Here is a 120,956-nt window from a genome sequence, read left to right as displayed (position 1 = left end):
ACAGGTAGCAAGAAGGGGATTGAAAAGGGGTTCTAAACTGTGTTGCTGAGCTTTGCAGGGGTCAAAAAGGCAGCTGGACTCCACTGGTGGTCCATGATAAGGAGAAGTGATATAGATATGTGATGAGAGAAGTGGAAAAATAAAATCCAGGGATATTTCTGGGGATAGACCCTGCAAAAAAGGTATGTTGCTCTGCCAGGTCTCTGCTGACCCCTTCCTTGTCTCCTGAGCTGAGAGGGGAGGCTGTCACCTCACCTGGCAATGGCACCCACAGCAAACACAGCCCCCAAGCTCTGTGGATGGGGCAGTTGCGTTCTGATGCTTTTGTGCATGCCCCCCTGCCTTCCCAAAACCCTCTCCAAAGTAACACCCCCTCTATGTGAGCCAGTGCAAGCCGGGGGTGCTGCACATCTGCCACGTGACAGCGATGGAAGTGAATTGCAAATGACATTTCATTAACGGCTTGAATAAAGCTGTTTTTCCTCTTTTCTGCTATGCCCAAAAGCAACCGTAATCTTTTGCACAAAGTACTCTTCAGACCCCAGCTCAACCCAGCAGAGCTGGGAGGCTCTTCTGGAAGGGGTTTTGCCCTCTGTGTCCTCTCCCCATCGGTTCCTGGCTTCTGGGACAGAGTGATGCTCCTTGCAGAAGGGGAGGAAAATAGTGGGTGAAAAGGTGTGGACGTCCAAGGAGGAATGTCTGTGCTCTGGAGCTGGGCAGGAGGATGCCCAAATGCTTTTGGGGTAGGTTTGGGCTTCCAAAAGGGAGGCAGAGCGACCTGACTTGGGAAAAGGTGTTTAATACCTCAGACAAGCCCAGTAAAGCACGGCCGAGGAGCAGCCACACACTATCAGGTCTCAGACCCGGAATGTTCAGCAGAGGTTTGATGCCGAAGCCTGAGCACAGCAGAGTGGGGACAACGAGGCATCGGCAAACCCACCAGGACGGCAGCATCCCCCTCCCCCACCGCTGGAGAGGAGAGAGAGCTCGAGAGGAAGCAGCAAGTGCCAGCCGTCCCTGGGCTGCGGGTCCCAGGCTGCGTGGCCTTTCTGAGGGCCGTGCCCAGCTGCCGGGGGGTGGTGGCAGGGAGAGCTGGGGCCGCGGTGCCCTTGGAGAGCGTGGCGCGCAGCTGGGCACGGTGCGGCATCCCCGCCACGGCCCCTTACAAAGCCGGCTGAGACCCCAGGCGCCTGCTCGCACACTGTGGCGGGGGGAGCGCTGCGCCGGCCGGCATCCCACCGTGCCCACCCACAGCACCCCACACACACCCGCAATGGGGGTCCCTAAAGCCATCAGCGTGATTTTCCCCCCGCGCGGCTGGAGGGACCCCGCTCTGTGACCCGCTAGGCCAGGCGGGGCCGGGCCCCTGTCAGGGAGAGCGGCTCCCGTCCCCGCTCCCACCTTTGATGTTATTCGGCTGGACAGAGGGATGTCTGGGCGAATCATTTTCAACGCTCTTCCATATTCATAATGGGCTAAATATAGGGGAGCAAAGTGGGACCTGGCGGGCAAAACCCTCCCCGTGGTCAGAGCCGATGACTTCTCCGCCGAGATGAAATGCTGGCGTCAGCCCTGCCGCGGCCCCAGGGCCACAGGGAACCGTACCCCGCCAGCTCCCCGACCACGGTGCAGTTGTTCGGGGTTTTTTTTCCTTTTAGCTCCCGGTGGCCAAATTCAGGATCGACGTTTTCAACCGGTCGAGAGAGTCAGCGGAGCAGCCCGGGAGGGGTCTGCCTGCCCCGGCACCCCCACCCTCCCCCCGGTCCTCTTCTTCATTAAGCGAGAAGGTTAATGATTACAATTAGAGAGAAGGCAAGCAGCTAAATGAGTATAAATAAAGCTTTTTCTGAGCCGTGGCAGGAAGGGCGTGGGGGAAGTGAGGCTCGTGGGACCACTGTGGGGATCCCACAGGAAAATACCCACAGCAGGAAAAAGCATCACCCATCCCGCTGTGCCGGGCCTTCTGCCAACCTCGAGCTGCTGTGCTTACAACAATACTAACAAAGTTGCGACTTTTGCCCCCACACCTCCCCTCCTGCCATTCCGCAAGGAATAAAGTGTCTGTCAGTGGGACCCTGGGTTTCCTCCAGCCCTGGCAGAGCCCCATTTGCTCTCTGGCCCCAGCAGTCCTGAGCCATGGCCGTGGCCAGAGCTATCCTCAGCTTCACTCACACCAAGAAAAAAAAATACTGTGGAAAGTTAAAACTAGCCCCATATTGTGGAAAGGTAAAACTTTCCCCATGTTCTGGAAAAAGGTACTAGCTGGCTGCAGTTCCACAAAGCAGCTGTAGTAAAACTGGCACTTACTGTACGTAGGAAAGCCTGGAAATAACATCAAGTCTGGCAAACAGTATTTGCAATATTACGGATATCTTCTGACAAAGTTTATTCCACAGTAAATCTGCTGATCTCCCTCACCAAGGGGTGTTTGTGGTGAGGGGTGGAAAGGCAAAACCTCGCAGAGCACCTCTTGGAGCTCCCACGGCAGGAACATGGGAGGCTGCCTCTCCTTGTCCCCCCTGTGTTGAGCACTGCCATCGATTTTCTGGTTCAGCAGCAACTCCCATCCCGTATTTTTACATCAGGTACCTACAAGCCTTTGACATCAGTTGGGTGTGGTGGCTCCTGGGGACAGAGGGAAGTCTAAGTCCTAGGTAAAGTCACATTCAGGGGTATGACCAAGGGAAGCAGGTTCAATTTCCTCCCCTGCTGTGAGTTTGCAATTCAGTGTGAGACAAGGTGAGAAAAGAAATGGAGGGGGGTTCTATTCTGGGGGTTGAATTAATCTATTTTGGGGCACCTGGTGTTCAAACAGCAAAACATGTCCCTTCCAGCACAAACAGATCAGCTCCTGAACTGGGCTGGATTAGCAGAAACTTGGAGCTTGTGCTTAATATGAGCAGTTTCACTGAATGCAAAGCCGGAAAGGTACAGGAGACTGTAAGTGTGTGTGTGTGTGTGTGTCTCCTTCAGGCCACAGCACAGAAACACAAGTACAAATGCCCAAGTCTACTAGAAACAGTCCATCAAGCCCCTTGAGAGGTTCAATGCAGGTGGGTCTGGTGGTGTCTCAGGGATCCCAGAGCATCTCTAATCCAACCAGTACTCACAGCAGTGGATGGCTGCAGGTTTAGAGGAGAAGAAAACCTGGATTCATCTCAGCATCAGGGGTGGGAATGGCCTATCAGGCTAGCATTGGTCAGGGCTGAGGGATAGCAGCAGCAGGAGGATGATGGTGCTGCTCAGCTGCTGCGATGACAAGTCATGCCCTTGGCATCCTCCAGGACACTTTCCCCTTGTAAGAAACTCAGCAACATCTTCTCTCTGGAAAAAAAAAGAAAAAAAGTGTATTCTGTGACTTATGGAAAAGGTAAGATAAAGTAATGCCCCCACACTTGAATAGATATCTGGCTATTTTAATTGATGAGGCAATAAATAAAACCTGGTAGAGATTTTTCAAGTTTTCATTCACTTTTGATAGAGAGAAATTACTCCATTTCCTCCATAAATATAAAAAAAGTTCTCACTATGGAGCTGGGAGCTCCGAGCACAATTTCCAAGTCTCCCCTAAGGCACCTGAAGTGCCTTTGAGGTCCAAGGTGTTAGAAATCAACCACGACAAAGTTTCCAGCTATCTTGTGCAAGAAGAAAACCAAGCACCCTCTAAACCCCTGACTCTAGGGGGGATGTTTTCAATTAGATTGATTCATTTACGGCATGCAGTCTTTAAAAATAAGATTTTAAGCCAATTCCCTGGTTTCAGAGAGGCTGAGCTTGGGAGCAGGGGGTGGTCATGCCTGTCTCCTCTTTTGGCTCTCAGACTCGGGGACACCTCGAGAGGCTCAGGGAAAGCAGCTCTTCTCTGCTGTGCTGCCAGCAAGAACCTCCCCTGCACGGGCTGCAGCACAGCAGAGTCCCAAATCTCAGCCCTAGACCTCCAAAATGCCTTTGAGGTCACCTTTGAGACACATTTAGTAATTCGCCTGAATATTGATGCCCTCCCCACACATCGCTGCGGAAGGACTCTCGGCTTGGCCAGCGTAATTATATGTTCAATATTAACAGTCTCCATCTGTCAAAGCTCGCTGGCACACACCCATCCTCATCCTGCAGGCCTGGGTGAGTGCTCCACCATTCCCAAACCCTCTGGAGAGGAAGCCAAGGAGTGATGTGAGACCCCCTTCAAATGATGGTTTCGGGATTAGATTGAAACACCAAAAAGCTCCAGACTCCCAGCTCATTTTGCTTGACTCATCAGCCTCCTCCTGCCTGATGGATCAAGTAACCACCAAGCTGGCTGCTGGCTTTGGTCAGACCAAACAAGACTGACACTTGGTGGGCAGAAGGCCCGACCAAAGAGGAGGACGTAGCAAAGAACCTGCAGCCATATCTCACATGGTATCAGGAAAAGACCAGGAGACATTCTTGGTGTGGCGTGCTGCAGGCTTGGGGCACCTTTGAGGAGCTGCAGATGGCCCCAGCCATGCAACTGAAACTTGTTCTTCTCCAATATCTTCAGCTCCATGAGATCTCACTTGTTTGGACACACACTTGCCAACTCCATGCAAGGACTGGGCAGTGTGGGGGTCACAGAGAGGAGCCCAAGGACTCTCCCTCCACCCCATGTATGAACCCCTCATGTCACACAGAGCTGTGCCAGTGACCTTGTCCAGGGAAGTCTCACCACCAGAAAATCATGGCCAGATTGGTGCCATGAACATTCCCTTTGCAAGTCAGGACCCCCACCCACTGCAGAGGGCCCAGGCAGGCTCAGTGAAGGGGCTGCAGGCCCTGGCACAGCAATCTCCATGGGGATGGCAAAGCAAGAAAAAAGAGCTTTTTCTAGTTGAGCCTTAATGCTGTTAGGCCCTTTTCCTCTGGGTAAGCATGAAGTCTGGCTCTTTCCTGGCTGTTATTAAAAGTCAAGGCTAAAATCCCTTTGGGAGTGGGGAAGAAAGATAATCCCCGCTCCTTCTGACCTTCTTTCCCTCCTCACTTTGCAAGCTTATTGCAGCTCCTCAGAAATATCTGCTCTATATGATACACCCTTTTTCCTCAAAAAACCCCCAAACCAACAAAAACCCACCACCCCAACAAAAAAAAACACCCCAAAACAGAAAATCCAAACAAACAAACAAAAAACCCAAACCAAACCCACAAACAAAAAAAACCCCACAAAACCAAAAATCAACCAAACCAAAAAAAGACACTTTCACCCTGGATCAGCCAGAAGGGTCCCTTCAGCAGGAGCCAGCTGCCCCCCAAGCACCCACACGTGCTGGATGGTTATTCCTCATCCTCCATAAGCAGCATCAGCTGGCAATATATGTCTTAAACCTAAAGGCAAAAAAAGGGGGAAAATACAAGAAAAAAAAAGTGCCTTAAGCCACCCATCTTCTCTTCTATTCCTCCTCTGCAGAACAAACAGCTCAGAGCAGTTCACTCTTCCCTTCTCCAGAGTCAGAAACATCTGTCCTCAAGGCTAAGGAATCGCGTGATGAATTGCAGCAGCAGAGGGAGTGGGTTTGCCTCCGTTTTTTTTTCTAAAAGCCCCCAAACTATGGGGTTTACACCGAGAAAGCGCTGACGCCACTCTCGTGGTGCAGGGGATGCGGGATGCAGGCATGGGAGAGGAGCCACGCTGGGAAGTGAGAGCTGCGGACCAAGAACCTCCTGCGCTGGGATATGTGCCTTTAATGGCAGGCTAATCACTTCTATAGATGCTAATTTAGCGCTGGGAATGTGGAAATCCCAGGGCTGCTTGCCGGGTTGTGTGTGGCTCCAGCTACCTCTAGTGGAAAGCAGGAAGAAGCGGCACCACGGCCACGTGGGGGGCTTGATCCACTCCAAGGGGCTCCACATCCTCCTGCTTGGAAAACTTATCACAATATTGAGCTGTGAGAAACACTTGACTCCATTACTCTCAACCCAAACACGGGTGTATGTGACTAAGTCTAGCAATTGTCATGGTTTTGGGTGGCCTTTCTCTTCCAGAAAGGCCAGGACTTGCTTATCCCATATGGCTGGGCTGGGTGCAGAAGCTCCACGTCGTTTAAGACCTCAGTGAGCTGCTCCCAACAGCCCCTGCATCTTGGTCACCCTCTCACCAGAGCGGCCAATGATTTTGCAAAATCACAAGTAGAATCAGAGACCCATTTTTCCCCAGGATGACTCATTTGTCAGGGCTCTGTGACCTCCCTGTAAGGACATACAGCAAGGCTGGGGGCAGAAGGATGGAGTGTTCTGTGCTGTCACCAGCCACTCAGACATGATCTTAATTAGCATTGCAACCTGGATATAAATTAGGAAAATCAGTGTTCAGGGGAGGAACCTTCACTATCATAATTGCAATAAGCAAAGGCTCGCTGCAAAGGTGAATGGTTGCAAGGAGCTGCCAAAAACACTAGGGATGAGCATGATGAGCTTTTCTCTGCTGGCAAAGTGCTTCCATGGCATATCTGTGCCCAGGAAAAGGCCCTTTCACTGGATTTTCTAGGTGTAACTCCAAGGAGATCAAACCCACTTCTATTTCTTTCCAGCCTTGAAACCTATTGTATTTTCCACAAGCACTAAAGTGATTTTACTTCAGAAAAGAAAGAAAAGTTACTTACTTATTCACATGAATCCAGGACCTTGGATGGTTTCCAAAAGGTCCCCACACTGGTTGCCCTTGCCGTCAGCAAAGCAGCAAGAGGAGGAGCAGTTACAGTCCAAGCAGAGGCCTCCACTCCTTGGCTCCCAACCCCACACAGTCCTGCACCCAAAAACAACTTCTGTACACATGGACTTAAAAAAATTATATGAAAAAAATAAAGTTATAAAGAAATGGAAATATTTTTCAGTACCTCCAGCAAACTCTGGCTCTGCAGACATGGGTTTGCCTGTGAGAGATCTCTTCAAATAAACCTGGAGCAGACAGATGGAAAGAGAGGCAGCTAGTGGCACGCAAAGCAGAAAACACTTTTTCATGCTCTTCTTTGCACTGTCACCTGATGGCAAGTGAAGGAGGCCATACCATCTCCCCCTAGTTCCAGAAGTCACTGAAAACTGTTGCAAAAAATGGTTAACAAGCTTGAAGTGTCAGGGACAAGTGGGGCTGATGGGAAGGATTAGACATTAATGAGAGCCATCTTCCAAAGCATCCATCACTCCACTTTCATGGGTTTCTTAATGTGGTGGGAACTCTGCCATGGCTGGATTCCTTTTATTTAAAGCAGAGATAAAAAGCTAGAGTGGTATTAATATTAATTAAGAGACAGACATTTGCAGAAACTTTCTTTACCCCACGTCACACCCAGCTCTCAGTCCCACTTCAGGGAACAACTAGATTTTTTCCAGAAAGAACTAAATTGTTCTGCAGAATTTATGAGTCTTTGTCACTTCTGCTGTGACTTTCATCCCACAGGGCAGGAAGCGAAGGCTGCACCAGATGAAAGCTGCTCACAACCCAGTTCTCTGTCCTGGGGCATCTTGCAAATGTTTCCATTTTTCTTGAAATTCCCCGTGGAATTTCTGAAATGTGAAAAAATAAAAAAATCCTGTGCTGATTCTGAAATAAGATCTTAATTTTTGAAAATCAAGAAAATAAAGAAGTTGGAGCGAAATGCTGTCGTTTTGCATGACTGCCCAGGTAGATGAGGTGAGGGGGAGCTCCAAGCATGGGGTGGTGCTGCTGGATGGAGATCTGAGCCCTGCAGCAGTGGTGGGGATGCAGCTGGTGTGATCTCCACCCTGGGGTAGGGTATGGACCATGAGGACACATGCAAAAGGTTTCCCATTGTAATGAGGTACTTGGTCACCCCATGCTCTTCACCAGCCATGAGAAGGTTAATTCCCAGTCCCCATGGAACACCAGGTTTTAATTGATGGGTGTCAGAGTCTCCCAGCCCTGATTAAAGACTTCACTTCTACTGCTGTTTGTCTCTGGGTTTTTGTCAAACTTTGTCCTTGATGGACAAAGTGATCTTCCCAGCCAGATGCTCTGTGGGGCAGCTATCTCCAGATGAGAGCAGGTAAATTGAGGAGCTGGAGCTGGGAAATGTTTAAACAAAATGATGCCCTGGAAACACCTGGGCAGACATGCCATACCTGCACCATTGATAACAGGTGGGGGACAGCAAGGACGGGAGATGCTCTTCTCCATGAAAGCACCACAAAGCCTCAATCACCCCTCCTGATTTTCTGTATCGAGCTTGAAAGCAGACAAAAAGCTGAAGGCAATGGCTGAGGTTGCCACAGACTCCTTTCTCTCCAGGTGTCCTCTACCTAACCAGGTTTGCCAAATCTGCGGGCAAGCCATGAAAAATCCATCACAGGGGAGAATTAGGCTAGAAAGTGGGTAACATCCTGGTGTCCTCACTCCTGCTTGGTGTGACCCCTCCTGAGAGCCCCTGAGGCTGCAGGACCCCAAGGCCAGCATGAATCAGCACTGAGAGAGCTCTGCAGCACATGCTGACAAGTCAGAAATGAGTTGTCCCATAAAAGCTCCCTCATTGCTTTAAAAAGATAAAAAAAGGCCAGAGAGCTCATTAGTTAAGTGAGCTGAGGGTTTTAGGTGACAAACCTGCTGAATGCTGTAAGGCACAGCTGGTCCATGTATTGATTAAAGGGGTTGGAATAAGGACCAGGCTGGGAAAGAAGCAAAGGCAGAACAAGCTCATGTGAAGTAGGAAACTGAGGCACACAGACAAGCATGAGTCAGCCCAGGCTAACCAGGGTTAGCATTCCACACCCTCCATGTTCAAGGGATGAGAGAGCAGGAACGCATGTGTTACAAGAGACCAGGCTGGCAAACATGATGATTAAATCCTGCCCAGGCACCACCCCACTCCTGATGCCCCCAGCCAAGGGCCAGCAGAGTCTGAGGGGATGGGAACCCAGGGCTGGTGGAGGTCCCCTCTCTCTCCTTGCCCTCAGCTAGGGACCAGCAGCCCTAGAGCAGGTAGAGGAGTGAGGATGTACCACTGCCTAATTTTACCCCTCTGCCTCTTTGGTTGCCTTGAACCTAGCTTCAGAAATAAAAATTGGGAGGGAAAAAAACCCCCACAAACAAACAAAAAACCACAAAAAAAGCCCCACAAAACCAACCACCAAAAATAAGACTTTTAACCTTCTGGAAAGCATTTGGCTGCTGAAATAATGCGTGCACAGAAGATATATAAATAAAAATAACCAGCTCGATTTGGGTATTCGAGGAATTTGCAGTGGGCGAAGGTACTTCCATGGCCAATGAGGAAGAACAGGGCTCTGGGTTGCTGGACTGCTCTTCAGCCCTATAGATGAGGACACAGCTCCAGGTCGTAACCCTCCTGTCCCCGCCTGTAATTCTGGGCTCGGCCACGAGGTGGAGGCTTCTGCCCGCAGAGAGGAGCAGGGCAGACCTGCAAAGGCCTCAGAGGGGTTCCCAGCCAGTTGTGCGTCCCCAGCCGCTGTCCCCATCTCCTGGGGACACGCCGGGGCTGCCCAGGCACTGCGGTGCTTTGGGGATGGATTGGGAGCCAGCCCCAGAGCATCTCCTAAGGTGACCGCTGCATCCTTATCCTCCATCCCTGAAGCCTGGTCACCACCGGGGTATGCTGCAAAATATAGTAGTTCAAGTCGATGGAAAGGTGGAGTAAACAGATAGAAGGGGTCTTCTTCCCTTCTCTCTCCTTCGAGAGTTTGGAGACAGGCTATGTAGGCAAAGGGGGCTGAGGTGGCTCCTGGCTAGGGGAAAATTTTCAGCAATTTGAGGCAGTTATTCCAGGCAAAACAGAAAAAAAATCCCCAAAATGAAATGAACAAAGCCAAAACCCAAAAAACCCCAACCAACCAAAAGCAACCAAACAAAACCAAAAACCCAAACCAACCAAACAGAAACGAAACAAAAAACCCCACCGGGTTTCAGCAATATTGTGACACTCTCCACTGGGGTTTCTTTTCATCTGGCTAAATGAAAAGACCACCAGTCTGGGTGGGTGTTTGAGGTTCTGTGCATCTGGTGAGCTGAATTGGAGCAGCAGTGCCTGGCTGTGCCAGAGCAAACAGGACAGCATCCCCAAAGTCCCATTTTTATCAACATTTTCCTGCAAAAAAGAAGTCACGCTCTCTGTATTATTTAGAATTTGCAGGTCTTACCAGTGGGAAGGGAATCCCTTTTCCTGCCTGCCCGAACCCCCCGCAGCTACAAGCACAGACACTGTGTCTCCCTGTCCCCCAGGGTGCAGGTGAGATGCCGAGGTCTCACGGTGCCTGATTTCCCACGGGGCCATAAGCCGGGGTAGTGCCAGGAGGGATCCCGCTGATTTAGAGGGTACTTGTGTCCCTGCGAGGGGTGAGAACAAAGCGTCCTGCTTTTCCAGACTCTTCCTTGCAGCAGCCAAAACCCGACCGCTTTAACCCTTGCTGACGGAGTGACCCATCGTCCCACAGACGGGACGATGTGGCTCAAAGGGGACAAACACCCATCGCCATCACGGCAGCGCCACCGCACCCTCCGCGTGGGGCAGGGGCTGTGGTGGAGGTGATTAATTAGCGGCGTGGCGGCGGTGAACATGTGTCGGCCTCCACATCTGCCCCTCGACAGCAGGGCGCCGTAAGCGAGGTGTCACCACTTTCCCGCTCACCTCCCTCCCGACTGTAATCGGCTGCGACATCCGCGCCAGCTGCTCCGAGCGGTGAAAACCCCGGCCGGTCCCTGCCCGGCATCCCGACCGCGGGCAGCTCCTGCCAAGGCGCTACGTGGGTGCCTGGAAGTAGGTCCCCGTGGTCCTACTGTGGGGTCAGGGGCAGCGAGCAGTGGCACCTTCGTATCCCTCCCAGCGAGTCCCTTATGCTGAGGCAGGAGGGGAGTAGAGCCAGGTGAGCAGCAGCCATTCCGTACCCTGCCTTGCAAACTTTTAGATATCAGAGGAGTCTGGTAACACACTGGTTTCTCATGCTGCATTAGTAATTAATATAATCATTAATAGCGTGCTGGGAGTGACTGGTTCAGCAAAACCGCTTGCAGCTGCTGTTAGATGGGGTGGGATGATGACAAGTGTTTGGAGCCTTTGAACCAGTGTTCTGTAGGCAGAGAGAGGGGGACGCTGGCACACATCACACTATCCTGCTAGCTGGCATACGCACAGACAGGGCTTTTAATCCTTAAGAAATTTTTTAGGAGTTGATGGGACAAGTCCTGCTTTTGTTATCCACATGAGTTCCATTGTGGGATGCACCAGGATCTTGCTGCTCCTGGGCATACGATGTGAAATCCTATCCTTTCCCCAGCTGACCCAAAGTGGGAAAACCCCTGTTAAGCATCATTCCCTGATTTCCCAAGTCATGTCCCAGGAAGGGCTTCCCACGAACAAGGCGGCCGCCGTTTCCTGGCTCAGCCTTTCCACCACAGAAGCCTCATCACATCCTTCTCCTTCGCCTGCCTATTTTCACAAAACTTACAGGAACTTAATTATCTTTGAGACTTCTCCCCCTGTCAAACCAGGCTGCAACGGGCCAGCAACCTTCAAGAGATAATAACGGGGATGGACAGGCAGTGAGCACGGGAGCGCCTTCTCTTCTGCAAGCAAGGTCAAAACCATCCCTCCCTCCCACCGAAGCCCTGTGCCAAACCCAAGAACGAGGGCTGGGCAATCCCTTCCTCCCTGGCAGGGCTATCCCTTCCTCCCTGACTCACCGCTCCCGTAGCCACAAGTGGGAATTGGGAGGACGAGGAGGCGAGAGATGCTGGTGCCGGCCTCCAAGCAGCGGGCCAGTAATAACCTCATTATGAGGCTGGAGATGCCGGCGAGGTGGGGCAGATGCCGTCCTTCTGCCGCCCGCGCGCCGCCGGCAGCTTGCGGAGCCAGTAAGTTGTCAGCCCGTCTCCTGCCTCTCACCTTGCTTCTCATTAGCTCCCCGCCGCGCTGCTGCACGGGCAGATGGGGCAGGTCCCGCATCCGCCTACCATCGCCAGGCCGGGGGGGTGCTGCGGGGCACCGGCTTCTGCACAGCTCCATGACACATCCCCTCGGTCTCCACCGCAGGGAAGGGATGCTCTCCCCAGCAGTGGATGTGGTCCACATTGTGTTTCCCAGGTTGTGGATGGGTGGCTGTGCTCGCCAGATGCCTGGTTGAGGTGGTTCCTGTGCATCTCGGTGTGTGATCTCTCTGTCAGGAGGGTAAGCTGGAAGCAGGAAAGCTGTCGTGGCTCTGTGCAGGGCAACAGCCTTGATCATTCTTGCAGGGCCAGGGTGCTCAAAGCACCCAGGTAGCTTCACCCAGGGAGCCAGGCCCATGCCCTAGGACAAGGGGACATCCCACAGCCTGGTGTTGTGCTTTCGGTGTCCACGGTGTTGAGCTCAACAAGTCACCATAGGGTGCTCTTGAGCAGTCCAATCCCTACCAGGATGCATGCCCTACCAAAGCAAGGCAGACATCCTCCAACAACAGCAGCCGGAGCCCTGGGATACTGCCTGGGGAGCTCCAAAAGCAGGAGAAGGACCAAGAGAAACATAAGCCCAAGCCAGGGTTCACCAGCAAGGACCAAGCCAGAAAGGACAAGCACAAGCAGAGGAAAAGGGATATGAGACTGATTGGTCATTTCCTCATAGATCCCATCTCCAGGAAAGGTGCTCTTACACAATATACCCAAGTCCCACAGATCTCCTATCTGTCCAGGGCAAGAGATACATTTTCTGGGAACACAAGTCTGTGCTTTTCACAAGAACAAAGCAAAGCATGAGTCCCTGCATTTGACCAAAATCAGCAACGTTTCCAGGTTGGATGGATATTCCCACCCAGAAATATGTTATCTGACAGTATTGCAAGGGCTGACCCCACTATTGAGAGCAAGGGCTCCCCCACATTTTTTACCTAGGCATCAAACTGCTTAAGCATCTCCAGCAGGCCAGATCCAGCAGGAGCATCACTGGCTATGTTGGTGTCTGCTTCACCTTCCTGCAAGGTCACTGTTCAAGGCCCCCAGTACCACCACATGACCCACTGCAGCTGTTCTGCTGAGTTGACTGTGTAAGATCCCCAGACTCACATGCCATGGGAATGAGAACCTGGAGAAAGGTTAGGAGAGAGCTGTGCAGGGTGATGGTAGTGCCACATCACCATGTGAAGAGATGATCCCATGTATTCCTCTCATCCAGGTGTCCAAAGCCCAAGCAATTTTATCATGATCAGGATATTCAGCCACTCCGATACCATCTTTGGTCTTGGCTACCTGGCAACACCTGGTTCAGAAGAACCAAAGCACTGAATTAAGGGAGGGTGGGGAAGGGACCATCTACACTAGCCAGCCTTTCCACCTTCTCCTGTGCCCAGATTTTTCTGCCAGTCCTTACCAGAAAGATCCAGCTCTCTTTTTAACTGCAATGATTTCTCCCTCTACTTGAGGGAATTCGTGTGCTGCTCTCACTGCAGCGACCCACACAGCCCAGACCAGCCTCTCTGGGCTCCTGCAGCCATCCTGGCCATGCTGGGGGGTGGCCTTGCTCTTGCTGCAACTATGGTGGTGACTTGAGCTCCAAGAGTAGTGGCCCAAAACAGGCACCCTCAAGCTAATATTTGCCTAAAGCAGCATTCAAGATCACCATGGATGAGCCCTCTCGGTTGTTCTAAAACAAACTAGGACACCTCTGCACCAAAACCACAGCAGCCCCAACAGAAGCCATCTGTCAAACTGTGGCTGTTCAAATTAGGGGAGAACCATTAGGCCCTGGAAATGGGAATTGTTTTTATTTATTATTATGTTATCATGCACTTGGATAAAGCTGGGAAGCCTTTTTTAGGAGGAGCAGCACAAATGCCCCCTCAGTGCCCTCCAATTCCTCCACATCCAGGCCAAGAAACTGACTCAGCCCTGCTGGCTCCTCACCTCCCACAGGCCACTGCAGGGATGCCTCTAACACCAGCAGAGCTGAGAAAACACCTCTGCCCCGTAGCCACCACATTTATTGAGGTCCTCAACCCCACAGAGGGGACAAGGAATGGGGGGCAGCAAGACCTGGTTCAGCCCAAGGGTCAGAGCCCCAAATGAGCAGCATTTCTGCACTAATTGGGGCAGAACGAGGCTTGTTTTCCTCCTTTTGTCCACGCCGGCTGCAATGTGAGGGAAGCAGCTTTAAAGGCATGCGGTACCTGTGCGAGGCAGAGGGGGTAGGGGTGTGTGTGCAAGCGTACAGAGCTATTAATTAAAATTGCTCAGTCAGATGCTATAGAGAGATTAGTTGTCACATTGTGTTAATGGCAAGCTTGGCAACGCTGCGAGAAGGGGCAGGACTGCCCGCCGTCCCCTCAGCTGTTCAAGTGCCACGTTTATACCCAGCCAGAATGACTAATTGGCAGGTTTTGTTGAACAGAAGCCCCCTTGTTATTGGGAAGAGATCAGTGCCTTAATGAAGGAGAGGGAGGAAGGGGACATGGCGGTGCTCGGAAGCTGCAGCCACCTCTGAGGCAGAGGTCCCACTGGGAGGGAGAGCTGGTGTCCTGTCCTTGTGGTACAAGGAGGCTGGAAAAGCCCAGGGCCATGGAGTGGCACAGGACTAGGTTCTTCACCAGTGCACCAAACCCATGGTCAACTCCCAGAGCTGGGTTCTTACAAAGAGGCAGAAATATCTTCCTGGAAAACCCCAGACTCAGAGCATGAGCACAGTGCAGGACCACCCAGCTCTGCATTTCATCCTCCTTCACAGGTATCAGATTCTCTCTCCTTGTTTTTGTTCCTTGCCTCCTTTTTCTTGCTACAAAGGGGAAGAGAGCACAGGCTTGGGGAAGCTCCCAAACGGCAGGTGTAGAAGAGTATTGTTGCCTTGGCTGCTGGAGGATACTCAGTGCAGGCTGGGTAAGCACAGAGCCCACTCTGCCTTGCATCAGAACATGGGGTAAGAGGCCCCCAGTGCCTGCTCCCTTTCTACCCCACCGAGGTCCCATTCCAATTTACTACACCCAAATTAACTCCTTTTTCACACGGAAAGAGCTCCTGATCTGGGCCCTCTGTTCCCTTCCCACCAGCTGGGACAGAGATGTGCTGAGCTCTGTGCCTGGGCACACTCCCTGGAGAAGCTTTTGGTAAACAGATTCTGGTGCAACAGAAAAACACAGAGATGTTTGGTGTTAGCCCTGCAGCCTTCAAAAGGTTCAGTGGCAGGGGGCAATGTTTCTGCCGTCTGATGGACAACTGTACCCCAAAGGAGGAGGAACCAGAGGAAAACACTGTTCTCCCCATTTTGCAGAGAATGGAAATTCAGAGATGGAGCTACAAAGCTCTGCAAGTGTCCAGCACCCTCAGTGTAAACCTGAGGTGCAGTATGACTGTGTCACCCACTCCAGGGACTCAAGGAGATGCTCCCATCCAGGTGTTTTCATGAGGTTTTCAAATTGGTGATCAGCCTGTTTAGCCTGGCCAACACAGATCCCACAGGTCTGCTTCTGCCTTGAAGTGGTTCTCCCCCACTCCAGCTTTATTTTATTTTCCAGCCCAAACCCAAGTTCTGTGCTGCCATACCTGCTTGTTGTTACCCAGCTAGGCTCTCCTGAAGCCAGCTCACCCACCCTCCAGCCATCAGCTGTGTTTCACAGTCATGACTGCAACCTGACCAGGTCACCCAACCTCCAACCTGCCTGTGCATGGAGATGAGGCAGAGGGGTCACCATCAACACCATTTGATCCCCGAGGCCAGATTTGGGCACAGTGATGTGATAGTTGGAGATGCAGAAATGCCACAGCACTGGTGTCATTCACACCTTCAAACAGCCTGGCCCTAAACAGTTTTTTAGGATGTTATTGCATAATACCTATAGGCAGTCCTGCAAATCTCTCCCTTTGCCCCAGGGTCTACTTGCAGATGGCCAATCAACCTGGTGTGTCATTCCTTAGCACTGCTCCAAGACAGTTCAGAACAGAATGCTCACCTTCTCCATGTACTTCCCCCTACTGCTAGTTTCCTGCTATTTCACTTTTTTTCTTTACCATTTCACCCATCCTTACTAAGCAAATTTCTCTTAGTTACTCTCTGCCCATCAGCAGAGACAGGACATAGAGATGTGTCCTGAAGACTTTGCTTCCTTTGCAACTCAGACTTCTGCAAACTTTATCTTTTCGTACTAAATCTCTTGTTCCCAAGAAGTCACACAAACCGGACTAGGTCCAAGCAAGGAAAGCATTGCATTGCACTAAAAAACCCAAATCCAGCATAAACCCAAGCTCCTCTTTTGTTCTCTGCTTTTGACCACTCCAAGTCATGTGCTGCCATCTCCCATGCAGCAGTTACCTGTCACAGAAGACACTTTGTTCATGTATTTGAGGCCAAGTTCCAATCCCTTGATTCAATAGGGCAAGATGAGTGATAGATTGACACAATTAATTTCCATGTTCCCATTAGTAACATTGATTTTAGGGCATTCAGTCTTTACAAGTCACTGAATGCAAGGGAAAACTTGGCTCTGATCTTTTCAGTAAAGGTCAAAAGGGTGTTCAGATCTTTGTATGGAAGCTCACCTGCTCAAATGCCCTTCAGGGTTTTGACGTCTGCCCCAGTCATGAATCTAGGAATTGCCTCTGACTGCATTTGCTGAGGAAGGACCCTCTGAGAAGGTCGTGTAGACACATCTGTAGTACTGCTTGAACAGTCAAAGCTTCCCCGAGCCTCTCCATCTACAGAACATAAGTAGGGGTTGAGTTTCACTGGCAGGTGATCTTCTAAAGACTGATCTAGCACCCAATCCTTTTCCATCTTTCCTAACCAAGAGCTGATGTTGGCCAGCCCCATTTGTTCCTGCTGCAATGGCTCTTGCAGCTCTCACTAGCAGGATGTCTACTTACCCTTCTCATCCGATCCCAACACAGGTCCCATGAGAACAGTCATGAACAAGCAGTTAGTGGATGCATAGGAGACAGGTCCCACTGGGCCTTTGCACTGCTGGAAGGTGCTCAGAAATGAACCACTCAGGAGTCTATTCTAGCCCCACTTAAGGCAACACTAGTCATGTCCTGGCTTATGGTTTGGGATCTGGCCTGATTTTTCCCCATGCAGAGATGTCCACAGTCCCATGATGTTCAGTGGGAAAGTGTTAAAGCAACCTATGAAGACTGGTTTCATGGCCCATGCCAGGGGAAACCAGAATGCTTTAGATCCACAAGCAGGTTGAATCCAGTAACAGAAGAAGGAGATTATTTTCAAATCCAGCCTGGCCCATCCAACTCTAGGTTTACCAATCCGCTGGCCAAGAATGCTCCCTGACTCCATATTCCCCCCAGACCTTTCCCTGTCCCCAGGCTACCCAGGGCTGCCCCATCCTCTCCTCTCCACCCCCTCTCTGTGCCCTCCCATGGAACAATGCCTGTCCTAAGAAAATCACCCCACGAGCAGGTGAGCGACCGCATAAAGCAGCCCTGCTATGCGTGGCATCCCCGCTCATGAGCCAAGCCGGGAGATTCACCTGTGGGGCCCAGACAGTGAAGAATTGTTTGGAGCAAAACACTGTGCAATCAAGTGGAGATAGCAGAGGCAATGGGGTCAGGCAGGCTGCCTGGGGCATCTTTCATCTCCGACTTTGGGAGGTGGGGTGTAAAGTGCGCGCTGGCCAGGCCCAAGGCGGGCTCAAAGGCAGCCTTGTTCTGCCAGCTATCTGCCATCTCTCTGATGTCACACGTTTCATTTGGGCAGCTCACTTCAAAGGCCCCCTTCTCACGCTCACTCCCTCCCTTTCTCTCTTCTGGGTTGGATTTTGCTATTGGAGGGATAATAGCCCAGCTTTCCAAAAAAGCATTTTGCTGTACAATTAAAAAAAAAAAATCAAAGATGCTTAAAGAGCAGCTGCCCAAGTTAACCCAGTTCAAGCTGGGCAGGGCTTGGACAGGAAACCAAGGCCTCTCACTCTCCTTCCAGCAGCAGCTAATCTGGGCTTATCCTGGCTCCAAGGTACCCCAAATCTTCCTCCATTGACAAGAGGTGCCCCCTTGTATCTGCATCCACCATAATTTGGTACAGGGACCTCTGTGTCCTGGCTCCTGCCAGCCACACATGCAGCCCCAGTCAGAGGTCTAGTTTTGGATAGAGTTTCTAGCAATCCCCCCTTGAGCCATATCAAACACCACCTCAGCATACCCATGGCATCGGGACACGCAGCATCCACCTCCACAGCACTTGCTGGGTGCCTTGAGGTACGTCCTGCAGGCAGGAGGCCAAAATACCAGCCGGAATACCAGCCATGATGTGTTGGCCATGCCAAGACAAGACATCTTGCTCAGCTGCAGCCTCTTGTTGAACTACTGTATCTCTGCCAAGCTACACAAACTTGTCCAACACCGCACAAGAGAAAGATGGCATTTCAAAGGGCTAATAAGACTCTGGAAGCAAATTTCCTACTGGGAGAATGTGTATCCCAGTAAGTGAAACCTAAAGAGCAGAACACACTCAGACACAGTCAGCAAGGCCCAAAATAAGTACTAGGGGACTTATGGGTTTTGAGTTTAGGGAGTTTGGCAAAGGGAGTTTCAAGATTTTTTCCACAACTGGAAGCTATCCAGTATAGCCAATATCTTCCTGCACAGCCCTTGCTTCCAGGAGCTGGGGATTTAGAAGGTGGGGGAAAAAAAGCTGTGGGAGGAAAGGAGTGGGGGGTGTGCTGATACCCGGCAGAGGCGCAAAGATCCTGGACAGAAGTTATTTAAGTTGCACCACCATCTACTGCCACGTACCACCCCTTCACATGGCAGCCACTCCACCACTTGGACATCCTGGTAGCTGTTTCTTGGCTCACCTCTATGCTAAGGTTGTTTCAGTTTTGGTGACAGTAGTAGGAAAAGGTGAATCAAAATTCAAATAAAAGGATGAAAAATTCAGCAGAAGGAAGAAAAATCCCATTGAATCCAGATCCATCAGACTGCTGACCTGCACTAGGATGCCTGGGCCACAGGCCAGGACTTCTCTAGAAAAAGCCAAGCCTGACTGAAGGGCAGCTAGCAGCTTGTCTCAGTGATGCTCTGATCCTCAGCCACCAGACAGCAGCACTTGAGGGTCCCCCCAAATCACCCTAGTTTCTGCTCACGTCCCAACACCCTTCCCTGGATAGGCAGGACCTGAGATGTGCTGCTGCCCCTCCTCTGCCCAGAGCCTGCTGGGGGACCTCTGGCCCCCTCTGAGCATCCCATGAGGAGAGAGGATGCAGTTTGCAATGAAGAAGCTGTTTTGAGGCCTTGGGGAATGTAATGTCAGAAATCCCTAGAGGTCACTCCTTAATGCTGACAGCTGGGAGAGGGTCAGAGGTACCCTGAATACCAGTAGAGTAAGCAGCAGCCCTTGCTCCCCAACCTCAGCATCCACAGGAGGATTTAAGGGACTCACAGAACTTACTGGCAGGTATTAAAAGTTCACTGGGGTTGTAATAGCAATCTGTCAGCCTGCTGCTAATCCGTCTTGACAGAAACTTTATAAGAAGCTGAAGCGTGTTAAGTAGTCTGGGAGTTTAAACAGAGCAAACACAGGGAGGGTGGTTTAAAGCAAAGATTCTTTTCTGTGGACCTCTGACCAAAAGCCAAAGGGCCAGCTCAGGGTCTGATTCCGTAAATGGCTTCTCTTGAGGAGAAAAAGGAGAGACACCTTTAGAAAGCACCCATACAGCACCGAGAGACACGCTGAGCACCTGATGGGCTGTCCCACAGGCAGCTGGCGCACAGGCAGTGGTGCACAATAGCGGCTCTGTGCGCTCGGGAGGTGGGGGACAGCACTCTGGAGGGGTGCTCACTGTGACCATCTGATGCACCTGCACTCACCTTCGAGTCAAGAATGCAAATAATTCACATCTGCAAATCCTGGGAAACCCATTAACACTGAAACTGGATCCGTTCGCCCCATGAGGGAAGTTTGCCCAAGCCAGTGCATCGCTGCGGTTTCGGGGATGGTTTTATCGGCTGGTTATGACAGAGCCCTCAGTCTGGGCTGAGTCATACAGGTGGTGAGTTGAGAGTGGTGTTTTGTGTCCTCCAATCCATGGCTGTTAACAGACAGAACAACCAGGTGCACCCTCCTGGGAAAAAGCAGCTCGGAGAGCCTCTCCTAGGACAGCCAGCCTGCTGCATGAGTGGCACACCAGTTACCCATCAGTATCTACCACACCAAGAACATAGCTCAGACTAATAGAATTGCAACCTGCCTGGCACTGAAGATCACTTCCCATTGCTCTCCAACATGAAGGTGAGGCTTCCAGGTGGATTGTAGATTTTATTAGGGAACAGCAGCTGAGATGCCACCTCCAGTGGGTTCCTGCACCCGCGGGACTGCAAACACATTGCTGGAGCAAGTTTGTGTGTGTTGGCACTGCGCTGAATATTCCCCACAGTAGGTTTGCTCTGGAGCAGATGGCAAAGTTTCATCACCATCTCTGTATTTCACTGCTCTATTTCCCATGGACCTCCTAAGATTTTTGCCTGTTAGCTAAAAGACCTGTTCCCTCACTAAGGCATCCCATGCCCCACCAGGAACTGTTATCATTAGGGTGACTCAAGACTTGTAAAAAGGAAGAGTCTTGCACACTGTTAAACTCCCAGTGAGAGCCTCCAGAGGCTTTTTCAGCCTCATGTTCACTAGAGCTTGCTGCTAAAAGAGGGGTGGAGTGCCAGACCTTTAGCTAGAAAAAAGAGTAAAGGATTTTTGTCACCCTGCCAAGATACTAGACACCTGGATCAGAGGCAAATAAATCCAATAAATAACAGCATGTTCAGTACAGAGCCAGAAGAGAAGAATAAGCCAGTAGCAGTAACACATCTCCTCCACAGTCCACCACACCACGTGTAATCATGGGTCTCAGGTCAGCTGAGTAAAAATCATGGGGTTCCTCAGGCAGAGAAACCAGAAGGACTCAGTATCAGCCCAGCTAATGGGCTCATGGCCTCCCATGGCTTTGTGCATCCCTTTGGTGGGCAGCCACCACCCCCTCCTCACACCTCAGCTGCGGGTGTGACATGGGAGCAGCGCTTGCCAATGGAATTCCTGAAGTTCAGCAAGGGATGTGCTCCCACCAAAGTCTCCCCATGGAGGGAGAGAGAAGTAGAGGACAGATTTATAAATCTCTTCAGCATTCCTTTATGCAAGATTCACATAAATCTACTTTTTAAGACCCATCAAAATTGGCTGAAATTAGGTAACATTCCCCAAAATTATTTCGGCAAGGAGGTGACAGGCCAGGCGATTGTGTAAGTCTTGTCTGAGCAGAAAACCAAGGGAAAAACATTTGCCAAGGAAAAGTAGGGCCACCACCGGTCCTGCTGGGAATGCAGAGGGGGACCCATAAGAGCAGCTAAAAAGGGAATACATGTCCTGGGGAACACACCTGTGGAAAAGCACAAACTCAACACAGCATTAAACATGCCAGCAGGAGCAGCTAGATGCAGACCAGGTAATCCACTAAAAAGCCCTTGCACACTCACTGACTTCTTCCTTAGGAAGCACCTTTAAACAGTCATGGAGGAATTCACAAACTGGCATTGTCATTTTTTTTCCAAGCCCTGCTTCCCCTCAGCACGTTGTCATCATCTTCCCGAGGAGCGGAGTTGCTCCCAAGTAACCAGATCCTCCCCAGCCACAAAGCTCCTACTGTACTCCCCCGATGCTATCAGGAGGGGCTGGCCGGGTGCACGCGGTCAGGCACAGCACCTAAGCTCGGGTGGCCCAGGGCTGTGGGATGAAACAAGACTCTTCCTCCTCCCCCAGCACAACACAGCTTTGAGGCCATCACAGGGAGGACTGAAAACGCAGCATCTCCTCTGCTTATTCATATTTCACGGGGAAGCTCCAGCCCTGGCTAACACTCTCCACCAGGAGCTTCTGTCAACTCCTTCACAAAAGCCAGCACTGCCACAAACATTTGTTAGCTCCTCACGAGCTCCTGGATGGAGGTGAGCTGGTCATATCAACAGCAGATTTTTATTTTGAGGAAAGGAAGAAGTAAAAGAGTCAGGGAAACAGCTGTTAGGCTGCAGGAATAATCAATTAGGAGGCAATTTCATCATCTCAAATAAGCTTGCTTGCACTTAAGAGTTTTCTGAAGGAGGTGATTAGCCTCTAATTGATGGGAACCGTAAAGCCCCGTAAAGAGGCAGAGCAGCTCAGTTTGTACAACCATTTCTGGGGCATGGCGCAGGTCCCACCACTGCTGCCCTACTCATTGCAATGCCTTTCAGGATGGCACCTACCTTCAGGCTTCTTTATGGGTCAAACTCCTTGCCAAAGACTCACTGGTATTTTTCTCTGGATTAAGTGTCCCTTCCCCATCTCACACTCCCAGGTAACCCATCCTGACATGGGAAAGCCACTGGTCAAACACCAGCCATGCTGTTTCTCTCCCCTGCCACCATTTGCAGATGCCTGGCCATGATCAGCCAGCTGGTGCTGAGAATTGGCTCCATTTCTCATAGCTGAAATTTGAGGATCAAAACAGGCTTTCAGATAGTTCATGGTGCCTCAGTTCAGGCCTCCTGGTCACCCATAGTGGGGTTGCTCTGTTTGTTCTACCAGGAAGTGACTGCCTCATCTTCCCCAACCACCCTGGCCCCAGCTAAATTCCCCTTTTTAAGATAAGCTGCTCTGCCACATTTGCTACTCTCCTGTAACCACTGAGTCTTGCCTCAGCTTCCCATCATGGCTCCAGCTCTGACACTTTAGCCTTTGCTGAAGAGCATCCTGAAAAAGCAATCTTTGCCTCATGGGCTGAGGCTTCATGTTCCTCGGCCCCCAGGTCTTCTGCTGGGATGTCACCACTCCTTCCTCACCCCTCCACCTACTCCAGAAGGAGACAGAGCAGCCAACAGTCAGTTATAGCTTCTGGCAAGTTCCAGCTAATCTTTTTGGAAGAGTTTCACCAGTCTCCTCTTCCCAAACTCCTCAGGGGCTCTCTAGTTACTTCCCAAATACCTACACACACTCAGCTGCAGAGCCAAACCCTCCAACCCTGGGACACCAGTGTGAGGTTGTCAGGACAACATAACCAGCCACCCAAGGCACAGGTGTTACGCTGCATCTTTGGTTCCATGACCTCATGCTGTATTTTCCATACAGCCCCTGCCTCGTTGAGCAAATGGGTGGTTGCTCACTGTTTCCCATCTCCTCCTCACTCTCTCATGCACAGCCTCAGGGCTCTCTGTGCTTGCATGTTATTTTGAGTTTGTGTTGAGCACAGACTTGTTTCCTCACAGATGCTCTTGGGAATGGGTAGAAGAGCCTAAGGCTTTGTGGCTTTCCCTCCCTTCACAGCCCCTCCTCTCCAAAGCTGATATTACTGCATCTGTACCGCAAGAAACAGAGAGGAGAGCCAGAGCTGCTGGGGGCCAGCCAGTTTCAGAGCACGGACCTGAGGTGCCAAAGCTCAGCTCACCAGAGCACCAATCCTGCCTGGGTTCAGCTCTTCTCCCCTTTTAAAGCCACCAAACTGATAGGACCGTGATCCCCAGTGCCTGCTGGGGTTCACTACCAGCTCGCCATCTCTGTGCCATAGGGCCGGCCTGCCATCTGCCAGGGGATTTATTCTGCCCCAAGACCATGATTCAACCCACCAAGCATCCCTCTGAATGAGCCCCCTGTTCTTGGGGTCATCACAGGAGAAATCTGATCTCCCCTCTGAAGCAGCAGCTCAGAGAGCCCGAGGCGGTGGGAATCTGCTGTTCTTCATCGAAAGTGGTGTTGGTATTTGATCATTTGGAGTGTTTTGACACGGTCTGCAGTTGGACACGCTCGTCCTCAGCCTGTGAACTTATACATGTCAATCAGGCAAGCACATGTCAGCCTCCACATCAGTGTCTAGGAGGTCTACAGCTGACAAGATAACCTTTTCATGACCAACACATTGCTACTTCAAGGAATGGAGACAAGAATTCGGTCTGATCTCGAACAAGATAGGAGGCTATTACGCACCTTTTAACACCTGAAGAGCTTCTAACCCTTTTCTTGCCATTCCATTGTAAGTCTTCACCACTTTATAAAGAAGTTTTGGGTTGTGTTTTTTGTTTTGTTTTGTTTTTTTAATGAACTTTCCATGCAGATGACCAACAGTGGAAGAAAAGACTTAGCAAATGCAAGTCACAGATTTGGACAGCTGGTGTTACCTGGGATCTTGCTCACAGACCTACCATAAAGCCAAGACACTCGTCCTCAGTGGTTTGAGCCCTATCATTTATCACAAGACAAGCATTTTCTAATGATGGGTGACATTTAGCACCCAGAAAAGCATCAGTGTAGGCATCAAACATCTGGAAAATTATTCCACTCTGGAAAAGTGACAGGAGCAACCAAAGCTTTGGCATTTTCCCACCAAAAAAAACCACGCAGGATTTGTCACCTCTCATGTCCAGTTCCAAGGGAAGATCCCGTCTGTGGCTTCCTTGGGATGCCCTCTCCACCTCCTGTGTGCAGAAAGATGACCCACTGATGTGGGCACATGATAAACTCCCCTGCCGGTTCTCCTCACATAGGAGGGTCAGCCCACATCCCACCAGAAAGCAGCCCCCAAACACCCCAATCAGCAGATGGGGAGATGACCATGACCAGAGGGTCACACATGGGTCTCCTCACTGGCCCAGGACCTTTGCTAGGTTTGGGGATTCCTCATGCCCACACTGCAGCTGGCAGGAGCCACCTCAGCTCCACTGACTTCAGCTACATGCTGAACCAGGCCATTTGAAGCAAGGCAAGGATCTAACCCTTCACCTGGACGTGGTTTTCCTAGACAGCAAGGTCACATCCTTCTAGGAAGGTCACTTGCTCCGGCTCCTATGTCTGTGCACTACAAGTCTCCAACAAATACCTAAAAATACCATTAAGATTCAAATATTCAGATGCAAACCCTGCCAGCATTGCCAATACCATTTTGATTTTCACTCCAGACTGCATCTGCCACAAGTTCCTGTACAGTCCATTCACAAAGAGCAAGTTAATTAACACAATATCACTCAGAGCTGGCTGCCTATCAGTATCATCTAATCAGTGTCCTCAACTGACAACTAATCTCTGACTTGATCTTTCCTTGGCCACCAAGCAGAGCCTGAACAGAAGGAGCTTTGTTTTGAGTTACTGCAGACACAAAGGTCAGCTCCCAACCCATTCCTGGCATTGCCCTTGCCTTGAAGAGCAAGGTAGAACCTGTTTTCATGTCAGACCTTGTTCTTTTCTTCCTGGCTTTGACAAGAAGGTATCATTTGTCCTAGGGAGTCACTCCTCGGGCTGGGAGTGGGCTCAGACATGGAGCAGAGTATGGTAAAGCAGCACCATGAAAGGACATCCCAGGGGGGCAAACCAAGTGACACCTGACAACCCACACAGCCTGACAAAAGTCATCTGCCATGCAGTGACTCCACCACCTGCAGAAGATAAGGCCCAGCCAGTTTTGCTTTGGCAGGATCCATTCACACCCTGAAATAAGGCCCAAGAGAATATGAAATCCAGATGACATGAGGACCCACATCTGCTAGTGCATGGCACAATTGTAAACTGGGCTCATGTTCGGGCTGTGTCAAGCACATGAGCCAACTTCCAAAAAGAGAACAGGTTTAAAAACATGAATTCTGCCGACTTTACTAGTTAAGGATCTGCCCTCATCCACAACACCAATCCTTTCCCAGAATTATATACTATATATAATAATTTTATACATATACACACACATTTACCTTGAGAAACTGCTATTATAGCATGTTATCATTTTCACAAGATTTTAAAAGCAGGCAACCAGTCTGTAAGACATGCATTTTATGGGGGTTTTAATTTGGGGGAAGCAATTTGGCAAGTGTAAATTGGTAGTTAGGCTGATGGAAAGCCAGACTGATGTACTTAAGCATTTTTCAAACAGGAGATAGCTGTGGGTGGGGAAGACACACCTTTTATCTTTAAAAGATAAAAAAACCCCAAACAAACCAACCCACACAGATTTAAACATCATGTTTTAAGAAATATTCAAGTGAGGAGAATTTTTAAGGCAATTTTAACTTCTACTTTTATATTGTAGGCCTGGGTGGTGTTTACTCAGCCATTGCCTACAGCTGTATTCCTGTACTCCACCTCTCCCAGATCTGCCCCTTTTCTTACACACCTGCTGTGTGTAAGCACATCTCCACCTCCAGACCCCAGTGACTATGAGCCTCACCCCAGCCCAGATCCCCTCTGCTCCAATGGCACCAGCCAAGTATTTCTCTAATACCACCAAGCCCAATGACAGAGAAACCTCAAGCCATAATTTCCCCAACCTGTCCACCACAAGTCCAACCTTTTTCCCTGCTGCTGTCCTGAAATAGAGCAAAACCCCAAATCAACCCAGGATATCCAGGCTGCTCCTAGGTTGCTCTTTATTTTACAACTTGTAAAATAAAAAGCACAAGATTCCTTCAAAGTCACACCATTTTAGAATGGTTTTTTTCCTGCATGTTGGACTTAGGAAACATTTTATAGCACGAGAGCAGCAGAACAGTGACTGATGAAGGGCAGTAAGGAAAACACCTTGTTTTGAACATCTCAGAAAGTGAGCTATGAATCCCAATGCCCATCCCCATTTGGTGGCATCAGCACATATTTATGTAACCTCTCCATGTCAGGGAGCTATGATGAGAGCAACTCATATTGGGAAACACCCACCCATACCTTTTAGGCAGTCCTACCATGGCATTGCTCACGGTCCTGCCATGAAGGGCTGGGATTCATAGTGATTCTTCACCCACCAGAAGAAGGTGACACACCACACAAGAAAAGACCAGGCTTTTTTTTTGTTTGTTTTTAACCAGAGATTTTTTTTGTCTTTTTAATTTCAACTTGGTACGTGATTTCTGACAGTGTGTCAGCATCTCCCACCGGGTCAGCCATCTCCAGACGCCGCTACATTCAGTGTCAGACTGTACAGTGGCGATGAGCCAGTATTTTGAGCCTCACAGTCACTTGCATGTCTTTATGGGTTGTCACTTACAATCATTTGTGAACAGCAGCACAAAAGGACACAACGCATGAAAATGAGAGTGGGGGTGAGGTGAGGGCCAGATGAAGGCTCGACCCTAAGGAGAACTTTCCCCAGGTTCCCACAGCTCCAGCAGGGGATGAACCTGAGCACAGGGTGGGAAAGACAGGGCTCTCCCTCCTTTCTCCTTCGCCCGAGGGGTGGTGACATGGGCTGTGGTGTTTTCCAGTGCCAGGACAGCAGCTCACACTGGTCTAGCACCCATATTTGAGAGCACGGGATGGGGTCGCTGGTGGATGCAGGCTGGGCCCCGCTGTGGGAAGGGGGAGGTGATGCAGAGAAGCACAGCTGAGCCCCGATGGGCTGGGATGTCCACCAGCTCCAGCACCGTTGTCCACCCCACACTGGCCTCCCGGACACATCCAGAAGTGGAGACAGGACCTGGCCACCACGTTGTCCCCATCAATCTGCTGGCAAAAGAGCAGGTTTCTGGAGGCAGCTCTGCATTGTGTTTCAACTGCACCTCAAAACCAGTGGGGCAACCTGAGAACACTGAAAATAACGAACCCCAGAACCCAAACCTATCTCCTGAAACGAACCGATGTTCCTTCCCTGCCCCTGGGCTTTTGCAACCTAAACATAACGTTTATAAAAAGTAAATTATTTCCTCTTATAACTTAAGTGCATTGAGTCTTTCCTTAAATATGGTTCACGCTGAAAATAAAGTTACTTTTGCTGTACAGTAAATTTCTGATAGACTTAGAAATAAACTTTGTTGATACAATCTGGCAGGTGTGGCCGTGTAGTACAACACTCACAGCCACGCAGCTCTGCACACACACACGTGCGTGCCCACACACACACACACATACACACACAGCCCCTTCCTCAGGGACAATGTTAGGGGTTTCTAGCTTTCTATATTCACATGGGAACATCTATCTTAAAAGTCCCTACGTTTAAGCAGCGAGCGCTCAAACTGGTTGAGGAAACATAGGGGAAAAAAACCAACCCTGCAGCAACATTTTCCCTCATGTTTCCTCAAAGCATTGTCAGCTTTTCAAATTTCAAAGCCCCGTTGATTCTGCAGGCTCTCTCCATGAAGATCAGCAGTTTGCTCTTTCCAAAGGTGGTATGGAGGGGATACGGTACTGGGATGCTCCCATGGGACATTCCCCCTCCCCCTGCCAAAATGAGAAATTTGTTTCCCCACTTGAAATTTGAAAATCCACCAGCCAGCTGCAAAAACCACTCCTGCCCCTAATCCTAGGCTCCTAAGAGAAACATGAAACTACGCAACCCATAACTTAACTCGCTCCTTGGGAATCCCAAGATACAACATATTTGACAGCATCCCAGCAGTGTTGCTTCTCCCTCCCTCCCAACCCCGAGGGCTCTGCAGCCCCTCCTGGGGCAGCACAGCGGCAGCAACTGCCCCATGCCAGGGACCACGCTGCACTCAGGAAGTGAAGTAGGAGTTCTGCATGGAGTAGAGGTGGTCGATGGGGTTTCCCACTCGTGCCTGGAGCGGCCCCGCGTCTGCCGTGGCGAGGAAGCAGTCACCCAGGTTGCTCAGTGAGGTATCATCGCTATCCAAGTCGTGGAAGAGGGGCTCAGCACCTTGGAAAGCAGGGAAGGAGTAGAAGGGCTTGAGAGCCTGCTTTCTCCTCCAGCACCTTAACAGTGCCTGGTACCCCCAGCTTTTGTAGCACAAGGTATTTTTAGGGGTGAGGGGATCACCAGAAATTGCTGCATCCTCCCACACATGCCCCCATCACAGCTCAGCATCTCTCTGAGGCAGAGGAGGCAAAAGGCAAATCCTCGAGCCCTACCGTAGGGATGCATGTGGTCTCCAGGCATTTGTGGTGGGGTGAGCCCTTGCCGGAAAGGGTCGGAGCTGTAGACACCTTGCTCCATGCCCAGCAGCTGCTGGGGCGGGGGCAATGCGGTGTAAGGGTTCAGCATCCCCTCCAGCCCTGTGCTGCCACCGCTGCCGCCGTTTGTCTGGCCTGAAAGATAAGATCAAGGCATCAGCACGGTCAGGCTGCTGCTTTTTGGGTGTCCCAACAACACTGGGAAGCCTGGAGATGGCTGGGAAACAGGGAGACCCCAAGCAAGGGGAGAGCTTAGGGAGTACCTGAGCTCAGGCGCTGCGTGTTTTGCTGATCCTGCTGCTGCTGCTGCTGCCTCCTGGCGAGCTTCTTCATCTGGGCAGGGAGAAGGGGGAAAAAAGGGAATGAAACCATCCCCTGGCCAAAGTCAGGAGGGAGGGAGCCTCAGCAACAGCCACTGCTGGGGGGTTACCCCTTGTACCCACCTTTGCTCGCTGGTTCTGGAACCAGACCTGCACCACCCGGACGCTCAGCCCTGTCTCCGCTGCCAGTGTCTCCCGCACCTGGAAGAGAAGAATGACAGCAGAGCCTCAGCCCACTCAGCTTTTCAGAGGGACTTCAGGAGAGAGAGCACTCAGGACAAGTCCTTGCCCAACATCCAGGACATCCATGAGGGCTGGAGGCGGCTGGGCACGGGCCCTTCTCCCCATACCTTCCTGCAGGGCTTGGAGGAGACCTCAAATGATGCCTTGAACGCCCTCCGCTGCTGCGTGGTCAGAATTGTCCGGGGCCGCTTGGGCCGTTTATGATCCTTCCCATCCTCAGTGCCCTTCCCTGAGGCTTGGCCCAGTTTGCAGATGCTGTCCTCATCGTCACTTTTGCCTAAAGGGGGGGGAAAAAGCAGGTCCTTTACAGTCAATGGGCCACACATACCATTTCCAGTGTGTCCAAAATAATCTGGGAGATTTGAAACAAGTTGGTGTTGGTGGGGATCTTCCTGTGAACGTGTATGAGAAGCTGAGGTTTGAGACTGGCTTCCCCATGGCAGCTCAGAGAGGGGAGAGCTGCTGTCACTTGTAGTCTGTGGTTGCTCAGCCAGCAGATGGGCTTGTGGGTTCTTCTTTTCCCCAACAGTCTGAGCAGTTGCAATGTGAAACTCTGGGACAGCTGATTTTCCCTTCATCAAACCCAAATCCCTGACTGCTCCTCAGGAATTTCCAGCCAGGTCACAGCTGGGGACATATCTGGACAGAGACACACAGGTCACATCCACGTGAGGGGACAGCAGACATCGAGAACTGCCTCTGGGGTTGTCCCCCAGCCCAGCTGGTGACAGACATTGGGTCCCACGGCCTGGGCAGCCCAGGCTGGGGAAGGTCAGGGTGCTGGGTGAGCAGACACGCTCAGAGGGGGCAACATGTTAGACAAGATACTCTCACAAACCCCTCTTGCTTTGTTCTACCATGGAGGACAACTCCATTTAGAGCACAGGCCTTTAATCACACTTGTAAAGGATGCCTTCTGGCCTATATTTCCCCCTTTTTGTGGAGTTTTAAATCTCCTTAGACAGAAGCCCAGGGTCCTTTAGGCTTCACCCTCAGGTACTCGCTGTGATGTGCTGCTCCACTGCATTCCCAGGCACTGAGCAGCACTCCCTGCTGCTCTCCACCACTCAGATCCACGGAGCTTTCAAGAAAGATCTGCTCCAGGAAAGTGGGCAGCCCTGCCCTGCCTCTTCCCAGCCCTCCTTGTTTACTGCATCACCACTGTGCTGATGACTTCACTTGTTCAGCTGGTGTGGGAAGGCTGTAACACAAGTTTGATAGCACAGGTCCTTTCCTCTCACTAGCTATAAATCACTTTAGAGCCTTTTCCAGAAAGTTCCTGTACTATTCGTTTGGGAATTGATAATGGAGATGAGGTGCTGGTTTGAGATACAGGTTGCAAGGCTGTGCTTGTCCCAAGTCCATCCCAGGGCTGCCGTGGCTCTGGGAATGCACCAGGGAATGTGAGCCTGACTCAGAGTAATTCATGGTGAAAACAGGCCAGGTCAAACCCTATGGCAAGAGGTAATTATGGATCATACATCAGGAAAGTGTAAATCCAACAGCAGCCCAGTTGGGAATGGGGAAAGATGGGAGAACATTTCCAGGGTGAGGGGTTGCAATGACCCCAGTGGAGCAGCAAAGATGCTCTCAGGTACCAGTTACCTCTTCCCTCTACACCAGTGGGCTCTCTCCTGGGCTCACCAGCCAATACAGAGACCTTCCCTGTGGGGAGGGCCAGGAGGGATGGGACAGACATGCTGGCAGTCTCCAGACAGATGGCCCTTGCAAACCAAGGCCTTGCTACTGCTCAGGCTCCCTGCTCACTCATGACACATCCATGGCATTCCCACAACAACAGGAAAGACAAAATTCTGTTTTCTTGCATGTCCCAGCACAAAGGACGTAGCACTGCAGCAGGTCTGAGAGCCCCAGCATTGGGGATGCCCAGGCTGTGGAGTCTCTGATGGTTAATGGGGCTGAGCAGCAGCTGATCTCTGTTCCACCGAGCTGCCTGCCCTCCTGAAACCCAAAGGGGTTTAATACCGATGGAAAGGTAGAGATTTTTACACATAATGTGAGAAGGAATGTCAACTGGCACCTGAACCCACTGGCACCCTAGCACGAAGTGAGCACCCCACTCCCCTCCAGCGTGAGAGGGGCAGAACCCAGCATGGCAAAGCCACAGGCTCAAGTTGTCTATCAAGTCCATGATGCTCAAAACCCACTCCAAGGGGGAAAACAGAGCAGCCCCTCTGAGCCCTCCCCCTGCCAACACCTGCTCCCCAAATCCCTCCAAGTGTCAAAGGAAAAGTGAAGCCGGATTTGGCGGGGTATTACTTTTAATTAACTCTCCCTTTCAAGCCTTTCCCCACTGAGGAGGGGGTAGAAATTAATGAGTGTCTGGGGCTGCCCCTGACGTCACCTGGGAAGGGGCCGGGGCGATGGATATTGTGCAGTGTGCCCTCGGTCCGACCCGCCGAGCCCACATCCCGCTGCCGGGGCCAGGACATTCCTCGCTGAGGAGGATTTAGGGAGAGGAGAAATGTTAGGACGCTTTTAATTGGAAAGCAGGGTCCTCTTTCAGAGGGGCTTGTTTACTCAGGCTGGGCGGCGGAGGCTTGGGGGAGGCAGTAATTGAAGCGAGGGTTTGGGAGATTACAGACAACATATGGCTCGCTTTTTATCTGTGCTTTCTCATAAAGTGGCCCTTGGTGCGCGGCAGCCGGGGGGAGGGAGGGTGGGGGGCTTCAAAGCAGCAAGGGGGGACAGGGAAGAGGTTGGACAAGCACATCGCTGCCGGTGAAGGGCATCTGGGAATGGGGCCAGAGTGGGGACACCCCTCTGCATCCCCCAGCATGGGGTCCTCAGGGGAGGATGCAGCAGGAAAGGGAGAAGCCACATCACACTGACCATCCATGTGGGATGTGTACCTGGGCTGCCCCCAGCTGTGCCACTGTCCCCAGAGCCACGCAAGGCAAACTGCTGGTGCCCACCAAAAGCAGGCAGGGATGGCGGGGGGGCTGAGCTATGGGGCCTGTGGGGAGATGGGAAGGGTCGGGACCCCCCAGTCAGAGGCTGCCAGGGGATGTCAGGGGCTTTGGGTTGGGTTTCCGACCAGCCAAGGGGTTACTGTGCCCTTTTGACTCCCACACTGGCCCTTTGCATCCCTTAGCGCTCAGCTGGAGTTTCTACTGAAATAAGTATTTTCCTTGGAGGTTTTTGCTAAGTCAAAGCTCTTGGTTTGGCTGGAGCCCCTGGCAGCAGGGCTGGAGCACAGGCCAATGAGTCGCTGGGGAGGAACAGCTCCCCAACCTTTCCCAAACTGCCCTTTTCCCCCACTAGGAACAAACCCAAACCATTGTGGCCAATTTACTTACTCTGTTGCATGACATCTCCTCATTGGTTCCCATTTTAACTGAAAGACTTTGCACATCCCAGAGGAAAACATAATAATTCTTCAATCAGTTAAGGACTTTCCCAGGGATAAGCATGCTGGATCCTCCTGCACTCCTGCCTCTCCAGCTCCTCCAGCACTGGACCATCACTCACCAGCTTTCCCCAGCCACCTCCTCCCATGGCCTCACTCTGTTTTTTAAGTATCATCACTGTTACTTGGAGGGAGGATTCTTTTTCTCCTGAGCAAGTGGGTTGCAGAGCTCAGACAGAACCCACACAGGCAGTGCTGCAAGGCAGCCAGGCTCTCATTGCAGAGGAGCACAGTATTAAAGAGAAATATGGGCTTTGGGCAATTTTTGCTCCAGATCTACCAAAACCATCCCTGTTCCTTCACACATCATCTCCCAGCTACAGCATTCCAGTGCCTGGCAGAGAGCACCAGGCTTTGTCAAGTCCATGCTTCACACCTTAACTCCACACTCCTAATCTTGATTTCTACTTTTTAAATTCCAGTGGTTTGCTTTAGCAGGGAAAAGACAGCCCCCTGCCAATTGCTGGCAGCCCTTTACAGAGCATGGCATTTTAAAGGTAAGTCCTTCCCTCTGCAAAGCAGATTTTCCCCCAGTGAGGGTTTTTAAGAGGAGTTGAGAGAATCAGGCATGGGGCTTGCCACTCTGGTGAGGCACAGTGCTCTGTGGGGACAGCATTAACACGAGCATATCTGCTAGCAGATCATTTCCACCCCCCTGGTCCCCAGTGCTAGGCTTTCTTACTAAATTTGTCTTCCTGGGAAACATTTGGATTTGGTTTGTACTGACTGTGGATACATATTTTAATGTTGATCTGATGCTCTGGGCAACCTAAGCCGGCTGTGTCACCTTGGCTGGAGCAGGATGTCGGCCCCCTGCCCACCTCCAGCTGTGGTGCCACCTCTCCTGCAGTCCCCCTTGGCTCTGCAGTGTTCCCACAGGGTCACCATGCCAGCTCAGCAGGCTGGTTCTAGCCGTCAACTGCCTGGGAAGCTGCTGGGGACACAAGATTTGCAGTTTCCCTGCTGCCAGCTCACATTTTAGCTCCGTGACTCAGTTTCCCCTGGTTATTAAAAAAGGCGAGTACAGCAGAAGCAGCTCACTTCTTTCACTCAGCCTTTCCACAGTCCCAGGCAAGGGCAGTGAGGCACAGGGGAGGGACACAGGTTGAGCCCAAAGTAGTCAGTGGAATGCTTGGAACTGTGATTTTTTTTAGGAAGAAATCTCTCATTTAGAGTGTATTTTACCAGGGGCAGCTCTTCCATTTCCCCAGGTGAGGAGGTGTGACAGGGCATTTCAACCAGTATGACTCTTCCTCCCACAACCGGGGAGGCTGTACACCACTAAGGATGGGATGCTGGTGCCCTGCACAGGCCAGGATCACAAACTCTCACAGAAATGGGCCTAATGAGATGGGATGGTCCACAGAGCATCCTCTATCCATACAGCCCTTCCACTGCCAAGGTCCCAGCTCAAGCCCTTGCCACTGAGGTGGGAGAGACTGGCTGGAGGATCCGACAGTGCTTATAGAGCTTTTCCCTTCAGACAAGAAGGTAGAAGTTCCAGGCAGCGAGCCCAAACCTCACCTCCAGACCCCACCGTGCTCACAGGGGCCTCAGAGTGTGACCAGCCAGGGAGACGCCGGGCGCGGGCGGCCCCTTACCAGAATCCGTCAGAGCCGGGCTCACCAAGCTCAGCAGCTCCCGCTCCTTCTCGTAGTCGCCCTTACAGAGGAGCTGCCCCTCCTTCAGCACAAACTCATCGCCCTTCTGCAGGCGCCGCTCGCAGACGCAGCAGCAGAAGCAGCGCAGGTGGTAGACACTCTTCTGGGCGCGCATCACCAGCTCGCTGGGCGTGATGGCCTCCAGGCACCCGGCACACTTCACTGCAAACAGCCTGGGGGAGCAAGAGGAGATCCCACTGTCACACCCAGCTGCACACGGAGATGCTGGGGACAAGGGAGGGGGCACCCATGGTGGGGAGATAGGCATTGGCACAGGATCGCAGTGACACCCCCTTGGTGTTTGGATTGTGTTGAGGGGCTGGGCACAATGGTGCTGACAGCCCTCAGTGACACAGAAACGTGCTGCGAGTGCTGCACACCTGCCTTGTGCCAGCAGGGGATGCTGCCTTTGGGTCAACTTCAGCAGTTTTGGTTGACCTGTTACCAGATGCTTACCACGAATGCAGTCAAGTGATGACAACCCCAACATCCAGATGCCCAAGGTAAAAAACAGATGCCAAACCCAAAAGCCCAACAGGTGGTAGCTCCCCCAGCTACCATTACCACAGGACACAGGACACAACACATTCACATGAGTTTTATCAAGCCAGCTCTACATGTCCACCTGCCTCCAGCTCATGCCTAGATCTAAGGAGATGCTGGAGATGGCAATGGGTTCATTCATACCTCTCCACAAGCACCTACAGGAAGCATCTGCACTGTCAGTCACTCACAAACTACCCCATTGCTCTGGCATGGGTCACTGGAACAGCCCCTTTCCCGCTTGCAAACACATCAGGAATGTCTAATATATCATTAAAATCTCCATGGCAGCAAATTTAGGGTTAAGGTCAGTGACAGACTGAAGACTTGATGTGTCAAAAGGAAAAGAAAAAGCTCAGCTTATTCCTTGACACTGATGTGACAGCGTTTGAGGCATCCCTAATTAAATTGTTCCCAGGTTTCAACACACTGGCTTTAGACTTAAAAGCCAATAATAATAACAGCAGTAACACTTTCGACTGAAACAGAGCTTTTCTTTCTTCAGCTTTAAAGGTTCTAACTGAGAATGATCAGTGATTTACAGTTGGGGAAACTGAGGCAAGAAAAATGGAGGTGGCAGCATTAGTGTTGGACAGAAAGGATCTGGAGGCACCTGGAATTAACCCTGGGCTAGATATTTTAAGTGAATGGGATATTTTACCTAATAGAGATGTTTGAAGGTATCAAACCAGAACGTCTTTGCCACCCTCAGATGTCTGAATTCTTGGCTTGGACCCCATAAAATAAAAAAAGTACTGTTTACCCAGTCTTGTTCAAAATATCTGTGGGAACTGGACATTTTTAGTCCCCTGTCTTGACAACTTTAGCCCAGAAAGAGAAGTCAAAAGTCAGCACACATCCTGCAGAGGTTATCTCCGAGCATTGCCCGAGTCCCAGCCTGGGGGTGCCTCAGGGACCCACACAGGGAGTGCTGCATCCAGTCTTCCACTGGTCCCAGACAGCTCCCATTTCCACAGTCCTCATATCACGTGTCATCCCTGGGGGAGATGTTCAGGGGCTGGGGCTGGTTAGGGAGGGGATGGGCAGTCCTGCAGCCACCAGTAAGCTTTCAATCCTTTCTCTTTCTTTAGCCGATACAAAAAGCACACAGCAAATGTGCCAAATCAGCCCCATCCCTACAAGAAGATGACCAGATGTAAGCAGAACCCTTGCAGGAAAACCATCAGAAAATGGGGATCATTTAAAGAAGTTTTTGTGATGAACAAAACAGGGAGATGGAAGCAGAGCAAGGCACATGCAAGTCTTTGTGTCCCAGAGGTAGGTCCCAAGGCGAAGGCAACCATAACACCAGAGATGCTGCAGGACTCTGAAGGTACCAGGGCAGACTGACACCCACCAGCAGTGCCCGACAGCTTTTAGGGCTGGGTGTCAGCACATGGGCTATGCCTGTTCCCTCCTAGGTCTCCCCCAAACAGCGGTGCAGATAACGTGGTGCATCATTCTCCCCATGCCAACCAAATCCTGGGCACACTCAACAAATTGTAGCATGCCCAAAGAAGTGGAAAAGGGGTATTATAAAGCCTTTATAAAACACTACAGTCACCATAGAAAGTGAAAATCATCAAAGAAAAGGTGGAGGTTAGGGAGTTTATAATTTCAGATATTGCCATTAGTAGCTTTTATTTTTCTACATTCAGCTTTAATTTCCAAGGTTTACATACAACTGCCCGTCTCTTAGATCTGTGTATTTTCAACATCCCTATGACTGCCCTGGGAGGAGAGGAATGTATATTCCCTTGAAAGCATCCTTTCCAAAAGGTCAATTTTTCTTATTCCAGCTCCATAAAACACTGCCTTGTGTTAATATTTCTGTAGTCGCTTCATCTTTAATTATGTCTCTTTTATGTCAAAGTGGAGGCGATTTGTATTTGTCTGGTAACACATTCTCATCCTATTTAAATTATGTTTAAGCCCTACCTGTTGGGATTACTAACTGTTCTCAGTAATAAAATATTGATAAGTTAATACATTACTGCTATCTAATCTTCATAAATGAATGCGCCCAAAATTTGTTTCCAGGGCACTTATTAGAGAGCCACAAACCTTTGCCAATCAGCATCAGCCCAGTGATGGATGTTTCCAAGTCCAAAGCATGTTGCAAAGCAGGAAGGTGTGAGTTTCAACTAAATGACTGCCTAATACTAGATGCATAAAGCCATTTATTTCCCAACTGCTCAGTCCCCAACAGCTCTCACTGAGGGGTGCCAGTCAGACTGGGAGTCTTTCACTGCAGGACTTCCCCTTCCCTGGGCAGTGTGAGATGCAGAGAAATCCCCATAAAACCTCTTCCATAGCGGGAAACCATAAAGAGCTCCTTATAAACACACAATAAACTGAGACCTTAGGTGCTAGAATATCACAGACAGAAAAAGCACAGCCTACCAGGGGTAGTAACAGAGAGGGAGTACGGGGCCTTGCTGGTGTCCCAGGTCTCTCGAGCCCTGGACAACACTAGCTACTCTACAGGGACTGGGAAACAACAGTATGTGTGGATAACCCCCTGCACAGATAACCCCAAAAATGAAAACCCCCACAAATGGATAACACCACATGTAGATACTCCCAATCAGTAACAACCCCGTACAGGATAAGTCCAGCATGGATAACCCCTACATGGATAACCCAGCTGAAACATTCTTGGTCAGCCTGAGGTGGGGCTGAAGAAAAATTTTCTTCCAGCACCGGATCTAGCAATTAATTTAACATTTTAACCTGAGCAAGACACACCAGCCTGGATCCAGAGGTTTACCTTCATCTCTAGGATCTTTAGCTCTGTGTCCAGCTCCCTCCTGCTGCAAGCAGGCCACAGAGCAAATGCCATCTCTTCTCCCCTCTCTTTGTGCCTCACTGCATCTGTGGAGGGGACTTTGAGATTACATTTCCCTGCAGGAGGCTGAACAGAAGAGAAAGAGGACAGGTTGTGCTGAGAGACTTCAACTTTAAACCAAGGGCAAATTACTACCCTCTGAATTGCAACGGGAGCACCTTCACTTCTGCCATCCTTGGGGTGCTGCCAGCTTTAGTTCTCAGTAGAGGATTTTTCCCCTCCCTAGGCTGGGGTTCCAAAGGTAAGTCAGGTCTGGCTGGCAGCAGTGGGTTTGTTTAGCCAGGTGGGAAGCAGGAAGGCACAGGCCAGGGCACCAGGCAGGGAGACCTGCTCAGCACTGGGGTGCTCGGTGGAGTCCCAGCCTGTCATCAGCAGCTCAGTAAACACCTCATCAAAGCGATGACAGCAAATGTTTGTAAATGAAAAAAAAAACAAACAACTTAGGAGGAATTGGAACAAAAAAATGATGATGTGAGCAATTTTTATCACAACACGCAGCCTTTCGTGTCTGATCTTAAAAATGTTCCTGTATTGATTAATCTGCTTTTTTTTTTTCTTTTCTGATGTTTAGGTCTGTTTTGAAACGACAATCTGCTGTTTAGAAACAGAAGGGTGCTTTCAAGAAAATCTTGAAGAAAAATATTTGGGCATTTCCAAAAGCGCAACATTTCTGATGCACTTTAGATATCCCCCCTTCCCCAAGATGAGGTCCACTTCACACCATTCCTCTTTCTCAATAAAGCATCTCAGTCCTCTCCTTAGGGGTTTTCCATCCACACAGCATCAATGAAACCTAGAAATGTCGAGGTGTGGCCGAAGCCACCTCTGGGGTGGTGCATCCCATGTCCCTTCCCAACGTGCCGATGGAGCGGGTGCAGTGCAGGCAGCCCCGGTTTCCCATCGGAGCCACCACCCCCTCTTTCTCCCTTTATTTTGAGGTGACAGGCTGAAAGGGGCCGTGATTGACGGGCGCTTCCCGGCTGCTGTCTGTCTGCGTGCGCCGCATACAAACACAGCCCTGCGGAGCCTCCCCGGGGAGGGGCCGGCGGGTCAGGGACACCGATATTAAATACTGATGGACAAACCTCAATCGCTGCGCCGAGAGTTGGCTCAGGCAGCGCGTAAGGTGAGGCAGCTCTGCTGGGAGGAGGGATACCTTCCTCCCTGCCTGCACCAGCCTCCCAGGGATGCGATGAGAGGCATCGGGGCAGCCCCACAGGCTCCTGCTGGAATGGGTACTGATGGCACCGGTCCCTACAAAGCAGCTGCCCTGCTCACCTCCCTGCCAGGACTGCCCACAGCAGATCCAGAGGGGTGCTGGGCTTTCCAATACTTCTGTGCAGAGACCTGACCAACTCATCTCCTGCTCTCACCACGGCCCAGGAGGAGCCTGAGCAAATCCTGAACTTCAGGGCTCTGCAGGGAGTGAAGACACTGGATTGAATTGTCTTGGTCATCTTCTCACTCACTGTCACTTGTTGGAAGGGGGGAAAGCAGCACTCAGGTTCTCACTGCCACCAGGCTGGCAGTGGAAAAATGCCAGTCGCTGTCAACCCTACACCCATGGCCTGGGAAAGAGCCGCTGTCCTGCTGCTGCTGGGCTCATGTCACCCTGTCCCCGCTCTGGCCCCTGAGGGGCAAATCTATGAGGTAGAGGTAATGGACTGTAGCCAAGCAGGAAGGGGGATGGATGCACCCCCACATGTGGTGCCAGTGAGGGCATCCCCCGGCTGCAGCCACGGGGGACCACGTGGACCCGTGGCCCTGGCAGGAGGGGTGCTGAGGCCATGGGAGCAACATGGAAAGGTGGTTGAGTCCATCTCAGTGCTATGGAGAGCAGGCTGGCACATCCTGGGGATTCAGAAGGCAACTCAGCACCAATGATCTCGGGGATCTCCAGGGATCTGGGTTCCCAAGCTGAGGGAGGAAATCACCCACAACCACCCTTGTTTCCCTCGCTGCGCAACCGAAGCCTCGGAGAACTCTCCAGTGGGATGGAGGAGGGATGTTTTCCCCAGGGCTCTTCTCCTGACCCTTCCCCGTCTCCCGGCTCCCTCCCCCCCACCCCGAGGCGGACAAGTGTTCGCTTTACTGCCTGGCAACGGGGCCGGGGCTAAGCTCGCTAAAATATGAGTGTTTTTTGGCTGGAGTACCAGAAGGCTGCAGTCCTACAGAGAGAAAAAAATTGAGCACTCCATGCCATGGCTCCAGAAAGGGGGAGAATTAGGTTTCACACCGAGCAGGCTGGACCATGGCATTCTTTAGTTAATGCTTAACAAACGCCCAAACAAAAGCGGCCAACTTTGCTGCATGTTTGTAAAATGTATTCTCAGCAGATTCGGGTTTATTGGAGAATTCACTCACTTTGCAGCAAGTGGTATTTTCCTTTTTTTTTTTCTTTTTTAATTTCCCTTCTCCTCCCTCCCCCCCCAGCTCAAGCCCTTCTCATTCCTGCTGCCTGAATGCATCTTCCGACACTTTGAGGGGACATGGCAACCAGGCTGAAATGGGTTTATTTCATCCCAGGGGCTGACGTGAGCTCGCCTCTGTGGCCCCAGGGTGCAAGTTCTCCCCAGGGTCCAGTGAGCCACTGCTGACAACTGGGAACAGGGAGTCCAGAAAGCCAAGCCTTGGCCTCTTGGAAATTCACCCCGAGCAGCTCGCTGGTGGCTGCCTTCTCTGAGAGGCCAGGAAAGCAAGGCAGGCAGGTAAAGCCTGAGAGTCCTGCTTTTCACCTTTCTTCACCTAACCCAGCTCTCTTGTGGTCCAAACCCAGTGGTTCTACCCCATCCAGAATCCTATTCTGCCATTTATCCCAGCCCTGCACACCTCCTTGGAGAGCCCATCATGGCAGAGGATGCCAATAAGCACAGTTTGTTTTCAACAGCAGAGGCAAAGTCAGGGATGGATGTTGTGTGGAGGAGGGGGACACCCACATCCAGGGACCCCTGAGGCTTTGAAGGGGTTAAACTGGGGGGTTCCATGCATGGGTATTCTGCAGGAGCATCTCTAAACAAGCTCTAGCCCTCATGGAAGGACCTAAGCAGCTCCTCTGGAGCCTGGTGCCTTGGCAGAGGACACTGGTGATGAGGGACACACTGGGGAGGTGGTGGCAGAGAGGAAAGGAGGGCAGAAGAGGAGAGGGGGATTTTAACCCTCCTTCTGCTACACATGAACCATCCAAGTTTTTCCAGGAAAGGGTACCTTCATCCCTGCCTCCTGAATGAGGTCCAAAAGTGGTCACTTAACACCTCCCTGGGCCCTCCAGAGACCACGCTGTGACACAAGGGGCACTGCTAGAATGATAGGGTTAAGTAAACAGACAAACAAAGCCTTTCCAGCAAACTGCGGCTGCCAAAATACACCAGAAACCCTCAAGCCTTCTCCACATTGAAGTAAAAGGTCGAGCAAGTACACAGCTTCAAAGGCTGCTTTGAGTTGCTCCATTTCTGATCAAGGACATACTAGTAAGACTTTCGCCAGCAAAGTCCTATAGCAGCTGATGGCTCCATGTCCCCTCCAGAAGCCCGATAAAAATCCTCTGCTGATTGCAGGAACGGCCAGAAAGTGATCTCCTGGGCAAGGCCAGCAGAACAAGACCAAAGTGCTGATTTTCTCCCTGTTTCCCTAACGGTTGCTTCTTTCTGTGCCTGCCCCCCCGCACCCCCGCCTCCCCCCCCCAATAACAGTGTGTAGCATCAGGCAGGGAGCTGGTCCCATCCCAACAACAATCAAGCACCTGGTTTTGGAGGCAAGAGGCTCACAGGTAGGAGGGGGAGAGGCACATACATCACCACATCCAAGCCCAAATGCCCTCCCAGTGAAGACAACCCAAGGATCAATCCCATTCAGCCCCCAGCACAGCAGTTCTGCATCCAAGGGATGCATCTCCCACCAAGCTGAATTTTGAGCAGCCAACCCCCTCAGCCCCCCCGTTGCCCCCAAGAAAACAGGGATAATTGAAAAACCACAATATCACTAGTCAAATTTAATATTGAGAGTGAGTGAGCGGGAGCCAGAGGTCAGAATTAATTACACCCCACCATATTTCAGCACGCTGCTGCAGCTCCGTGTCCTTTCCTTGGGGAGCAGTGCTTCCACAGAGAGGTCGACAGACATTATTAGAAAGGACTGATTTAAACGTACCCCCAGGAGCTTTTCAGCTTGTCTCTTCAGAGCCTTTGTTTGTACTGAGATTAATGGAGAGGCAAATGATGGAAAAGCAAAGTCACCAGGAGCAAGAGGATGTGCCATTGCTGCCGCCACCACCCCGATTTGGCTGGCTTTGCCAGTAGGGTAGGAAAAACCAGGGGAGAAGGAAATGCTGTTCATGTAGTTCATTTTGTGGATAAAAATGAATTTTTTTGGTTTTCTAAGAAATAGATATCCTGGCTAAAACCTCCTGAGGGTTGGTTTTCCTACCCCCTTGGGGATTTTACACACACGCTGGTTTTTTGACATTTCCCACCACCATGGGGGAAGCAGCAATTTTCATTCTGCTCCAGCTTAAGGTACCTTCTCTTGCAAGTCATTATATTTGTTTCTGATATTTTTTAAACTTCTGTAATGGAAAATTAGTATGGACATAAAACAAAATTAAACCTTTCTATTTTCTGTTCTTATTTTCAAAAGGAGGGCTACGAAAAAAAAAGGAAAAGGAAAGGAAAAGGAAAAAGGAAAAGGTGTTCGGATCAAACAGAAAAATCTCCTTCCTTGGGCACAGCCAGCACTTGACTGGTCCCAGCCCTGAGCAACCTGATCCAATATCCAAGTCAGCCCTACAACAAGCAGAGGAAGGACTGGGGACTTCCAGTTCCTTCCAGCCCCGACTCCTCCATGATGCCATAAATTTATCTCCACCTTGTACCAACAGGTTCAAAAAGGGAGCAGGTAAATCCAGGGGACTGAGTTCAACACCAGCTGGTCCCACAAGTCCAACCTCACCCTTAGGACCTCCCCCACATCCCTTCTGCTTGGGGCAGCAATCCTCCCCTTTGGGGGGATTTCCCAGAGCATCACCATCAAGGGTAGTGCGGGTGGACATGAACTGGGTCCAGCAGTGCCACCGGCACTGGGGCTCCCAGCTGCTCTCAAGTCTCCTAGGCTACAATCAGGGCTTGTGTTTTCCTTTATTAAACAGAAAACCCATGTTCCCCCACAAGGACTCTCTGAGCTCTCAGGGATGGGGCTGCAGGAGCTGCCGTTTCCCAGGCGTTTAAAATTCACAGGGTGTTCGTGCTGATGTGCCAACGCAGCGAATTCTCATTAGGAGGTGGCCAATATCCTGTCGAGCTTCCCGATGCTCCAGCGGCTGTAAAAACCGCTCGGCTGTATAAAAGCTAAACAGAGTAAACTAAGTCGGACGCAGAGACCAGCTGCTTCAGACCAGCTCGGCAAACAGAGATCCGCGGGAGTGCACCGGGCGCTGCCGGCAGGGAGATATCGTTCTCCCGGCTGGGTTATTTCTTGCCTTATCTTTTATTTCCCTGCGCTCCAGCTCACCCTCAAGCGGGGTTTTGCATAAATATCATCTGCGTGTGTTGTCAGGTTGTTGGGATGGGGCTGAGGCTTTTTTTTTTTTTTTCCAAGAGCATTTCCACAATGGGAAGCAGCTGTTGTGGTTAACGGGTTGCTCCAGAGCAAAAGCTGTGCTGCACATCGAGATATCTCAGAAGAGGCATCCTTCATACATAGCTCTGTGCACTAGAGAGCACTATAACATGTGTTTCCATGAAGTTTGTTAACTACTCGGCTAAACAAGCATACTGGAAATGCCAGAGGAATATGCTCTGGAATGAATGGAAATATTAATCTAAAAAGACATTAAATTTAAGCCATCTTTTTTTCCCCCCTCTGCTCCACTGAGCTCATGTTGCTGCACTCTTCTAGCGTGTGCTCTCGGGATGGGGTTTTGGGAGAAACAAATGCTTGGGGTGTATTTTCCAACCTTGTGGCACCTGAGACAGGGATGAGGTAACAGATGATGGCACATGGGGGGGTTTCTCATGCCATCGGTGGTGCGGGGACACAGCAGAAGAACCAGCCTGGCCGTGGGCAGCAGGTCATCAACTGGGATCCCTGCAAGCAACCTGCTCCCAAATGACATCTTGTGTGTGGAGAACCAGAGCTGCTCTGCCTTTCATGGGCCTGAGCTACAACTTCCCAGAGGTATTAAGCATCTAAGGGGTTCAGTAAACCCTGAGGGGCTCAGTTGGAATAAACAGGAATAGAGCTTCAGGAAAATTTGATTATCAAGTGCTCAAAACTTGCTTGCTTCTCTAGAGCTTTTTCCTCTTCAGTCTCAGGACGTTTGGGAGGGAAGTTTACATTTTTAGCCAACACACTCCTAAAAAATTCAGTAATACACCAATGCAAATTCAAACCTCACCTCGATTTCTGTGTAGCAACTGTATTTTAATGTGACTTCAGCAGCCATGAATGCACCCCAAAAAAGGCTCTTCTGCCAGTAAATGAGCAGCAGTCTCAGATCCTGACATAATCTGAGGGGTCAATAACCTCCATGAGGAGAAGATACTCAGAAAGATCCAAAGTAGTCTAAAGCTGCTCAGTGCTGGAGCTGGTTAAGAGTTTTCCCATAAAATCATTTCCCTTCATTCTGCTTGCTCTATTTTATACAAATATATATATATATACACACACACACACACACACACATATATACATACATTTAAGATTTTTTTCTGAAAAATCTCAGCTTTCCACAGTTCTTTTAAATTCAGCCATGAGCCCAAGGGAACCTCTCTGGTTCAAGCTGCTTGGGTGCCGAAGGGCTGTGCCTTGTGCCTGTTTGCCTTGTGGAAAACAGGGACAAAGCCTGGGTTGGACACCATCTCACCACTTCCTACCCAAACGTTTTTATGGAGTTTTTTGATCTGAAAAGATGTATTTTCTTTTTTTCTTTTGCCTTAACTATTTTGATTTTCACACCAAGGCACGCTGAGGCTGAGCACTGACATGCTGCAATGTCCTTCCAGGCAGGAACTATTGATGCTCAGCCCCACACACCTCTCACACCACACAGCATCCATGGCATTCCCCAGTGTGTTCCATCGCCAGGGCACCAGAGAAGGCTGAGTAGGGACGTCGGAGCAAAGACCAGAGACCTCGACAAGGGGAGACAAGAGTGGATGGACAGCCCTGTGCCCTGTACCACCACTGGGTTTATCCCACAGTCACGGTTGCAGGGGTGTGGGGATGGTGCCAGCTTGCCAGGCTACCTGAGACAGGTCCCAGTGCTGCCAAGGCACCAGGATGAGCTTTTGATGGATTAGAGGGCAAAAGCAAACACACTTTCTCTAGGAAACAGGTTCCTGCCACTTGTCTGCTCAGGGTTATCACAGCGTCAGGGGCAGCAGCCCTTCCCAGCAGCCTCCGGCAGCCGTAGAGGCAGGATATTACTTTGTTGCTTATTCATTTTATTGCTTCTGCTTTCTAAATATTTGCTTGGCAGGGAAAGGATTCCCTTTACACCGTATCTGTTTTTACAGGTCAATTGAATTTCTGGCGCTCTCAATCCCTCTTTCCCTCCAATTGCATTTGCAAAACAAATATTGGTTGTACCAATTAGCTGTGAACCCCTCGTGGAAGATATCTCAATGCCTTCAGCTGGGAGAAGGCTCTCGCAGCTACTGGATATGCCAGAGGGATAGGAGTCCACAGAGCAGCAATATCAGGGTAGGGCTCTGCAACCCCCCAGCAGAACCCTCTGGAAGACAACAGCAGGAATGACATTGCTAATTCTATTAGCTAGAAGGCAACACCTTTGAAGGGTATTAAATTGAAACTGGGGTGTCCTCTCACACCTAAGACAAGTGTAAACTACTCTGTGCCTACTGTTAACTCTAGAACCTAATGATTGCAACCAAGGGAGACCACAAACAGCACCAACAGCAACCACAAATATATCCAGGCAGGAGGTTAGATCTGCTAAACCACAAAGCCACCCCCTCCAGCAGAAGCCTCATGTCTTTCACTGCCACACTAAACACACCAGCTCATTCATTAATGGCATGAAGCTCTGTCAGGGGAAGTTTAGTTTGGATATTGGGAAAAGATTTTTCACCCAGAGGGTGGTCAGGCACTGGAAAAGGTTCGCCAGGGAAGTGTCACAAGTGGTTGCAAGTCTGCCAGAGTTCAACAAGTGTTCGGACAACACTCTCAGGCACCTGGTGTGATTCTTGGGGCCATCCTGTGCAGGGTCAGGAGTCCTTCCAACTCATGATTCCATGATTTGGGCAGAGATGGGATAAGAAAGACACCTCCCTCTCACTACTCAGGTGTTGGGAAGTTCCTTCTTTTTCTTCCCCCTTTTGTCTGGTGCAAGATAAGCAAGAGGCTTTGGGTAGCAGCATGAACACAGTTCTCCTGCCTGCCCCAACATCACTTGCTCTATGGAAAAGTTGGCAGATGCCTTTTTTTTAAGGGATGGACTAGATCGTAATGATAAAGGAGTGCATTCTGGGGTGCTTGGCTGCAGAGCAAAAGACCATGCTGACACCTCTTGGCAAATCACATCCTTTAAATGAAAAAGTCTTTCCCCAAGCATATCTTTAGGGCTTCCCTATGCAGTGCTGGTCTTTTCTGAGCTGCCTCACAAAAAGCAACAGGCACGTTCAATCAAGCACCATGTCACATCTCATCACACTGATTTCATTAATCTGGGTTTTATCTCTGGCTTCCTTCAAAGGTTTCATCAAAATCCCCAACTGCCAGGGGGAGAAGGGAAAGACACCTTGGTGGATAAACAGTCAGTGTTAAAAACTTGCTGTGTTTTGCTCTGACACAGTCTAAACAACTAAAAAAAGAATGAGATGCCTGAACTGCACGATGGTGTGGAGGCACAGTGGGGATCCTTCACCCTCACATGCACCAGCCTTTGGTGACTCTCACCTTCTGTTGGCTGTTGCTGGGACAAGGGTCTGGGATGGTGATACCAGCCCTGGTGTCACTCCAGCAGGAGCTGTGACATAGCCCCACAGCTCACAACCCACTGATGGCCACTGGCAAAACATTCAGAGCACACTGTTAAATGTGTCCTGTCTGTGTCAAAAGTCACAGCCACGGGGCAGGGGGTGGTAAGGGGGGCCTGATGGATTAGCCACTGAGGCATAACATGGATTAGCCTGTCAGTACACAGCCTGCCAGGGCCAGGACGTGGATTACCTCACTGCAACAGTGCAGGAGAGATGCTGGCCATGGCCAGCCACTGGTCTGTCCCAGTGAGGACTCCTGGGCTGCTGGGGATGCCCAGCCCCAAAAAAGCCTCTTTTTCCAACTCTCACCCTCAAAACAATGCTGCAAATTCCAGAAAGCAGAGACAGTCTGCAGCCCCCTCAATAGCCCCTGCAGCCTAGGAAAGGCAGATTTCACAGCCCAGCCCAGGAGCACAGGATTGGCCCTGGGAGAAATGCTTTTCCTCCCAAAACATGGGATGTTTTTTCCCCCACATTTCTCTGAATCACAGCTGGCGGAATTCAGTGCTGGGGTAAATGAGACAAGAACACCCTTCTACAGCCAGACCAAGGGCCCAGGGCCTGGTACCCACAGGGTGGTCAGGTCCCCCCTTCAAGTTGAGTTAAAACCAGGACAGAGAAGTGGATATATAAGATGCTGACATAAGTATATGAGCCAGTCCCATCTGATGACAGCACGGACACATCCAGCGTCCCGGGGCGGAGGGTGGGAAGCAGATGCCTGGTCAGAGAAAGGAGGGACCAGCCACAAACCACTCACACTACTCTGCAGCTTGGACAAGTACAAGGCTGTTTGTCTCCATATTTTGGGCTTGGGCCCATCTCTCCAGTTTAAAGCAGCTGAACAGAGCCCAAAGGCTCATTAAGTTGGTCTGCCTAGAGTTGGTTCCGCTGCCAGGATATCTCATCCCAACATGAATCTGATGTTCCCCTTTGTGGCTACAGAGAATTTGGGGCAAGTGAGAGGAGGCAGCCCCCATGGCCAGGGCAGTGCTGCCAGCTCCCAGTGTTTCACCTAAAATGGGTGACAGTGGGTGCTGGAGGCCTTGTGCCCACAGCCTGGAATTGGGCAAGAATCCCACCTTTTCACTTTTTCCCTATTTCCTCCTCCCATTTTAAACTGGTCTCCCTGGGCTGCAGAAGGAACAGGAACTTTCAGGACAGCAAGCCCCATGATCTCGGAAACAACCAAGCAAAGGCAAAGAGCCTGGTATTTATCCTCAATCCATGTCAAATGACATGATGGGAAAACCAAGGTCAGGAGCAGTTATTTGTTTTGCCAACCTGTCTCCGGGACGCGCGGAGCAGGGGCAGCCTGAATCCCCCTCCCTCGCACCAAGCAACACATGCACCCATTCCATCCCGGTGACATCCCTAAGAAGATGTCACTGTGCCACCTCCTAGTCTTGATGGACCCTCTAAAGGTCAGCACCAAAGGTATGTCCACCACATATGGTTATTAGTTCTCTGTGGGTCCATCCATCCCTCCACTACAGCTGGGTGAACAATTCACAGCGCATAAATTTATCTAGCAGATCTCAGCCCACGTGCTGTTTGCTAACAGTCTGTAGAGAGGCTGTATTTTATCCCTTTGGGTTTCTTGGCCAGCATTCAAGCTCCTGACCCTGATTTATTCGCAATCGGTCAAGAGCCACATTTCATCTCCATAGGCCACGTCTGCACACAGCTATTCAGAGCACGTGGCTCCATGTCCCACAGCAGCGCTGGGACATCTCGCCATAAGGCAGCCCTGGCTCTCTGCAGCACCTTCGAGAGGTAACTGGGGGTGGGGGTTGTGTTCAAAAATAGGCTCTGCGGGGGCAAACCTTGCCCGATGAGAGCAGCGTGGCCAGAACAAACCGCACCTCTTCGCACGAAGGCGATGAGAGCTCCAGATGCCGGCCCAGGCTGGCTCACCGCCTGTCCTCATCCCATCTCACCACCTCTTTGACTACCTCTCTGCCTATTTATAGTCATGGAAGACCTTTGCACAGTGCCCAAGCAGCCAGAGGGTTGAGAGTATAAGCAGGATGGCAAATTAACTTTCCGAAGTCCTTTTCTTTTCGCTTCCCAAAGGGGCTGCCATGGAAAGCGAGGCATAACTTCATCTTTGAGACAAAACCTTGGAACCAGCTAGAAAATGTCTCTCAGAGCTACAGCCATCACCAGCCTGGGCCTAGGGGTTTATAAAGCACCCTATGCTGCATCTCAGCAAGTTTTTCCTAAGGGAGAAATCCCACCCTCACACACGTGAGCATCCATCTGTGAAACACAGTCAAGATGATGATGAGAGAGGTACAGAGTAATCTGCAGAATTCAGAGAAAAAGAATGATGTGAAGGATCAGGGTTAGTATTGTGAAGGAGCAGGTTTAGTATCAGCCCTATCTGACATCTTCATTGGCAATTGCAATTAGGGACTAATTAGCATGTTAATAACATTAGTAGGAGATAATAAACTGGAGAAGATGGAATGGAGCAAAACAATTTGAAGGGGACCCTCGAGAGACTGGAAAGAAAACAAACAAACAAAAAAACAAAAAAACCTAAAACAAACAAACAAAACAAACAAACAAACAAACAAACAAACAAAAACAACCAAAGGAAATTCAGCTTGGAAAAACACAGTTTCTGCTGTTCAGGGGAAAAACATCCGGAGCAGATGCTGCAGTGGGAAAAGGAAGGTGGGAGCAGGGAAGCGGAAAGCAGCTCGGTGTGGGAGCGGTGTGTCAGGCCCAGGAAGGAAGCAGCTCCCAGCTGCCCACCAGTTCCCCTGCAAGCCAGGTCCCAGGACCTGCCCACAAGTGGCTCAGTGAGCAGGGCAGTCTGCAAGGTTTCACCAGGAGAGTGGAAAAAGGACCAGCACCACAGGCTGGCGGTCAACAGGGCATCCTGCTGGGGTGGACTAGCACCATGTAGGGAAAAAAGTATCCCAAGTAGAAGCATTAAATGCAACTTGATTTCATCTGAAGCCTGAGTTTGGGAAGCCCCACTGCGTGAACATTTCCCCGCTGAGCTGCTCTGTGCCTGGTTCCCAGAGGGATCCTCCCTATATGGGAAAGCAAAAGATAGCTGCCCCTTGGCCGTAGCCCCCTGTGCCTCCTCCATCACATGCTCCCCCAGACCACTTGGTGAAAACTGCCCCATCATTGTTTTATGGGCCATGGGATGAGGAGCGGGCCCTGAAGGTGGAACACCTTGGTGGTCCCAGTCCTGATATCACTGCTAGTCTACACTTAATAGTGAAAGGGATAGAATTATTTTCTTGTAAGAAAATACTAGAACTAAACAACCAAAATGGGGCAACCCAAGTGCCTTTCTTACAGAGATCCTCATGGACCTGTGCCTCTTGGTGCAAACCAAGTGGCTGCAAAACCAGGCAGGACAGAAGTGATCATGGTGGAGAGGATGGTAGGGCTGCAGCCAGTCTTACATTGCTCTGGGAGCCCCAAATGAGAAAGATAAAATGGCACGAAGCCCCCCTTCAGCAGTGACCCTAACCTCTCAATTCCAGTGGCAGGAAGGATTTTACCCATCCCCAAGATGCACAGGGTGAAGAGGAGAGCTCAGACAGGCTCGCCTGATCTCTGCAGCTCTGCTGCACCAACAGCTCCTTCTGCCAAATAAAAAAAGAGCAGCTGACAGGATTGCAGGGAAAGGGCTGGGCTCATTAAAACACCCTTCACCCTGACACACAGCTGCTCCTTTGCCTCTCAGCTAGAGTCCTACACCCCCAAACCCTGGTGTTCCCCAGCTGGCATCCCTGGGAGTCCCTGTCTTCTCTCCCAGTGTCTGATAATCCAGGCAGACCGAACAGGACCTGAGTCACTGCCACTTGTCCCCACCACCTGGGGACAAGGAAAGTCACATCAGCCATGTCACAGTGTCTCCTCCAAATGGCTGCGGTCACCTCTGATGTCTCAGAGCTCAAGCCCTTGTCTGGACCATTTGAAGGGTTTAAAAATAGAACCAATTCAAGAGAAACCCAGAATTCTAACCCACCAGGACCAGTCCTACAGCAAGCACAAGTTCTGGGCTGTGCAGCTGACCCACAATGGGAAGGGGCTGGAGTTTTACTGTCCAAAGGGGGATTCAAAGTGGTTCCTGATGCTCAAGGATCTGGAGGCAGGCAGGGAGGAGGGGAGTAGCTTTCCTGTGATTTGTGGGCTGTTCTTGGGCTGTCCTTGCTGCCAGGTCTTGGGCAATTTGATGACTTTTGTTGCAAACTGGAAGAACAGGAGACATATGTGAAGGAAGAAACTTGCATTCCTCTCGCCTAAGAAATCCCTTCTCACTTTCCCCCAAATCACACATACACCCAATCTCAGCCTCTCCGGGCTGGCTTGGACACCAGCTCCCCTCCCACACCCAGATGACCTACTCGTCCAGAAATGGCCAGGGCCCGCGGCTGGGGCGTTATCCTCTCCTCCTTCCCTTCCCTTCCCGTGTCCTGCCTGCACAGCCCTGCTAACAGCCAGGGCAGGCAGGGGAACCCTGCACCTTCCACTGTTGAGCCAAGGGGTGCAAAACTGCAAATAAAAACAGCCTCTCCCAGCAGCACTGGTGCAAAGGGGACCCCACGCCTCCAAAGCTCACTCCAGCCCCTCTGCAAGCTGCATCCCAAGCACCTCCACGCCACCTCTTCCAGAGATGTTGCGGGGGCCTGCAAATATGGATGTTGCATTTCTCTGTCCTTGTTTCCCTGAAAACAATCTACACCGGCCATTCTCTGCCTCTGGGAGTGGTGGTCCCCAAAGCCAGACACGGATGTGACACAGTGGGTGGCTGGAGATAGTAGGGGACGTGGCACACCAGGCCACCACACCTTGATTTCTGCAGCATCACCCTTCCTCAGGTGGCTCCTCTGTCCCTGAAAGTCCTCTGTGGGATGCAGAGGTGGGAAAGGACTCACACAAAGCTGAAACACAGCGGTAACATCACCTTGGCCATGAGGCCGTGTATGCACAGGCAGAAAGCCAAAGCCAGCCCAAGTCTACTGTGAAAGCCTGTGGGGAAGGTATGTACCAGGAGGAGAATCATCTGAGCAGAGTCCAAATCAAAGTAACACAGAGCCCTTGGCTAGGGAACCAAATGCCAAGAGGTTCTCCCTGCTTATTTCCACAGTGTGTTACAAACTGAAGCCTAAGGGTGTCACCTGCTGAACACCTTCTGAGGTGGGGAATGCAAAGAGTGACCTGCATGTGATCAGCATGGAACGGTTCCTCCAAGCCACCCTGGGGAGAAAGCAGGGGACTCATTCCAAAACAGCCCCTCCATCCTTGTGGTCACCACAAGGTACTTCCTACATCTAACTACATCTCACAGAAGGCATCTATAAGGCTGATTAAAACACACCTCCACAAGAAAACCCCATCCCCCAGGGCCAGCCATGCTACTCTGGGGAGCCTCTCACTGGTGAAGTTAAAGCTGAGACCTCACATGAGAACTGAGGGGAGAAGCCCAGCAGCCCTGGGTTAAGCAAGACCCTGCAATCTGGCTGTGGGGCACTCGCCTCTGCAATCTTGGTTTTGCAAAAGGGTTTGCAGGTCCATTTAACAAAGCGAGACAGAAAATTGGACACCAGTGCCTGCTCAGTGGAGGGAGAGCCACCCTGCTCCAGGCCCATCTCACTGGGGCCTCCTGAATTTCGACTCCCCCTTTCTAATGGAGAATAAAGACAAACCCCAAGATCAGATCCAGACCAAACACAACCTCACACGCGCTCAAGAGGAAAGATCAGCACTGGAGGAGTAGGAACAAAGAACAGTCCTCACACAGACCTTTCCACCCACATTTCCACACCCTGCTGGATATAGGGCTTCCTAGCTGGGGTGGGAGGGACCCTTCTGGGTAAGAGGAGAAAAGGCTTTGGGGTGGATACTGCCATTTCCTACTCCAGGAAAGCCAGAACCTCTTTGAACTCTGTCCTTCTGCTGGAGAGAGTAAAATCTGGAGACACAAAAACACACACCCCAGTGCTAATTTAGACTTACACCTTCCCCAGTGTCAAGCACTGGCATCCTGAAAACATCACCGACCTGTGCTTGTGCCAGACAATTCCACAACAGACGGACAAGCGGGATGTGATCTACTACACCATCATTAACAGACAGACGAATATCAGCCACTAGATTTGATCTTTCAAGCCCCAGTGCCTTGCCCCTGGCAGCCAGCAAGACTATTATTACGACTCAAGGCAGCCTGGCCTCTGACTGCTTTCCCTGCAAGCAGCGCCCCATGGAAGGATGTGTAATTCCCACCACGGTACCCCTCATTGCATAGATATTGGATTTGGGAAATACTTTTTTGCTGCAGGCAAAACAGCTCCTTTCCCACACCTGCCCTTTCAAATGAGAGTGGTTTAACACTGTTGGCTGAGGGAAAAAAAGCCACCGGCATCCCTGAAGCTGGCCCAGCCCCATCTCTCTGGTGTGGGGGAGCTGAGGAAGAGCAAACCAGCAGAGGTAGCAAGCAAATGAAAGGTATTGCTGGAGGGGGGAGGCAGCAAACAGCCCCACGTGCCAGCATCTCCCTGTGAAATAGTTCAGCAGCCCCATCCGTGGGCTGGGGAGTTGGGGCTGAGGCCCCCAGAAACCTGCAAACAGCTTTAGGACAGCTCATGGCAGGAGCAGAGAGATGGATTACACAGCAGGGTAGATTGTGAAAGTGAGGTAGACACCATCACCCTTGCTCTAGCAGCCAAGTGTCCTTCTGAACTGTCTCCCTGAGCTCAGCAGAGGCACAGGACCACTGAAGACACCCACACAAAAGGCTGCAAGGTGCCGCAGTGCTGCTGCAATGGGTGCTGGATGCAACAGGCATCCTCGACCCAGCACAAAACAGCCCCCTCCTGGGCTGCTCTTCCAGAAACCCCTGCAGCTTTACAATGAACCTTTGTATGTAACAGGACCCTGTTTGCTCCCTAGTGTCATGTGTAAAACACAAACGCTCCAATAATCTCATTTTCCAGGTCGTAAACTCACTCATCGGTTGCTGAGGTAAGGACACGTGGGGGCCTCCCCCCACCACACTGTTCTGATGATCTCGAGGTCCTCAATGGGGAATCGTGCCCCGTTTCTGCAAACTATGATCTAACCTAATTCCCTCCATCACATTACTTCAGGATTTACAACACACAACCTCCCATGAAATGGTTTCTGGTAAATTCTTTGAAAGCTCTTCTAGTCCTCACATCATCGTCAGGGTCAGCCATGCATTAATGACAAAGCATTTACGTGCCAGGTAACTCGTTCCCCAGCAAATGAGTTTGCTTATGCTTTTTAAATTCAGGAAGCAATTAATAGCTGCCACAAAAGCAACGTGCTTGTCTTGGGTGAGGGCCATAAAGCCCTGGCTTGCCTTAGGGAATTCCAATGCCTCCATCTCCACAGGCTGCTTCCACAAGTGTGGTGGTTGCAAGGTAAATTGTAATGCTGAACTCCTGATGCTAGGAAATCTTCATGCACCCACTAACCTGAAAAGCTGTGACTCCAACTTCCTGAGCCAGCTTCAGGTAACTATTTCAGGAAACAGCATGGCCAGCATTGAAAAGTCAAACAAACACAAGATCCGAGCATCTTCCAGCTTTCCTTAGAGCCAGAGAGGCAGTCAGGCAGTGAAGATAGGGGAAGACTTTGTTGAACCCCCTGACTCTGGGACTTGCAGCTTTAAAAGCCAAAAAGCCACAGATAATGCAGATGAAGCCAGGCTCCCAGCAGAATCTGTGATGAGCCATCCTGTAGAAAGGTGGGAAACCCTAGTCCCTGGAGTTCAGCATCCTCTGCTCACACTGAAAACCCAGTCCCTGGAGTCTGACAACCTCCATTCGCACCAAAAAAAACCTGTTCCCCTTAGCCCAGCATTCTCTGCTCAGACTGAAAACCCAGTTCCTGGAGCTAAGCATTCCCCACTCACCAAAAAACCCAATCCCTAGAGCACAGCATCTTCTACTCATGCTGAACAACTGCAGCACCTGGAAAGCGGAGGCAGGAGCATCCACCCCATGATTCTTCCTCCTTCCTGATCAGCACAGATATTTCTCAGGGAAAGAGGATCCACTCACTGCCTCCCACTAAAAACATCAGCCGGCTGAAGAGCTCCCCAGGTTTTAGGAGACAAGCTCCCTTTCCACACTGGCCCCCTCGCAGCCATCAGAAAGCAATGATTTCCAGGCTCACCCCTCTGCACTAGACTTCAACCAGCTGCAGACAGGCCCAAGCATATCCTCTTCCTAATCCTTCATGCACAATCCCTAGACAGTCCCTGGCTTTTATTATTTTCTGGCAGGAGAGAGCACCACGTTAAACCCCTGTGTGCAGGCTGCAGCCCGAGCATCTCTCAGCACATCCCAACTTGGGTCCAAATTATAAATGAAACATTCGTGTAACCAGAGAACTGGTGAGGGCCAATTGCCCATTAATATTTTAAACATTTAGTTCTTATTTAACGATCTGTCCAAACAGTCCCTTCTAATTGCTTGATAAAGTGATGGGCCTAAAACATTTATTTATTGATAGAGACCAAGGGAGCCTCTTCCCTTGGGGATGGCTATGCTTTCCTGTGGGATGTTGAAGACCAAGGCACAGAGCAGGCAGCAGCATCACTGGTTATCCATCGAGACAAGGACCCTGAGCTCCTCATCTCTGCCATCAGACCCCTCCCTGCTTAGCAGTTCCCTCGGCTTAAGGGATACAAGATAAATTCCTTACTGGGACACGTTTTAAGGCATGGTGAGTGAGAGAGGATTGTCATCACGTATGCTGGAAAGTCCTGTCCTTGGCATGATGCTGTAAAACTCTCAGGGGATAGAGCTGCACCTGCACAGGCTCTGGTTAAAGGCAGTTTCCAGATGTGGAGACTGTGTCGGTGGCACATGACACAGGCAGGGTTTGCATCCCAGGAGCCCACCTGCAAGGGGGGATCCTGAGATGAGATCTGCAGGCTCACCAGATGGGAGCAAAACAGCCTCCATTTCCAAGCCTGAGCTCCTGAAGCGCTGGAGACTTTACCCTAGGAGGGAGCAGAGCCCGGTGAGAGGCCCAGGAGCCAGGAGAGGCTGCAGCCAGGAGCTGCCTCTCCGGCCCCAAGCTCAGCACTGACCTTGAAATGCAGGGCAGGCGCCTGCCATCACTGGAATCATATGATCTGTTACAAAACACGACGGGCTCTACTTAGAGGTTATACGCCGCAGGACAAATTTAACACCCGAGAGCGTTCCCAATCCCACTGCAAGAATTCCTGGCAGGGGCTCAGTAATCGCCCACTACTGTAAGTGGCCAAGTGCCATCGCATTTGTTTGGCTCCAGGACCTTGTTCCTTACTTCTGGTGGGAGAGATAGTTCAGCTGATGGATGACACCACACAACATGATAAATTCCCCAGGGGCAGGTGGGCCTTGAACCAGAGAGAAAAGGGAATCTGGAAGAGATGCTGTTCCCAAATGCCTTCACTTGTCTGAGAAGGTATTTAAGGGCTGCAATTAAAAACTTGCATTGAAGGCAGCCCGACTATGCCATTCTCTCCATGAAGAGATCCTTGGCAACAAGGATGGGAGCATCATCGTTCAGAAGAACAAGCAAATGGAATGAAGGTATCCTTAAAGGATGCCCAGTCCACAGAGGCCAATGGCTGGGGACTTTCTGGCCCAGCCATGAGAAATAAAATCTCAACGCTATGAGAAACCATTCCTGCTGTACATGAGCTCTTCCAGAGCCACGCTGGCTGGTTTCGGAGGTGGAGCAGGCGGATGCTACTCTGAAGCAGAACTGGGGAACAGCACAGGGCAGGCAGGGTGGGAGAGCCTCTCCCAGCATCAGATCTGGTCACAGCTCAGCAGTGAGCCAGACCCTGCCACTCCCTCCTCCTCTCCTTCCCTTTCCTTTCGACTGGCCCCATCCCCGCATTTCTGGAGCGGCAAGAGTCAGCTCTGCCGATGCTGCTGAAGGGCCCTGAGCCAACTCCAGCTATAACCTCAGAATAAAAACATCAGCTCTGAAACACAGCAACGGGAAAAACAGACAGGCGGCCACATGTGTGCACATGAGGACTCCTGTAATCAGGAAAGCTCCCACTTTAGCAGTGAGGTTTGCAGTCGTGAGCAATTTGGACTCTGATTATGGGGAAGAGGGATCCTGGATTTGGTTAGGATGGACTCACAGTGAGTGGGATGGATGGTGTTTCCTTCCAGCCCCTGTGAGCACAAACCCAGGACCTGTTGCTCCTATTCCAGTTTGCCCTCAAGCCCACACCACCATCCAGGCCAGTGTGGGTGCTACTGTGACAGGCAGGTGAGGATGTTCAGAGTGGGGTTGTCAGGTCAGGCTGCAGGTGCCCCCCAGTACCTCCTGGGAAGAAAAGACTGGGTTGGGAGCAGCAGCGTGGAGGCAATGGAGACGGGTCACACCAGTGACAAGATGACAGAAAACGTCATCAGGTCAGTAGTTATTTTTATCTGCAAGGACCAACACTTAATACTCTCCTATCTCCCACAAAATGTCACTTGAGCTCTGGCAGCAAGTTTACATCGCTTGCAGACAAGGGCTGAAACCCGAGCATGTAATCCCTGCTCCAGTCAGAAGTTTTAGTGGGATTCGCAGCGTCTGGACAGGGGAAGCTGAGAAAAAAAAACCCCTTTCCCCTGAGAAATGATGGATGTGGTAGAGGAAAAACAGGATAGGCAGGTCCCCTACTGGCACCATGTCCCTCTGAAGAGCCACCCACCACATCTGCAAGGCACAAGGCACTTTGTGAGCCAAGGAGCTACACTGTGGCCTCACCAACTCAATCAGACTTTAGCTACCCTTAGAGGGTCTTCAACAGAGGGGGAAATGGGGAAAGCAAGGCATTCAACACCCTGCTCACTAAATGTCACAGCCCCCAGGGAGACGAAGGGCCAGGAGGAGAAGGGTGGGTTGGGTAGAACCCACAGGGGGATTTTGCAGAAGGTTGGGGGCAGGACACCTCTTCAAGATATCACTGCCACCCCCTCTTGGCGAGTCCTCTCTCTCCACCAAGCAGCTCTAATTACTTCAAACACTTCCCCCACTCCTCTCCCACCTCCTTCCCCTCTCATACCAAAGCCCAGACCCAGATATGCCTGGGGTGCGAGGAAAGGAGGTTTTCCTCACTTAATAAAGCCAAGGTAGAGAAACGCTGTTATTAACAGCAGCCTGGCTCCCCTCCCTGCCCACGGCAGGAATATTGCACCGGCGATCCCGTGGGAGCACCCAGGCGCTGCCCTGACAGCAGATGCAATAACACAGCCCCGGAGCTGCCCTTTCATATTGCAGTGAGTGTAAACGCCAGGGGGGTCCTCTCCCAGGTCCCCCCTTACATCACAAGCAGTGTTTAGCAGTAGGGAGGGATGGATACCTCCTCCCTGGTCAGGTGCGGCATAGCTGGGATTTGGGACAGCATCCTCCAGAGGGCTCTTTCCAGGATGGCAGAAGAACAGGGAGAAAAGAGTTCCAGGCAGGGACTGCAGCAGGATAAAACATGTTGTGGCACAGATGTGTCCAGCATGCTCAGAAAATTAGGGTACCGTGCTAAGGGCTTCCACAGAAACTCACAGGAGGTGAATTTTAGAAGGGATAAAAGGCACAAGCTCACGTGTGCCTTGGAGCTGCCCCCAGGAGGTTTTTTCCACATCATACTGTCTTTTTTTTTTTTTTTTTTTTTTAGATTAAAAAGACTGGACAAAGCAGACAGGATGGAGATACAGGCAAGGAGAGGAGCCAGCAGAGGACAGGGCTGGGCAAGCCCCAGTGGGCTCCGCAGCCCCCCCGGAATGCTGTGGGATGCCGAGAAAAGGGACGGTCGTGGCTTCCCAGCAGGACGCACAGCAACTCGGCACAAGCAAATAATAGATAGTGACAAGGAAAACCAGCTCCACTAGCCCCAGAAATCTTCTTTTACAAAAAGGAGTGGAGTAAAAACCTCAGGGAATATTCTGGAGAGGCAAAACTCACATTCCTGAGATGGCCAAGAAGTGATCACATCTATCCCCCTCCATCTCCCATTTCTAAGAGCCATTTCTGAAGCATCACCGGCCAAGAAACTTTGGTTCATTGGACGTGGTTAAAGAGAAAAACGCATACAAAAAACCTTATAGCTGAAACCTAAATGGTCTCCAAAAACATCCTGCATATTTTTAAGGACACTAAGGAAATTCACTTCCCCCCCCCCCCCATTTTTTGGCCTTAAAAAAATGCCTCAAGGGAAAAAGTTATTTAGAACTACTTAGGAAACACAAAGGATAAAAAGCCTGTAATTATTTCTCTGCCAAGGGCTTGTCAGTTTGAAAATCCCTGCTCTTGAACCACTAATCCTTATGGAAAAAAAATGCAGCGCCGGCAAGATGCATAGTTGGTTGACTTTTGCTGCACTTTTCCAGCACAAAGACACTAAAGGGAAAGGCACAGATTTGGGTGTCATTTCATTAGCACCTTTCACCCACAATGTGCTTGAGACATGTCCTTGGCTGACTAGGGAGAGCTGCAAAGCACCACCCCAAGGCTGCTCTGCCTGGGAATGGTGCTCTGCAGCCATCGGAGAGGGAAGGACCAAGGCTGACACTTTGAGGCAGAAGTGCCAAAACAGGCAAAAATAAATCAGTTCAAGGTGGGGGTATACTTACTTTAAAAGCCAAGGATCCAGGGAGTTCCTAGGATTTTTTTGTTATGTGGTTGGAAATAGCATAAAGACATTACTGGCAGAGAAACAGCACTTTCTCTGGAGAATGGGGATGGGCCATCCCAGCAGAGCTGGGTGGATTTGGGCCTCTGGTTTAGCAGCCAGATTCATCACTTCACATCCTCCTGCCTGGATAAGCACGGGTGGTATCAGTGCCTCTGAACCTGGTTGGCCACGGAGAAACAATGCCATGGAGCTGATTGTGTCCCACCCCAGCAACCATCCCCAGCCTGGAGCATCTCTGATGGGCACTGAGAGAAGGGAGTTACACCAGACAGAGCAGGTGAGCCACTGGGATGCTGCTGCACCCCAGCACCCATCCAGCAGCACTGCCTGGGCTTGGAGGTGCAGAGCAGAAGGCATCTGGTGTAGCAGGGGCCAGAAAAGTTTGTCCCTGTCATGGGCAGCCTTCCCCCTGCCAAGCATAAATATCTCTCCTGGAACCACATTACCCATACAGGGCTTCACCCATCTCTGATGTCTTCTTTCATTATTTTATCTTAATCCATCTCCATAACAGCACCTCCCATCAATGTGGGTTTTAATGTCCTTGAGGTAATGCATGCAGGAAGCCTCTCCTCCTTTCTGGTTAACCCTCCTTCCTGGGGCCAGAGCTGAAACAAGCTGGGACTCAAGAACCCAACCTACAAGACTTCAAGCTTCATTAAACTTTTAAGTCAGTCCGCTGAGATTGCTCTCTCAGCCTTTCGTAATTATGGATGCAGAAGGAAGAAGCAGCATTCACCTGAGCAGGCATCAAGGAGATTCAAACACTTAAAGGCTTTCCTAACCAAGCTCCCACATCCACATCACTGTTTAAAAGGATCTGCTCGATATCACTCCTGTGAGCTGCCGGGCAGCGGAGATGGTGAGATATATATAATTCAGTATTTCGGTTCCCCATCACCAACCCAGTTGGTCACACATTTGGCACAGGTGAGACTCAAGACACACGAACCTGGGCTGCCCCACCACTCCAGACTCCACAGGCATTCAACCCAAGAGGATAGCTGGGTTCATGGACACTGTTCAGGTGAGAAACATCTTGCTCTGCCTGCAGCCAAGACCTGGAGTTCAGCATCTCCACTGGAAAATTCAGACCTTTGCTTGGCTGAATACTGTGCTTCAGAGGAGTCTCTTCCTCCCCTTCAGCTCTTCCAGGAGCCTACAGAAAGTGGTCTGTAAGTGGAGAGGAGATAGTCATGCCCTTCTCAACACCCAGTGCAGGGTTGGGGTCCTGCACACCTGACATACACACAGTACAGCTGCCACTCCCTCCTCTCGTGTTGACTGGATGGTCTTCTCCAAGACCAGAAATGGAAAAGAAACTGTTGCCTAAATGGCTGTGGGAAAAAAAGACTCCAAGCCAAATTAGGTAGGAGATAAGATAAGGATACAAAAGTTTTAATGAGCCCCCAGGCTTTCTGGAATACCCCCAGCGCGCGCTCTCGAAACACAGATGTCCACAGTTTTTATAATGATTTTTGCCCAATCCCCGTCCTGTTACCACCCAGGTTCTGCCCCCGCCACGCCTCTTGAGAATTGGGTCTGGGGGCGTTTCGGGACCCCCTCTTCTTCATCTTCATCTTCCTCAGAGCACGTAATGTCCTTGGAGGCCTTCCAGAATTCTAGGCCTGAAGGTTGTTGGGTCTATGGCTATATCTTGTTCCGTAGGGTTAGGGTGTTCTTCTACAATTCTACCTTGAAAAAGAGACTAAACAGGCTATGGAATTTAGGGAATTGATATGGGAATGGGTAACAGGGGTTTGAGCTGGTGTGTTAAGGGTAAAGGGATAATATGCTGCTACTCTAAAATCTACATTTACTATATAACTACTTCTAAGGTCTACAAAAACAAAAAAAATTAAAACATCAAAACTCCAAGGTATCAGTACCCCAGAAGTATGCTGCAGGGCAGGTCCAAACTGGCATCAACACAGAAGTCATTGGGCAAGGGTTTTGGGTTTGTGCCTTGACACTAACTACCTCCACTATCAGCACCCATGAAATTATTCATCAAAATCACCCCCATGGAGGCAACTGCAAGCACATGCCATTTCCCTCCTCCTGTTTAGATAAATCACTGCAGAGGTTAGCAACTTTTTGCATAGCTAAGAAATAGTTTTCCAGGAATAAAGACTTAGCAGGGTCAACAAACACCAAGCAGAAATTTTGACAATAAAAGCATCCCTACGATTTTAAAACGACAGAGGTTGGAGGCAAGAAATGACAACACTGACTCTTTCAAACAAAAAAAGCTGCAGCAGCTGAGAACTGCCTTCAGGTCCTTTAACCTATTTCTCTCTCCTTTCCAAGCTTTTCGTACCAAAAGCTTCCCTGAGCTTTCAACAGCAAAGAGAAAATTCCCACCTTGGGCGACGCTATACAGTGAAAAATCAACTTAAAACATGGCCCCACTGGCCTCAGGCAGGGAAGAAGTCATCCTCAGTACACACAGACTCCAGGTTCACCCAAGGAGCTCTGAAGCACAAAATCAGAGGAGAGGAAGCACCTCCCAAAGAGATCAATCACATCCAAACAGTGATTCTCGGGGAACGGTTCTTGCCTCCTGTTGTGTTTTTAAGACCCCGCTTTGCTCCCTTGCAGGTCAGAGAACCTTGCCCAGAGGGATTTTGGGGGCTCTCCACCCCACTGAGATGGTTGGTTGTCATTCCAGAGGAACAGACGTACTGGGGAGAGAGATTTTGCACGGTGCCGGCAGGGGCGGAGGACAATGGGTTGAGCAGCGATGGTCCTGTGAAAAGGGATTTGTTCCGCTGTCAAGGACAGCATTAGGAAATGAAGCCCACGAGGAAAGAAAGAGGAGTAGGGAGAGGCAAGAGACAATGTATGGACAACAGTGACAGGGAGACAGCTGGGAAGGATCAGTGCCGAGCCCTGACGGGCTTGCAAAGCACGAGTACTGGCTGAGGAATCCTCGTCCAGCACCTTCTGCCCTTCCAGACATTTGCCCCAAGGAAGACAGGATGCCTCCATGCAGGGCGAACTGAAATCTGCGGCCATGGAGCCACAGTAACCCTCGGACAAGGATAAGCATCCCTGCCTCCTGGGATGTGCTGGGATACAGAGGAGAGCGGTTGTCTTACTGATCTGCACCTTCTCCTATTGATCCATACCTGAACCATGTCGATTCATGCCTGAGAGAAGCTGGCATCTCTGCAACACAAGCTCTCAATCACCTTCGGTCAAAGGTAGCCCAAGGTAGAAAACACAAAGGCAAGCATGACATAAAAATTAGGCATATCTGGAGAGAGACTGAGAATTCATATTCAGCATTCAAACTTGCCCAGCAAGATACTCAAAACCCTTATGACGATGAAAAAAGCCTTTTTTAGCTAGATTCATATTTCCAGCTCCATTTCAGGGGTGAAGGAGCCAAATCTCAGCATTTTCTCCCACATTCAACCACGGCCCATGGTACACAGACCAGGCACCAGCATAGGAGACCTGAACCCCAAACAGGATCATATTCATGGGCATAGGAAATGCTCTACTGAAAACGAGTAGGGGCATGCAAGTATAGAGTGCAATAGGAGAAAATAAATTGTTTGCATTGAACACAACATTATTTCACTCCTGTATTCACTCACACGTCATCCTCCTGAAAACTCCAAGCTTTGTGGGAGAAACCCCTATTTTCAGGTAGCCAGTCTACAAAACGTGACCCTGAAGGGTCTCTGACAGGCTGAAGAAATTGGTCTTTTGTTACTAAGACCCCAACAAGACATACAAGCAAGAAGACAGAGCCACCTGATAGAAAACACCCCAAATAAATGGAGCAGGGTGCCACCAGCCCAACACTGTGTCCCTGCTGCTCACACAGCCCCAGCACAGCACCACGCAGTCTGCCCCCGTCTTTTGCAAAAGCTTTGGCCTCTGGCTGTCCGTAAATATTTGGGGTGGGAAGCCATGGATTGCAGAACCCCTCTCCTGGGCAACCAAGGTTTCATGATCTTAAAAAAAAAAAAAAAAAAAAAACAACCAAAAACCCACCAAACCTCAAACAGAGCTGCAACGAGAGATGCCTGCCGGTTTCACAGAGACACGCAAGACAACCCGGGTGCATCCTTTGCCCCTGAGGAGCAAAGAGAAGATAACCAGAGACCAGCTGCCTTCTTTCTGCCTAGGCAGTATTCCTTCCAGGTTAAAAGTGTCGAGGAGCAAAACTGAAGTCCCAGGCCAGCATCACTGTGGCCATATGCTGGCACACATCTGCTCAGGGTTTGTTGTTTCAGGGAGCTCCACTAGAACTCCTGATCTCTCCCGTTCTGAAATCAACCACATATACAGAAATTCAAATTTCTCATAACAACACATTAATGGAAAAAAAAAAAAAAGTTGATCAACACCAGTATTTCACCCTAGTAAAATCCAAATTATTTTCTCCTTGCTTTAAATATATTCTTCACTCCTGTTATGGAGGAGGTGCTCGATTAAACTGAAGGCAGAGGCACAATCCTACAGCCCAGGCCCCTTCTCCCTGCTTCACATTTGCATAGAGGGCACGAGCCAGAGATAAAACAGAGCACAAAGGGACAAAGAGCATCTTGCAAAGAAAAACACCCAGGACACTTCTCTCATTCCCACCTCCCTCCATCTCGGCAGAAGGCTCTTCTTCTGCAGACATCCTCCAGCACTGAGGCGTGCAGAGTATCCCCCTGGCTGCATATCATAGGATTCCACAGAAGTGAGATACTGTGAATCCAGACCCAAATCTGATCCAAACCATTGGGGTTTCCTCCTCCTCAGCCAGAAGTAGGACTTGCACCCTTGTGAGCAGTAGAGACCAACTCTCACCCCATAAAGTCCCATTTTACCCGCTCCAAGGCAGAGGGTGCTTTGGGGTCCCCTCATCCACAGTTGGGGTTAAGTGTGCAGGATCAGAATCAGAAACCAGAGGTTTGGGCATGCTGAGGCCACCCCACTGCTGCCAGTGGGGATGGGGGCAGCCGGTGGAGATCAGGCTCCCTGTCAGCACACGCAGCCACCGGCAAATCCTGCCCGCACGCCGAGCGGCCTAGACCACACCCTAGACCACCATCCCCTCTGAAATCAGCTGGGGGTGACCACACCACTGGATTCTGAGCCTGCTGGAAAGCTCCCCGAGGAAGCACAGAGCAAGAAACCAAACTGTAGGCTCTCTGAAATCCCCGGCTCGGCAAATCCTTGCCTGCGCCTGGTGGCTGTGAGCAGGTGAAGAATTGGCGAGGCGAGGGCTGGCGAACTGGGGCAGGAGAGGACCCCAGCTGTCTCTCCAGCTGGTGGAGACAAAATTCTCATAAAAATGAAACAAACCCTTCTTTCTTCCCCAGCCGATTTCTTTTCGGTGCCTTCCTCAGGACTGCAAAAATCTGAAATTCCCCCAGTTCTAAGTACCCTGTCAGCACTCTTTCTTTCCCTGTGGGGTTGGGAAAGAAAGAAAAAAGGAAAAAGGGGGGGAAAAAAACCCCATATTAAGTCCAAAATAAGATAACAGAAACCATGAAGAGTCCAAAGGATGCTCAGGTCGTGGCTCTGATGACACCGACCTGCAGTGTCCAGGGTCGCATTGCCAACGAGCAGGAGAAAGGGTGACCCCAAAGCCACCCCTGTCCCTACTACAGAGGGACAGATGATGAGTATATTCAACTGCCTCACCACTGATCTGCTGAACATCACTCCTTTCTAGGCCTTTCTATGAAACATTAATTGTAAGACACAAATCTAATTAAGGGCAAAGAGAAGGGGCAAGATGCCAAATCACTTCTCCGTTCCCTTTGGAAAGGGGGAGCCCCATGAGCAGGAGGACAGGGGTTGATGGAGAGAGGTAAGGCATATTTTGCTTGCCTGTGGATCCCTGCATCCTGCTGCTTCCCTGCTTTTCCACCCCCCACTGGCACAACAAGGCAACTTAAAAAACAAAGGACCAGCACCTGTCCCAGCCTGGCTGTACCAACCATGGTGGGGGCGAGGCCAGATTCAGCTGCCCCACAGTCACACTCATCCCAGCCCACAAAAGTCAGCACATTTCCTCCAGGAGCTGTGGGTGAGGACAGAGAGGTGCTTGCTACAGGAGATGAGGTGCTACATGGGGATGGAGAGCAGGCAAGAAGCAAGGGAAGCACTAGAAGAAAAGACTGAGGGATGGGAAAAGAAAGATTAGCAAGAGGAATGTTGTGCCATAGAGCTGGTATGTGCTCTGCTACCCCATCAAGACCAGCCTGACTGTTCCCAGTGCCTGGTCAGCTGGAGAAACCCAAGTTAGCATCATCCTCTCCACAGGCTGCCCTACAAGAATGGAAAAGGACCTACTGTTGCACTCTAGCTGGGCTGACAAGTGGCTCTCTGGAGTGACAGTTCTCTCCCATCAGTCACAAAAAGCACAAAAGTCCCACTTCTCCAGGCAAGCGAAGGCAAAGGGCTGTGAATCACCAGGACAAACCCACCAGACCATAGCAACTCTCCAGCTGGTGGGACCAGGCTGTGCTAAAGTGTTCAGCATCACCTTCTTCGTTCAATCCGCTTGGGATTATCCCCTTTCAGCCCTTCCAGGCTAGGGAAGCAGGGCCAAGGTTTGCAGCTAATTGCGCAATTACATTCATTACCCACGTTAAGCAAGATAAACAGCCATCATGCTCCAAACCTCTTCCCCCTCTCTCCTCTACAGCAGCAGCTGCCAGAGAAGCCTCCAGTGGGTGAGAGGAGGCTGCGCTGCCCCGAGCCGGAAGAACCATCCGTGGCCTGGCAGGACCACGCTGCCAGGGATTCAGGATCATCCCCCATATGAAGATCCTGGGTATGATTTTAAAACCCAACACCAATGGGCTTCTCTGCACACGTGTTCTTTTGTGTGCATGTTCAGAGGGTGTAAGGATCATTTTTTTTTTCCCTTTGCAACTGGATGTGACTTCTCATTTTGTTTCACAAAGGAGGAGGTGGAGGCACCCACGCAACTCCATGACTCGGGGAGCAGGGGATTTCGGAGCCAAGCAAGGGGAGCTTTGCGATGATGGCGCAGAATCTGGCAACAGCACAGAGCCATCAAGCCGTGCGAAGACAGGGCGAGCATCACACAACTGCTTCCCTTGGCCGGGGAGCCCGGCATGGTGGTGGCGGCTCAGGGGCTGCAGCCACCCCTCCACTGCCGGCGCCCACATGCCAGGCCTGCTCCGAGATGTGCTGGCCATCTGCTCCTGCCAGCCGGGGCTGGTGCCGGGGCTCTGCGCCGTGGCTGGGGATGTGCCAAGCCGTCCCGCCGTCGCCACGCTCCCCAGCTGCGCCCCCCGTCACGACCGCACCACTGTCAGCACTCCCAGCCCCAGAACCGGCCGGCGGGGTTTCCACACACCACCGGCATCACCTGCAGTGGTGATGCCCCTGTGGCTCCAGGTCCTCCCCATGGCTCTGGTTCTGTTTGGCCCATGCAAAACCCCTGTGAAACACCTCTACGCAGACAGGGCTCAGCCATTCCTGTGCCCATGCAGATTTTAAGCTTCTGGAGCAGTCCCACTCCTCCCGTTGCTTCCAGCACTCCTCCCCATTTATGGTCAGGTTTAATATTGCCCCCCAAATCTGCCACCACAAAGGCCCATTCCCCCAGCCACCACCACAGGGGCCCCACGGCCGGGGCGTGTCCCCAGGGTCACTTTGCAGTCAGGGAGCCGGCCAGGGTAAAGCCTGAACCTTGTCATAGTTGAGAGTTATCAGGTTTGGACAAGCGCCGGGGGCTGCTGCGGGACTCAGGATGTTCTGTAACAAACGTCCTCTGCCCCAAATAGATGCTGTCCCAGGGGCACAGGCTTGAGCCATCCCTCTCCAGGAGTCCTCCCAACCAGTGCTGGGGAAACTGCTCCAAGAGTGACCCCCAACTCCCCACGTTCCCAGTCAGCATCGCTATCCGAACTGCCCGCGGGTCCTGCGCTGCAGTACCCCAAAGCAATGCTGGCCTGGCATCCTCAATCTTTAGCTCATCCCTCTCCAAGTCCTCTCCCAAGGTCTTCCTTTTTATGACAGACGAAGAAATGTAAAACATGTGTTTTAACAAATTATTCCTCAATTTCGAGAGTCCAGCAAGTCAGATGCTCGTTTAAACCCATCTGTAACACTTTCCATGGGTGTATTTATAACTAAAGGCATAACTCTGTGGTCTCACACACTGCCATTAACCCTCTGCAACCTTGTTACAGACTGAGCACAAACAGAGAGTAAAGAAACATGTTGGAGAATACTGCACTTACTCATCCCGGGCAAAACACCCCAACAGTCACCATCTGAAAGAGAAATCCCTTCATTCCAATTGAAAAAAAAAAAAAAAAAAAAAAAGGAAAAGAAAAGAAAAAACACAACCCCAAAACACCAACACCACAACACTGGCAGGTTGGATCCTGACCGCTTCCCCAACACCCCCACCATTTCACCCACAGACACCGCAGCCCTCCCACACGGTAAGCTCCACTGTGTCGATGGAGAGGCCTCGGGAGCCCAGCTACACCGCCGCCGCAGGGACCATCGGCCGCCTTTACACCACCACACTGCACAAGGAGTGTCAGTCACTTGTGGTAATTAACCAGCTATCAGCTCGAGATAATGAGCTCAGTTTGAGAGCAGCAGCTCTTGCTCTGCATGTTTCACACTAAAACCTCCATTATCGGCATCAGCACCGCAGCCGGAGCAGGCACAGAGCTCCTGCTCCCAGGAAAATGCTCAGGCCTAAGACAGGACAGGCAGTTTGGGCAAAGAAAGAATGTTTTTTGTTAAATACAGAGTAATATGTAAGGCTCAGCAAAGCCCAAACAGCTCTTTGGGACTCTGCTCCGCATCCTTGCCGTCACCAGGTAAGGAGTCAGAGCACCAGCACAGCAGAGAACACTGACAGGGGGATGGAAAAGAAGAGACACAGATCTGCAACCCCATGCCAAAATAATGAAATAGAATTAAATTCAAGGGGACAATAACATGATAGCAAGGGACAGGTGGGTGTAGGAGGGGGACAGGCCAGCAGCAGTTCAGAGCTAAAACCATCACACCTCAGGGAAACCACCCGTCAGAGAGCCTGCTCCCCGGCTCAAGGAAAAGTCACCAACCCAAACACAGCTGGGAAATAACCAGGATAAATGGTGCTACCACTGGAGCCCAGGAAAAAATTGTGACATTTTTTTCCTGCAATCATCCTTGTCCACCCCAACAGTGAGATGGACACAGGAAGAAGCCAACTGCGGCACTGATTTCTTTCATGGTCAAGAGATATCAGATGAGTGTTTCAGGTTGGAGCTACTGCCGGAGCTTGGAAGCTGTGGTCAAGATTAAAATCCACACATGCTCCAAGCTGGAAAGACATTTCTGGGTAATGTTCACCCTGATTCCCCCTCAATGCTCCAAACAGAAACACCAATAAAGCAGAAAATGAGAATTAAATTGTGTTGAAAATGTATGGGAACCAGTAGCCAAATTTCTATGGACAAACAAGCAGCATGCCCAATTCCAACAAATTTTTGCATACAAAAAAACCCACCCCGTAACACAGCTCTGTCCTTCCCGCTCTGGCGGCAGTTAATTCTTCCGCTCTTTCGTAAACATTTGAAAACAAGGTCATGCGCACAAATTCTGCTTTCAATTTTCCTTGTATCCATAGTGATTAAACTCAGACCCACAATACAGGACTTAAAGGAGGAAAAAAAAAAAAAACAAACAAAAAAACCCCAAATTTAAAAAGGCCTGGAGCCAGGCTAGCCCCCAGCACACTCGCCAACTCGCTGAAGGCCAGGGACGAGAGCACTGCCGACGACTGTTTTCTCATGTAACACTGACATGCGAATTAAATCCTCCAGGCTCCGGCAGCCCTGCTATCACCATAGCGAGGGATCCAGCCCCCCACCTACAACCTCCTCAAGAAGTGACCAGCCCAGAGGCAAAAAAAATTTAACGGCTTCAAAACCCAGCCAGGGAGTGGGGTCCAGAAAGGACGGCAAGAGCGGGATGAGCAGGAAAAAACGAAAGCAGCTGCAGGAAAGACTCAGCAGCCTTCTCCCCATTCCCACTGGAATGGTTTTCTTTAAAAAAAAGGAAAAATAAATTTTCTCACTCTCTTTCCCCTCAGCCCCACACTTGCCAAAGGGGGAGTGCTGGGGCTGGAAGCTTTAACCACCTACATCCAAATTTCCTTTCCGTCATAGACCCCGGTGCAGGGAAAAGCCCTGTGTGACAGTCAACATTCCAAATTTAGCAGGGCCTTCCTTGGTCCCTCCTGAGTGCCTCAGTTTCCCCACCCAACTTGGGGGGAACAATAGCATTTCCCTGCCTGTAAGGATATTAGGAAAATAGCCTTGTCCAGCACTAAGTCAGGGACTCTAGCCACTTGGCAGGAAAATAAAGCCAGAGGAGATAGAAAAACGCCTGGCCCTATCCCTGGGCAGACCTGGGTTTTCCATGTCTCACAGGCTCCTAGCAAAACATTCCTCAACTCCCAAGGCACAACCCGACCACAACAAAACACCTCAAAAGAGAGAACCAGGGTGCACCGAAACTGCGGGGGAGAAGCACAACTCGCCGTTCAGCATAGTAAGGGCTGACACCTCTTGGGACACACGGGGCAGGGGAAGCGGGGACACCAGTCTCCCCATCCTGTCAGCAGGGCACTGGGAGCAGAGCAACGGGGGCTCTCCAGGGTCGGAGGGACACTTACTTCTCGTAGTCCAGCTTGCAGTAGAGCTTCTTGTCACGGTAGAAGCAGGTGGTCTGCAGGGGTTCCTTGCAAGATGCACACTGGACACACTGCTCGTGCCACAGGCTGTCGTTCAGGCGTAGCAAGAACCGGTCCGAAATCACTCGCTGACATCCTTCACAGACCGACTTAGGGGTCGCGGCTCTGCCTGCGGGGAAGTACCCGGGGGTTGGGAAGGTTGGAAGGAAAGGCAACCGGGGAAACGGGCTGGGCGAGGGACGGATAGGGGGGTCCTGCGGCTTTCGCTTCCCCCACCCAGGCTGGTCGGTCGCGGGGGGACGAGGGAGTGTGGGGAGCTGCTGCGGGATCCACGGGGGATCTGTGCCTTAGGGCAGCTCCGAGGGGGGCACGCCGCCCCCAATTTCGTTCCTTTTGGAAAGGCGGCAGCGGCGCCGCGGCTCAGAGAGACGGCGGTTGTTTGAAACCGATATTAAAACGAAGATAAAAAGAAACAGTAAATTATTTATTGTTAGATACGAAGGAAAGGCCTTCACTACATGGGGGTTAGGGGGGCACACAGTTTAATGTCATCGCGGAACGAACCGGGCGCGGGGATGGCGGGCGTCGGGCGCACTCCCCGGGAGAAGGCAGCGGCGCGGTGCCGGACAGGGCTGTGGGCAGAACGAGCCGGTGAAAGCTGCTCCCGGGCCCCCCGGACCCCCGCGCCCATCGCTCGGGCCCACCCGGCCGTGCCCCCCCCCCGGGGGGGTCCCCGGGAGGGCAAGCGAGGTGCCCCAACTTACCCAGCAGCGAGGAGAAGGGGGCCGCGGGATCCAGGGCGCTCTGCAAACTCTCCTCCATCTTCAGCCCGTCCAGCATGGTGGGAAGACAGGCCAGGCGAGGGGCCGCGCCGCCCGCCTGTCAACACAGCCCGGACACACGGCGCTCAGCCCGGACACCGGCCCCGCCGCGGCCGGCCACCCGCTCCCCAGCGCCCCGCTCCCTCCTCCCTCCGAACGGGAGAGCTCCCCGGGCCCCCGGCTCCGGCTGCGCAGCCGCTGTCCCGGGCGGGGTCGCAGCGTCCCCCCAGCCCAGCGACCCCGAGGTGGGGGGCGACCGGAGCAGTGCCCGGCGCGGGAAGGGAGGATATGGGGCTGCCGTCGGCGGGGCTCGGCCGCTTACCTGGGGCGGCCCGGGCGGTGCCTTCCTACGGGGAGTCGGCGGGAGAGGCGTTCGCTCCTGGGGGTTCTTGCGGCGGGCCCGCCCTGCGCGGGCTGTCCCGTCCACCCCCGCCTCCCCGCCGCCGGGGCTGCCCGGGGTGCGGAGCGAGGCGCGACGCCCTGGACGGCTCCGGAGTGGAGCTCACTAACCTGCGGGGAAGCGCCCGTCCGACTGCTGCCAAGGCACATTTCCTGGATCTGATACCTCCCTGCCCGACCCCCACCTCCCTGCCCTGCCCTCCCCTCCCCACCCCACTCGGAATAAGTTTCCTCCCCGCTCTCCTACCTGGCTGCAGGTACCGGTCCCGCCACGCCTCGAGGGGCCGGCGGCGCTGCCCGGCTTCGGAGGGTACGGCCCAGCCGCCCCGGCTTCACTTTACTCCCTAGCTTTTTTTCCTTCTTTTCCTTAAAAGCCAAAAAGACGAAAAAATAAAAAAAAAAATAATAAAGGGTAGAGGGTGGTGCCCCACCACAGCGTTTCTCCTGCTAATGAAACCGGCTGGAATTAACTCCCCCTTCCAGGAGAAGCCCAGGCCGGGAGTTTTTGGGGAAAGCTGGTCCCCTGCCCGGGGCGGTCTCCGGTGAGGATGCGCTCCCCCGCGCCGCGCATCGCCCCAGGCGCCCCGCTCCCGCTGCTCCGGAGTGTTTAAGGAAAAGGAGTGCTGAGAGGAGGGAAAAAAATAACAAAAAAAAAAAAAACCAAAGCCGGAGAGCTGCCCCGCAGGGCTCGTCGCCGGTGATCACTGGCGCCGAGCAGGGCTCGGTCCGCTCCGGGCGCCGGTACCGCGGAGGGGGCGGCCCCGGGGAAGCGGCGCTCCGGCTCCGCCAAACCGCATCGGTTTTCGGGGAGGGGAAACCCTCGGAGGGAAGGTCCCACCCGGACGGGGAAGCTGGAACTTGGAGCCTTCCCGCAGTCCTGGCGTTTTCCCGTCCTGCCCAGCTCTCCCCTTCTCTCCTGCCTGGGGGAGTTCGGTGTTTTTCGGGGAGTTTCACGGCCCCGCAGGCCGGTGCCGCCCGCTATGGGGATGGGGCCGCGTTCCTGCCGCTGCCAGAGCAGCCTGAGCAGGGGGCCACGACTTCCCCGGCACGGAGGACGGCTGGGTCCCCCGTCTCTGGCTGGAGATCGAGGACACGGCTGCAGAGCTGCGAGGGACCTGCTATAGGATAATGGAGGATGGGAGGTTTTTAGGGGTCTTACCTCTTGTGTTTCCCAGTAACCTTGGTACTGGGGGCAGGAGCACTCCCAGCCCCTCCGTGGGGCATCCTCATCACCAAGTGTTCCCTGCACACAGATGATGTGGGTGATGCTGGGACCAAGGTCATGTCGTTTGGGAATTTTTAGGAAGGAGAGAGGCCACAATTAACACAGGTACCTCACCACCCTGCCAAAATCCCATGGGAGATGGAAACAGTCCTGAGACAGCCCTGTTGTATCCCAATATAACTACACTGGGAGCTCAGGCGTTGGAAGCATTGATACCATCACACATAGCTCATCATGAAACAGCTCTGACCCCTCACAGCCAGGAAGGCTGAGCTGCAGCTGGGAGGCACTGGGCTCTGATGCCTCCATCTTTGGCTCTCTGGAAGGTCTCCGAGCAGCTCCAGCCAAGTTTCTGGGTAGCCAGATCCATCAGAGCTACTTTGCCAAGACACCAGCCCAGCAAGGACTGCAGCATGACCAGGAGCTCCAAGCATTGCGTGGTGCTCATCCTGCTTGTGCAAACCAGCTGTGCAGGGCAGTAGATTTTCCTTACACAGCCACAGGAGGTCAGCCCTGTGGGGTGGGAATAGTATCCACCAGCTAAAAACTGTGTCCCTGTGCAGGATACCTTGCTTATAGACTCATACCACTCACCCAATTTCCTCTGATCAGAGATGCAGGAGCAGTGAGGAGGCAAATCGTTCCTTCCTAGATGTTGCCACCCCATGGTGTTGTTCCTCCTCCTCCTCCATGCAAGGAGGGGTCTGCAGACTGCCTTACCTTGGAGCTCTCCTGCACAATTCCCAGCTCAGTCTGTGAAGGATCAGGTTTGATGGCTAAGCCATGTGTGTAACACCGAGGAGGCTGCAGCAGTGTTGCTGCTCATGATTTACACATCTACCAGTTTCCACACAGGTCAGAGGTACTGGAGCCCTCCTGGCCTGGTGCAAAGGACGATCACCAGGTGAACCAGTAAAACATGCAACAAAACACACCTTCACCACGGGCAATTGGCCTTACAAAAGATGGGAAGAGTATTTCAGGCAGCTCACTGCAGCCTCTGAGGACCAGGGTTTCTATGATTAGTTCACCAGGGGCTGAATTAGATGCAGCAGCCCACATCAGCAGCTGAAGGGAATTTAACCAGAGGAGAAGCAGGACTAGGCTTTCTCCTTCTAGCTGTAGGGTCTGCAATCAGCCAGGTGTTGCAAAATCTGGGTGGTCTGGGAAAACTGCATTAAGCAGAAGCTGCCAACCAAATTAACAAGGCCACAGCACCGGTAGAGGGGCTGCACATCTTCCCCAACCACCACCCTGCTGGGGCTGCCCAGCTGTCATGTTTTGTGCTGGTCCCCACTGCTCACTGCTGGAAGGAGATCAGTAGCACTCAGCTCCCAGGGCAGGTATCCACAGTCACGGCAACTGACATGGCTCCAGACAGCAGCAGCCAGATCCCTCCTCCAACATCACCTTAACTCTGCCCACTGAAGCAGATGCAGAACCACGCCGGGGCAGGGAGGGGCTGAACCCAGAAGCAGGCACACAGGAGACCAAGGAGGATGGTGGCTCTGAGCCACCTCCCCTAGGACAGGAGTCAGTGGACCAGCAAGCTAGCATCTTGCAGGTGCTTTTAATGCCTGAAGCCAGCTTGACCCAGAAGACAAACACCTGCCCAGCACCAGAGATATCCCTCTACACCACTCATTCCTGAAAAGACCACACCTCCCTGTCCTTCTGCCACCCTCACAGCCCTTTATAGGCATCAGCTGCTGCACACCCAGCTGGGCTGGCCAGCCTGGCAGAGAGGCAAGCCAGAAACCAGCCCACATCCACAATGCTGTCAAATAGGTGACAAAATCCTCTCCTTTTCCCACTGAAATCCCCCAAACTAAGTATGTCTCAGGTAGAGTTTTAATTGCACAGAGAGCACAGGGAGAGAGGTATGGGATAGCAGCCACTGGCCTTGCTTAGTTATAGGTTGGTCCTTGTCCACTAATGGTGATAAACACCTGGGGATTTATCAGGGCTTCTCTGTGACATGCTTTCCACCACAATGTACCTTGCCATCATCCCCTGAAAGAGGATACACACACTGGTTCCCACGGCCACCAGCAGCTCTGGGGAGCCCCATTCTCATCAGTGTAATTCCTCCTCTTCCTCTGACTCCCTGTGCCCTCTAGTGCTCCAGGAGGTACCAAGTCAGCACAGTCTCCCCAGCCTCCCAGCTGGGTCTTTGATGGAACAGCAGAGACCCAGGAAGGATGGAGAAAGGACGAGCAGAGAAACCAGGCAGCAAAGAGAGCATCTCAGGGGAGCTCAGATGTGATGGTGAAGGCAGTACAGGGTCCAGTTCAGATAAGAGGTCATGGAGGAAAGTCCAGTGGTAGAGCCACTCAGTTCAGAGTCTCAACCTCAGTGTCTGAAAGTCATGTCAGGTCTATAGGACTTGGCCTTGAATCCCTACATTCAGCAGGGAGCTCAGAGCTGAACTGAACACAAACCAGCTCAAACTTTTATAGCTTAGGATTTATTTTTTTATTCCCAGTCCAAAAGTGCTGCTGTTGGACCTAAGCAGAAACTGAAGCAGCCACTACAGAACCCAAAACAGGGCAGGAAAACACACCACCTTGATTTCTGGGTGAGAAACAAATCCAGCTTAACACAAACAATGGAGTTGAAGGGTGTTTCATTTCCCAAGGTCCTCATCATAAGTGGCTAAACCCACTACTTTTTGAAGCCCCTTCCACAGAGCACTGCAGCGTGAGCAGCTCAGAATTAATAAATACTTTGGCATGTTTGGCCTGTGCACCAAACCATAGCCTGTCCATGGTGGGGGGGACCTGCTGCTGACTCAGGAAACTCATGAGATGTAGGAAATGGTAGGAAAGAGAATACAGCCTTGCACCAGTCATTCCCAGAGCCTGGTTTATTTATTAATCCCAGAGCAAGGAAAAAAATGTCCAAGCTTAATCTGAGGCTATGAGAGGTTTCATGGGGTAACCAATGACTGGCTGTTCAGACAAAGTTGTGGCAAGACCCAGCAACTGGAATCTGACAAGAACAAAATTTGGAGGAGATAAGAGAAGCCAGGTTTCATTAGGAAGGGCAAGTACCTGGACCCTGTTACACTTTCCTCATTACAGCTGAACAGTGGCTGATGCCTGGATTTTGAAGGCACCATCATGGCATAGGTCTGCAAGGAAAAACAATCACATTAGAAGGGACCTAAACTTTTCTTGATTTTTTGAGTTGTTCAGTGCTATTTTTTAATCATTTGTGCAGCTGTAACTCCACACAAGCTGGAACTGAACAGACATGTGAGGAGGGAAGTTTTCCTTGGCTTATTCCATTATGGTGATTTCTACTATTTTATGAAAATCAGGTTTTTGCAGGGCTGCAGATTGAGTAAGCTCCAGCCATGCCAAGCTGTTGTTCTTCTGCAACAACTCACCCTGAAGGAAAACTACAACAGTGAGTTTCTGCTAACTGGTCTGGGATTTGTTGCTCAGGGTACCCACAGAGACTCATCCCTCTGCTTTGCAAGGCTTGGGGAAACGCAGGTCTTGGGCAGCATGTTGACACCACTGTACAGAGGCCCACCCATGAATGAGGAATCGACGGTTAGGACCAAATCCAGGAGATGACATCAAACCTCAGGTTCCCAATGACTGCAGATGGAGCTCAGTTGTTCGATGACTCGTTTCCTCTGCACAGGACGCTTGTGTGCCAGTGACACTTCTGGATGAGCAAGTGGTCTCTTATTCACAGAAGCCACACTCTGGCTCATGGTCTCTGCCCTGCCAGACAAGGGTGGGGGAACATGTGGTGGTGTGTGTTAAGCAGATGATCAAGCCTACAATTTAAAAAAAACACCCCACACTAGTCAGCTGCAGAAATAGGACAAAGCCATGCTCGAACTGCAACATGGAAGCCTTGTGGCCCAGAGCCCATTTTTCCAGAGTTTTGAGCCAGACTGCTGAGATTGAGGGTGTCAAGGAGCCACAAATGGTCACTTAGAGACTTCCTTCCCCAGTCTTAATTATCATATTCTATCACTTCCAAATTCAAAAAAGTGGCTGTTGATATTGTAGGCGGTGGACTGAGATCAGCATCAAGATGTGAGGGGAATGGCTCACGAGGCTTAGCAAACTCTCCTTGCACTCACTGCAGTGACATGTGCAGTGCCATCTGGGATATGTGCTGATCCCACTACTCTGTCCAGTTTATTTTTCTCTGTTTCTCATGCATTGAGCTGTTCTGCTGACATGGAGTATCAGGAGCTCTGAATCCCTCATCACAGGCTGAAATTAAGCCACCAGGAGGCATCGCACTATGTTAAACCTCCATCAGAGAGGGTTGAGCGTGGCCCAAACCACTTATGGATGTTTTGGCCAAATTAAGCTCCACCCTTGCAGCTCCATGTAAATGCTTGTGATCACAGCCACGGTACTTGGGTGCTGAGGACAGCCTGTGAGCTCCTGAAAGAGACAGCACTATTGGGGTGGAAGCATCCTGTCCTCTCCCGCTGGCTCACCCCAGGGACAAAGCACACTCTGAATTACCACTGAGGCCTGCAGGGCTCCAAAATAGCACTCAGACACCACCTTAGCAAGGTATCTGCTGCAGGCACGGAGACCCTGAGGTTTTCCTCTGCATATTTAAAAAAAAAAAACCATGAATGCCACAAGTTTTATCTCCAGACAGTGGCATCAGCTCCTGCAGCCCGTCTATCCCTAAAGCCTGCTGAAGTCAATCAACTTCCTTGATTTAAACCATCAAACCAGAGAGCAGGGAGGTCAGGAAAACCTCAGGGCTTTATAATCAGAAAAGAAACCCAACCCAGCCAGCTGGAGACCAGCTCTGAGAAGCTCACAGCTCTTAAAGGGGGAAGCCTGAGCAGCCCAGGCTTTGTCTCACCAGCAGTGTGGTGTGTTACCATCCCAGCACAGCCTCGGTGCAGCATCTCAAACTCTAGCAGTAGTTTTACAATGAGCAGGTTGTGTATTTGCTGTCTTTAAATACTTCCCTGTTGATGGAAAAATACTATTTCAATTCAGCCCTTTGGCCAACACTCTTCACTTCTTTCTAAATCCTCCCTGGATTTTTTTCAGTGTCACCAGGAAAAGAAAAAATTAAAGAGTTTTTGTAATTTTGGGGTTTCCTCCTTCTTTTCTTTTTTCCCCCCTCCTGCTCTTTTAATCCTCTTTTTCCTTCTCACAGTGAAATACTGGAGAATGAATGATGTCCCTGTGGGGAGAGTTTTAACAAAATGTTTCATTTTTATCCCTCTTGCTTTCCCGTTGTCCCTCCTGCCTTCCCTGGAAGTTGCCTGAGTCGCCGGGCGGCAGCGCTGCAATCTGTCACACAGGCAGACGAAGCGTGGCTGCATCGCCCTGCTCGGTCTGCTGAGAGGGTCAGGAGGGGCAGATCACTTAACACTACACCTGTTTTATGAATAATAATACAGACAGTTTCACTGGGTTCCTGGGAGGACATTTTCCCACCAGGATAAGCTCCGCATATTGAACAAATTAATGTCTTTAACTCGTTTGACTCGGGTTAGCTCGGCTGCAACGGGAAGCTCCAGTGGTGCCATTGGAGCAGGGGAAAGGCCAGGGAGACCTTTGAGGATTGTCTGTTAGAGGGTGTTGTGCTTTCCTTCCCCACAGGTTTCAATTATGAAACTGTGGAATTATAAATTTGGGGTTGAGGAACCTGTTTCCAGTGTAAAAATATGGAGAGAAAAAAAAAAAAAAAAAAAAAGCCTGAGAACAGGATCCATGAAGCTTCAGGAAAATATAAGTTATCCATGAACACAAGGTTTGGGTCAAGCCAAAATACTCCACCAGGACCAAAATGAAACACTTTGGTTCTTTTGTCAGTGGCTGGACGAGCTCAGGAAACAAAACAAAAAAATCCCCAGCAACAACAACGAAAGACCATTAAAAAACTACTTTTACAATTATTTTAAAAATTAAAATAATTCAAAAAGTTTCTTTATAAGATAGTGAAATGAAACATTTTCATTAAAAGAAGTAAGATTCTCCATGTCTTTCCTTAGCAAGAGTAAGAAGAATCAACACCTGTCCTCTCTTGGCCAGAGGACTGTGCCCATCAGTACAAGCAGTTATATCCCAAGTGACATCCCTGCCCTGATTTGGTCTCTCAGCCCCATCCCAACTGGACCTGTGACTGCAGCAAAAGAGGGCACTGCTCTGCCAGCGCCAATCAGTGCCTCGCTCACATTATTTTATTTGTTTTGTGGACTTTTATTGAGAATGAAAAAATAATTTAAAGCAATTATCTGTACAGAAGGGCAAGGGGATGGTTAGTTGGGGAGAGGACCTGTGGCCCACCCCTGGACAGGCCAGGGTAGGGGTTAGAGGGGGTGATTTACAGCTGTACAAAACCACGACAATCCCACTGAGGAGGAGGGGAGGGTGAAGGACATCTCTGGAGCTCTCGCAGTCTCAGAGAAGAAGGGCAGGAGGTTGTGCAGGGACACAGGGGGCCAGGGCTGGCCAGAGAGGGGCCAGACCATCAAGTGACTTGGAGGGGTGTCTCCAGCATCTCCATGAGAAAGGTGTCAATGGGGGTGTCCCCAATCAGCTTGAAGAAGAAGAGGTGCTCCAGGCACTTCAGTCCGATGGACCGCAGCGCCGGCAGACGCAGAAGGAGTTTGGCAAACCTGTAAGATAACAGAGTCAGAGGCATGATGGAGGCACTGGTCACCCTCTCCCACCTATTTCCAGGCCTGAGCCAATCCAAGTTCTCCCCTAAAACGCTTTGGAATGTTCTCAGTCTTAGATTCCCCTGTGCTTTCAAGGTAAGCGTTTGATTCCATACGTGTGGAGGGAATACACATCTTTCCAAAACAGAATAGTGCTTTTAGAACTTAAAAGAAAAAAAAAAGGGGAAAAAAAAAAAGGAAAAAGAAGATACTTCTAGATCCTCCCTCCAAGACTTGAACATCTTAACATCTTGCAAGACTTACATCTCCATGGTGCCATTTAAATCTGTCTTCAAACATCCCCAGACTCTGAGAGGGAGCGCAGCCCCTCAGGAGTGCCGCTGCCAGTCATTGCCTCCCATTTGGAGGCACAGCTGGAAGGGGGTGCAGCTGGCAGCCCGTTCACTCTCCCCACGGCTCACAGCACTCTGTGGTCTCAGCGAGAGCCAAAAATCGCAGAAGATGCTGCGGCCGCATCATTGACTGGCGGCGGTGGGGACAGACTCAGCTGCCCGCGCTTTGAGAGCTCCGCCAGCAGAGGGTAGGATTGGATTGGAAAGCAAGAATATTCCATGTCGCCAGCACCTGAAGGCTCGGGATTGGGGCACTGTGGCTCAGGCACAGCTAGCACAGACACCCTGCCTCAGGCCTGCTCGTTCCAGGGTGGGTCTGGTGCTGCCCTGCACTGCCTGCCTTGCACGGGGGCACTCACCGCCCTGGCTGCTCAGGGTACTTCTGCTTCGTGTAGGCTTCCAGTGTGGCATAGACCTTCTCCCTCAGTGACTCCACTTCTGAGGGGCTGGACAAACCCTTGGCATCTGGACAAGGGAGAAAATACAGGTGGGGAAGAAATCCCTGCGGAGAGGACCTTCCCACTGCCATCAGAGTGACTGTGTGGATGGGCGGGAGAGGACTTGGGCTCTCTTTATCATGTACCCAGGAGCTGGGATAAATCCTGGTCTAGTGGTAGGTGTCCCCCTGGGGGAGGGGGTTGGAATGAGAAGATCTTTAATGTCTCTTCCAACCCAAACCATTCTAGGGTTCTATGAAATTCGTCTGCAGTCCTGATGTCACTGTCAGAGCCCTCCTGCTTGTGACTTGCCATGGCCCAGAGGAAATGCACATCCTCTGGCACGGGCCTGGGCCTCAGGCTTACCTGGGTTAAACAGGACAATGGCTCGCAGGCACCCCAGCTCCGACTTATCCATCTGCATGTCTTTCATTTTGGACACCAGCTCTGTCAAAACTCTGCATGTGGGGGACACGGGTGGGAACACAATCAGGGACAGGTACAGACTGCAAGGCTGGAGGCTGAACAGCATCTGGGATAGGCACTGGGAATACCCCCCAAATTCCTCTCTGTAGGAAAAGGCAGCTCTGAGGGACAGTCATGTCCCACACTGCTGTTCTACATGTGCAGCAGCAGCAGCATCCAGGGACCTGAGCATCAAACTCACTCCTGTTCTCACTTTGCTCAGCATGTGGCCTCTCTGCTCTGTTTGGACTATAGAGAACAATTTGCACTCGCTTGAGGAAAACCACATGGGTTTTCTCCACTTTTTACTGTGCAAAACATGGACTCTGTCCTTACATGTGCTTGTTGTGTAAGAGTGGTAAGTCAGTGTCCTGCCAGACGGGGAGCAGGTGTGGCAGGGACAGTACACATGCAGTTGTTACATGACCAAGTTGGGGTTTAAGGCTTTGCCAGCAAAAGCTCTTTGTGATCAATATTAGATCTAGATACAGCTACAGCAAACTCTTGAAAGAGGAGCGTTCCTCCCCCTGCACACCCAGAGATCTGCTTCTGCAGCTGCAAATCCCTTTCCAACATGCCTTCATCCCATCCTTGCTTTTTCAGTCCATGAAGCATCCCCTCTTCATTCTAAGCTACTTCTGCCCCAAATCGTGCCAGTTTGCTCTAGTTCTCATTAAGGATGTTTCCCTTTCAGAGGGGAGGACAGAGCCAGCCTTGTCACCACTGCTAGGGAATGACAAACAGGCCACATACCTGTCAAAGATGGAGCCCACCCCAGCATTGTGGGCACTGCTGCGGTGCACATGCAAGCCTGTGGCCAGGAGGATGCCGTCCTGCACCGACACAGAGCGATGGGAGAAAGAGGCAATGAGCAGCTCATTCCAGCCTGCAAGAGGAGGTGTGAGGACACATGAGGCAGTTCAGCCAAAAATCGTGCTCCACATGGAGCAGGAGAGTTTGGTTTCTTCCTGCTGGCTTCAGATTTGCCTCACAGAGCGATGGAACCCTAGGTATCAGTTGCGCCCTTGCCAGCACTGCAAGGGGTGGCAAGCCCCTTGGAATCATTTGGACAATGCTCTCAGGCACATGGTGGGATGTGGACCTGTGTAGGGCAAGGATGATCCCTGTGGATCTCTTCCTACTCAGGATTTTCTAGGATTCTATGACCCTTACTTACCAACAGCAAGGAAGATTCAGAAATAGGCTCAAAGGGAGGGGAAAAAAATAAAACCAGAAAAGATCTTAGGTTTTCCTTTTAAAAACCTATTCCTAGTTTTACATCATTTTGCACATTACATGTTAACGTCCCTCACTCATAGTAAGATCTACAGTTACAAGAACTGCATCAACCAGACACATTTTTTTGCTCTCCCCCAGTGCTCCATGTCTACATGAAGAGGGGAACAAGCAACAGCTGCCACTGCCCCATTGACAACTTCTGCCAGCCACTCACTGTGGCTCAGGATGGGTTGCTTGGCCTGTGACGGCAGGAATGGATCAGCTCAGGATTTCACATTTGCCACCCAGCCTGGCTGGATGGCACACAGCCCAGAGAAAGGACAGGGGTACCAGCAATAGCCCCAGAGGCCACAGGTGGAGACCCTACCTGCCCGGAGGAGAATGACTTGGTCTTCCAGTGTCAAGTCAGAGAAGTGGGGGATTCGCTTGGCCCACTCGACGAGTGTGAAGAGCTGCTTGTCAGCTGCGTGGCAGATGTTTGTGACAGGGTCATTTGTCTAATTAAGAGTAATATCAAAAGGAAAAGAACAGAGGAAAAGAGGAGCATTTGTCAATGAAAAGTCTCTGCTAATCACTATCTGCACTGCACACTGTATTGGATTGAGTTAACGATGCTCAAAGCCACAAGTAAAAGGATCAAACTGGCAATAATCTCAGCTGTGTGTTGTTGGGAGGAGGAGATATTTGTTACTACTATCCCCTCTACAGCCAGCCAAATCAGCTGGTTGCCAGACTTTTCTGTTTGCTTGCTGCTCTTTGCACAGCAAGTCCTGCATGGCAGGCTGCAGTCCTGCTCCCCAGGGCATACATAAAAGCCATCAAGCAGCCTCTGAACAGGCATGAGCAGCAGTTTTATCCAAACCAGTAAAACCACAGCAGTAAACCTGCTGTGTCCAGCTCCATTCCAGTCTTGGGTAAACAGTGTCCAGGGGCATGCAACTATGGAAACCAGCACAAGGCTCAGACTCTCCAAGCATCCAGCCACTGCCCTATCTACTCACTGAAATTAAAGGGAACTGGGAAAAAATGCTCAGAAAATAATGCATAGGCTGTTTTCTAGTTGTCATTCAGAGTAGCTTCAAAAGAAAAATTGTTGGTGATTTTCAGGTGGTGTGAAGCAAAACCCCCTTGCAAAATGCAGGCTGTTCACATGGGGCTTGTCTGTGCAAATCACACCTCAAAGTCTCTCATCTCAAGCTGCAAGTGATGTTAGTGCCCCTTACCGAGCTCTCTGTGGTCACGTCACTGTACGCCTCCGTCTTGGGTTCCACTGCCAGCTCAGCTTCCAGGATCCTCTCCACAGGCATGTCCTCGCTGCCGTTGCTCGTGGACTCGGCCTCATTCTCACTCCGCTCTCTGCTCCTCTGCCTCTCCTCCTGCACAGCTGTGGGACAGAAACATGTCTCTAAATCCACAGCAACACTTACCTGCTCACAGTGGGTCCCCTTTCCTCTGGCAGAAGGGATGAGAAAACCCCACAGGAGGGGGAGAACAGAAAATAAATGGATATTTCAGACGTACAACCATTAAAACAGCTGTTCCCGCACCAATAACTTTGAGGTTGCTGTAGACCATTAAGCCTTCAGATTTGACAAAGGTCAAATCACAAAGGTTGTGGTTTCCAAGGCACGAAGCTCCAGAACAGAGAGGAGCTGGTACCTCCAGGTGGCAGCCTGGACTCAGCTGTCACTGAGTGCTGGAGGAGGCAGGAGGGACACAGCACTCACACACAGGTTTGCTGTGCTCCCAGCGTGCTTCAAACAGTCCCGTGGCAGTCAGAGCATCCAGCAACAGGGCTAGACAGTCCCTCATCCCCAGCTGGATCCACACACACTGCTTGTTTCACTCCTGAGTGAAATCCTACACAGCCTGACCCAGCCTTGTTGTCACCTCTCCATCTACCACTTCTCCTGCTAATGCTCCCCACTAGAAAGTTCCTAAGCACCTCAGTGGCCAACACCTTCTCTCTCTCCTCCTATCTCCATATGTTTTCCAAAATATCTACTGACTGAAGGAACAGAATTATGAAATGGTCTCCAGATCTCAGCTTTGAACTCCCAGGGCTGTTGTGTGTGTGCAAGACAGGTCAGTATAGAATATGTGTTTGTTTTATGCCAAGTCTTGTGTGCAACAGAAGTCTTGGATGTACATTTTCATTGGAGAAATATCAAAAGGAAATAAGAAAATCCTGCTTAAAAAAAAGAAGTGACCAGCAGGAATCATATTGGTTTAGCTCATTGCTGGGGAGAAATGTCCCAAAACTAGTCATGCTATCATCACTCCCCTGTGTGAGTAGGAGCCCAGAGTGCCTTGCATCAGCCTTGCCTTATCCTGGCTTACTCTGCAGTGCTTTAAGGGAAGGGCCAAATCATGGGAGGTTCCTCAGCACTCGTGACAGCTTTTCAATGCTCAGCACTTCCCTGTGTGTCTTCCAGCTGGGAGAGTGCTTCCCACTGCCCAGCTGCTGGGGAACTGGCAGTACCCAAGGAGATGGATCAGTGGGGCATCCAATTTGGTGCTTGTGAGGGAGGGCAATGCAGGACACATGTATGTCCCAGCCAGCTGGGGGAAATGTTTGTCCTCTTTAGGGTAATAGATATATACGAAGCCATGGAAGTGCTTCTAAAGTCACCAAATCTTAGTGGAATAAAGAACATGGCAAGGAAATACTGGTCCCATCACTCAGCCTCTGAACTCAAGCTGCAATCTGTCCCCAGTTTCTGCAGCTCCCAAAAAGCCCCCGTGATTGTTGCAGCCAAACTCCCACAAGATCCATCAAGATCCTGGGGTTGAAATTTCCACTCTCAGCAAAGGGAAGTTGCATTGACACCCTGGTTCTCTGAACCATTTTGCACTCAGCTGGAAGGGAGAACTATGCCTGGGATTAGGTTTTTGATTCCAGCTTGGCATTTCACAGTCCCCCCCTGCCCCAAGTGCTTGAGGCAGCACAGCTTTGATGATACTACAGGAACAAGGAGAGGCTCAGCTCATGTCCAGTGTTTCAAGTACTCCCCAGGCTCTGCCCTGCACAGTCTAAGCTCCTGCACAGGGAGCAGCTTGCATGTTCCACAGGGGGACACATGGCCTCCAAAATGGACAGCTACACTGCCTGCTAACACTCAACCCTGGAGGCAGCACAATTATTTTATCTTGGAAAAAACGAGTCTAAATGCTCTGCTTGTTTTCACTCCCTAACCTGGTATCTGTTGGTATAATTCAGGAGACAATCCAGCCCAGCAGTCCTTGCTCCACCCAGGAGGGAGAGCGAGGTGCAGGGGACAGAGGTGGGCAGATAAACAACCATGCAGTTGGGATTGCCTTTCCCTGCAGCAGAGACTCACATGGTGGCTTTTACAACAACCTTCATACTCTCCAGAGCTGGGTGGGAGAGGGGCAGGGTTTACAGGACTCACTGCAGACACACACCACCCTCAGCAGCTCTTGGAGGTCTCCTTCAAGTCAGTACAAAGTCCAATTGCCTCAGGTCGGATCCTTGCTCCAAACTAAACCTTTTAAGTGGTTTGGGCCAGAAACAGTTCTTTGGGTATTGCAGTGAGTGTGTGGAATATGGAAGAGACTCCATGAATTTGCTTTCCATGCAGCTCTCTCCTGCAGCACAAAAACACTGCACGACGTGAGCTGTTCCAGAGTTCGTCTCCAAAGGTGAGGTTGAGTGGAAATGACAGAGAACTATAAAATAAGAGATAGATAAAAATCATTCACCCTTATCTTTCAGTACAAGAACGAGGTGGTGACAAATGAAGTCAGCAAATCAAAAACAAATAAAGGGGTCTGCTTTTCACACAGTAGGCTGTGTGAAGACAAGAAGGCTGCAGGACCCCTCACTGCCAGGTGCTGTCCACAGCAAAGGCTTAGTGAGGCCAAGGCAGCCAGCCCATTAAAGCCCATAAAAGTAAACTTGGTTCAACATCAATTAATAGGTTCAATAGTCACCAGTATGTGTGTTTAGGTAGGAAGAAAAATACAGTATAATAGCTTTCCTATCAATCTCTTCCCTTATTAGCCTCTCTTTCCTTATTAGGAAAAACTTCTTCATGGAAGGCTGGAACAGGCTGCTCAGGGAAGTGGCTGAGCCACCACCTCTGGAGGTATTTAAAAAAATGTTTAGATGTGGCACTTAGGGACATAATTTAGTGGTGGACACTGCAGTGCTGGATTAGCAGTTGGACTTGATCTTAAAACCTTTTCCAACCTGAACGATTCTATGGTTCTTGTTTTCTTTTTGTAACAAGGTCAACAACACCCTAAAGCTGTCAGTGTGGGTTTTTGGAATGCACCAGCCTTGGAGGGCCATCAAGAGCCAGATTTACCCTCATGAATGTAAGGAAAATTTCTACAAGCCCATTCCTTGCACCAGTCCCCTCATACCTTCCCTCTTCATCCCCATGGCCAGGCACTTCTGATAGCGGCAGTACTGGCAGCGGTTGCGTTGGCGCTTGTCTATGAGACAGTCCTTGTTGTCCCGGCAAGTGTAAATCAGGTCCTTACGGATTGTCCTCTTGAAGAAGCCTTTGCAGCCCTCACAGCTGTACACCCCATAGTGCTTCCCTGGGGAAGGAAGGAGAGGCCATCAATGGGCAAGCCTTTCCTTCCACAGTGGAAGAGCTCAAACCAACCCCAAAAGTGAAAAAAACTTGACTGCAGGGTATCACCTTAACAGGCCTGAGTTGGCTTCACTGGCTCTCAGCAGCAATAATGACCAGCAGCAGTCAAACTATAGAACCACTGCTTTCCTGTGGTAAGGAGGGACTGCATCCCAGTGGAATGATGTGGAGCATTTAGCTGCAGTGCAAATGCAGAACAGCCATAGATAGCAAATGGGACACACTGCTATGGAGGGGTCTGCAAGGCACACCAGGCTGCAGGTCACTGGGGTAGGAGAGAAAGCACAGACACAGCCAAAACCCAGCTAACACAAAGCACAGGTAAATGACAAAGAGATTTGATATATTTATCTTTGATAAACAGGGGCAAAATATAAAATGAGATTATATACATAAGGGAGAAGAGTATGGCTTTTAGGTTTGCTCTCTTTTGGGCACAGTGCAGCTATTCTGCAACACAGACAGCCTGCCCTTGGGAAACCAGACTCAGCTACAAACCCTGCAGTGCCAGTTTGGCCCCAGTGAGCCTCCTCACTGTTCATTCCTGCACAAGCCTTGCTTCAGAGCATCAGGGGAGTTCCCACTGCACAAAGCCTTCTCTGAGAAAGAACACCTCCTACCTGAGGACCTGTCCCCACAGATGGCACAGATGTGTTTGGCTAAGGATCCTGGACTTGTAGATGGATAATTCATGTTCCCAATCCCTGGGAGACCTGGCAAGGGCTTGACATCCTCCGAGTTGCTGACATTGTTCAGGACATTGAGCTGCAGAAGCAGAAGGCACAAGACAGGTTAGAGGGTCAAGACTCATATCTCAATGAAGCCATCCCCAAATGGAGCTGACCCCTCCCTTGCTACTCCTACTGAGCTTGTCCCACAGGCTTATCCCCAGCAACTCCATGGGGCTGCCACGGGTAGACAGACATCCTCTGGTGAATCCAGATGGAGGGGTTTGAGCAGTTGCCTGGTGGCAGATATTGCTTCTCACCATGGCCCGATGCTGTAACCAAAGCCAGGACTAAGAAGAGCTGGAAAAGGGCAGGCAGCAGCCTCAGCTACTCAGTTACAGCCTCCAAGCAACAATGCTGGTGGGATCCCCCTGCCTGCTGCATTAGAGGATGATCACTGGCTGCTTGCAGCCTCAGGCACTAACAGCTTAGTAAGGAAGAGCTTTGCAGCCAGGCAGTTTGTTGCAATTAAACTTGCATTGATGTTCAAGGGAAAATTTAATGGTTCTTAAAAAACAAGTAAAAAATTTAAGTGGATTAGCTTTCCTGCTTTGTGATATACACATCTGCATGTACACATGAAAACATGGCACTCCTTGGGTTCCCGAATCCTGCTACTAGTTGCCGAATGGAGATGATTTGGGGTTGCCAGACTAAAAAAAAAAAAAACAAACAAACAAACAAACAAAAAACCAAAACAAACGAACATAAAACCCCACAAACAAACAAACAAAAACCAACAGGGATTGGGCTGAGCATCTAAAAATCAGCTGCAAAGGACCCAGAGCCCCCAGGAGAGATCCCCAGGAGCTGCTCGTGGCTGCTGAAGTTAAAGGTTACAAACCGACATCGATTAGAGACCAAAGCCTGATGTTGCCCAGGGCTTCGTTTTATTGCTGTTTGCTTTGGAGCCGCTGTCGGCAGGGCAGGGAGGATTAAGGGCCATTGAACACGTCTTGTCAAAAGCTGTCTGGGCAGAGCAATGTCTCTCCAAACCCACTATCAAATCATCTTTCCCATTGTCAAGCATTGAGGGCTGGGGGTGGTAGTTTCGTTGTTGAGTTTGTTTCTAACGTTCATCCCAATTTATCAGCTAAAATTCTTCTTCCCAGCAAGAGGGCAGAGGCAGGGAGAGAAAACAAGGCTTTGGATGAAGACCCAGCTACCGCCTTCATTACAGTCTCCATAACATCTAAACTACTAGATTTCATGCATGTTGCTGCAAGTTCTCCATTTGCTCCAAGAAATTGCTCATTTCCCACGAAAAAAAATATATTAAACTCCACAGGAAATTTCAGTAAAGAGCAAGAAGGGCTCATACCACTGGGATTTTTGGACCTGTCGTTAGAAAAATAAAAAGCTGAAGCCTGTTTTCATTTTCCCTCACCACTGTCCCTTCATTTTCAAAGCTTCAAAGATCTGATAACATGGAAAATACAAATTAACCAGAAAAAAATAGGCTCCAGGTTGTTTTGCTTCACTGGAAAATAAAAATGCATTGGGAAAAATTGCCCAGAGGAACAGAGGTTCACTCTTCCTGGCAGAGACTGAAACCAGACACTGACAGCTGTAAATCCTTACACTTCAAAATATGGCCCAATGAAAACAGAAATAAATCCCTTTCCTCCCCACAAGTGTCCAGCCACCTTTTTTTATCCAGTAAACATCATCCTGGCAAGATGCTGAACCAGGAGGAACTTTTGAAATGTTACTCAGAGTTTGGGTACCATCTTTTCTTCCTCTCTGTCTGAACTTTGAGACAATAAAAGGGAGAGAGGGTATATAGGAGGGGGACACAGTGTCCTCAGAGCTTGACTCCTGCAGGTTAAGTGCAATCATGTATGATATCTGGGACAACTGCTTGAACCCAAATCCATTAGCTGCCTCCCTGCTGAATCCCCAAGGCCCAGCTGTCTCCTTGCATTAGAGGCAACACAAACGAAACCCTCTCCTCGGATCTGGGAACCTGGCGTAGTGCCCAGGCTGGGGAAACCACTTCCCAGAGCATCTCCAACCCCAAGGAAAAGGCTTCCAAGCAGCCAATACTGCCACCAGTTCCACAAGCACAAAGGGCCTGCCCTGGATGCTGTGGGTAGAGGTATTGTCAGGTTGAAGTGGAACAGTCAGGTGGTGCCAGGGGAAGAAGGATGCCCAGCACGGCCACTGCAGATAGCCCAGACCCAGTAGTTGAGGGTGCTGGGGAAAGGTAAGACAAACATGCCAAACTGTGCTTACATTCCCTCAGAGCATTTCAGGTCCTCCCCACACCATCCTCGCCCAGCCTTCCAGGTGCTAAGAAGAGCTTCAGACAGACTGAGGAACAGCAGCAAATATGGGGCAGAAAGGGCTCAGGCACATCACCTTGCTGCTTCTTCAGCAGGAGCCATGAGGCTCTTGAGCACTTCCTACCTTCAGGTCCCACTAATAAAACACAAAGTCTTGTTGATAAGAGGCAGAATTTTCACTCAGATCTGGATTCCCAGAACATTTCAGCACTCCATTAAAATTCCACAGTGCCACCCTGGTCCCAGCCATGCTGGAGGCAGTGCCAGGCTCTTGGAGAAGCACATCTCTGCCCCACAGAGCCATCCTGGGAGGTTCCCATCCCAGGCTCTGGGGAGGCACTAGCCCTAACGTCTAGTTCCGCTCCCCTCTGGAGTGGAAACCTCAGCACCCACATGAGCACAGGCAGTAAGGATGGGAGTGCTTCATTTTCCTTCAGGCCAAATTTATATGCAACACAGAGTAGGTGGCTGGCATTTAGCACTAACATTTTTCTCTTACTAAAAAAATCTGTCTCCTTTCCAAATAATGAAACTAAGCAGATATCCTTCTGCAGGAAGAAAGGGAATGCTTCACATGCTGCAGCCGTTGGCTATCCTATTTCCACATGCAGTAATGATGCACCCTGCCATAGATGCAGTGGAGGGGAGCTGGACTGCACCCACAGTGAGGACAGACCTGAAAATTAGCTTTCTCTCCTTATCATGTAGAGTATGTTGACATACATACAGGTGTCCTCCCTGTGCCTGTGCCAGGGGACTTATGCAGAAAGATTCGCGTGCTGGAAATTGTTCTTTACAGCTGATCTCCCCAAGTGGCCAAAACACACTGGACTCCCCACCAGCCAACCCGCTCTCAGGTTTTGGGACTTTACCCGGCCTGAACACCGAACTGCAGGGAAGCAAGGGTGTACATCTGCCCACCTGTGGACTGGCGTGTGTCACAAAGTTCATGCCTGGAGCTGAGGACAGAGTGACGGGGTGTGAGCCGATGGAGGACGCGATGACCCTGTAGGGAGAGCCCAGCGCGTTCACCGGAGACCCAACTGCGTTCATGGGCGACGGCAGCGCCCGGGTGGCGTTCACAGGGGCCTCGAGGTAGTTGTGGTGCCCGTCCACTGAACTTCCCGTGGAAAGGCTTGATGACAGGCTCACAGATGTGGAGCTGGCATGCACAGAGGAATCTACATGGAGAAGAAGAAAGATTAAACACAGAATGAGTGCAGCTGATCAGACAGTGTTCAGCTGCCCAGCCACCGTTGTGTCAGCTTAGATGCTGGCCAAGGCTCAAAGCCATGCAAACGTGCCTTATGCTATAAAGGGAAAAGAACAAAACATTGGTTATAGTATGGGAAATAGCGTTACATACAGCAACAAAACCTAATTTTCAGGCAGTGCTTAATAGCCAAATATTCCTTCACTGCTTTGTTGCCTCAGCAGACTTGGAAGAAGGCGCCGCCTGCCCGCCTCAGGCTGGGTTGCTCTGAACTTTTCTCTAAATTATTCTCTGAGGTCCCATTTCTTTTGTCCAAGCCAGCTCTAGAGACAGCACACATCTGAAACCATGAAATCCCCACCGACCAGGTTGGAAACTCCAAATGTTCCTACATCTTGTGAAGCACCTTTGCTCCCTGCAATGGCTCTGGCATCACACTCAGCAGGCTCTTCCCATGGCTCAGCTCTTCCCCTTCCCACACACTTACATCACCACTGTGCTATTCCAAATGTTCCTCCTGCCCCCAAAGCTTGATGTCAGCATCTCCAATTGGAGCTGGATCAACACAGATAGAAACTGCCCATGACACAGTAGAAATGGGGATTACAGGACAAGGCACCCACCAAATATTTTGTCCATTATCTTTCCTCAGTTATACAAGACAGAGCAGAGGCTCTGGCCACACAGACATGGGTGGGCAAACAGTCTCATAGGCACGAGGAGAGAGGGTTTCCTCATTCCACACTAAAGAGCTGCAATTCACATCACCAAGCTGAGCCTCACATGAGGTTCATGACATCAATGTGCCCCTGAGCCCCTCAGAGGAAGAGGTGGCATAGAAAAGCAATATAACCTTGGTCATTGACACTTCTCTCTAGGCCAAACACCTCACCCAAGGCCTAAATACTGTCTTCTATAAGGTCAGTCTCAAATATTCAGAGGATATCTGGGCATCAAATGCCCACTAGTCCTGATGGGTTATGTATGCAGCTGCATTTTAAGGATTTACATGACCTTTTCTCCCTCCCCTAGAATTTACCAACCCCACTTAGCATTAGCTGTCATTAACATTTCCATGAACCATTATTTCTCTGATGGTTTTTCAACACAGGAGTTCATTCCCTGGAGTAGCAAGGCAAAGATGTTGTGTGGGAAGGTCACACCGTTGGTTTTCCATGGCTGGCACAGAAGATATTTGCTCCCATTGCATTTGCAAGTAAGGCAGCACTTTGGTGTTTTGTTTGTTTGTGTTTTTTCCTCCTTTTAACATTATTGCAAAGTTATTTACGTGACAGTCTTTGTTATTCTACCTGAAGTAACAATCAAATCTGATTCAAAGGGAAGATGCACAATAAAGACGGGAAAAGGTCAGCTTGCTGAATAACATTAAAGACATTTGTCAGAGTCAAGGAGGACTCGATCCACCGTTATCAACCCACTTCAGACTTAATTCTGCAGAGGGAGGGGGAGAAAAGGTCTTTGTCAATTCTTGCTTTGGCTTTTTGGATCAATTCTCCCAGTGGGAAAGCGATGTGCAGCAAGAGGAAGTCGGCTTAACGACAAAAGTAGAAGCCTTGGAGGCAGCAAGGCGGGCTGGAGGCAGGGCCAGGGCTCCTGCCTGCTGCCACAGAGTCACCCCACATCCCCCTGCCACCATCATGGAGATATGCAGCCTATTTTCTGTTGGTAGACAGCAAAATCCCTACCTTGGAATGGCTTCCAAGCAGAAAAGCCTTTCACTCCAGAGACAGCTGCCAGGGTGTTTCTAGGAGTGGGCAGAAGATGCGCTGTTTGCCTGCCCCCCCCCCTTTACCTAAACAAGCACTCAGCTCACAGAGGCACCTCAGATGTTTCCTGGGGCTTAAAAGGACCATCCTGACTTGTGCCATTATCAGCTTCAGAGAAAAGCGAATGCATTTTTCATCACCTGTGAGTAGTCTGGTACCATAACACGCAGTCCTCCCCAGCATCTGCAGCACAGGCTTAGAAAGAATTTGTTTTTATGCCTCTTTAAACAACTAGATAAACAACATTGCCTTTGAGGATTCTCCAGCTTGGAAAATAAGTCATTGAAGGGGAGATTGGGCAGAAATCTGTCACACCAGGACAGCTAAGGAGAAGAATGATTCTTCATCCTTTTCCATTAACACAGAAAAGGGCATATTTTGAAAGTATCATGCAGAAGATTTGAACCAATAAGAAAAGACTCCCAGGAGAGTTATTCAACTGTTCGCATTTATGCCAGACTTTACAGAATGCTGTCACTCTGAAGTTTCTCCATTAGAACAGCTTCAAGTCTCATAAGGACCAAGAGCGAGGCTTTCATCCAAGGACACTGCTGGCCAGGGCAAGCCCCATTGTGTGCTTGTGCCAGTGCCAAGGGGCAACTGTTCAAAGGCAATGTCCAGGGGGATTCCCTAGTCTCCAAGATGGGATCAAAGGTCAAAGCCAGGAAGCCTGGAGGGCTTATCTACCTCTCTTAACCCAGCAATGAGACATCAAAGAGGATGCATGAACGCACGAAGGAGTGTTTGCTGGTGATGATGGACAAATAAATGAAAATATGAAAATATCTCCTGGAGAGCACAGAGGTGTAAAGCCAGGCTCTGCCAGGGCCTGATGACACAGAGTTAAAATGTTTGGTTCCAGAGTGCCTCACCTCACTGTCCTGACAAGGCTCTGACAAAACCCATTGGTCAAAGCCGTCAGTGTTAACTTTCCACTTACCAGTGAACAACTTTATCCTTCTGTTATAAGTTGTAATACAAACCCCAGTTAGAAAAGCAGAACAATGACAGCAAAAAAAGGCCACAAACAACAAAAAACTTTCACTTTTGGTCCCTTCCTGGGATAAGTTTGCCAAGTCAGTCCCAAAGGAAGCAAAAAATACATTCTCCTGCACCTGGGGAAAACTGTTCTCTCAACTTCTCATTTTCAGGCTGGAATGCTCCAAGAGGGATATACAAAGTGGCTGTAACCATGAGAGGAACAATTTGTATTGCTGAAAGAAGGTGTGCAGGAAAAGTCATGCCAAAGCATCCTTGACACTGGGATTACTTATTCCCTGAGCTGAGTGCCACCAAACTTGTTTCAGTTCAAAGAAGCCAGGGAGGCTTGGACAATGCAGACAGCTGAGATTGCAAGTCTGATTCATTTTGAAAGAAAATAATTCAACGAAATCATCTGCAGGAAAACATGATGGTCTGTGTCCCACATCTCCCAACAAAAAGCACCCAGAAAGGTCTTGGGTTCACCAGGATGGAATGGCTTTTCTCAAGGTATTTTCTCCCATCACTTGGGAGACAGACAGACGGCAGTAGAGCCGGGCCAGAGAGGAGCTGCCAGAGGGAAGCAGAGGGACACAGCAGGGTGGACTGGGGAGACAGGACTCAGTCCTGCACACCAGCTACGGCCAGCTCTGCCTCTCCAGCAGCATTGGGCACAGGTGACATTTACACAGGCCGGCGCGGCTGCGGTCCGTCCATCAGGTAATGCGAGGTGACAGGCGGTGCCGGGCAGCCATGACTGCAGCGGGCCCCACGGAGCACAGGGCAGCCAGCCCTGCATCAGGGGGCCAGGGCTCTGTGGCTGAACAGCCCCTGCCCATGGGCACCAAATGCACCTCCCAGACTGGCCAGGGCCCCCACGCCAGCTGGGCAAGGCCAGCTGAGAACCTGCATCAAGCATCAGGGATTGCTGCTGCTTTTAACCACCTACTCCAGATTCAAGATCAGCTTATTTCTGATCCACAAGTGGGGCTTTCTCCCCTGTTTTCCTCCTCCATATTAATGCTTGGACAGGTAGTTGAAGACAGGTTCAGGGAAGCCCGCTACTGTGTTTATTTCTCTGTTGAAGGAGCAGGGGAAGAGAGGACAGGAGGATTGTGTGGATTCTCCGATGTGTCTGCGGCAAACATGCAGAGTGTCCAGAGAAACTGGTGCCTCAATCAACTGTCTGCAAGCTCTCTTGTACAGAAATACACACACACTCCAGCCTTCTCCCTGTAGGAAGTAAAGCCTAAAAAGAAGGAACTTGCTTCTGGGTGCTTCACTGTTTCAAACTGCCTCTGCAAATTATCTCATCACTTGTGGCAGAGAGCAGTTGAAGTGTGCACTCACACAGACACAACATCCACCCTGTTGCTTCAGTATTCAGAATAAGGATGACATCCAATGTCAGTATAGACAACTCCACTGACATTAGAAGATATAAAGAAGAAAGACCCCAAAAAGCAGTCAGTTCTCTACTTTTTGAAAACAGTGCCCTTGAAGACATAAGCAACAGTGTTACACTCACCCACCAGCCGCTGAAGAGGAGCAAGGACACAAAGATTTGATACTGCACTTCCAGCTGTTTTTCAGCTTAGCAAACTCCTAGTCCAGAGATAGTAAACATGCATGAATGGCCTCATAAACACCATCTACATCACAGCCAGTGTGTGGGTGTCCGATATGCACATGCAGAGCACAAAACTCCAGGTCCACCACATGACTGCTAAACAGACAGGTCTGGGCTAACACAGCTATGTTCAATAGCTCAATGTTCAATAGCTAAAGCCACCTCGGATACCTCTGTGCAGCAAGCACTTCACAGGTAAAGTTGGGACAGGCATGGAAGCAGAGACTCCTCTACTGCAAGAGTGCACAAGTCACCCTAAATACCTTGACAAATGAAGTAGGAAGAGAAGCATCCAGGATGCAACCAATAAAGCTGTCTTGATTTTTAAACAAATAATGGCAGGAAACCCCAGTCTCAGCAATTACGTGGAACGTGGAATGACAGTGCAGAGACCAGAAATGCCCAAGCACTTCGTACACTGTCTATTTAACCAACACAGGTAATAAATTTGTTTTGGTTAATGCCCCTTCAGCTCTCCAGCAAAGCCTTGAGAGAAGAAATACCCATGGTAAACACTGGGGTCTTTCTTCAGCTAAGGCCCAAAGCAATCCTTGGAGCTCCCTGGTAAGCCTAGAGATGATGATGATACTTTGAACATTCACAGCTTTGTTTTTTGTATCAGAGAGAATCAAAAGCTGGAAGCCTTCAAATAATGAAAAAACCACAGTTATGCTCCTGGGGCCTCAGATACAGGCAGAAAAGGTTCATTTCACTGGCACAAACATTTAAAGGTGTGAGTCGCCCTGCCTGACACATGACTTTGCAGATACTTCATCCTCCGCAGATCAGAAAGCACCCAGAAGTGGGAAGAGACAGGCAGAGAAGGGCTGATTTCGGTATAGGAACACAAGAGTGTGTGGGAGGTACAGCTTGGCAGGCAAGTCGTCCTTGGGCATGACCTTCAAGGGGAAATACCTGTGAGAAACACTCCTGAAACGATGCAGTTATGTAGCAGGGTACCCACATTAACTGCAATCAGGCAAAGTTTTGCTGCTGTGACTGCAGAAGTAGATTTTGTTTAATCACAAAGATAAATTGAAAAACTATTCGCTTTCTGGTGATATTTTTAACTGTCCAAGCAGATTCCCACAGACAGCACAGATTGCCATACTAATACCCTACAGAAAGGTTGGTGGTATTGCCTTGCTTTTAAGGTCCAGTAACCTCTATACTTCCATCTTCCCATTCAACTCTGAATCAATTAATAATGCAGCCTACCCCAACATCGAGGAGCAAAACTTTCTGGAGGTTTGCTGGCACGTATGTGAGCAGGGGCTTCTCCGAAAGGGACCTGCATAGGGCAGCAGAAAGTTTCCTTCAGCTCCCTGGGTGGTGGGAAGAGATGCTCCTGCACCTCTTTGGTAATGCTCCTGTGCTTCCCTTGCAAACAGAGACCATCCAAAACACGGCCACAAGAAGCCCTGTGTCCTGTCCAAATGTCCTTGGACATATTAAGCTATTGACCCACTGTCCAATTTCAGTCAAATCAGGCCAAGACCTCAAAATAGCATCTGCTGCTGAGCCTGCACCAGGGCAAAGACTCCTTCAGCAACTGCACATCAGGTAATTAAAAAAGAACTACAGGCCAGATTTACTCACTCTAACAAGGTATCACATCCCCTTGGTGACCACAGTAACACAAAAGAGTTAGATAAAGTTTCTCATCTCCAAAAAAAGAGAAAGTTGTTGAATGTAAGGCCTAAAGGGTTTTTCATTATTGTTTGGTAAGATTTCCCACTTGGCCAGCAGCCACCAGGAAAAAAAAAAATGCACAAATCCTACAGTTGTCTTTAAACTCCTGGGAAGGCTACAGGTCCCCATCAGAAAGAGTCCCACTGGCTGCAGGCTCTGTGGCTGCCCCAGGCAACTGAAGACAAGTGTCTCCTGCTTAAAAAAAAAAAAAAAAAAAAAAATCTGCATTTTACTAGCTGCAGGAGTTGCCCAGTCACTGGATTTTCTCACACCTTCGCTGAGTCAAAGAGCCCTCTTCCATCTCCGCATCCACGGTTATAGGAATGAACACAACAAGCTATGACGTGCAGGAAAAAATCATCCTGCAGGTCACAAAACCTGGGACCATCACACGTGAAGAAGGTGCCAGCCAGCCAGGCAGCAGCCCCACTCCAGGCACAATCTGGGGTTTTCTCTCCCTATCCCCCAAACGACCTGGCCTAACCCCGCTTTGCCTGGGAGAGCTGACAAGATCACAGCCGGAGGTGGTGTGGCCACAGGCCAAGTTACATGAGTACTAATAAAAGAGACTTTGTGGAGGAGCCAAGTTAGTTCTTGTCCCCAACCAACTGTGCCAGAGAGTGCTCAGAGAGAGAGGACAGCCAGCACAGCATCTTTCCTTGCCCTGGGAGCTGGGCTTTGGGTGAAATGCATCCTTCTGGAGAATAAAAACACGTTTTGAAGCCCTTTCTCTGCTCCTATAGCTCAGCCTAGAGCACATCTGCTTTAGATGTTTAAGGGTGACTCATTCAAACACCTTCCCTGCTATTCTACAAACTCCTCTGTAACATCTTAGAGTCTGAGTGTCTTTTTCACATCACAAATCATGTGCTTATGACCAATTTGTATATGTACTTTCTCAGACAAATTTGGTGGCATTACTCAGGTAGCCAAAGTCAAAGTGTTATACACATGCCATTGAAAACATGTACTTTACTTCTAACTTAAATGCAGATTATATTAAGGTAAAGCATATGTAACAGCCACTTGAATACAAAAAAAAGGAAGCAAGTACATGTTTTGTGGTTTTTTGCTTTTTTCTTCCTGTTATGCTCAAAATCAAGCCCAGAATTTCAGGTAATCTGAAATGCACTAAGATCTAGACATGCCAAACAGCAGCAGCCACTTCACCTTAAGTCTGCCCTCCAGCAACACAGTGCAAGAACAATGAATGTTACAAGCTGGCAGCCCAGCTGGACACTACCCTTTTCCACCACCCTGATGTCCCACTTCATGCAGGATCAGGAACAGTTTCATAGCTATTTTAAAGGCAGATGGTGTAACAAGGACCACGAACATATTGCAAGTCTGATGGAGATGCAAGTTGCCTGCATAGGCTTTGTGGTGAGGATCCCAAGGCAGTGGGAAGCTGCCACACATCCCCTCCATTCGTGATCACCTTGCTCTGCCCTGCTTCATCCCTCCCAAAGCCTGAGTACCCTCTCACACAGCCCATGGGCCCTAAAAAGTTTTCTGGCCAGAGCAGCTATTGCTTTCTCAACCAGCCAAAGATCCCTCTCTTGCAGACCCAACAGCCCAAGGAAAGGCGGCTCCCACACCATCAAGATGCCTCAGGGTCATGGAAGGCTTTGAGGGGAGTTTGGGTGTGAGTGGTAACCTGTATCCAGGGACCACAGGACAGCCCACAGTGACTGCTTTAAAGCAGCCCTAACAAAACTTGGCCAATGCTTTTGCATCTGTCAGCTCACCTGCAGAAATCACCTCTGTTTCTAACACCAAGCTACAAGTAGGGTAAAACACCAGTTTAACATACTTTAAATGAAAGCTGAAGTCCCAATATATTGAGCTGCTGGTGGGCTGGAGAATAGTCCCTTCATCTTCATTGCTGGGACATAAATCCCTCTGTTCCTATTACCATTTTCCTCTCCCAGAAATCTCCCAAAGGCTCTTCTGAGCACCGTGACCCCTGTCCCTACAGGGATCTGTGCCTGGTTTCTATGAAGATCTGTTTGAACGTCACTTTTATTTCAGTTCCTTGCAAATCTGTAATACTCAATAAATTAAACACAAATAACACTTTCATTGTTTCGGTCTAATTGCAGCAATAGGAGAGAGTTCAGCTTGTCTTTGCTTCCTCCTTAAAAACACCAGTGAGCAATAGATTCTTCCAACGAGTCATCTCTTTTCTGCAGAAACAGCCTAAAAAGGTATTTTGGAAAGTCAAGAGCTTGTGAAACTTGCAGATGACTTGATGCAATACCAGTGACCTTTCTGGACTTGGAGAATTACCAGAGGTGAGCATCTGGTGCAAGAGGGAGGGGGGAAAAAACATACACATAGTGGGAACATCCCATGTGCAATCCCATGTCTGCACGAACCTCTTCTCTAGCACAGAAATAACAGGTTGATGTACACAGCCTGGGGGCCTCCAGAGCGAGACCTGGAGGCATTTACCCACCTTCAAGGGCCAGGAACAACTTTTCCAGACACAGTAAAACTTTCCACAACCATAAACAACAATGCATCTAAATTTCCTGGAGCAGCACCAGTACTTCTGTCTGCAGTCAATACACGGGTGCTCCCAGCACAGCACTCCAGCCTGCCCACTGCCTGCCTTGGCTGGGGAGCACCCAACAGATCCTCAACAAGAGAACAAGAGGAATAACTTCAGATAAAAATAATGAGCCAGACCTGGTAATTCCAAAGTCCATTTCCCAAGAGCAGCTGTGGTTTCTGCAACCAGGACTCGCTCACACCGCTGTGCACAGGGGTATCACAGCCCTGCAGCCCCAGCCCTTCGCCGGCTCCCTGGGCAGCCTCACTTGGCTAATCTGACACGGCTTCACACGATTATGGTGGTATCTTGTCACAAGAGCAGGACACAGCTACCAGGCAAGGAAAGAGCCTGCTGAAGATTGTCTTGGGGGGTGTTTTACGTTCTAAAAATAATTTTTTTTCCTCCAACAACTTAATAAAAATGAAATCCAAAAGGTGCTTACTGGGTTTAATTCTGCTCTTTCAGTGAATAGATTCAGTCCATCACACGTGGACACATAAATGCATCACTCAAATTACATACTAAACTTCAAAGCAGGGTGCAGTGGTTTGACTCAAGCCTGCATAATTTCAGGCAACCTGGTTTGGCTGTGCAGAAGTTCACAGCACACATAACCACAGGACAACTTCAATCATAAGCACACAGGCACCGCAGGTTACAGCCACATAAAAGCTAGGTTAAACACGTTTTTAAATTCCCTTTACCCCCCCTCGCAGTCCTACTGTGGGATCAGTTCCTCCACCTAACCCAGAAGGCACAGATTGCAAACGCAAGTAAAATACTTACTGCCAAAGCCTGCAGGAAACTTAATGAAGTGAGGATAATTCCCATACATGTTTAATCTTCAGTGCATCGCTTGCCTTTCTAAACACAACTGCCTGCTCTAACTTCAAAGCTGCCCGGAGCGCAGCGTAGCCCGCCGGGGTCGGGACATGGCTGTGCAGGAACAGGGGCTCTCGGAGGGTGCCAGGGCAGCTGCCTCCTCCCGTGGCCTCATCCTTGCTTCACGCCGGCAGCAGCTGCTCGCCGGGATGAGACATGCTCTTGTTCTCCGCCGCTCAGGGCTGGCTCCCGTGCTCAGCTGTCTCGGCTCCCTGCAAATTCGCGGCGGACCGTCCAGGGAGCATAATCGCCCGGATAAGATGCCAATCAATGCATGACGGCTCCGGTATAGATCAGAAATTGGAAGGAGGGGTAGAGGTTAAGTCGTTTAGGGGAGGAGCATCGTGGGGAAGGAGGCGGCGGGGGGGCTTTGCTTTTCCACCAGTGGAGACTCGCTGCAGTGTATTAGTTACAGCAGCCCCAGCCATGTAGAGAGTTCTCTGGCCAGGCGAAGGACCAACCTTCACCCAGATGATGATGATAATGGGCTGGCCAACAGCTCGTGCAACCAACCCAGCACTTTGGGGCTAGGTTGGAGCTTCACACTCCCATCCCACACCAAACCATGCCTCAGCTGTGCTCCCAACATCATGTCATGGCCCTGTGGTGCTGGACTGCAGTCACCCTCAGGAAATGCAGCCCTGACAGGCTGAGGAGGACCAGGACCTTCCTGGGGCTAGTGGAGCTGGAAGCTCAACTCCCATTCCCTACTCTACCCAAAGGAGTCCAAAAAACACCCAAATCACACACAAAAAAGCCTCGTGAACCAGTTGCTAAAGCTGCGTGGGACGAGAAGAGGTAGGACACAGGACAGAGCCCTGGGGGCTCAATCTGTGCCACACAGAGTCAGTAAAGTGTTCATAGCCATGGCAGCAGAGTGCAGTAGGCTTCGCAGACAGTCCCATACTTATATCCACAACTTCAATTTAATGCCCACCCATCCTAACAACGAAGTTCTGCAGGAAAGGAGTAGAAACAAGAAGAAATAAGTAGCCAGTTGCCAGACTGGGGCAAAGTCACATGCAGTCTCCAGCACTGCCTCCTCCTGGTACTCTGAAGCAGGAGTAGTTCCCTGCCTCACAAGCCCCCTACCAAAGCCACGCAATTCTGGGGAAAGGCAGGGGTGCAGAAAACAGCACAACCTTCTGTTTCCTGATCTGAGAGACTACGAATGAAGTCACCTCAAAGGAATGGAGGAGAGAAGACTTTTGCTGAAGGTTGTAAAGCAGGCAGAGACCAAGACCACATGTATGTTGGAAGAGAAGGTGGGTTGCAGCCCTATTGTTGGCACAAGCCACGTGGCAGAGAAAGGGGGCACGGGGCTAGCAAGGAAGAGCACAAACCATCCCCACATACAGGATGGAGAGCATGCCATGTAAACAGCAAGACAAAATGAGGGAAGAGCAGATTAGGATGTTTGGCATCCTTCAAGGGCCTTCTGGCACTTGGCTCCCTTCAGGGCACCCAAGGACCCATGCTGCCCTTTGGCACTAAACATGCTGGAAGAAAGGCTTGGAATATGCTAGCCCAGCAGCAGCTCAGGCAGATGCTGACTGAGGTGCTGTCAACCCTGAGATACCACGTGTGCAGGAGAGGGAAAGGTTACCCTTGTTAGCTCTGTTTCTTCCTTCGCTCTCAGATGTTGCCATATCCCTTTATCTCTAGCTACAGTTTAAGGAAGGAAAAGGGCTTTTCCCTCCCTCATATTAACAACTTTTAAATTATTTTTAAAAGGTGATTTGGTTTCCTCCCATTTCTGCTCTGCATCTGTGTGTGATGACTTGGTTATGTGCAGTACCAGGAGGATACCGTGACATGGATGTACAGCTCTTTATGGGCAGCAGTTACATCATATCAGCTCCATGACTTTGGAGTTTACCTAGGAATGGGAAGCTAACATTTGGGAGTGCATCTCCATGGAGCAGAACAAATGGATAATCTGCCTGCTGTCAAGAGTTAGGAGGTTTGCAGGCAGTAGTATCAGCATTCTGTATAGCCCATTAGCTCTAGTACAGGTTTACACACACTGGCTTTTCTCACAGTTAAAAAAAAAAAAAAAAAAAAAAAAAAAGGGAGAGATCAGTATTCAGAGTAGGTTCTACTGAGACAAAAGAACCCAAGCAACTGCAGTCTCACAGGGGGAATACAAACAGCAGAGATCACTCTTGTATCTTCTATCTGGCCACCTTTCACATCTCATTTGTTTTATTGCACAAACATTAATGGCACTGCAGAACTGTTTCGGGGAGAACAGGTAGCCAAGCACCATGCTTACACATCCCAAGGTTTGAGTTCCAGGGAAGGGAGACCAGAGAGTTTGATAACCACCACAGCAGCATCTGATTGTGGTGCTATGTCCTGTCCCTCTCCCTGTTCAGCTGAGCTTGTGTCCTCCCCTGCCACCACTGCAATATACAAGGACATCCCCAGCAAGCACCCTCAGCAAGGGCCAGTCATCCTGCCAGTGTTCACAGACACATCCGGGTGCAGAAGATGTAGGCACAGCTCCTGTTTCAGTGGATGCTGCCCCACATTCCACCCTGTCTAATCCAAGTGACATCAATCCCAGAAACCACAGGATTTCTAACCTGTAGGTAAAGTTTGCTATTTCAGGATAACACTGGCTTTGCTTCTGGTGCTTGTCCTTTAACAGCCACACAGGGGATCCTTACTGGGGGCAGGAGACAAGAGCCAGGCACAAGCCAGGGATGCTTCAATGCCCCACAGGCAGAGACCCGGGGCACTGCTGAGGAACAGGTTGCAAGGTGGCTTGTTTCAATCTCCAGCTAGAAAATTGGATTTCTCAGCAGAGCAAGTTTTTTTTTCTCTGTGACAAGACTGAAAGAAACATTTTTCAATCAAGAATCCCAGCAAACAATCTGCTTCCAAAAGAAGTGATTTTCACACCCGTACCCTCAATAAGATCCAAGATTTCCACATAATAGAGGGACTTTGTGCAGCCCCACACAACAACCTGCCAGGGGGATGTTTCTCTGACCTGCTGTCACAGGAAAGCTGGCATGATGGGAAGCCTGCCTGTCCAGCAGCCCCTCAGAGACCTTTCCTGTCATCTGTCCATCACCCTGCAGAGATGTATCGGGGCCATCTACCCCCAGTCCCTGAGTGCCCACCAGCACTCAGAACCAAGATGCTGTTTTGAGACAAATCTGCTCTTGCACAACAGTTTTGCTTCCACCTGCTCGAGTCACTCCTTCCTACCTTCCCAGGCTGGCTCATTCCTTACCCTCAGGCCAAACGAGAGGGTTGTGCCCTCGCCAAGCAGCCATGGGACAGAGCAGGGCAGAGCCAAGCTGCATGTTCAGTTCAGCCCCAGCAGCTCTGGGCACAGAGAGGTGTGAGCAGTGAAGCGGCTTTGCGTTCTAAGCACCAACCGTGCCGAGATTTACTAGTACCATTAATGCTTACCCACCACGCGGGATCTCAGCAGCTTTAACTCCATGCTAATGAAGTTTTAGTAGGGAATTATTTTTATTGATCTGCCCAGAGCAAAGAGCCTGATTTTAGTCCAGCTCTGTCAGCACACCCTTCCCCATAGCTCTTTTCTTTCAGCTTAAAAGAAAGGGGAGAGGAAAGAAGACAAAACATCTCTGAGCTCCTTAAAAAGGTTGGCAGTCCCAAGCAGTAAGTGGATTACTTTATTGATTTTTAGCAGATCTGGGTTAGTGAGTGCTTAGCGCTGCAGAACACATGCACACACTGAGCAACTTCAAGGAAAGCCCTTCAAGGCCCTTTTCTCAGGCAAATCAAGCATCAGGCAATTAATTTAGGAGACCACCATGGATTCTTGAGTGTGGAGAAGCTCCAGCCCCTGTACCCAAATCAATCTGTGACAGACAGATTCCAGGGGCCAGTCCAGTCTCTCTTAAGCAGTGCTGCAGTCCATACAGGAGGCAGTCCCTCAGTTTCTACTAGATTAGCACAATGCACTGCTTCAAGTTATTGAATGTTTTTTATTCCACCACCTCCCCTTATGTAAAAGGAGAAGACAAGACTGCCACTGTCAATTTAGGAAGGCAAACTATTGCCATGTTGCACCCAGATGGGACTCAGTGCTGCTGATGGGCATCAGCAGCCACACCTGAGGGCATCAGTCAGAGCAGGACTCCCAGCAGAGCAGTGCTGTTCAAGCCAGCTGAGAAGCTAATGTTGTGTTGGGATCCCCAGCTCTCCTCCCAGTTAGCTTTCCAAAGCCAGTGTGCTGCAGACAGTACTTCAGCAGTGGGTTGGAATACCATCTCAAAGAGCTCCTGGTGCTACTCCACCAAGCCTTTTAGGATGCTGGTTTCTGGCCCCAGACCCTAAACATGGAAGGCTTACCATTTATTCCACCCTGTCCCAGAACCAGGAAAGCTAGAAATTAAACATAGATCCTTTTCCTTAAACCAGGAAAATGCCAAACATGACCAAGAATTCCATCAGCCCCCATCCCATCTCTGTTTAAAGACAAAGGCATTCTTGTATATGCTGGTGCCACATGTATGACCAAATAAAAAGGTGGCAACTCTCACAATCCTACAGCTGCACAGGTATCTTCCTCCTGACACTGCTCTGGAATGAGAGTCCCAGAGAAAACCCACTGCCCATGGGGTGTTGCTGTTAGAGCCTGGGCCTCCCTTCACAGGGCTACCAGGCTGAGGGCCCCAGGAGCCAAAATGCCCATTTTCCTCCCTGCTGGCCTCTGAGGGCAGACACAAAGACACCAAGTGACATGCTCAGGGCCAAACAGGAAGTCAGCAGCAGAGCAGGGACTTGAAGATGGGTTTCTCCAGGCTAACCATTGGACTGAGCCAACCTTATCCATCTGTTGTACTGGTTGGCATTGGCCTGGCACAGGCAAAAGTCACCAGAAGGCAAGGTGCCACCTGTGATTCCCTGGAGATGGAGAGGAAGGGGGCTTCTGCATCAGCCCTTCCCCACTCAGCCCTGCCCTTTCTCACCACTGTCTCATGTCCAGCAATAACCACAGACACCAAGCTAATGAAATTACCCCCAGAGCCCCACCGGGCTAATGCAATTACCAGCAGCAGCACATTCAAACAGCAGCACCACAAACACACCTGCAGTAACACAGCCTGCCCTCTCCTTCTCCCCAGGCCTTCCCTGTCTCTCCCTGAGCCCTACAGTTACTACCCAGTGAGGGTCCTCTCCCCAAGGTCTGGAGGACAGGGGCCTCTACTCCCAGTGCCAGGCTGCTCCAGGGAGGGCACTGCCTACCTTGCAGAAAGCACCGTCCCACGCAGCCAAGCGCAGCCTCTGAGGGCAAGTAATTCCCAGCATGTTTAAACCTTGGGAGACCTTCAATTACCAGCACCGTAATGAGGCCCTGGACACTAATCAGCGGTGTCACCGAATCCTCTTACGCCTGCCTAAGCACCTCCAGCAGCTTTGCTGGTTGCAGAGCCCAGCTGCCCACTCCTGCAGGGAATTACCTCCCCAGGCAGGCACCAGTGGTGGCACATGCACATTTTGACACAGGCAAGGTGCAGGCAAGACACTCCCAGACATTGGTGCCAGTGTGACAGAGACACCTGAGCAAGGCCTCTGCCCAGCCCAGAGGGCACCTGGGACCAAGCCCACACTGGAGATGCACTGGAGTTAGATAAACATTGCTAAACTAGTAGAGAAGATATTTTAATACTACTGCTCCCTATTTGAGATGCAAAAGGCAGATTTACATCCATATCATCAAACCAGGCTCCTTCCCTGAGATGCTCCAAGAGAGTTCTCAGCTCCTAACTGTGGATGGCAGGTGACCCCGTCTCGCTCCACTCCCCTGCGCTGGCACTCACTCATGGGGCGACAGGCAGCTCCCTCCACACATCCGCTCTGACTCACGCTTTCTGCTCCAACAATGCACTTTTTAATATCATGCGGGGAGCAAAAACAACAGGTCCACTATAATGCCGAGATATCCCGAGGCAGAAAATCCATTCGGAGCCCAGCTAGAGAGAGTCAAGTCAATTAGACACTTTCTGGGGCGTCAAGCTGCCAACAATCCCAGCCTTTGTAACGGCAAAGAATCACTGCCTATGTGCTTCCCAGCGACTCCCCCTTGACGGAGCAGAAAGGTCAGCAGTGGTAGCGTCATGGAAAAGCATGCAACAAAGTATTCCTGGGAAGGTGCATCCAAAAGAGTAGCCATTTGGACCGTCTGAAAAATATTTTTTTGGTCAAAAGCATCCATTGCTTTGGGTTGGGTTTGCAAATTGATCAAGGGAAGCAAGTTGTGTAATCTTTTTTGAATTTCAGTAAAGCTTTCGATACTGTCTCTCCTGGTGTACTTCTGAAGAAAATGCCCAGTCTACAGCTGGATAAACACATAAGGCAGCAGGTGAGCAATTGGTTCACAGGTTGAGCACAGAGTGTAACACTGAGTGGGGTAACATCAGACTGGCCACCTGTCACTAGTGGGATTCCACAGGACTCCATCTCAGGCCTAGTGCTCTCCAACATCTTCATAAATGACTTGGAGGCAGGACTGGCTGGGATGCTGAGCAAGTTTGCAGATGACAAAAAACTGGGGGGAGCTGTTGACTCGCTCAAAGTCAGGGAGGCCCTGCAGAGAGACCTTGACAAATCAGAGGGCTGAGCAATCACCAACCAGAGGAAGTTCAAAAAGGGAAGGTGCCGAATTCTGCTGCTGGGATGGGCCAGCCCTGGATGTACTGGGGAATGAGATGCTGGAAAGCAGTGCCAGGAAAGGGAACTGGGGGCCCTGGTCAGTGGCCAGTTGGCCATGAGTCAGCAGTGCCCTGGCAGCCAGAAGGGCCAACCCTGTCCAGGGGGGCATCAGGCACAGCATCTCCAGCCAGGTGAGGGAGGGGATTGTCCTGCTCTGCACTGGTGCAGCCTCACCTGGAATATTGTGGCAGTTTTGGGCAGCACAATATAAGAAAGATATCAAGCCATTAGGGAGCATCCAAAGGAAGGCAAAAAAAGATGGTGAAGGCCCTTAAGGGGAAGCTGCATGAGGAGCAGCTGAGGGTATTTGTTCTGTTTGGTCTGGAGGAGACCGAGGGGAGACCTCATCTGCTGGACTTGGCATGTGCTGATGACCACAAGAGCTCAACACAGGGTGGGAAAGGTCTTGTCACAGCATTGCCCTGCACAAGGCCACAAAGGGCTCCCACCTGCATCCCCCCAGCAGGTGCCACAGCCTGCTGTGCACCTGGGGGCTTTGCTTGCTACTCTCACGCTGTGCATCCCCACATTCATGCTTTTACATTTCCTCCTGCTTCAGCAAGTGCAAAACTCCAGAGACAACCTGTCAATCTCCATCACATCTGGCTGCCTCAGATGGTCTATTTATACCAGACAGGCAAACGTGGCTATCTTGGAGTTCAAGGTAACAAGGGTTATTTCTGCCCTGAGTAGCTCCTCTCTCAGGGGAGGAAGGCTTGAAGGTATCCAAGAGGAACAGCTTCACCTCAAGGGTTAGCACCAATACCTTCACAGCTGAGGGCACAGCCATGGGTCCCAAGGTCCAAGCCAGGCTCCAAAAGCCCACAGGGTTGATAACTGTCATAAAACATCTAATCCCAGGACCCTCTGTATTCTGCCATGGGAGAGGGGAGATATAGCATGTGCTTTTGGATTTCTAATCCAGGTCTTTCCAAGCTAGAAAGGCCACAGCTTCAAGCTTGCACATACTTGATTTCACCACTGAGCACTGTCTGGATCAGGTGTGAGCATCTGACTTCACACTATCACATTATCCAGCTTTCTCTGAACCACTCCTGTCTCTCTTTTTATGTCTGCCATACAGCCTGGTCTCTGGCAGCCAGAGTATCTGATCCAGGATAAAGCCTGTCTTATCAAATTGGCCCATCACTATCATTTGAAAAGATCTCTGCAAGGAGGCAGCATTACACCAGATTAGCACTGTGAGTCACACGGCCACAGAGCTTTTGATCTGGACCAAGTGCCCAAAAGCCACATTCACCATGTCACCAAGGTGTAGCTCCTGTCAGTACTTCTCAGCCACCTGCCTTAGAGTTTAGTCCTTGCTCCAGGCAAAGAGACATTTTTTATAAGCCACAGTGGGATGGTGGGGCTGCTGCCCCTCTCACAGGATGCTTGCAGCTCCTCAGGAGCCAGGCAGCTCACTTGGATCCCACTTCCACTTCATTTCTGCAGATGCCACTGGCTCATTAACCCCTTTTTCAGGAGATTTCAGCCTGTCCATTGGGTTCCCTGAGAGCGGAGCAGGAAATTAAATACCACAAAATCCCAAGTGTGTCTGCATGAAAGAGGGAGAGGCAGGTTTCTCAATGCTTTGCTGTCTTCCCTAAAGCACAAAAATCACCAGTGTCTGTAAAGTGTGGTCTTCCTGGGGATGGCTTTCCTGAGCTCCACTGAGTTTCAAGCCAGTCTTGGAACAAGTCTTCATTTCTCCAAATACTTTGATACAGCAAACCTGGCCTAATACTACTAGCACAGCGATCCTGCACATGGCAAGCCCCCAGCTCACACCTAAGATGCCTCTGAGTCACCAGGGAAAAAAAACCCAAACATCCCCAGCACATCCCCAAGCAATAAACCAACCACTCCCCATCTTTGCCTGAAGACACACCTATGTCCATGCTCTGCTGCAAACATGCCTGTGCAGCCTATTCCCAAACACCAGATCCAGAAGAATGGCAGTTGGAAGAAATAAAGCACAACCAAGTCTTGTTGCCCAAGCACATGAGGCATAAAATGCATTTAAGATGAGCTGAAGCCCAAAGAACCCCTTCATTAGCTGGCAGTAAAACAAGACAGGAGAGGTGGATATAAAGACCTCACCTTAGCCCTCACTGTCTCTGTCTACACTGGTGGCTCAAACCACCCCACTCTTGATAGTGTGCATCTGAACCCTAAGCCATGAAGGCATTTCCAATTCAGAGAAAAGCAACAGGTTTATTTTGAGATCATCTCCTTACAGGTACAACCAATTTCAGTTCAAGAATCTGCCAGCCCAGTCTGTTTGACATTCAGAGGACTGAGCCATCTCTTTGCCTTGCCCACACAGCCACACATCTCTCATCTTTGTTCTAGCAGCTGTCCTTCCCCTGGGACTCGCCTTCCAGTAGCAGCCGAAGGGAGACAAACACAACATGAAACTCAGCCAAAATGTTCTCCCACAAGATCAGTTCCTCAATGTTTCCCTGCAGAAAATGTTTAAAACCCTTCACCTCCCTGTGCAGCCGAGGGGTGGGTAAAGAGCCAGCTACAGTGAACATCCCTCTCCTCATCCATGTGTTCCATTGCCTTTCAAACATATTCTTCTCTCAAAAGCCTCATGTTCCCCTGTACCAAATGGAAAAATGCAGTGGTATTTAAAGCCATGGGAACACGACAAAATTCCCTATGCCCCAAAGAAAGGAACAGCTCTGGATCATGACAAGGACAGACCACACCTTACAGAGCCCAGACAGCCCAGCAGGGAGGATCAAGCACGAGAAGAATTTGCAGGGATGTGGAATGACATGCTGTCACTGTCAAATATCTGTTCTCTGCCCCTCAACCTCTTCCCAGTAGAAAGAGAGAGAAAAGAGCTCCAGCCACATGTTTTGGGCCTCTCCTTTTGAGCCCTTGAGCAGAAGGAACAGCCTCGACACAGCAGAAGAGGAAGCACCTGGGATGATGTGGGCACAGCAAAACATGTTCAAGTACTGGCACTGCACTGAAGTGCGCTGGCTTAAGTCAGTTTATTAAAGCAAGCCCTGAAGACCCCAGAGCAGCTTCTCCACAGAGCTGTCTCCTCTACCAGCCAGACATACCCTAGTTGAAAAATATGGAACCTAGTTCCTTATAAGACCTTAAGCTTTCCAGACCAGTAGCATAGCCCCAAAGGCTGGTAAATTCACCAGTCCCAGGGTCTGTCCTGATAGTTGCAAAGATTGACACTTCCCATCAGACAGTTCCCAAGCACAGTTTGTGAGTCAGTAAGGGATGTTCCCAAAGAGAAATTGAGTCATTTAAGAGCCAAACCATACCCAGACATACCAGCCTCCATGGTTCATTTAATTATGAGGCTTTCAAATCATACCTATTCACTGAATCTTGCAGCCCTAGAGCCTAAAACCCAGGGCAACAAAGACCCAACACTTCAAGCACCCCAGAAATTGTGCAAGACACATCCCTCAGGGCCCCAAGTACTTCTCTGAATCCCCCTGGGCACCTGTGCCAGGTGGGAAGCTTTCCAGAAAAGGTGCTCCCCCAAGACACAGGCTACTTCAAGATCCCACAGGCGAAGCAGACACAGGAAACATGTTTACATGCCATGCTTTGGCACACAGCCTCTAACCTAGGATGACCCAGCAACTAGGGAAGATGGATATTGATGAACCCTTGGTCAGGTGAAAGGGAAGAGCTAAAACAGTCGAGGGCCTCAGCTGACACCAATGGACACATCTCTCCGACAAACAAAACTATCCCATTTGCAATCCCAAGGGCTGCCCTGGTGCCTCTTCCTGGTTGGAAACCAAGCTACTGGTGTGGGCTTGCTCCCAGGACCCCAAGCAAGCAAACCCAAAAGCAGAATCTCTGACAGCACTCTCCACATCTCATGGTCTTGTAGGTAGATGCAATTTTCTGTGCATTCCTACTACTTCCTGGCAAGAACCTCCCAAAACCTCCCCCATCATCTGCAACCATAGTTGGAGAAAAGCCTTGCTTGTGCTTGCTGAGCGCCTTGCACAACCACTCCCTTGGAGCAGCCACATTTGTGGCCCTTGTAACAAGTTAGCAATAAGAGAAGGTCATTTAGATCCATCACCATGTATGTGGCAGTGAACGGGGCCAGGGCTGCCAGAGAACAGCCAGGCAAGGACCAGTTAGTGCTCTGCAGGGTTGTCTGTGCAGATATCACTGTAGATTTTGGGGGTAGCCAGTCCTGGACCCAAACAGTTATCAGTGATAGAAGAAGCTAAACAGCTCAGGGCAGAGGCTGCTGGCATGTACCTGATGGAGGAAGGACACCTGAGTACACTCTGCTCCTGTCCTCTCTTGGAGCATCCATCATTTGCAAGAGGGATGCACCTTTGGCATGTGTGACTGCTTTTTACACCCACGAGGTGCTCTCACCAGGTCCATGCAGCTCTGACCTGACCCAAGTCCAAGTCTCAGCTACACACAGAGGGTAAATAAATAAATAAATAAATATCACAGATTCAAACCACAGCATCCCCTTTTCAGCCTGAAGAGAAAGGCAATGAGGATGCAAGGATGCTTGATGCGAGATGAGATGTGACCACTCCCTGCCATCCCAGGCTCTAAAGGGCTCTCATCTCCCCGGCCACCTGCCCCATCCCCTGCTGAGCAGGCACAGCCACCCCCAGGGCACCTGCAGCCCTGTGCGTGCAGCCAACGAGGGATGGCTCCCCAGCCGGCACATCAGCCCTCCCCACGGGCCGCCTCTCTGCACGAGATACCTGTCAGGGGCAGGGATCACCGCCTATCACAGAAACAGGGCTGAGCTCTTCCCAGCTCCCCCCACCACGGGTCAGCAGGGCTCAGACAGACCCATGTGTATGATGTGGAGGCAAAGCTGGCCAGGTCTGCTGAGTGGGACGGACAGTTTTGCACCTCAAGTGCCCAAGGTGCTGGTGCCACTGTGGAGGAGCCCCTGCTGCCCTGGTGGTGGCCTGTCAGGGGCTGCAAATGCACCCCCTTCTCCCTCAGCAGGACTCAGTGCCCTCTTTCACAACCCAGAGCATTTAGAGGGGAAGTATTCACCCGCTCCAGGGTCCCTCTTGACTTCTGTGATCATATATCCCTAAGAAAACCCATCCTAGAGGATGTGTCAGGCCCAGCCTGCCTGCAAGCTGCCATCCCCAAAACACAACCCCATTGCCCGGCCTGAAAACCTGCCCCAAGCGCCCTGGTGCCCCCTCCTCGCCTCGTGTATGCCTTTAACAGTTTGCTGGATTACCCATTGCAACTAAAATAACAAAGCTACAAAAGAAGAGGGCAAACAGACGCGATATTCTGCAGCAATTAGGGCTAAACAGGGGAACGGGGAGCAGGGAATGAATGGACAATGGGGAGGGCAGGGACATGGCAGCCCAGGCCCCAACAGGCTGGGCACGAACTGTCCTCAAGAGGCCGGGTCCAAGCCAGGGAGCAGCGAGCTGTACATAAGGAAACGCAGGGAGATGAAAAGGGTTATTTAAACAAGCACCGGGCAGTCCCCACAGGGCCTCCCTGTCCGCTTGGCTTCATCACAGAGTGTCCAGGGTAGAGCAGCTCCCGCTTTCCCCCCTCTCCGAACCCTTTCAGGTGGTGGGGGACGCTGGCAAGCTGCAGTGGGGTCCGCTTAGAAAGGAAGGAATCCATTAATCTCTCTGATAATTACTGCCACATATGGATTTGCACAATTACACTTCGTTAATTGGTTATTACAGGCAAGCCAGACTGATTGGGCAGAACGGCTGAGCTTTAACCCCTTCGCTGCCCCCAGGGCCAGCCAGACAGCAAGGCAGCCTTCTTCCCAAAACACTGTGTATCCTCCTGTAACCCTGCTGGACCCTATGCTTGGCAAGGACCAGCAAGCACAGCCCTCAGTACCCAGTCCAGACATCTTTGCTCTCATGCCTTCCTTTCAGCTGGGTTCTCAAAGAGATGGACCCAAGTGGAAAGGAGTGAGCCTCCACCTCGAAACAGCCAAACTGCCCAGCCAATTTCATCTGCTCTGGGTTTGCAGCAGACACACCACCTCCTCCCCAGGGTGCTGAGGGACAGCAAACTCAGATTTTGTTTGTTTTTAGAAGGAGACCAAGATTCCTTGTGCACTTCGACTTCGTGCCCTCAAACCCAGCAGGGTTGGTGCCAACAGAAGAATCCACCCCCAAGTCTGTCTCAGTCTGTGAATGCAACTTCTTCAGCTGGATTTGCAGTGTAATGCTTTTCTTCCTCAAAACACTGAGAACAGAGGCTTTACTCTAGCAATAAACACATAAATAACCACAGTAATATAAGCTATACCAAAAAGTACAGATAAACCCCTTGTAAAACTCCAGACAGCATAGGACCTCTGCCAGTTGGGAGTGGAGGCTGCCTGGCCTCCCCACAGCACAGCTACCGTGTCCACCACCCCTCACAGGTAGGTAACCATCCAAAACCTGGCCCCAAAATGTCTTGTTCAGGATCCAGCAATGTTTCTGGAAAAAAACTCAGAAGTGGCAGGCCAAGGTGAGAGCAATTTCTGCCAGAACCATGTTAAAGGCTTCCCATAAAAGCTGTAACAAGAAAGCAGCAAACAAGAGCATTGCAGAAAACCCACAGGGCAGCAGGGCCCATTTGAGAAGAGAGCTTTTCTCAGCAGCCACCAACTGCAAGGACAGAGCAGGCATCGGCATCTTAGGACTTCAGAGCTACTGCACTGCTCCTTGGCCACAGGAGAGGCCACAGAGGAAGGTACTCTAGGCAGCTCATTTCTCTCCCTTTCCCAAGGGCAGCCCAACACCCCCCTCCAGCAAGGCAGTGCCTTCTGGGCAGTAGGATAGTGCTTATCCCAAACAAGGGACTTACAGGAAGAGCAGAGCCAGAGGGCACACAAGGCACACGATGAGGACTTTCAGCTCAGCTTCTGAATCATCCCAGCAAGCTACTGCAGCAGGAGCAAGATCACAGCAAGAAAAATAAAACTCCAAACTACCCTCTAGCTTCATCCTCTGGGTAAAAAAACCCTTGGGCAGCCCATTTAGATTCTTCAGCTGAATCAGATCAAGAGGAGACTCAAAACATCTGCAACAAACACATACCCACCCTTTCCTCTACTGCTATCACTGCAATCATGCCTGCAGTGATATTATCAGTGCTATTATAAAATCAGTGATATTATAATGCTACTCAACATTATACATATAATACAACACTCTAGGTCTAGCCTAGGAGAAACCTTCTTCTCTTATCAGCTAATTAAAGGGCTTCTACTGTCCCCACTCTGCTGCAAGGAGTAGCCTGTAATAAAACTCTTCTCCCTAGGAGGTCACTGGTGTTTCATGAAAGTTGAGGTAGGATTTGTTCCTGTTGTCCAGTGACCTGTGGTTCCCACTACCTGACTTCATACAGACATTTCTTTCTCCTGCAAAAGCCAGCTCCAAGCTGTCTGAAGGGGACCATTTGGTCCCTTGTAAAGGCAGCATCTCCCAGCTCCCTGTGAGTGTTCCAGGTGTGCGTGAGCTGGTGTTCGAGGAAGGGAGAGGCAGGCCAGCCCTACACCCATGAAAGGTTGCTGATCTGTCCCCTAAACCAACTGCCTCTGCAACGCTCAGAATGAATCTTCAGAGTTGCCACAGGCAAGATCAGGCAGAACCTGCAACCGTGTTTAAAAAGGTCAGCTGGGCAAAGTCAGGATGGGAAGGATGCTCGCTTTATTGACAGATGCAGAGTGGAAGGGGCCAATCTGTGAGTACCTGCAAGCTGGTTTTGGCAGCACACGCTAGACTTCAGCTCTGGGCTCTGTTGGCTGCAGCTGGTGACAAATCCTTTGTGGATCACTCCCAGACAAGAGTCTGGGACTAAGCCTGAAACCGAGACAGGGGCTGAGCACCAAGCAGGGATCTTGTGCAGCCTCCCTTTATGCTGAGGGGTGAGAGCAGGCTGGTGGGATGGATGCCTTTCTGACTCTTGTGGCAGTTTTTAAAGCTCAGAGACCAGAAAAAAAATATCTCTCTGTCCTTTACTCACATGCACATCTGCCCAACACAGGTTGGTTTTGATTGCCAAAGTTCAGAATTGGTGCAAAGGTTACTTTGCATCCGACCGAATCAATTCCAGCACTGTATGACTGGTTTACCTGATATACAGGAATCAGACAAATAGTGTACCTGTTGATGCTAATTAGACTTAATATTGATATAGATATGTGACATATTTACTAGTAAAGCAGCAAGAGAAGTTGCTGGTTTAAATTTTATGTGACTTGGAAATACATAAAGGCAAGTAAATATATTCCTTTTGGTCAGAATATTGTTATATGTATATTACAAAGAGCTCATATGCAGCAGAGTTAGTGGAACACATTGAGTCAGCTCAAAACCCAAACCAGGTTCAAAGGGATTTGAAATTAATTAGGCCATTAAGACTTTTTCCCAGTGGAATTCTCTCTCTCTGTGTACATATACACACATATTTAATATATTTGACAAAATCAATATTTATCCAGGAAGAGCTTCATTTTTCAGAGAAGCATCACTTTGTTAAAAGTATTATCCTCCTGGAAAAATCTTGACTAGCTTTACATGTAGCTTCCACCTGTTCATTTTTTAATCTTTATGAGCTGATGCCCAAACTAAAGTATAAGCCATCGTAGCCCCCACCTGTAAATACAGTATCCCTTTCCACACCCTGAACACTTTTCTTTCCCTCCATTGTAGGAGGAAAGCACAGACTCACAGATCTGGAAGAAACACAGAGGAACACAAGCTCATCTCATCCATCTTCCTGTCCCAGATCAGACCAGACATCTTTGGGGACAGAGCTGCCACCTCCTTCCCCACCCATTTGTCCCATCACACTTCCACCACTCCTGTTAAATTATATTTTCCCAATGTCTAAACTCCTTTAGTGGAGATCGCAGCTCAGTGCTACGAAGGGTTTCTTCCCAAGACCTGCGGCCAAATTAAAGTCCTGTAAAGGCTCTGTTCAGATGGCTATAGGAGCAGAGCCCAGGAGGCTGGGCAAACCCCACAGCTCTCAGTGGTGTCCTGCACAGCCTCCCAACCCAGAACAGAGCCCACACAGCTGATTTGCACAGGGTCAGGACAAGGACTTACAGAAATGAGGGAAGGAGCCTGTCTCCAGGGAATACGGAACCTGCGTGCCCGGCTGCATTTCCAACCTGCGTCTTGTCTCTCCAGCAGACTCAACCATGAAGGGAGGTTTGGGATCAGCTCTCTCAGCGGCACTGGACTGTCGGAGAAAGAAAGGAGTGTTTACATATTACAGAGCAGCATCCTCACAGTCTGTCCTAAGTTACAAATTTACCTCCCAGACCTTGGCCGGGCTGGGGTTTCCTGTGTTTGCTCCTGTCTCTTTGGAAAGCGGGAGATGTTGCAATGCTGGGGGGAGGGCTGGCTGCACAACCTGCCTGGGAAAGGCCCTGAGACGCAAAGGAGTTGGTCCAAAGCGGCTCTGCTGAGAAAGTGTCTCCTGGAAACGATTTCTTTTCTAATCCCAGCTCCTAAAGGAACAAAACCAAGCAAACAACTGCCATCCGGTCTGAGCATCTGCCTCAGTTCTGCTTTCCTGCTTCCCTCTGCCAGTTGTCTTTTTCTCTCTCATCTGCACCCACTCTATCTGGTAACAACCTTTGCCAATGAGAGGGTGGCAGTGTTGGCCACGGCATCAGTGGACTCCAGTGGAGACCAGGCATAACTGGCTTTTGCCTCACCAAAGCTGTCTGAGGATGGTGGGGGCAGGTGTGAAGGCAGCAATGTTCTGTACACATTCCTGAGCAGTGCCACAGGTTGCTTGCAGGTGACCTGGACAGACCCCTGTCTCCAGAAGGCATTCAGAAGACCAGCCTGTGCTGTGACCGGTTTTTCTTGTGCTGAAGTTAAAGCCCCTGGCTTTGTTCCTATGCTTGCTTATCTCTGATACATTCTCAAACCATGCATAGGCGTCTGCCTCCATCCTCCCTCGTGTTTGGATTTTGCCAGTCTTGATGGAGAAGAGCTACAAGCAAACAACATTCCTCTCCCCCGTCTGCACTGATAATCTCAAGATCTCATCTCCTCTGCTCTCCCCTTCAGGCTGTGTCAACACCGCTGGGGTTGTGGAGGGCAGGACTGCTCTGCCTCCACTGCCCCATCCTGTACATTGTGTGCTGCTCAGCCCTGAACAACCCCACATAGACTGTTCCTCTGCCATGTGAGTCAGACCTACTAGGGGGTTTTAACCACCTCCCTCTCCTAGATTTCTTCACATTTACAGCAACAAAACACACAGGCCCCAAAGTGCAGAGTGATCTCAAAACTTCACCTTCCAGAGACTTTCAGGAATTGGAGCCTCTGCTCTGCTGAGATCAGCAGACAGACCATTGCCAAAGCCAAGGTGGGACACACCTTTCCTTATCAGTGCCAATTTCTGGGACATTTCCCTCAGGAGAAGCAGCCACAGGGAGTCCAGGCAGGCAGAGCTAGCAAGGCTGCCAAATTGCTGTTTTGATTTTGCTTGCACTTTTAGAAGATTCTTAATCTGAAACTGCAACAAATTCCCCAAATTCAAGTTCTCATGCAGCTGAAACCCTGCAGGGTAGTCTGGATTGAAGCCAGGAGGTGAGAAAAGAAACTCTTCTTTAGGAGACGTAGAAATCCAGTGTGCTCTGTCTGCTGTCTCTTCTCTCCACAGGCACTGCCCCTGCTGTGTATAAGATGGATCCGAACTCCTCCTTTTCTTTTATTTTTACCCAAGAAGGGCTGCCCAGTAGTCAGATCACTACTCAGGGACTCCAGACTCCCTCGAATCTCCAGTGACCTTTCAGACGCGCTCACGTTTGCCTCCCCAGTTCCCACAAACAGCAAGATTTCTGTGCCCTGAGCTGTGGTGCTTGGATCCCTCTTCCTATCCCTTTCCCTTTCTCAGACCTAACATATCTCAGCAGCTGCCAGAGCATGGAGCCACTCCAGAAATGAATCTCCAGTGTGACATGGCACAGCTTTAATTACACAACAGGAGCCAGAAGAAAGGCTGTGAAACACTGCTCTCTCAAAAACTTAAACCTCCACTTGAGGCACTTTGTGTGGCTGTGAGCAGAAGTGGCAGGACATGAGCTCTCCAAGCACATAAAAGAGCCAAATCAAATGCCCTGTTGATACAGTCTAGCAAAATAAACTAATGATGGACAGCACTGCAGGTTTTCATATGTGAGGGAAGGATTTACAGTGATACCAAAGGAATTATTTCAGCCTCATGGTGACAATACCCACCCGCTTCCTTATTATACTTTATTGATCTTGCCCTAAATACATGTGGCTGGAGGAAATGATGCATAAATTACTAACAAGTTAATTTCTTGCTTCGACACAGACTCACAACAGCCCTTTGAAGGGGAACCAGGAAAGACAATGTGTGAAAGGATAAAGGCAATGAGACAAGCTTGGATGTAATAATCCCATGTGAATGATTATTGCTGCAACTAATGTAATCTAATAATGAAGAATTTACGCCAGATGTCCCCCAGAATATGCCAGGCAGACTCAGGATTCAGTAGTGGATCCATTTCCAAGGAAACCTTATTAGGAGGGGGGAAAATCCTGTTGTCTGTTTGTCAAATGGGAGGCTGTAGACCTTTATAGTTAGAGTCTTAACAAAAGCCCACCTTGCAAACCTTCCTGGAAGGGTGTTCATCAGGCCTGATTGCCCATTTGTTTTCAGGAGAAGTTTAAGATGTTGGGTTTGCCCTATAAAGCCTCTAACAGCCTGGGAGCAGCCCATTTTCAGAAGCTGTCCCTTGCCCCAAGCCACAGCTGACACAAGGATCTCCCTGTCTCTCCCTGGAGCACAGAGGGAGCTGCTGGGACATCAGTCTCCAGGACAAGTGAATGAAGAGTGGAGATTCACTTCTTTTTATTTATTTTGAACTTGCGTCCCTTCAGCTCCCTTGAGTAAGTCTTTAAGCCAGTGCTCCATCCCTGTCCTGGGGCATGACACACCCCATACACCCCTTTCCTTCTCACAAGCTGCAGGATATGGGGACACCCCAGAGCACTGAAAAGGAAAATAGAGATCTCTGCACCAGAGGAGTATCATGGGGGTACCCAGGCTGCTGCATAATGAGATTGGCTTCACCTTGTTTCAGGCCATTTTGCAGCAGGTAGGTGAGCACAAGGCCTGGCAGAGTGCTGCTGGCCATCCAGGTCATCATGAAGACCTGAACTGGACCAAATATGTTGCCCAAAGAGCAGACCTGAGTTGGGATAATTTGTTATTTCAGATCTGGCCCCAATGGAATGCTCTTCTAGCCCAGGGCAGAGCTACCAACAGGTACTGATTTCCATGGCATGTTAGGCAATCAGCCAAAACAGAGACCCAACATCCACACTTCCTCTGTATTCGAAAACCACCCTGAGCTAAGTGTAAAAACAGGCACAGACCATACTTTTTGCTCTCTCTCCTCACCTCTGTTTCTTATTCTTCACCTCTTTGAAGGTATTTTGAAGAGGAATGCCAAACGCCTATGGGGTTTGAACTGCTATTCATAATTCCTCCTTAATTTAAGAAGCTCTATGGAAAGAAGGGGGAATGGAAGCTTAAGCAAGATCCGGATCCACTACAACACAAACCACTACGTTCAACTTGAAAGATTTGTTTAAGCCCCATTAACTTAATTGGGACTTAACATCTTGTTCATTCCTTGTTCTTGCAGAAGACCCGGAGATCTCCACAGTGAACATGTGTGACTCCAGCACTGAGTCATGGGGACTGTGGGAACATGGTTTGGTTGTGTCAAAATTGCAGCCACCATGCTTCTCCCAGGATCCTCCTTTCCCAGGTACTTGGAGAGTGTAGGCTGCTTGTCTGTTGAAATTTATTTCACTGGGGCTCTTTGATCTGAACCTGTGTGCTGCTGGTCTGTTCTAGCAGGCACACAGCTGTTCTGAAGGACTTTCCAAACAGTAATGCAAACATAGCTGCACTTAGGACTTGCAAACCCTGATTTTAGCCAGTTTGTATGTCAGACTTCACTATGCCTAGAAATGAATGCAAACAGGACCAAAGATCAGGTCTAATTTTAGTAAGCCTTTGGGCTTTATGTCCCCTGACCGTGCTTGCTTTGATGAAACACGATCATAGGATGAAAGAAAGCAAAAACCCAGCTGGCACCTGCTGGGAGAGCAGGGAGAGAGAATCTGGCAGACAGGAGGTTCCTAAAGAGATTGCCAACACTACTACACGTCTGTTTTGCTTTTTCGGAAGGATGGTGAATCCAAAGGTGATAAACATTTGGCTTGGCTGGCCAGACAAGATGTGCCCACATCAGACACTGCACACACTCTCTCCTCTCTCACTGGCATCTCTGTGCCTCTCAAGGCAGCTCCTTCTGCTGTGCTTCACATCTCCAGCCCCTGAGCTGCAGAGAGACCGAGGCTCTGCTAGAGTGAAACACATCAGTGGGAATTGCTGCTCCCTTGCAAAGAGCAGGCTGGCTGGGCTGCTCTATACCAGACATCTGGACAATTTACTTCACATTTCAGTTTGCAGCACAACACAAGGATTGTCGTTAGAGGACATTTTTGAACCTCAAAAAGAAAACGTAGAGTTATCTGCAGTATTTGTAGGACAACAGCCTTATTTACAATTCAGTGCCACAAGAAGACAAATGTTTAACTAAACTGGGAGTGACTCTGTTCTCCAAATGCTTCCAGTGAGGAAGAGTGACTCTGAAGTGAAAAAAACTTGCTGTTGTCTGAGCATCAAAAGAGGTTAGTAAAAATTCTTGACTACCCTTTCTCTTGGTCTGGAGCCCTGAAGAAAGGACTACAGCCCAGTTGTGCTCTTTAACCAAGGAGCATTTCGTGTTCTCTTTGTACCAGTCGGGACACAATTCCTTTCTATAAATATCTAGTGGTTTTCCTGTGCCACTGAACACACAGGTGAGCTGGCTGCATACATTTATCAGCCCACCAAAGCAGCCTGAGTGACTCATTGCCCCCGGAGCAGCAAGGAGCAGTAACCTCCTCTGACAGGACAGTCGGACAAGCCAAACCACTGGGCTGTAATAACCCTTGTTAGCTTTCCAAACTCATTCCTTGCCCCTGCT

At 50.4% G+C, this 120,956-nt stretch overlaps 2 protein-coding genes across 3 annotated transcripts; both read right to left on the bottom strand.

Annotated features, from left to right (window-relative positions):
* Positions 1-28,357: 28,357 nt before the first annotated feature.
* Positions 28,358-71,352, bottom strand: LMX1A (LIM homeobox transcription factor 1 alpha). Its single transcript, XM_050307169.1, has 9 exons — positions 71,341-71,352; positions 70,962-71,076; positions 70,180-70,366; positions 34,367-34,599; positions 29,443-29,612; positions 29,216-29,293; positions 29,036-29,105; positions 28,731-28,907; positions 28,358-28,518 (listed from the first exon to the last, which is right to left on the bottom strand). Exons 2-9 carry the CDS (start codon positions 71,035-71,037, stop codon positions 28,358-28,360), a joined length of 1,152 nt encoding a protein of 383 aa, XP_050163126.1. The 5' UTR covers positions 71,038-71,076; positions 71,341-71,352.
* A 7,489-nt stretch (positions 71,353-78,841) lies between these two features.
* On the bottom strand, positions 78,842-116,090 carry RXRG (retinoid X receptor gamma). Of its 2 annotated transcripts, XM_050307164.1 has the most exons (10): positions 100,091-100,280; positions 90,366-90,625; positions 87,052-87,196; positions 86,196-86,375; positions 83,030-83,190; positions 82,174-82,303; positions 81,321-81,453; positions 80,469-80,560; positions 80,025-80,130; positions 78,842-79,270 (listed from the first exon to the last, which is right to left on the bottom strand). In XM_050307164.1, exons 1-10 carry the CDS (start codon positions 100,137-100,139, stop codon positions 79,123-79,125), a joined length of 1,404 nt encoding a protein of 467 aa, XP_050163121.1. In that variant the 5' UTR covers positions 100,140-100,280; the 3' UTR covers positions 78,842-79,122. The 2 variants fall into 2 exon arrangements, with proteins under 2 accessions (XP_050163121.1, XP_050163122.1); XM_050307165.1 differs by lacking the exons at positions 80,025-80,130; positions 100,091-100,280 and adding an exon at positions 115,969-116,090 and having other exon boundaries at positions 78,895-79,270.
* Between the last annotated feature and the right edge of the window lie 4,866 nt (positions 116,091-120,956).

This window comes from Myiozetetes cayanensis, unplaced genomic scaffold (genome assembly GCF_022539395.1).
Source record: "Myiozetetes cayanensis isolate MyiCay16 unplaced genomic scaffold, myiCay2020 scf12, whole genome shotgun sequence".
Lineage (NCBI taxonomy): Eukaryota > Metazoa > Chordata > Aves > Passeriformes > Tyrannidae > Myiozetetes > Myiozetetes cayanensis.
The sequence above is the reverse complement of the archived record's forward strand: the minus strand, read 5'-3'. Positions and strand labels throughout refer to the sequence as shown.

Bases quoted from the DNA above. Each gene is read 5' to 3' on its own strand.
- LMX1A (XM_050307169.1), bottom strand. From the start codon at position 71,037: ATGCTGGACGGGCTGAAGATGGAGGAGAGTTTGCAGAGCGCCCTGGAT. The intron at 70,367-70,961 runs GTAAGTTGGGGC...ACTTCCCCGCAG, and splicing joins CCCCTTCTCCTCGCTGCTGG to GCAGAGCCGCGACCCCTAAG. The intron at 29,106-29,215 runs GTGGGTACAAGG...CTCCCTGCCCAG, and splicing joins TCCAGAACCAGCGAGCAAAG to ATGAAGAAGCTCGCCAGGAG.
- RXRG (XM_050307164.1), bottom strand. From the start codon at position 100,139: ATGTATGGGAATTATCCTCACTTCATTAAGTTTCCTGCAGGCTTTGGC. The intron at 86,376-87,051 runs GTAGGAGGTGTT...TTCCTTCCCCAG, and splicing joins CTGTGGGGACAGGTCCTCAG to GGAAGCACTATGGGGTGTAC. The intron at 82,304-83,029 runs GTAAGGGGCACT...ACTCTTAATTAG, and splicing joins ACGTGACCACAGAGAGCTCG to ACAAATGACCCTGTCACAAA.